The sequence below is a fragment of the Mugil cephalus genome, chromosome 18 (assembly GCF_022458985.1).
Source record: "Mugil cephalus isolate CIBA_MC_2020 chromosome 18, CIBA_Mcephalus_1.1, whole genome shotgun sequence".
Taxonomy (NCBI): Eukaryota; Metazoa; Chordata; class Actinopteri; order Mugiliformes; family Mugilidae; genus Mugil; species Mugil cephalus.
This window is the reverse complement of record NC_061787.1, coordinates 14182507-14302360: the sequence shown is the minus strand read 5'-3', so window position 1 is coordinate 14302360 and position 119854 is coordinate 14182507. Positions and strand designations below refer to the sequence as shown.

The window sequence follows — 119854 nt, the reverse complement described above, 5'->3', positions numbered from 1 at the left end:
CTCTGAACACGTGATCTTTGCAGGCATGTTACACTCTGTCACGCACATATCTCAGTGTGTTCCTGTTTCTCTGCAGGCTTTGACTTGACGGACTGTGAGAGAAACAAAACAACAAGAGACGGAAGAACACAAGAAACAGAAAGACAAGATGATTTGTCTGATATCCAATGAGAGATGAGCTGAGAGGAAGAAAAAAAAAACAGAATTTCACCTGCAGGACTCAAGCCGTTTTAGTCTCTGTTAATCAGATCAGAGAAAAGAAACAAAAGCCTCAGACCCTGAAGAACTGAAGAGTAAATCGATGAAAGAAAAGAGCTTGAATATTTATAATTGTCATGAAGCTGTTAGATCAAAATACACAGAGGGGGAATAAAAGCCTCATGATAAATACTATCAACACTTATTTATGACAGCTGATTTACAGATTGGAGGCTTCAGCCTGTGGGAGGATTTGGCGCCATCTCCTGTGTCAAACTTTTATTGTGAAATTAGATACTGACTCATAAAAATAAGCAAAACCACCTGAAATCTTAGTATATTTCAAATTATTGCTGTATATTTAATACTAATGGTAAATACATTTTAAAGTTGTATAACTTAAACTTAACTTAAATTAAAAAAACATTTTACTTGCACGACTAATTATTTTGTTTTTAATATGTACTATGAATAAATAATACTCATAACAAATAACTATATGAAAAAGAGCTTAATCCATTCAGTGAATCAATGTCTGTCCAATTACAGTCCTTTTGCATTTGCAAAATAAAATACAATATTTATTTAACTTCATTTTCTAAAATTAATGTGAAAAAGTAATGAGTTGTACACGACTAGAGGAGAGAAACACTTTGTTGCTTCTTAACAGTCACTGATGAGTATTGATCCCGCACAGGAGAAATTCAATTAATCTCAACTTTTGCATTTGATTTGTTAGACTACAAATAACAGGCATCTGCAAAAAGAGTTTCATTTATTGCACAGGTGTCAGGTGACTTTGAAAATGTGCAAAACAAGCTCACGGGAAATCTGTGTTGATAAAATGAAATGTCCCAAAGCACACATGTGCATTTGTGCATGAAAGTGATTCAAAACTTCAGTGGGTTTTAACACAAGTGCTGAAAGTACCCAATGAAATGAATGAAACATTATTGGTAGTTTTTTTTCAGTCATCTGTGAGATGCATAAGTTCATCTTCTGGATTACAAATTGATTTCACGGCAAAATCAGGGTCCATCTGTTCAGTTTTTAATGGGTGCAAAGAGACTCGGTGTCTTGTTTTGTTTAAGAATATCAGTGATCTGCACAACACATTGGTGTAAATATGTGATGACAGAATCTTATTCCATCTGTGAAACATGTGGGTGGTAAAGTCCTTGTTTGGACCAATGAATTCTGAATTCAACGCTAAAAGAAAATGTGAGAGAAACTGGGTCATGCAGCAATTAAACAACCTTAAGAAATATGTGGTTGAAGAAGAACAAAAAACATTTTTTTTGCAATATTCAATTCATAGATCTGACCTTAATATGATAGAAATGTGGTGGAAGGACCTGAAGCAAACTGTTAGTGTGAGGACGACTGATCAGCAGTTACTGGAAACATTTAGTCGTTGTTACTGCTTTTTTTGTTGTTGTTGTTGTTGTCTACTTTTAGGCCTTATGTTAAATCCGCTGATGTTTTTATTATTTTTTTTACGCAGAAACTAAAAGAAAAAAACTAAAAACTTTCCATCGCTGTATATCCAGATAAACAGTCGCATCTTTTACTCTAGCCTGACATTAAAAGTTGAGCGTCTCCATCATGGCCTGTACAGGTGCAGCTACGCACCACCTCCTTCTTGTCGTACTGTGATCACAGTCCGATGGTGCATCAGAGCTGGCTCAGCAACCAATGCGACAGCTCTAATTTGTTGCAGGAATGTTCACTTCCTTTTCATAAATTTGTACATATTTCTTTATATATTTATCGGACTCTAGACTCAGGATGTGCAACATCCCATATTCAATGTTATTATAGAGCAAAAACTCAGAACACATGTTCCCTTATACATATTTTTATATATTTTTAATATTTTTTACATTGATACGTGTATTCTTATTCTAATTGCCAACTTATTCTTACATATTCTTATTGCCTACATTGCTCTTTGTTCTGAACACTGGTACACTTTGAGCACGAGCTGCTGTAATGAAAAGTAATTTCCCTTTGGGATTAACTTGCTTGGCTGAAACAAGTTTTTACGACATAAAACTATCCCACATGTGGAATTACAGTCACACAGGTACTTCATCTTATATCCGTATGACTTCTTCTTTTTTTTATTATTGCAAATGTGAAACATTCAAGTGTGCTCAAAGGCATCCACACGTTAGGACTGGGTCGTATGGAGTCGTGTCCTCTTTAAGGAAAAAAAAAAGAAAAGAAAAAAAGAAAATTACAACATTTCGTCTTGAATAATGTGAATGACCAGGCTCGCTGGGCCCAAAGCCAAAACCGAGTCTGGCTGAGAGGCTCGCTGTCGTCGGTTCATTACATTCGTTTTGAGCCAGCAGCGATGGGGGAGGGAAACACGATAGTCCTGCGGGGACCTCTTCTCTGGTGGCGATACAGTGGTTCTTGCATAAATTTCACAGCTACGATCATCATCATCATCATCATCTTCAGTGCATTGGCCCTGCAGCACAGTGGTGAAGTTACAGAGCAAAGTGAGGGACACATTCAAACATACAATATTGCACAATCCAGTGAGCATACACAGACGTGAACTCTGGCATACTTTCACCACAACACACACAGCAGCAACCTTGACTGACTTGTTTCGTGTGTGCGAGGAGAAGATTTCAGTGCATCATAAAAGCTGAAGATTTCTGAGCGAGCCTAAAATTTAACGGATCAGGTTATTAACAGTTAGCGCTTCATGACCCCGAGACGTATGTAAAGTCGTGTTTCCTGGAACAGGCATGTTTTTTTTTTCTGAGTCAAACAGCCTCTGGTGGCCAAACGTGAAAATAAAGTGTTGTAAATTAAGCGGTAACACAAACAAGAGGCCCTGATAAATGGAAACACCAGAGGAGGCAGATCGGGACATATTGCTCTTCACCACGGCCAACAGTCAAAACACAAACCATTTGTTTTAAAGTGTGTGGGTTAGGTTTGTTTCACCCGTGAGAGTTAACCTGGTCCGTGTCCAGAATCCCCCTCTGTTTTCCTTATGATGCAGAATATTTATCGCTATAGAATCAGCCTGCATTTGTTTTTCACAACGTAACAGAGAAAGGAGAAGTACAGTATAGTGGTTTTTCTGTTGCTGTGAAATAAAACTTGAGGGTTTCACTGCAAATAACATATATCTATTAATTTAAATCAAGTGTAAAATGCTAAAAAACGCCGTTCCTGTGTTTTCAAATAAATAAATAAAATAAAATGTTTTCTGCTCTTTGGTCACAGTCAATTCGTGTAGAGTTTGGTTCCCGCAAAGATGCTCTGTGGTCTGTCTGATTCTAAATGTAAAGCTCCAGTGATTTTAAATGTCGAGTGTGAAACAGATGCTTCCTTTACAAAGCAGCAAAAACATAATTTCTCTCTGCGCCGATTCAGCGGCGAGCTCACAAGTGTCAGAACTCCCGCTCCTGCTTATCTTTGGTGCCACAAACGTCGGTCTACAGATTCTGGTCCAGCCAGTGGATGTAGTTGTTCATGCTCCTCTCTCCGACACCCGACTTCATTGGCAGGAATGCGAATACCATGCAGCCATGGAAACCGTCCTCGTAGTGGTCGCTGGTGACTGCGACGCCGGCGTCCTGCAGGCGTCTGGCGTACATCAGCCCGTCGTCCCTCAGCACGTCGAACTCACAAGTCATCACGTACGCTTTAGGCGTCCTACCCAGAGCCTCCTGCTCCGCCAGCAGCGGCGCCGCCCTCACGTCCATCAGCCCCGGCACCTTGTCCAGCACACCCGGCGATCCCGTTTCTTTCACCACCGGCTGGAAGTGCTTCCGGCGCTCAGCTGGCAGCCAAGCCGTCCAGTTGAGCTTGGAGCGCGTCTTACGGCCGATGGCCGACTGGTCCAGGGAGCTGTGGTTGTTGGCGAGCAGCAGGGGCTCCAGGGCGGGGTCGGCACCCAGGTACTGCAGCCAGAAACGGGCCATGATTGGCCTGTAGAGGATGGGCACGGCCTGGTTCTGCTGGTAGGACGGGGTGTGGAAGTCGAGCGCCTGCAGCACGGGGTAGATCAACGCCTGCACCTTGAACCTCACCTTCACAGAGTCGTCTGAGCCGAGCTGCAGACACAAAGGCGTCAACAGTTTAACGCTTAAAAGGGCACTCACTGAAATATGTGGAAATTCTACATGTCAGCCCTAGAGCGTTATTGTAGGGCATGAGAATTTCTTAATTTTTTTTAATTGTCATGAAGAAAATCAAGATGAATGAATCAACCATATATGGTTGAGGGGTCCCTATCTACTTTATGTGTGATGATTCAGACACAACAATCTAATAAAATCTCCACTGGGAGGCGCTAAAATGTGTGCTGAAGTTACCAAATATGGTTCCTTGGAATTATTTGCGCTCCTGTTTGAAGATATATGTCCTGTGATTACAGCGCTCCTTAGCTGATTCTGATCATGTATGTTTTTTTTTTTTTTTTGGCACGTGCAACGTGATGACAAATGTGTCACAATCTTCAGGCATTCCCTTCAAACTTCCTTGTTTTCAGTCAGTGCTTGACTCAGACATGAAACTTAACAAAACTGCAGTTTGTGTCAGAAGTAACGGCCGATGTCAGACAGATCGGCGCTCCTTTGTAAGAGCAGAGCCCGGCCGATTAAACCAGACTGAAGCGCTACAAACAGAATACTAATACCAGCTTATGCACTAGCCTCATTAAGAGCTGAACACTTTTAATTAGGCTGCGAGACTATCGGGATCTGCTGTGTATTCTGCAGCCTGAAGAGTGGTTTGATATTTCTAGAGGAGCAGATACAGAAGGCATATGTGGCTAATTCACCCTCAGGCAGGAGACACTGAATGAAAACAAACATCTTTATGCATTTAGATGACGAATTAACACGATTTAACTCGTGCGTTTGTTTTTCATACCCTCTGTGCCACGGCAGCAGCCAGGTTCCCCCCGGCGCTGTCTCCGGACACGCACACTCTCTCCGGATCGATGCTGTAGCGCTCCAAAACCTGGGCGGACAGGAAGGCCCGCGCCGCCGCCAACGCATCGTGGTATTGATCTGGGAACACCGCCCCTGGAGCCAGACGGTAACTGTGACAACGGGAAATAAAGCCAATTAACACAAAGTGACACGAGCACAAAAATAAAAAAAGAGCAGGTGTTTGGTTTCACATAAACAATAACTTAGAGTTACATTTGTAATCACTAAGCGTTTTATTCTAAAAATCTCATTTCACCTCTCATTAAAAACTAGAAAATGAGTGACAGGTCAGAATTAATAGAAACCTAAAATAATTTGTTCTTACATAATGTATTTTTTTTTCTCCTGAATTACTTATTTTATGATCCCAAACTTACTCCACAGACATGACGACGGCGTCCAGATCCTCTGCCATTTTTCTACACAGAAGGTCGTAGGAACGCATCCCTGTGAAGGTCAACGATAATAGATTTAAAATGCACAATGATATATTATATTATATTATATTATATTATATTATATTATATTATATTATATTATATTATATTATAACTGATGGCTCTCAGCAGCACTCAGACTTTTGAACTCACGTCCACTGGCGAGAGCCCACCCTCCACCGTGGAAATAAATGACTCCTCTTTTCAGCTTCTTCCCCCCTTTCGGCTGAAACACCCGGGTGGGCACGCCTCCCAGCGTGGAGTCCATCACGTGGACGGCGGGGCAGGAGCGAGCCTCTATCACCTCCACCCAGGACACCACCTGGTTCAGCAGGTGGACGCGATGGCACACACCCAGGGAGTGAGCCACGTCACTCTGGAAACACAATGACACCGTTAGAAGGACTTATTTGGTTTTAAGTTGTGTTGTTTAAGTAGTGGACCAACAAAAGGCAGGCAGGGCTGGAGGGGAAAGGCTGAGCAGGGCGTGAAAACCAGTCCAGTGCAAGTGAAAACTGGCTGCGCTGCTTTTAGGCATATGATTATAAGATTTTTGTGTGAACTGCTGTGGTGAGCAACTTAAGTTAAAACTAAGATATTACAAGACAGTTGGAGTTTCATCACATGGTGTACCAAGTATCAGAGGAGTACAGGTTAAAGAACGTTCAGCTGTCGGTTTAAAGGTCCTCCTCATGTTATTCAGTTACCTGTGATAAACCATGAGGATTTTACCTGCTGCACATAGAAATTGTGATATTTAACTTTACTCATATATTTTTGTAATTATTTTGTGTTCCAATCATTTCTTGTACAGCATGGTATACTATCAAATATGAAATACTATCAAATATAATGTATAATATATATATAGTACTCTCTATATATACTACCCTATAGGTAAGTACAACACTCTCTTGTAAAATGGTATGGTATACAAGTTTACTTACCATACTTGTTCAAGTAGTACATGAGTAGTAGTATTATACTACACTAAACTATACTTCAGTACACTGTAGATGTACAATACAGTGCACTGTGCAACAGCAAAATATACCGTAGTATATAGAATAGTAGTGTAAGTTCAGCATACTACAATATAATAATCAATACTTAATTGCATAGTGCAGCACAGTATAATGTAGTGATGATATGACAGTATGCTGTAGTACACAAAATAATACGCTATGTCTCAAGATTGTGTTGCACTTTTTTTTCTTTTCTTTTCTTTTTTTTTATCCTGACAGCTCCCATCAACCTGTCCTCCTCTGCTCTCTTGTCGGTGCATCTCTCGGCTCTCACCGCCTGCATGAAGCTTCGGAAAAGCGCGTCCAGCAGCATCAGTTTCCACGGCTCGCACACGCCGCTCGGCAGCGGCAGGTAGACGTAGTAGGCGGCCGCCGACAGCAGCACGGCTCCGGCCAAACGGAGCCTCATCACGGCAGAGCGTACCTGCCTGGCGGATACCGTTCACACAAATACACAGTACCCCGGTGCAAAGCGGTCGGTGGCTCCGCTCTGTCAGGGATCGACGAAACACGGAGGAATGACCCCGATTTCAAAATAAAAGCCGGTAGGGAGGTTTGTCTCGATCTTTTGACGACGCAGGAACGGGCTGTGATCTTATTTTGAAATTTCATTTCAGGAAGTAGTTTAACGATTTCGTAATGTCGTTGCTCAAGGGAAATGTAGTCCTTCTAGACAATAATACAAACGCAATATACTACTAAAAACAATACTGATAGAAAATAAAAAAACGCCGGAGACACCAGAGTAAAATTTTCTACAATATTTTTATTTTAATGTACAGAAAATATACAATAAAATATTCATTAATAGTGTATTATAAAATTTAGAAAGGTTATGTTAAACTAATTAATTATTGTCAGTTGTTCCCAGTTCTCTGTTCCATTCATTTGTGTCAACTTAAAATAGCTAGAAAGTACCAGGGTATCAATTTGGGAATTAAACATGAGAGACACAAGAGAAAACAATAATGACGAACAGGATATTCAATGAACAAGTGGTTCCTTCAATCATGTTCTGTTAAGTGGCTTTTCACAAAGTCTTTTAGGAACACTTTTAGGAAATATCTGATCAGCCAAGCTGCTGAACTGGCATTTTTTCTTGTGCTAGTTGAGCTTTGTGGGGTTTTTTTTGTTTTTGTTTGTTTGTTCTTTTTAAAGACTCAGGATAGTCTTTCCTAGTTTCATAGATGTCTCGGGTTGGTTAATTATCCACCTGTCTCTTCAATTAGTCACAGCTGTGTTTACTAGTGAGAAAGATGACAAGAGCTGACAGGAGAAAGAGAGTGACTGTTTGCTATTGAGTTTGGTGCTTCCTGTGCAAGAAGCCATGGGGGTTCTCTTAAGGTAAGTTTATCTCTCTCTCTCTCTCTCTCTCTTTTAAGTACATTAGTTTTAAATGAAGTATTACATCAGACAGTAACATTTGGTGTCTTGTTTAGATGGCTGCTGTTTTCTCTGCTAGTTGTTGGTAAGCTAATGATAAGTTTTCTCAAATTAAATTACTCTACTGGTTGTATGTATTGACTAATTTGCACTAAAGCATACAGTGTTGGATCAACGGAGAAACCTGAAGGTGAGGAAGTGCTGCTTGCTCATTATCTACCAGAGTTAAGCAGCTACGTTGGAAAAAATTTTTCATGGAGCACTTGGCCACGTTATCCTGATGATTTGAACTTGAATGGGGTAAGTAGACTCAATGCTCCACTGTCAATTACCAGACTTAAACTCACACATGGGAGCAAAACAAATGATTGTTTTCAAAACCCCCAGGTGCCCCTGAAGCAGCATGAGCAGGCCCCCCACGTGTCCCCCGAGCTTCCCAGCTACGTGTCCACCCAGGAGACACAGCAGCCCAGCTATGTGTCCCCCCAAGAGCCCAGCTACGTGTCCCCCCAAGAGCCTCAGCAACCCAGCTACCTGTCCCCAAAGCAGCCCAGCTACGTGTCCACAAAGCAGCCCCAGGAGCCCAGCTATGTGTCCCGCCAGGAGCCCAGCTATGTGTCCCCCCAGGAGCCCCAGCAGCCCAGCTACGTGTCCCTGAAGGAGCCCCAGCAGCCCAGCTACGTGTCGCCCCAGCAGCCCAGCTACATGTCCCCCCAGCTTCCCAGCTACGTGTCCCCCCAGCAGCCTAGCTTGTCCCCCCAGCAGTCCAGTTACGTGTCCCTGAAGGAGCCCCAGCAGCCCGGCTACGTGGCCCCGAAACAGCCCAGTTATGTGTCCCCCCAGGAGCCTCAGCTTCCCAGCTACATGTCCCCCCAGCAGCCCAGTTACGTGTCCCTGAAGGAGCCCGAGCAGCCCAGCTACGTGTCCCCCCAGCAGCCCAGCTACGTGTCCAGCCAGGAGCCCCAGCAGGCCAGCTACGTGTCCCTGAAGCAGCCCAGCTACGTGTCCAGCCAAGAGTCCCACCAGCCCGGCTACGTGTCCCCCCACAAGCCCAGCTACGTGTCCCCCCAGGAGCCCCAGCAGGCCAGCTACGTATCCCCAAAGCAGCCCAGCTACATGTCCCCCCACCAGCCCAGCTACGTGTCCAGCCAGAAGCCCCAGCAGCCCGGCTACGTGTCCCCCCAGGAGCCCAGCTACGTGTCCCCCCAGGAGCCCCAGCAGGCCAGCTACGTGTCCCCCCAGCAGTCCCAGGAGCCTCAGCAGCCCAGCTACATGTCCCTGAAGGAGCCTCAGCAGCCCAGCTACGTGTCCCCTCAGCAGCCTAGCTTGTCCCCCCAGCTACCCAGCGACGTGTCCCCCCAGCAGCCCGGCTACGTGTCCCCGAAGCAGCCCCAGGAGCCCCAGGAGCCCCAGCAGCCCAGCTACGTGTCCCCCGAGGAGCCTCAGCTTCCCAGCTATATGTCCCCCCAGCAGGCTAGCTTGTCTCCCCAGCAGCCCAGCTACGTGTCTCCCCAGCAGCCCGGCTACGTGTCCCCCCAGGAGCCCCAGCAGTCCAGCTACGTGTCCCCCCAGCTTCCAAGCTACATGGCCCCGAAACAGCCCCAGGATGTGGCCCCAAAGCAGCCCCAGGAGCCTCAGCAGCCCAGCTACGTGTCCCCCCAGCAGCCTAGCTTGTCCCCCCAGCTGCCCAGCTACGTGTCCCCCCAGGAGCCCGGCTATGTGTCCCTGAAGCAGTCCCTGAAGGAGCCCCAGCAGCCCAGCTACGTGTCCCCTCAGCAGCCTAGCTTGTCCCCCCAGCAGCCCAGCTACGTGTCCCCCCAGCAGCCCAGCTACGTGTCCAGCCAGGAGCCCCAGCAGGCCAGCTACGTGTCCCTGAAGCAGCCCAGCTACGTGTCCAGCCAAGAGTCCCACCAGCCCGGCTACGTGTCCCCCCACAAGCCCAGCTACGTGTCCCCCCAGGAGCCCCAGCAGGCCAGCTACGTATCCCCAAAGCAGCCCAGCTACATGTCCCCCCACCAGCCCAGCTACGTGTCCAGCCAGGAGCCCCAGCAGGCCAGCTACGTGTCCCCCCAGCAGTCCCAGGAGCCCCAGCAGCCCAGCTACATGTCCCTGAAGGAGCCTCAGCAGCCCAGCTACGTGTCCCCTCAGCAGCCTAGCTTGTCCCCCCAGCTACCCGGCTACGTGTCCCCCCAGCAGCCCGGCTATGTGTCCCCGAAGCAGCCCCAGGAGCCCCAGGAGCCCCAGCAGCCCAGCTACGTGTCCCCCGAGGAGCCTCAGCTTCCCAGCTATATGTCCCCCCAGCAGGCTAGCTTGTCTCCCCAGGAGCCCAGCTACGTGTCTCCCCAGCAGCCCGGCTACGTGTCCCCCCAGGAGCCCCAGCAGTCCAGCTACGTGTCCCCCCAGCTTCCAAGCTACATGGCCCCGAAACAGCCCCAGGATGTGGCCCCAAAGCAGCCCCAGGAGCCTCAGCAGCCCAGCTACGTGTCCCCCCAGCAGCCTAGCTTGTCCCCCCAGCTGCCCAGCTACGTGTCCCCCCAGGAGCCCGGCTATGTGTCCCCGAAGCAGTCCCAGGAGCCCCAGCAGCCCAGCTACGTGTCCCCGAAGCAGCCTAGCTTGTCCCCCCAGCAGCCCGGCTACGTGTCCCCGAAGCAGCCCCAGCTACCCAGCTACGTGTCCCCCCAGCAGCCCGGCTACGTGTCCCCGAAGCAGCCCCAGGAGCCCCAGCATGCCCCGCTAGACCGTGTGTCCCGAGCACCCCAGGAGCCCCAGCAGCCCCACGGCCCCAGGACCGTGTCCAGCTACTCCCCCAGCTTCCAAGCTACATGGCCCCGAAACAGCCCCAGGATGTGTCCCCGAAGCAGTCCCAGGAGCCCCAGCAGCCCAGCTACGTGTCCCCTCAGCAGCCTAGCTTGTCCCCCCAGCAGCCCAGCTACGTGTCCCCTCAGCAGCCTAGCTTGTCCCCCCAGCAGCCCAGCTACATGTCCCCAAAGCAGCCCCAGCTACCCGGCTACGTGTCCCCCCAGCAGCCCGGCTACGTGTCCCCGAAGCAGCCCCAGGAGCCCCAGCAGCCCGGCTACGTGTCCCCCCAGGAGCCCCAGCAGTCCGGCTACGTGTCCCCCCAGCTTCCAAGCTACATGGCCCCGAAACAGCCCCAGGATGTGGCCCCAAAGCAGCCCCAGGAGACCCAGCAGCCCAGCTACGTGTCCCCAAAGGAGCCCCAGCTTCCAAGCTTTGTGTCCCCCCAGCTTCCAAGCTTTGTGTCCCCCCAGCAGCCCAGCTTCGTGTCACCCCAGCAGCCAAGCTACGTGTCCTCGAAGAAGCCCCAGCAGCCCAGCTACGTGTCCCCCCAGCAGTCCCAGGAGCCCCAGCAGCCCAGCTACATGTCCCTGAAGGAGCCCCAGCAGCCCAGCTTGTTCACCCGGCTGCCCAGCTACGTGTCCCCGAAGCAGCCCCAGGAGCCCCAGATTCCCAGCTACGTGTCCCCTCAGCAGGCCAGCTACGTGTCTCTCAAGGAGCCCCAGCAGGCCAGCTACATGTCCCCCCAGCTTCCAAGCTATGTGGCCCCAAAGCAGCCCCAGGAGACCCAGCAGCCCAGCTACGTGCCCCCCAAGCAGCCCAGCTACGTGCCCCCCCAGCTTCAAAGCTACGTTTCCCCCCAGCAGCCCCAGCAGCCCAGCTACATGTCCCAAAAGGAGGAGCCCCAGCAGCCTAGCTACATGTCCCCCCAGCTTCCAAGCTACGTGGCCCCGAAACAGCCCCAGCAGTCTAGCCTGTCCCCCCAGCAGGCCAGCTATGTGGCCCTGAAGCAGCTCCAGGAGACCCAGCAGCCCAGGTACGCGTCCCGCCAGCAGCCCAGGTACATGTCCCCGAAGCAGCCCCAGGAGTCCCAACAGGCCAGCTATGTGTCCCCCCAGGAGCCCCAGCTTCCCAGCTACGTGTCCCCTCGGGAGCCCAGCTATTGGCCCCAGGCCAAGAAGCTCCAGCAACCTAGCTTTGTACCCGAGTGGCCACATATGCCCAACTATGCAGCCAAACCACTTAAGCAACCCAGATTTAGGACCCAGGCAGGTGCCTATTTTGCCGAGCAGCCTAGGTTTTTGCCCAGGACGCCACGCTATCATCTCAAGAAGCTGCAGATCAGTCGCCACCCTCAGCGCCTCCGAATTTGAACAGATGCACTACAATCACTATCTAATTTTGAAGCTTCATATAGGTAAGCTGTTACGACCATTACATTGATATGGTGACATTTTTAGTGTTTCTAACCTCAATTGATGGACCTGTGAGCAAGGTATGCATTTTAACTCTGCAATCAGGTGAATGAACTATGTAATCATGTTCTCTCTTTCAGGCACTGCAGTGATGAAGACGACTGTCTTCTTTCAGCTAAACATTTGCATTGACCGAAATAAATACTTTATGCCATCAACAGTTGCCTTTTCTTTTTAGAAACAATTTGGTGTTCACATTGGCCTCAACCCAGTGATCTGCTGCAGCTCAGTTTACAATAAAATGAAAGTTTACCTGCAGTGGGTCTAAGTCTTAACATGGGAAAACACAGTAGTAGACCGCATTGTAATGCAATCAATGGTGCATCATGGATTGTATATTTAAACAGTTGAGTGTTGCTACACGTTTAAGTAACATTTTATTGGAGATGTGGATTTTTTTTTCCAAAAAAAAATTTACACCACGCCCTCCAGGACATTCAGATTTAGGATATAATTCCATAAACTGAATTGCCGTGACTCTTCTTTGTGTGTTTTTGTTTTTCTTCTAATTTGTAGTTTTCCTGATCTGAGCTCTACTACATCCACGCCGCTTGAGGCGCACTACTTTCCAACGTAAACGGCGGATACATGACTGACAACATTTTGCTCCAATGATATCACACTACTTCGACCTCCAAGCCAATCATATTACAGAACCGCGACATCTCAGCCAATCAGATGATGACGTTCCGTAGGAGGAACCGGAAATAACCGTTTAACGCTGCTTTTTTTTTTTATTGAGCTGTCAAGTGGAGCCGTTACTCGAAACAAATATTTACCGGCTCTTTAAAGCCTCCGAGAATAGTTACATTAAAAATCTCTGGGAAAAAATAGTCGCTTCTCGGAGCTACGTCTTTATTCAGTTGTCATATTTCTCTTCAGGTAAAGTTCAATTCAGCTCTGCTTGGTTAGCTTCTAGCTAATGCTAATATACATTAGCAACACCAGCCGGCTTTCAGCTCATTGAGCTACGACGAGACGTTTTTGTCGTCTTTTTCGGATAAATGTAGCGTTTCTGGTGACGACAACCTGTTCTTACGTTTGCCAAACGCCTCGTCGTTCCGTATATATGTCCCTGAAGTGAATTTATTGTGGGGGGAAAAAAAATAACTTCTTGTCTTGCAGCAGTCGTCATGGGTGAGGTGGAGCTTTCCTGTCGGGCTTTTGTGAAGATGTATCTGCACGCCTGTCTGTTTCCGCGGTCCAGCATCAACGGGCTGCTACTGTCCTCAAGTTCGGCAGGTGGCGCTGTTTGTGTCACCGACTGCGTCCCGCTGCTTCACACCCACCTGTCCCTGGCCCCTATCACTCAGCTGGCCCTCACACAGGTACGGACAGGTCCAGTACAAAGTTTGATCATGGATTTGTCCTTGTTTGTTTGAGCCACTTTCTATTTCGGTTCCACCACAATTTAACGGTAGACAGTATATTTTATACTCACCCACATCCAGCTTTATGTACGGATTCAAACTTTACACCAAAGCACATATAACAGCCTTACAAACTAAGACACATTATTCAATTATTCAAAAACTATGAAAGGTTATGCTGGATGTCTGGTTTCAGTGTCCATATCATTTAAATGAAGACAAACATGGTAAATAATCTCATGTCCAAAATAAACAACACACATGGTCCTATCTTCAGTTCACCTCTTTCCCTTCCTTGGACCACTTTTGATGACGGACTAGGATCCTCACAGGAGCTACAGTTTTGGAGTCTCTAAAAAAAAAAAGCCTTGTCATTTTTTCCTGCTTCTACTGTCACCTTTTTGAGTAAATGTTCACTTGCTGCCTAATATATTCCAGCCACTGACAGGTGCTATGATAACTAGGTAATCAGAGAGAGGTCATAATGTTATGGCTTACTAGTGTAATTTGCACTCTTATTAGTGACGCTGAGACATTAAGATGAAATCTGGATAAAATCAGTGACTTAACCAGTAGCTGGTTGTAGAGTTTACAGATGTAGAGTTGTATATAGAGAAATTATTTATCTAAAACATAAACAAGGCTGCAGACATTTGCTGCACTTCTATTTCTTTTCGTCATTTAAAAAAATAAATCGTCTGTAAAATATCTCCTTAAAAGTAAGACCTGAGGAAAAACACGTCTGTCCAAATATCAGAGACAAATTGAATCACTGACACTTCACGCAGCTACAAAAAAAAAATAAATAAAAAAAAATTTTAGCAGAAGCAATCTTTACTCTTGCTGGTTGTAATTTTCTTGTTATTTGCTTGTCCTCCTCTTGCAGGTGGATGTGTGGTGTTCACAGACTCAGCAGAAGATAGTCGGATACTATCAAGCCAATGCCTGCGTCTCAGATAACAGGCCAGTTTCCCGATCATGTACATATGTCACACACTTTCCTGAAACGTTTGTCAGTTCGTCCTCATTTTGAAATGTAAACTTGTATTTATATATTATTTTTTTTTGTTCTACAGCCCGACACCGTGTGCGCTGAAGATAGCTGATAAGATTGCTGAGCAGTTTGATAATGCGGTTTTGTTAATGGTAAGAATAAGATAAATAAAACTGTTTGCTTACCTGTGCAATCATTGCAAAATACTCTTTAAGTTTTCATTGTTGGCAAGCCATGAATCACAAAGAAATGATTTTAAATGAATATAAGGACCGATTATGATGTCAGTTTAATAAAAGAGTTTCTCGGTTTGCACAGCTCGACGGCAGTAAGATGTCTCCAGACTATCGAGTTCCTCCGATTGTGATGTACGAGCGCAAGGATTCAAGATGGATACTCAAAGACAAACACACGTAAGAGCCACGCCTTCTCTGATAACAAGTCTACTTTTCAGATTACAGAATAATCAAGTCATAAATATTTGATGTGACTTGGGCTGTTGGAAACTGACCAGTCATAGTTTGTCATCTCTCCCGACCTTCATGATGGGAAGGAGAAGCCAGGTGTAGAGAAATAAAGGAAGCAATAACATTCACTGACTCTGAAAAGCCTTAAATAGGAGGATAGTGTCCTGAAGCAAATTACTGACTCAGAAAGCACAGAGAAGTATGAAGATATGAAGATCTCATCTTTTCTCCATGTCTCCTTTCTGAACATCTTTTATACCATAAGCATATGAATAAGGTTGCTCCAATCATTACTTGCTGATATTCCACTTTAACCTCTATAACAGTCGATCAGAGGACACGCGTATTGTGATATATTCTTGCCACACACCCAAAATGTCCTCCAGCTCTGCAGTGAGTTGTGTAAAAGCAGCATGCAATCTCCATATCAGATTCCTCCTTTTCAACAGTATGATTACACCGTAACTCTTTAACACAGTTACACAAAACTGTCTCTTTGCAAACTATTGTCTGCATCAAAGAAACAAACGTAGGCCCAGATAAAAAGAAACAAAAACTCTTAAATTTGATCCCTGATTTAAAAAGTGTTGTGTGCTATGTTTCCCACTGCAAATGGGCAAATTGCATGTATGTTCTGGGTGAGGAGGGGGGAGTCAGTCTTTTGTGGTGGTTGTGAGTTTGAGTAAAGTCACATAAAACGAACAGTTGTCATCGTAGTTATTGGATTATCATTGGCTTCTCTCTTCTCTGTTTTCTGATCAGTTTATTTGCACAGTGCAGAGTCTGAACAGTAGCATCCTCACTAGCGGACGCTAGGATGGATATGTCACATTATGTCGGTCTGCTCTGCCTCGCCACTCACAGTATTTGGCCAATCTTTGACTTAAACATATCAACATATCAACACATCTCTGTTGGAAGTGGCAATAATATTCTATCAGTTTGTGTTAAGTTGTATTCATCAGAATATTAAATTTAAGAGACTTCATTGCGTCGTTTTAAACTTTAATTTATGAAGACTGTGAAACTATCTGGACACATTTAGATTAATTGGAGGTATATTATTATTTTCATATTTTTTATGTACAATGCTTTTTTCCAATGGAAATATGTTATTGTGATTCATTTAAAATTGTCTTGATTATGAATCCTTACACAACCCTGACCCAGTCGTCTTTCCTCCGTACCTTTCAGGATAATGCTGAGACAGTGGGAGGAGACCCGGGCGATAGCCAGCCAGATGCTGGAGTCCGGCGATCACGCACTATTGGTGGACTTTGACAGCCACTTGGATGACATAACGAAGGACTGGACCAATCAGAAACTGAACACCAAGATAGCAGAGCTGGCCTCGCCGGCCAACGGGAACATCTAGACTGAGAAGTAGCTTTTGTTTGTACTCGAGCCCAGATTTATTTATGCCCTGACTTAACGTCATCATAATGTGATTTTTTTTTATATTTAACCCAACAGAGACACGAACTTCACAGAGTTTAGGAAGAAGTTTATTATCTTGACTAAACAAACACAAACATGCATAAATAACAAAATATTTACATCTTGGTACATCTCCCTTGTATCCCCCCACTCACCCCATCAGAGCGTGCCTTTTGGTCCAGCCCTGCTGATTTAAAGGACAAACTGTATCACCTTCTCCACTACTACATGTATTTCTTTTTGTTTCTGGACCTGTTTTGTCTTTTTATCATGTAGCAGAAACAAAAGTCCGGTGGTAAATATGAATTTGTTGAAGCTCAGATTGTTTGGTTCCTTTCTGTCAGGTTGACAATTGTAAGTAGCATACAAATATATAAACATATACATAGCACATATACATATAATTACATTGTAATAACATTCTGTACTCACATTATTAAAGTCTTGGAGTCCATATTGTAAACATATTCTCAAAGGAGCAATTATTATTTTGACAAACCTCAACTTTAGTTTCTTATAAACTCAGCGAACTCACAAAGTAGATTAAAACTTTAAAATCTGATTTGTTTGTCTTAAAATGTACTGAAACATTTACTGTGCTAAATAATAACTATGAAGTGGACACGGTAAACTCTAAACCAGTTCAGACTGTTGAGGCTCTTTTTATTGCATTTAAATCCACCGAACCGTCGACTCTGTGCTACTTCGTTCTTCCATACGTGAGTTACTTTCTCTAAACGAAACCCAGACATTCAGAGCTTCATCAAACTCTTATTTACTCCTGGACGTTTCTACCGTTAACGTGGGTTGTTTTGTTGTTTGGCAAATTCAACACTACATTCAATAAACTGTAATTTAGACCAGTTTCTCATGTACCAAATGATTCAAATGTGTCTGACGCATGATTTCTAAAAGTAGGTGGGTTTTACCTTTAGTTTTCCTGACTGATCGGGGGCCAAGAGTGTGAAACTTCATAATCTATTAAAAAGACAACTAATAACCTAAAGGCAAGAGGATACATGAACAGATGTGTGTGAAAAACTTGTACTACTGCTATTCTGCTGAACTATGTTAGACTATTTTTTTTTTTATATATTCCTTTAGTTTATGGTTAAGTTGGCATTTATACAGTACAGTAATAGAAACATATTTGTCATCACTTGATCAGAGCTCCATTTCCAAACTGTTCAGCTTGTGAACAGAAAAAAAAAAACTCTTAATCCGCATCTCAACCTCCCACAGGTTGGGAACCACTGGCCCAAAGTTGAAGAAAAAAAGATGAAGGGAAAAAAAAAAAAAAAAAGCCAGTCTGAAAACAGTGTCACATTTCGATAAGATTTCTTCAAAGTGTTGGTTTGCATGTAGTGTTTCCAGTACACCAACTCATTTTTACAACATAATCTGCGTTTACCTCATAAAAAACCTTCAATAATCACTGTAAAGATGTAAAAAGTGCGGCATCACATACACAAGCAAATAACTTTCTATATCATAAAGACTGAGGGTAATTTTTCTGTGCAATCCATTAGGGCTGAGTGATACCCGAACTAGAGGCTCCTGAATCCGCTCCATCATAATGACACTGTGGGTGGTTTAAATTTTGAGGTCACATAAACATGGTGATGATTGATGATAAATATGTTGATGTGTCGCACAGCCCCCTCTTTATCTGCTGTGCTCTAAGTTAAACTGGAAGACGTCTCTTATTTTTGGAGTGTGGCCCCTCAAAGTTCCCCGAGGGTCACGCAGGCGGTCACCTCGGGGGTCGGCGAAGGCACCGTCACCAAGTTCAGGGTTATTTCTCCCAGCGGAGACTGGCTGGCCAGAGACTGGAGGATGGAGATGGACTCGAAGATGGACTGAGCGTTCTGGACCTGCTGTTCGGCCCACGGCAGAGTGATCTGAAGAGCAGGCAGCAGAGAAGGTATTTTTACTTTTGACACTGAAGCGACGTCGTTTTTATGAATCTACTGTCGAGATTTATCATTTCAAAGTTTATTTGAAGCTAAAATGTTTTATTTTGACAAACCGAGCTGACTATCATCCGGCGTTGATAGTCTGTTGTTGCTCTAGTTTTTGTGTTAAGGTCTGGTCTCAGAATCACAATCTGCCGCTTTTCAGCTGATTGATCTTGTTGAATTGGAAGCAAAATGATTCAGCAACTTCAGACCAAAATATTTTTGGGCAGGGAAAGTCTGGGCCTTTCTTTCCAACCTGCCGATTTAACTCCCATTTCAAGGTATAGATAGAATATTTGCCCAAACTTTCCACACTGACGTAAAACTATGACAAACTGATTGTTGTGAGACAGAGCTGAAATCTTGAGACCAAATGTAGCAAGAGACAAATGCAGTCGAAGCTGTTTGGGCCTCGAAGAATAAAATTTGTTATTTTTACTTGAGGCCGGAGCGGCAAATTATCCAAGGGAACCAAATGGAATATTTTATATTTTCTATATTTGTAGTCAGAAGAAGATTTTTAAAGAGGATTTAAAGAATGTGGAAGGAACCTCCCAGTTTGTTTCTTGACATGAAGCCTGTGATTTGAGTGTATTGTTTTCATTACCTTTACCTGAACAATGATCAGTTTTCTGGACGGGTCCTCCGCGCTGCTCAGTTCTTCTCCGAAGCAAAGAGTGAAGCCAAACTGAGGAGCCTCGCCGCCGTTTGAACGGAAGTGGTCCAGCTCTGGATAGGAGGAGAAAATATTACGTAAACACACAATGAAACCAAGCATTGATTACATCTAGATGGAGTTCACGATCTGGGGACAAGAAACGGCAACAAAAATAAATGAAAAGTTTCTATCGCCACAAAACTGAAAACTTTATCATTTGATTGTTTGATTTCTCTGTCGTTTTGTCCTTATAAAGCCAGAAAACGTCCTCTTAAAATTCTCTGTTTGACTTCACATTAGTTGATATTTAGTTGATAACTATATATGGTGATAAGAAGCTGGAGTTGGAGAATATTTGTCATTTTTGCTGAGCCAAAAACTATGATGTTTAAATCCGAATGAATACGTTTGGGTGTTTTTGTGCAAACTTTTTGGTCTTTTTGGTTCCGTTTTGATAAAACAAAATATTTTTGGGAAATATAATGAAATGTAGAATTAAACTTAAAACACAGTGATTAACTGCTCCACGTTTCCACTACAGTTAACTTTAATTCTGCTTTTGGCTCTGACATTATGCTTTAGCCAGATGATGAACTTTTATTTCATCTAATTGGGACAAAAATCTTTTCCACTAGGACGTAAAGAGGACGTTAATCAAATCTCTTTGAAATCTCATGTGAAAACTTAATTTCTTAGACTTTTAATTGACGTGTCTTGCTACATTTTCCCGGCCGTTATCTTTGCACCGTAGCTCCCAACCATCAGAGTTCCTGACTCACGCTGCTTGAAGGTGTCTTTGCTGAAGAGCAGCACCGGGTCCGTGTTCCTCTCCATCTTGTTCAGGCCCGGCGTGGCCGTGTGCGGCCCCGTCCAGAAGACCCGCCCCTGGCAGAACCTCTTGCCGTAAATTCCCTGTGGCGTGGAGGTCAGCACGACGCCTTTCTCCATGAACGGAAGCAGGGTGTTCAAGGCCTGCAGCTGAGGAGTGGCGGGCAACGTGGAGGGAGGCTCCGGCAGCGGGATGCGCGGAAACCTGCCTTTCAGGGCGGCCGGCATCGGCGGAAGGAGGGAGGAGGGACGGTACATTATCCGGACGTCGGTGCCCTGGATTTGACGCCTGAGGACTTCCTGTCCTAGATAGTGAACTGCCACGCTGAAGGAGTCCTGGACTGTAGAGGCAGGAAGCAGGAAGTTCAGGTTAAAAAGTCAGAAAAAGATGACACGGATTAAATAAACGTTTGAGCTGTAAAGGTGGTTTTTATCACCTGCCGCAGGAGCAGGGACGCTCTCCTCGATCCGCACGTCCAACCTGATCTCATCGACTGCAGCTGGGAGAAAGGTGAGAGAGATAAGATGAGCTGGTTGTTTCAGAATAACGTTTGTTTTGTCAGCTGATGTCCAAACTGAAGACGGAGCAGGTTTCAGAATCACTTTATATTCTAGTTTAAAGGGTCGACAAGACTTCTCCTCAAACTGTAAAAACACACGAGTGTATGCATCACTGTTTTCTGCTTTACTTCCTGTGTCTGAAGTATGAGTCAGGAACATGTGAAAACAGAAAAAAACAGGAGGGGAGTCCTAACAAGAACCATTTAATAATAATAACTTCATTTAAAGGACATTTAGGAGGACTGATTAACAGCGGCTTGTTTGATCATGTCACCGTAGACCCATGAGTCAATCAGCCCGGGTTCTGTCTGATCTGACGTCTGTGAATAAACGCAGCGACACTCACCATCCGTCTGTACGATGGTGGGACAGTGAACGGGTTCTTCCGTCTGGACGGAGTTGATGCTGCGCAGCACAGCCTCTTCGACGCACTGAGAACGCAGAAATCAGAGACTTTAGACAAGAACTAAAAGCAAAGCATTTGTAAAAAAAATGACCAATATCTGCCCTTAGTGTTGTTGTTCCACGAATGCACAACAATTACCCACAAAACACATGCGAGCAGACGTTTTCACACTGCGTTGGTGAAGAGAGAATTAAAAAATAAATAAAAGTGAGGTCATCGTTACAACATGGAAAGTTGTGTGCACAAAATACGTAATGTGTTGAAGTGTTATAATTCAAATGAATGACTCTAGGAAGCAGCGCTGCCAGATAATGCGCAAAAGCTGGTTTAAAAAAAAAAAAAAACGCACTCGAAACCGCCCAAAATATTAGATCAATATTTCGTCTAATACTTTAAACATCCGGTTTGGTTCACGGTCCCAAGTGGCCAGCCAAGTACAAGACACGTAAGAGAGACGTGATCACTGACCACGTTTAAGAGATGGTCTGAGATGCATCTGACCGCATCCTCCTGAGTCCTGAATCACATTACAGACTTAATAAGGCTGCTATTGTGTCAGCGGAGCTTTGCTGCGTTCAATCGCAAAAAAACAAAAAACAAACGAATACTCAAATACTATTAGAAGTCATGTTGCTACATTAGTAATGAGAGTGTTTATTTAATGAGTAGACTGTATGGGATTCTAACATTAAAAAAAAATAAAAACTTATCGGCACCTGGTTAATGATTGATACGATCACGTTATTTTAAGGAGCCGGGTGGAGTTAAGTTGAGCATTTCCTCAATCATGGGTGTATTTATTCCACTTTATTACTGAAGATTGCAGCGCATATGGAAACTTCAACGGCTGGAGTTATAACGTGTCTTTTGTGCAGGCTTCTAAAACAGCTACCACCAGGGTGGAGCTCGATAAACAATACCTCGATGTGTGCCTAAGCCTCGATGCGCGCACACACACACACACACACCCACCCACCAAGTTCACAGATACTTAAAACTGGACATTAGTGATCAGATTCCCCAGGAATGACGGTGACATAACTTCCGGACGAGGCCAAAGTTTGATGTCGCACTTATTGGATCTTTCCCTCTCAGTATAAAACTGTAAAGTCTATTTAGCCACACGCTGCTATAAACTCACCAGCTGAGAGCTGACCTCCTCCGTCTTTATCCGTTTGTCCTGGCAGCTATCGTCACTCTCTGACTCGCTGCTGCTCTTCCTCCTCCTCTTCGACCTCCTGGACACTTTTTCTCTGCATTTCTTCTCCGGCACCACCACTCCTAAACACACAGAAGGAAGGAACCCCTTCAAATGACCTCAAAACATTTCATCATCATCATCATCATCATCATCATCATCACTAAATGGTGAACGATCAAAGGTGCAGGACAAACGCGAATAAACAAAGCGCGGTGCAGCTTTCCTGAATTGACATTGGCTGGACATGCTGACCCAGCTGGAGTCACAGGCCTGCTGCTCCAAAAGCAACAAGTCACCTGATATGAATTATTCCCTCTTTGTCCTTTTTCTGTTTAAACAATTTGATTCATTTCCAGCAGAACATGGATATTAAGCGAAGAATTCATTTAAAAACCATTTCATTTCAACAACTCCCTCCGGTGTTATAAGTATTTTAGTAAGTGATCAGTTCTTGAGTCAAGTTCATCAAGTACACATACCAAATACCTCCTCACAAATCTTAATGTCTATCAAAAAATAACAGTCTAGGAGATTTTTTCAAGCAACAGATGTAAAGAAAATGCTGCAAACTCTTAAATGTCTGATTATAATGAACTTTAAACTGAAGATTTTTGGGTTCTGTCCTATCGGTGAGATGAGTCTGCAGAGGTCACCGGGTCCATACCAGAATATACATAAAACTCCCATTTACTTCTGCAATTCAGCTTCCACCTACTCCATTACTGAGTCTAGAAAACGTCTGAACTGTAAAAGGAACTAAGTGCATTAAAAACGTGGCATGGTAGAAAACTAGCACATAGAAACACAAATTAACCAAATAACAGATTCTCCATTTATGTTGTTGTAAACTAAATATCTCTGGTTTCTGGACTAAAATAATTATTTTCAGTTTTATTTTACAGACCCGGATCTCCTTCAAGTTCATAACTGAGATGTCAATAAAGTGCACTGTGTTGTCATTTAAATATCTTTAAATAGCAGCCGTCCTGTCAATCTAAATCCTGTCCAGCTGACAGTGCGTTAAACACGACAAACCATTGTGAAACGCTTTTGAGGTCAACACCCTGCGTGGCTGCACCCTTCATTTACATGATGCACACACTGTTTTGTGTATATGAGTGCCAGAGTTCACCTGTCAGACGCAAGGTTTTAGATTGTGATTCCGTTTTCAATCTGCTCTCGTGTATGAGAAGAAAAGCAGAGAATCCACAGAATATTTGGGCATTTTTCTTAGTTTTGCTTTATAATTGACAGAAAACTGTTTCATTTCAACTCTGAATGCATTAAAATCTTTCTGTTTGTATAATCTGTTTGTTTTAATCTCTAACGTGTTTAAATTAGCAAATTTCTTCCCCTACGTGACTGTACCCTTCATTTACATGGTGTGTGCTGTGAGTTCATGCATTTGACCTAAAGAAGGAGAAGTCAGGGCTTTTAAACACTTTTAGTTCACGCTTAAAAAAACACACCATTTGCTTCCTTCTAACTTTAAATTTTGCTCATTCCTGTTTCACAACCACTTGTTTTTTTATGTCCATCAGCGGTTAAAACAGTTTATTCTCCACTCAAGAGTCTGGAAATAAAAAGATCCTTGGATTGAGAATCGCTCTCATGAAGTCGGACACCTTTGGAGCTAATCATTCAGTGCAGGGTGGCTCTGTTTGGGCTCACCTTGCTCGCTGATGGGGACGAGGCGGTACACCTTGTACGGCTCTGAGATGTCCAGCTGTGCTCGTTCATTCACCTCCTTAAACTCCGGGCTCTTGTTGAGGGCGCAACGCAGACGAGTCTTCCAGGAGGCCGGGTTGTCTTGTCCCCCGTCCGTCAGCTTCCCCTTGAACTCGGCCCACGCCTGCGTCGGACAGTGTTGTTAATTCAGAGAACTATTTATTTATTTATTATTTATTTTTTTCCCCTTAATGTCCCGTTGGGAAATGTGCGTCTAAAACCTTGAATATGGCGGCGTCCTCGTCCTTGCGGAAGTCCTGCTTCCCTGCGTGTTTCCAGGGGATGCGGAACATCGTTTTGGCCTCGTCGTCCCACATCACCCCCGGGTATTTTCCGCTGCTCACCTGAAACCCAGCAAAAAAAAAAAAAAAAAGGTTCGTCTGAGTGAAGCTCCGGGATGAGACGGCTCTTATGCCGCTCCGAGTTTCATGCACATTTTTGAGGCCAAAACACTTTTAGCAGATTTGTTTAGGACACTATAATTCAAACGTTGCTCGGTAATGAGAGGGAAAGCATTTGAGTTTGGGGGTAGTGCAGAAACAATCCTCTTATCAAATGATTTGAAGGGGTTCCAGTTTGACCTTTTAGCTTCTAGTCATTAGTTACAGCCCCACTACTCAAAAATAGATTAATAAATTGGTTACAGATCATATTACTGGACTACATTCATTCGTATATTTCATATCATCTAAAAATATCACATTTAAGCTTTGCATATAATAATTTAAACGTAGATGTATTGAAGAAAGTGAATTATGTACAGTTCGGTACACATGACCCGCAGTAAGAAGGCAGAAGAACAACAACGAACTTTTATTTTCGCAGCCAAAATCAAACTTCCTGTTGTGGTCGTTCTAGTACTGTAATTTACGATGAATGGAGCTCATTCCCCCCCCCTGTTTCTCTTTTCCTTTCCTTCTCCCACACACCCCACCACCTCCCCACCCCTCGCACACAAACACAAACACACGCACACGTACACACCTGCTCCACGATCCAGGAGCGCAGTTTGCGAGTGGAGCGCATTCTCCCGGCTGCCATGGCTCCTTTAGATCAAGATTGGCACAAACAACCATCATCAAACATTTGGACCTCCTCCCAGATACAAATCTTCACAGCTATTACATGAAGTGTACATGAACGACGCGTGTATAAACACGCATCAATAGCAATGTTAAAAAAAAGAACTATAACGGTTATACTAAAAATTTTAGTTTAGCTTTTTAGTCTTTGGTCTCGTGCCTCGTGCGTGCAGCTTCAGATCAAGTCGAGACATTAATCTGAGGCCACGCAAACGAAAACAGAACTCAATTCTTAAATTTGGTGCCTTTTAAATGGAGTCTCGTCGAGGAACAAACCCCCCTATAACAACACAGTTACAAAAACAATGCCAAGCAAACCAAAACATCCGCCGTGTCCTGTTATATTTATAAGTAAATCAAATATAGGCTCTATGGTGTAAAATTAAGGAAGTAGATTTAAGTTTCGTTTACCTCTGTTGCGTTTCCTCCGTGGCGTTTGCGGACTGACGGTGTGACTGTCTCAGCTCCCCGGCCCTACGCTCTTCTCCGGTAGGCGCTCCTTTTACAAGAAATCACGTGACTTCAGAGAAACAACCTGCCAGCGGACCGCCAGGGGGCGGCAACGAACACACACCCTCCCTCTGAGAAAATAAATAAATAAATAAACAATATATATATATATATATGTTTATACTGTATTATAAATGGTTTAAATATTATTGATTTGAGTGGTGTTTTCTGGATTAATTCAGCGTTCATTTAATAAAACTATAAATAAAATGATACAACTGTAACTTGCTGACAATATACTGCAAAAGAAAAAGCTAAATGTATTTCTGCTGTTTGTCATATTTATTATTATTATTATTAAGAGGGTTTCCTTATTCGGGATTTTTTTTTATGTTTGAATACACGTATACATGGTTTTGGATTTTGATTTATTTTTGAGGTTGGCTAAAGTTAATGATGAGGTTTTCCTCACATCACATTATCAGTAGAACAATTTGTTCGTACTGCAATAAAAACATAAATTCGGACGTGTTAAACTCTGTTTTATTTTTGTTATTGTAACTTGTCGGTGTGCAGGACACAGACTTTTAAAATGCGTTGTTCATTGGACAATATTGTGCATAACTGCTTGCATAAACTTCTAATTTTAGAAGTTTAATTATGATTGTGTTTTTGTAACTAAAAAAGCTAAAAAGTCAATTAGGAATAAATTGTTTGTATATATATATATATATATATATATATATATACATATATATGTTAATGCATTACTTTACCTATTAATTTATCTACACGTTTAAAGTTAGATTTATAATTAAGCTTGAGTTTAAGTCACCTACCTCTACTGAATAATCCTCTAAAGGCTTTGCTCTAGGGAAACCTGTTGTTTCGAAGATCTTGCGTCATCTTCTTAACATACTTTTAACTTCTCGTAAACCTGGTTGCTGTGTTTGAGGGTTGGGCTACGCTCGGATTAGTTTCCCAGATTTATTGGTAAAATGTGTCATGATCCTACTTAAGAGCTTGTTAATGTCCTAATTAATTCACAAACTCTTAATTATTCCCTGAAAGACAGAATTAAATCCACACTCCTTTTAAAATAAACATTTATTTTCGTTTCAACTTGAATTATCCAGCGTACATAAGATAAATGTGATTAGTTTGTGTTCATTTATTTATACAATTTTATACTGAAATGAACTCACATTCTTCACCAAGTGCAGGAGATAAATCAAAATGATCCGATTCTTCACGTCACCAATCAGTTTCTCTGAGAGTTCAACATTTGTGTCACTTTAAGGCACACAACATTAGATAAACACTTCTTTACAGACCCGTTCCCGTAGATCAGATGATCATCTTTACAATTTGTGAGGGAGAAAAAAAAAAAAATGAGAACAGAACAACAAACAAAACAGAGCAAATGTTTCTTAACACAAATCAGAAACGACAGCTTGACAAAGCCACCACAAAAATGTAATTTTCTTCCTGTGGTTTGGCATTCACATGGAATCTATCCTGCTGATGATTCACATCAGCTTGACGACAACAACAGTGGAGGCGGCCAGAACGCATTTTTTTTTAATCAAAGTGCTCTCCTTTCAGGATCACTTCCAGACTCCTGGGACGTCCTACTTGTTTCGAGGGACTTTTTCTCCAAGTGGAACTTCCATCAGTTTCTGTGAGAGGGAAAGAATGTAAAGACTAAACGTCAAAGACTAGATTAAACCTGTTCAGTGTACAGTGTTATGTGTAAGTCAAACCAGACTAAAGAACAGCTTTCCCCTTCTAAGGCACCGGTCCATCACATGATTATCTCAGAGGAATATTTAAAAATTCCTGTGGAATATATTTAATATTTAATGTGGTCTAACCTTGTCTGTGCATGCGAATGTTTGTGAGTGAGTGTTGTACTTCCTTTATAATTATAATTTGTAATTTTGTATAATACAGAGACGATAAAAGCTTCCCAATTCCAGTTTTCTATGAGCACAGATTTCCACCTTGAGCATCCTAGCGTGGTAAGCCTCGTCCTCCTCGGCGTCTCCTCTCTGCGTGTCCACCTGGTACCTCTCACAGGCTCGAATCAGATCGTTGTGCTCGTAGAGGAGAGCCGGATCCAGGGAGTGAGCGTTTATCAGACTCACCAGGTACTCCCTGTAGTGCTTCCTGCGCAAACACAAACACACACACACACACACCACAGTCTAAATATGACTCGTTTGGGATCTGTTGAGACGCATCATCAGCTCTATTTCTGATCACTACTAACCCCTGAGGGGGAAATCTGGTTTCTGTTATTTGTTTCTGTGAGATGCTCCACTGTGTGAACCAGCTAAACAGATGTGAGACTCAAAACAAAACAGTCAAACAAGAACTACAGAGCTCAGTAAAGACAGGGGCAGCTCCAGATTCAATCCAGGAGTCTTTGTAGGTTCATCTGTGTTATTATAGTAATAATATTTTGTGTTGAAGTGTTGAAGTGTCACTTTATATACACCGATTCAAAGGTGTAATCTCAATTAATCAACCCATCGACCTTAGTTTACTTGTGATTAAACATACATTAACGGCACATTTTTTAAAAAGTCCTAGATCATGTGTTTGCACCGCGCAACTATATTAAGTCTAATAACTAGAGCTGCTAAAGTTAATGTAGTATTGAGAGTTACAGATTCTCACCCGTCTGTAACAACAGGCCAAAATAACCTGATGAGGAAAGAATGAGCAAGTTTCTGGAGAACCTGCAGACCAGGAATTCAACCAAGGACCTGACTCTTTCCCACTTCACATTTAACTCTGATGAATCAGCGAGCTTCAAGCACTGAGTTGAATTCCCTCCAGGAGCTGACAGGATACAGAGTTAGTGGTGATGTGAGCTTATGTTTCTGCTACCTCAGTGTGAGAGAATGGAGGGTATGGACGTGATGTCACAGCCAAGTCTCTACGGTTACCACTACTGATTAGCAGCATTAGCTTGAATCATAGGCTTTAACAGTAACTGTTATTCATTTGAGAAGCAGCGTCTTTTATTTAGCTACATTTATCATAACTGAAGTTCACTAAAACTAACTTAAACTAACTGAAACTGAGGCTAATTCACTTTTCCAAATCCACATTAGTTCGTATGGATCATTGTCGAGTCCAATTGTCCTTAATTTGCACATTTGTGTTGGTCTGTATTTACTGATACACATGTCGCTGTGTTTTTGCCACTCAGAGGTGAGCGGGCCCTGGCAGAGGTGACGTCAATACATAACCTCCACAGATCTCTAAACAAGATTAAAGAGCACGACTTCCTGAAGACAAAACATTAAACACACACGCGTTCGTGTGCTTCACTCACTCGCAGAGTCCAGCTTGCCCCGGTTGTGTTTTGGTGCCGCACGGCGAATCGGTCTGCTGGCCTCCTTCATCTTTCTGCTCCATCACACCGCAAGTGTCTGAAAAAACATTTAAGAATAATAATAAATGTTTGGCTTTAATACAGGAAATAAATTAAATATTCCAGCCAAGAGGAAGGAATTCCACGTACGCCCTCTGCCACGTGTAACATTATTATAAATAACAGCCTATTATTAACCCCCACAGTGAATCTGAATGAGGAGGTAGTTTTCGGTAAAGGTTTTCATTATTTACTACAACGTTACTCCTGCCTCGATCACTTCCTGAATTCTCAAACAAGGCGTTAAAAAACAAAATACCAACATCAAAAGGAATTTGCCTTGATGTGGTGTCAGCCTGTTCACAGCCCTAAGTAGAATTCACCTGTATTCACTAGTGTACCTAATAAAGTGGCATGTGAGTGTAGTCCTTCACCTAATGGTGACGATGTAAGAACACAACAAGGGTCTTTATCTGGAAAATACCATCTAACTTTTGTCTGAATTCCAGGTTTTCCCAGAAAACCAAGATACTCAAAAATCTGGGGCAAGAAAGAGTGAATCTTAGCATTTTATGTATATATATTTTTTTTTAAAATATCAAATTGTTGTTATTACCATTCTGAGCTCCATCAGGTGCGTCTGTGTTGAAGTCCACTCCACTCCTCTGAGGACCAAACCAACAAACACACTTTAAACTTACAGTTTGCATTTATTGTTGCATTCATTTAGACGTGATATTTAAGCCCCTGGAAACAATTCGAGCCGATGCTGTTACAGTGCGATCACATGACCACTAAATACCGATCCAGTAAATAAATCATCAACAGTTTCTCAGTTTGCAGAATTCATGACATAATTTTGGTTTTATTTCCCCTCACGTACAAGTATCCGATGACTAGTCCACGTGACCACATCCCTCACATTTCCTCCCTTTTTCCTTCTCAGTAATATCGGGTTTGTCGTCCCACTGACCCAAACATCCAGAGCCTCTTTACCTGCAGCAGCGCCTGAAGCCTCTGAGGCTCCCAGTCTCTGAGATAGAAGAGACAGTCTCGCGGGTGGTGAGCGTGCAGGCCGGGGTAATTACACAGAGGAGCTTTACATATAGTCTGCAAGAGAGGGGAAAGACAAACACATGAGGCATTCCTGTCTTCTTTCAAGGCTGAAAGGAGTGACCTACGCGACCTCCTGTAGATAAGAAGCATGAAACACATTTACAGTGTGTATTCTCTGGTCACTGTGTCACTATGTCTGTGTTGTGAGCCCAACGTTGAGATAAACACACAGAAAGACCAGCCTGTTCTGATTTCTTAAAGAAATTTCAACCACAGTTTTGGTGTCGTCTTCAAGTTGCAGGAGAAAATGAATCAGCGAGCGTTTTGATAACTGACTCACTCATATCTTTGGCAAAAACAAATTGCATATGATGGATTAAATTCTCAAATTTTGGAATTTGCTTACACCGAAGTAGGATTTTATTTTAATTTTTTTTTAATATTTATTGATTACTGGACAATGGACATAATTTAAACATACTGTACATTAAAACCCAACCAGACAGAAGGTTTGCTTTAGGTCTTTAGCTGATTAGACATTTTCTATATTTTTTTTTTAATTTCTACCCACAATTCCCCCCACATATTTAAATTTCCTTAAACACACATTAACATGAATTCAACATATTTCAGTAAAGGGATGAATGGAGGCAGAAGACGTTATCTTTCACTCAGCACTTCACTCATTCAGTCGTTTCACACAGAGCATAACACTAGACCTGTCAATCAAAGCCTCCTGTACACAGCAGGCTCCGCCCCTTTTACTGCTGAGCCAATCACGAGACTGCAGATTACACGCTAACTCTGTCAGGTTCCCTGCAATTGGCCGAGAGCCTATTCAGTCCGCTGGTGAAATCGCAGATGCATGTTGTAATATTAGCAGAAGAGAAGCTAACAGTGGATGGTATATACAGGTATGTTTATGTTTACAGCTGTTTCACGACCACCCTACTGTTGCACATGTGTGAAATAAAAAAATAATGACAGCCTGACCTTTGATCTGGAGTATCTATTAGGAACTAAATATAGTCCAGCAACAATCTGACAGTCCAATGTATCAGTTTAAAACGCATAATGACCAGGCTCATTTCCTGATAAGAATCGAGTCCAACTGCAACAGGTTAGTGAGAAAATCTAAAAATTTAAAAAGGAAGCGAGTGATGACTGAGCTCTCACCTTGTGGTAGGGGTTGTTGCAGCCACTGCAAAACTCGTATCTGCACTGGGAGCAGCTGAAGTGCATGCAGCCGCCTTTTGTCAGAGCGTACTGAAACCTGCAGTGAGGACAGGCTGCAGGAAGACATCACACACTGGTCAGTACAATCAGTCCAAATGTTACGCTGCTATACTTCTTTTGTCAAAACTTAAACACTGAACCTGGACACTTCCTTCCCCGCAGAAATAATGTTATGATATTAACGTGATGCATTTTTTCTACATTTTTCCCCAATTTGCCATTGACATCCAAAGCCATTGGTGAAATAAATATTCAAAAATACGACTGAAACTTAAAATACCTGAACCTCCTGACGCTGAAGCTTTTATTTGGTCTGCAGTTTTAATTTGTATTTGGGATTAGTTGGACCTAAGTATAAAAACTAAGCATCAGCTTGGAACAGGAAGGAGTAGTTGTGGGGGAAAAAAACGTCATATGTGGACACTGGGATTATTTCATTATTTTTTAAAAATTTAAAACCTAAAACTTAATGTCCCCATATGAGGACAGAGGGTCTCAGGAGGTTAAAGTGCATAAGTATCAGGAACAAAGCGTACTGTCAAAGAGATCTGTGATTATTTTCCAATTTCTAACAATCTAATGAAGTAGCAATAATAATAATAGTAACAATAACCAAACCAAATATAATCACACAATACAGAGAAATCTTAAATATAGACACTGGGAGTAGAAGACGTTTGTTTGCAGTAATTGTTCAATTTGTTTGGGTATTGTATTATTAGACCATTTTATTGTTGCACTGGTCAAAATAAAGAAAACTGGTGCAGTTTAAACTTTAAACCATAGGTTTTCTACAGTGGGTCCGCTACCCCCTGGGGGTCTGTGGAGGTACTGCAGGGGGGGTCGCAAAATCTTTGGTTGATTAGACATTTTCTATACATTGTTTTTAATTTTCCCCCGCAAATTTTGTTTAAATACACATAAACATGAATCCGACATATTTCAGTAAAGGGATAAATAGAGGCAGAAGACGTTATTTTCAGTTAGTTACTTGTGTCAGACTCAACAGTGCACCGTTTCACACAGAGCGCTGCATTAGCTGAGACCTGTCAATCAAAGCCTCCTGTACACAGTAGGCCCCACCCAATCACTGCTGAGCCAATTACAAGGCCGTATATTACACGCTGATTGGATGCCAAATGATGATAGTGTGTATTTATAAACAGCACTAGGCTGAGTTTAATATAGAACACATATAGTAGGTAGGGGGTCCCTACTTAATCTATCCATCAGTTTGAGGGTCCTTGGCTTCTGTTTTAAACTTTTTACGAAGCTCTTAAAGTTTCATTTTTTGTTGACATTGTGGGAAAAGGTGAGAATTCTGCTTCTTGCTTATTTTTGATAAAATATTAAGAGGGTGAACTTTCTGATAAGGTCAACAAAACTAAAAGTAGGATTAATGGATGTCTGGATCCTAATAACGACCTGTGGTGAACGAATGCAGCTCTGGGCTGTTGAATGAAAGGCTCAGCAACATAATATTAACTCTGCTCTGGGTGGGGCCGACTGTATGAACGCTGCTGTTTTGAGGTAAACTCTGTGGCGAGCCTCACTGATGCCGTGGTCGCTCAGGTATCCGGCCAGGCCCTGCCTCTGGTACTCGGGGTCGTTGTCCCTCTTCCACTGCTGGAACTGCTCACAGGTCACGTCCTGGTGCTGAGGCTCCCACTGGAAAAGGAGACAGAGTCAATGAGCCGAGTGAAGAGCTGCCAGAGCTTCAAGGCTGGACCTCCCATCTGACCTGGGAGACTCCCGCGCTTGATGGAAAATGGCAACAGAGGTTGTACTCACAGGCTTCTTGCACTGAGCGCAAAAACTCTTGCGGCAAGACATGCAGGTGACCTTCAGCTGGTCTCCGTCGTTGATAAACCCGGACGTGCACTGAGGAAGTTCGAAAATGGAAGCACATAACAATATCAATGCTTCCCCCTTTATATATATGTTCACACTAAGAACAGCTCTAAAGAACTAACAGCCAGCTAAAGGGAAGTGAGTATGGAAAGCATGGTGTGCTGGTGGAGGAGGAAATCAGATCGTGGAAGCTGATTAACAGCTTTAAATTGTGTCTAACTCACGTGACAACACCACAGGAACTTGGGGTCTTTCATGAGAGCGTGCTCGGTCAGCTTTTTATGGAACAGGTCGTAAACGTCAGGATCCAGGCAGTCCCGCAGCTAGAGGCAGAAAAAACACGAGAACTATGGAAATTAAGCTGCTTTTTTACAGTTTCAGCGACACCACAAATCATCGCGCACAAGCTCAATGTTGGTCATTTAATCTAAGTGTCAAATTTAAGTTCGTGTTATTTCAGGTTGTGTTTTTTTTCCTTCCTCGTTCCTGAACTAGCACGTAGCGCTCGTCCTCGGGTTCCCTCCCGGCTCACCTGTATGTCCAGCGTGGAGAAGTAGCTGTCCAGCTGCTCGGGGTCGTTGATGTCGGGTTCGCCGCAGACGGGACACACCATGTCCCTGATGTGCTTGTCTCTCACAGCGATGGTGAAGTGTTGCCTGAAGCACTCGTGGCAGACGGAGCACTGGCAGGAGGTCAGCGACTGCATCTGGAGGAGCCGAGCAAAAGGATTCAACGAGGCCTCTCTGAATGAAATCGCTACTTTTCTTTTCTTTTTTTTCCCCCCATTCTTTTTCTGGGAGACATACTTTCTTCCTAACCTCCCCTGTGACCCAGATCCGTTTGGCTTCACCTTTAAGTTGCTTCCAGTCCTCCTACATAAAACCTTCTGCTATGTTTGTGGAGGAGTTAGTCTTCCATCTGTAGCTCTTCTTGACATTTCTCAGTTTTTGTTTTTCCTTAACTAAAGATTTATTTTGTTAGCCTAATAGCATGGTCGTATTTGAATGTTTTTGGAAAGCAAGAAAAAACACAATTTTTAGCAAACAGTAACAGTAAAGCGACTGTGATGCTATTACTGAAGCCGACCATTTATTTCTCCATTTATCTGTCCTCTCTGTGCACTTCCATGCTTGCATATCAGTCATTGTTCCAGATTATTATTATTATCCTACTGCTTTACATATTTAATTTGCATAACTTCTGTATCTTTCATCTTTTCAAATGAAATATACACATAGAACTGTTTGAAATGACTGCGTGACGCTCTCCTGGACGGCCCACCTTGCTGCGGGGGAAGATGCTCAGACAGCAGGGGCACTCGTTGTTGAGGAGACGCCGGATGAAATCCTTGTCATGCGACTCCTTCACGGCTTGCACCACGTCCTCCAGCGAGTACGTGACATCCGGCTCTTGGAGCAAGGACAGGACGAGCTCGCAGCGCCCCCAGCTGGGCAGGCCATACAACGCCAGCAGCCGCCTGCACATCCTCTGCGGGCAGCAACAGATGATGATTATTATTTGTGTGTCGTGCCCCCATCAGCACATTAAAGCGCTCAGGCGCAGTTTCCCGTCCGACCTGTTTGTCCGGGTGTTTCGGATCAATCGGCGCCTCGATCTGGTCGTTCCAGATATGCTGGTGGAAGGGCTCCAGGAGGGGGCGCTGCAGCAGAGACAGAGCCCCCTTCACCTCACCTCCGCTCTGCCGCAGGGCCTCCTCACACTTAGACGCGTCCCGGAAGCCCAGGGAGTACAGCTCCCTCATCTGAAGACAGGAGAGCAGGCGTTAAATGTTCACCTGCCGTGTCAATATTCTCAAACCGTTTTTTTAAGGGACAACCACAAAGCAACTGCAATGAAACCAAGACACAGACGAGGAAGAGAGTTTTTGTTTTGAGCCTAAACAACAGAGGATTTCAATAAAATTCTGACCTGACTTCTTCATACGGAGTTTAAAAAGTGGGGAGATACATTTGAACTTGAAAACAATTAAATGTTAAAAATGAGATTTCCAGATTTCAAGTTTTCAAAGTGAAATATTTGCATCTGCACGAGTCAGTAATTCTTGATTATGTGGCAGAATCTTTTTAAATGTTTTTTTTATTTGTATTTTTATTTTTAAAGAATCACAATGAAATCATGTAAATAAATTAACTGTTTGTTTTCATTATTCTGAATATATATATGCAGTTATGTCACCAAATAATTCCTAGAAGGTTATAGCTAGGCCATGTAGCTCAGACAAATAAGTTAAAGTTAAATTCAGTGCATTTTTTTTTTATTATTATCATTATTATTTCAAAATGCACATGAACAGCTGAACTACCTGATGTTACAAAAGACTTGGTCTCACTGACATTCTTAAACTTCAAGTATTCAAATAGTTTTTAACAAGTAACTAAGTTAAGACAAATACAAAAATAAATGAATAAATCATAAAGTAAACGAATGAAAGACATTTAGAATCGCTCGCTCACGAGGTTCGAGCAGCGTGACGGTTTAAATCATCACGTGTCTGTCGAGGCAGCGGTGAAACTAGACGACAGCTGCGTGGCCTTAAAATGAGTTGGAGGAGCATAGGAGCAGAGGGCTGTGTGTTCAGCTTGTCAGTCTGCCCAAAAGTTTTTTGGATGCTAACTGTGTGCTCTCACGTAAACATTTTAGCTGTGCTGCCAAATGATTATAAAATTACAGATGGATCCTTTTTTTTTTTTTTTTTTTTTTCGATATTCATAACTTTCGCTCAAGAGTCGATATGTTTTCTCCTGTTTTTCTTTAAGCTGTAAAATACTGTGTATATTAATATCATATTATATTATTCATACAGGAGTAAATAAAGAGGGGAACTAAACTCTATACCCCTCATTTTTTTTCGGCTACTGTCACCTCATGGCTTCGTCTGGGACTGAATCCGATTCTGTACAGATAAAACTGAATAATGTTGAATTTAAGTTCCTGGCTTTCTAAGATAAATCTACTGCACAACCGATGGCTATCGATTAATCTGCTATTTTCGTCACTAACTGTATGTAGAAAAAAACCCCAGAAGTAATGAAATAAAAAAAAACCTGCAGAGAAACCTCACAATTTAAAGGTTTAAACTCCTAATTTGAATGTTTAATAACTACTAGCTGCAGCACATATTGAACATTACATTACACATCAGTGCATTTTCCACATTCAGTTTATAGTGTAAAAACGTCTCCTGATGGCCGGAAATCACATCTAGAAAAGTTAGAAAAAGAAGAAAGTCTTCCTGTCTATAGCAGGCAAGAAAAATGTACTTTTTTAATAACTTTAAAGTTGTTCCTCACCTTGATTTGTCTGTCTCTCAGCAGCTGCTTCACGGCTCTGTCTGTGTCTCCTCCGGCCGCCAGCCAGGCCAGCTTGGCTTCGGCCCTGGACAGCTTCACGCCGTCGCCCGCCGCGTTCCGAGCGCTCACCTCCGGCTCCTGCCCGTCTCCCTCCACCATCGGCTGCATCCCGGCGTTCCCCGTTTTGTAGTTCAGCTGGACAGAGGCGGCCATGGCGCAGATTTCGTCCAGCAGGTGCGGCAGCTCCGAGGTCAGCCAGTCGCAGGGGTTGCTGCCGCCGCACATGCCCAGAGCTGCGTACACCTCCTCCGGGCTGACGCCTCGCTTCTCTGCTTCCTGAGGATATGAGAGAGGGTGCGTCTTTACCTCCTAGCCTCCTTTTTTGTCCACTGAGAAACACAGTCGAGACAAGATCATATCTGAATGTTTGACCACTTATAAATACAGACAAGACGGGTCCAACTGAATACTTTCACACTAAGAATTAAAGTCCAGACGGGGTCATATCTGAATATTTGTTTGATTTGTTTGACTAAAAACTGTCAAAAATACCAAATAAGTAAATGTAAACTGAATATTTTTGCATTTAAACAGGCAGATTAACACAAATGACTCTTAGCTGCAGCTAAGCACATCACTTAGCTAACTGAACCATGGAATAAGAAACAAAAAGAGAAAGAAGAAAAGGAAGGAAGAAGAGAAAACAAAAGAATAAAGAAGAAGAAAGAGGGAAGAAGAGAAAGTGAAAGAAGAAGAAAGAAAGAAGAAAAAGAAGGAAAAAGAGAAAATGAAAGAAGATTAAAGAAAAAGAAAGAGGGAAGAAGAGAAACTGAAAGAAGAAGAAAGAGAAAGGAAAGAAGAAGAAGAAAAAAGAAAAAGAAAGTAGGAGGAATATTAGTCAGTGAAGTCGATGCTGGAACTTAACCCCTCCTCTACTTTAACAACTTCTGAACATCGTAAGTTTTAGGCAGTTGGTTGAGCAAATGAAAGCGCATTTTCTGATGAAAGAGTATTTTACTTCTACAACCAATTTCTCAAACAAGGCAAGGAAAAGCTTTGGCGCGCGTCCTACTCTTATCTGGTGGATGAGAGTGAGTCCGTCCTCCCTCATCGTGTTCTGCCTCTTCAGCTCCAGGTTGGCTCTGGGCTTGGGCTGCGGCTTCGAGGCCGGCTGAGGTGGATCTCTGGCGCTGGCCGGCGTCTGCTGCAGAGACTGAGGCAGAGAAACCGCGGCCGAGTCTTTGCTGGGCAGGTTGCACATCTCGCACACCGTCGAGGGTTTCGTGTTGACGTAGGTGCAGAACTGGCAAGTCCACTGCAGAGGGACAGAAAACGATTCATGTTAATGAAAAGATTTTTAAACACAGGTAAAGGGTAAATTGACCTATGGCAAATTTTGTGTTACAAAGGACCAGTAATGTTTCATCATGTCTTCTGCATTTCTGAGGAAACTCCATTACTGCTATTATCTTTCTTTCAGTTGTGTTTTGGATCGATAAAATGTCTTAACAATAGGGAAATAAGCTCATCGGGATCTCCTCTTGGAGGAATGGGGGAAATGAAGAAAAAGAACAGGAAGGAAAAAGAAGGAGGAAGAAGAAAAGGAAAGGAAAAAAGAAAAAAAGAGACTATACGGTTGCGGACAAATAATCAAGGAAGTAGGAGGAATAACAAGAAGAAAGAGGAAGATAAGGAAGAAGATGAAGAAAAAACACAAAAAAGGAGAAAAATGTACAATTATTTCTCTCGACTTTATCCAAGAATTGTAAACCGCATCCACAGCTCCAGCCTCGTGAGATACTTAAAATCTGATTTATTTTATTATTTCTGATCCTCAGACACAGACCTTTTTTTCTGTTAAGCGCTGAAGACTAAACTAAACCCTTCCAAAAACAGACTAAAGCCAGCCCTACTTTTTTTATTTATCTGGACTGTAGATCCACAGCTGATAGTAAATAACTGCAGTAGCCCCGTATTAAAGTATTCAGGATGTTTATAATCCAACGAACCTGTGCTGCAGAGTCAGACGGAGATCCGGGGGTGGTCAGCACCGGGGCGACGGGCGGGCGAGTGGCAAGACGAGGGCGCTCACACACCTCACAGAGGATGCTGCTGCCTTGATTCACAACCGTGCAGCTCTTACACTGCCACTCTGAGAGACCAAGCACAACTCATATAAACTGATCCACACAGTAAACAAATAACCATCACTATGTTATTCATGGATATGTTTGGCTATTTGTGCAAAAAATATATATTTTTTTATCCTTAATTCATCTGCTGTGATGTATTAGAGGCTGCTGTAACTTTACTTTAAAACAAGCTGCATAAATAAGGTCAATAACAAATTCTCACCTGAGTTTGGCGACGTGAGAAGTGAACCGGGGCTATCCGGCGCGACGGATGCAGCCGTGGCGAGCCGAGGGCGCTCACAGGTTGTGCAGAGAACGGCTCGCATCTGGTTCACCGTAGTGCAATAAGCGCACTCCCAGGGGGACAGAAGCGGACTGGAGGACGAAAGAAAAGTAAAATATTTAAAAATTCTGGAGGTACAACAAGTCTTGCATCTGGTTAAATAACGACTCGCTAATCCAGCGTTACAAATAAAGAACGAGGTCGTCACCTGGCCGTTTTGACCGGTGTGATTGTGGTTCTGCTGTGTCCTTTGCGGTCAGGGTGAGAGTGGAAGAGCCTGTCGCAGTTCAGACACAACCTCTGGGAGCAGGTGGAGCACAGAGCGTGGACAGCGGCGATGCCACAGATGCTGCAGGTCTCTGCGAGAACACATGTTTTTAAGATGTAAAAAAAAAAAGCAACAAAAACAATCCGCTTTCCACGGTTTTGCTGTGACTTAGGCGCACCTTGCTTGGTTTTCTGTATTTTGTCTCTCTTGTGACTGGCTCTGGAGGGGTGCCGGTGGAGGATGTCGTCACATGCGTCGCAGAAAGGCTGATTGTCGCAGGAAGGGCAGTTCAGAGTGGACGCGCCGCCACACAAGTTGCAGGAACTCGCTGCGGGAGAGACTGGAGACGAAGAAAAGAAAAATACAGAGGCCCTGTTCAGTCAGTCCTGGCGGATCCACTCACTCCAGCTTAAAGCGCAGGTGAGAACAAACCCAGGGTCTGATCTCAAGTCATTACACACACACACAACCGTATTGCGTAGTCTGCCAAAGACAAAGTCAGCAGCCCACCTGATGTCAGGGCCCTGGGGGCTGGAACGGGTTCAGCAGGAGGAGGTGGGATCTGAGGTTTGTCAGGCAGGTTCTCTTCTCGAGGCAGCGCAGAGTCAGTCACCAGCATACTCTGGAGAAAAGAGATCGGAGGTCGACACTGGAATCTTTTCTACTGTGTATCCACTTTTTTCCCCACATTCATAAACAGAAACTCATGTGAACAGCCCGATTCAAGTCACCTCTACTCTATTAATTAGTGAAGAACCCCTGAAATGTGCGTACAGACCTGCGAGATGACAAATGGGATGATATCTTTGAAGTGTTCTAGGTGAGGATGGGTGCCCTGAACAAACAAAGATATAAGACATGGAAAACAGTGAATACTCCACAGGGAAACAAGCCACACACGCAGACGTGAGTAAACACAAACCTTCACTATCATGTCCACCTCCGTGCGTAAGGTCATGACCTCGAGCGTGATCGCAGCGACCTTTTCGGTGTCTGGCTCGGTGATTTCGTCGGGGAAACTGAGGCCGTCTATCTGCTGGTTGGTGTAGCCGTAGAGATACAGGACCCTGCGACCTCCCTGTGGAGCAAAATAACGCTTTAAATTCCTCGTTCTTAATCGTTCTAACAAAAAATCTGCCAGAGTCGCTCAACTTAGTTCACCTTGATGGCGTCCACCGTGGTTCTGAAGACGGGGTTGTTGTGCTTGACGCTCCTCCAGTATCTGGGTCGGGTGGGGCAAGTCAGGTTACACCCGTACTTTTCCAGGATGCTAAAGGCCTTGACCAGTCGACTCAGACACTCCAGAACCTGAGGCAGAGATGATGCTGCTAAGTTATCACTCAGTAAACAACAGTCAGCTGTCTTAATAAATAAAAGAAGTGAACTGGTGTCTCCAGGCTTTCTGAGAGAGGACCTCACCTCCTGTTTGTTGCGACCCGTCGTGTTTTCCCTCAGCATGTCCTCTGCTGAGAAGTGAAGGTACTTCTCTGACAGGGGCAGAGGGATGGCGGCCATCGTCTGGACTTCAGCCTTCACAGTCTGGGCCAAACCAGAGGAGGCGAGGAGCGACTGGGCTCTGCTCCTCACCTCATCCATCTGCTCAGCCGCAGAGCCGCTACTCATGGTTGTCAAAAACTAAAGAAATAGAGAAGAGGACAATGCAGACCTTTATTTTTATGGTGATGTTTGTCAGACAGTATTAAATTAATTGTGTATGAATTGAAATGTATCAAGGTGAATATTTGTTGCGTCAAATGTCAGTCTATAGATAGAAAACTAAATCTGATCTACTGGGATTTTATTCTCAAATTAACTATTTATAATAGCAGTACTTTCAGTTGAAAACATGCTTTACAACTTAAGAAAACTGAAACCAAACATTTTCACTCATCACTGGAATTCCTTAAATTTTTTTACGTGGCTGCACTAAGTTTCCAAACTTTTATTGGTCACATTGATGAGAAAAACTTAGTATTTTTCATTTCTTTCCCATAAAATTTAATTGGCAGACACTACTGTATCAAAATTTGCTTCAATACATCTTAAAGCATGTGCTCTAGTGTTTAGTTTGTGTGGGTAATAATCCAGTCAAACACCAGTGGATGATATCAAGAAGGAAACTACCTACAGGATCAACTGTGCTAACTGGGAAAGTCCAGGCTAATCATAGCTCTATTAGTAAACAGCTGACTATCATATCACCACCAGACATCACTCCCGGTCCCGGTAAATAACATTAAACCTGATTCTGACCCGAGTCATTGGTGACATTTAGCGACAGACTTCTTTTGAAGTCTGAATCATTAAGCTAGTTTGTCAACATTTCACAGCAGTAGAAACCGAAACTTTTAGAGATTTACAACCAGCCATATAACAGTTACCCCCTGGGCTAAGTTACCGTCTTGGCTACTTCAGCTTCTTTTATCGGCAATGTTGTCCTCTCCGATCCCGGAAGAATGTTTTTACACTGACATTAACAAGAAGTAACATTTGTTTTAGTGATATCAGCAGTTAGAGCCTCACCTGCGTCTGATCTGCTACCGTCTGAAGCTTTGAAAGCCGGAACTACAATTTGACGTTTGGACTTCCGGTACCACTTCCGGGCTAATGCTCAGGCTTCAAAATAAAATACCATTCGAAAAACAGCACGCTTGTCTTTTTTTTTTCTTTTCTTTTTGAAATACTGTTATGATTCCTCCTGTTCACACTAATGAATTGTAAATGAGTTTTCAGAGTTTAGATTCTGGGAGTTTTTATGTAAAGCCTGATTTAGATAACAGCTAATCGATATTTGTGTTGGTTATTTTGTATTTTCTATTATATGTATCTGTGGATGGCAAAAAGAAGAATTTCAGTGGAAAACATGGTTCTACACTGTGCACATGACAACAAACTCAGTAAATACGTGACTTTATTAAATTGTAAATGCCATTGATCACAAGAGGCCCAACAGACTTTTATCTTCTTGAAATGTTTTCATGTATTTTATTTCTATTTTATGAAATGATATAATAGCCTGAGACAGAGACTACTTTTCTCTGTTTTAAATTACGTATTGACAAAATAAAATATGTTAAAATATGATAATATATGTTTTATTAATTATATATTGATAGTATTCCTTAAAGCACATATATTACTGATGTTTTGATAGTAGAATAAACTAAGTCAAACTAAAATAAACTAAACTAAACGCTACATTGCTTGTACATTTTGTATATTACTGAAATCACATCTGGTATTGTTCGTGGCATCTGTCGGAGGTTCTCCTACTACCATCTTTGCACAGTCTGCACTTTGGGTCTGATCTATTCTGGTAGAACCTGGCCTCTATGTCTCTATAGGGCCTGTTCTTGTGCCACCATGATTAGTGCCTCTTCTTCAGCCACTTCTTCAATTTGACGGTGGTACATGCTGTGTACGGGCTCGTACCTCCAGGTTGTCTGTTTCTCTTCCTCTGCACATTCATCGGGTTTCTGTTGTCTGAGACATTCCTTAAGCAGTTCCTCATTTTCTTGATTTATTCTTGCATTTAAGATGTTTCATCCTGGACTGTGGCCTTGATGCTCACTAGTCCTCGGCCTCCCTCTTTCCCCTCAGCGTACAGTCTCAGGGTCTTGGACTTGGGGTGAGGAGCTTTCATGTGTTGATATCTGTGACCTCTATGCCCTCCTCTGGCCAGCTTATGATGCCAGCGGGGTATCCGATGACTGGTAGTGCGTACACGTTGATGACTCGGATCTTGCTCTCACCATTCAGCTGACTTTTCAGGGCTTGAAAAGTATGTGACTGTGGTTGACTGTGGTTTGCAGACTCAAAATTTAATTTCAGCATAGGTCAGAAAACTATTACAGCTACAGATGCTCAGCATTATATAGATCCTGTCGCGTTTGTGTATTTAAAAGTCTCGCCGTTAAAGTAAGTGTTTAAACTTTAAATTCTAGTCGCACTACTTTCAGAGGAGGAGGGAGACAGTGGGTGGCGCAAGCCGCATCGTGCGATATCAAACCGAAACTAAAGTGAATGAGGAAATAGTAGAAAAGCCACACCAGCGAGACTTATTGTCCCCGTGCTGCAGAGGTACTCGCTCGCGTCCATTTAAAATACACGACGAATATATTTATTATTATTATAACATCATCTTTAGGGTGATTAGTTTGCTCCGTCATGTCAAAGGCGTCGACCATGAAAATCAGCAGAGCGAGCGCAGGAAAGGTAAGTCCGTGTACAGGTACAGAAATCCCGTCTGAGCAGGACAGACTCAAAGTAAAGCTTTAGAAGTAGAAGAAGAATTTTATACGGGTTGAGTTTTAAATGTTGAGAGCAAACCTGTTAAAAAAACTGTTCTTAATAAGCGGCAGAGGAGCGGAAAGCCCCTTTATGAAAACGAAAGTAAATCCCCAATGTTTAATAAACGTGAGTCAGCAGCTTTAATGTTCCAAAACTTTCTTTTCCTTTTTCTTTTTTTGCAGGTGGATAACTTCCGCCAGTCTCTATACAGTGAGGTTTGTTGGGTTTATTCTTTATCGTTGCGAATGACTCTTTATTGAAATGTAGCTTTAACGTGACCTCCTTTTTTTGCGTTTTATGGTTCCAGGCAGAGAACCTGTTCTCCAATTACATCCCTCTGAAGATCATCCAGCTGGACGCCCTGCTCAGGGTGCGACATCTGACCTCATGTAACCTTTGACCTGTTGTTTCTGATCTGCATCCTTCTCATCCTTTCTTTTTTTTTTTTATTCCAGAATGAATCCTTCAGCATCACAGACATGTCTTCGCTGCAGGCTCCTCTGGACATTCCCATCCCTGACCCTCCGACCCCCGAGGAGGAGGTGAGACCACCTTCAGGTCTGATTTACTCAGACTGATAATTACACATCCGTGCCTCCATGACTGACTGTATCTCCTTCAGATTTGATGCTCCACAGTGTGCAGAACAACAAAGTCATTATTACGTTTTTAACACAAATCTTTTCTGCCAGGAAATGGAGACCGACAAGAACGAGGACGACGAGAAGAAAAAAAAGAAAGGTAACGCCTTTTTAAAAGCTGCACAGTGACGTGGTGTCTGAGAGTTTAAATTAAAGCTTCCGCTCTCCTCTGTGATCCTCAGCTCCAAAATGTGGCTTCATCAAGGGGAATGAGAAGATTATGAAGCTTCTCGATATGGTCAAACCAGAGATTGTCGGTCTGCGAGAGACCATCATCGTTGTGAGTCAATCGCAGTCGCTCCGGTTGAGGCTGTTTCTGCTCTGAGACACTGAATTAAGTTTATATTGAAGGTGAACAATTTAAAAATGACCATCATGACCTATTTGGATGTTCTCCTGTGTAGGTGTCCTGCTGGATTCAGCATCTCATTCCAAAAATAGAAGATGGAAATGACTTTGGAGTTGCCATCCAGGTTCACTTCTTCTTCTCCTGTTCTTTAAATTTAGTTTTTAATGCAGTGTGTAAAGCACCGGTGCTAATTTATAAACTTCATTCTCATAACTACAGGAGAAAATCCTGGAGAGAATCGCTGCAGTAAAGACCAAAGTAGATGGTTTCCAGACCAACATCAACAAGTAGGTTGGGTGTAAATGTGTTCAGTGTTTTTTTCTTTGTTGGAGGGTTTATTGTCATTGCAAAAAGATAAACAATGACATGATAACAGACGTGCATCAGAATAATGAATGCTAATGTTAATGAAAGTTAAAAAATACAGTGTTAAAAACTGCCGTGCTCCCGGAAAGGCACCATTTCACAGTCTTATAATGACTTAGTTGTTCTGGTTGATAGGCCTGATGGCCCTGGGGTAGAAGCTGTTTTTGAGTAAAAAAAAAAAAACAACAAAAAAACCCTCTTTCCAACATCTGTGTCCTTCTCTGTTTCAACATCCAGGTACTTTTCAGAGAGGGGGGACGCTGTGGCCAAAGCCTCCAAAGATACACATGTGGTGAGTGATAACAGAGTCGTTATCTTATCAGATAAATCCGGTGAATTTCTACATTTTATTCTATACAAGAACCGGTAATAAATGTGTCCAAGATAGTTTTCATCTGATTTATTAGTTACGCTGATTGACTGTCCATAACAAATGTTTATTTCTGGGACATGATGCTAAAAACTACAACTTTTTAAAGTAGGAGTGAAAGGGCCTGGACGCAAGCTACAACGAAGGAAACTATCGAATAATATATGCCTCGAACCTTTGATAACTTTATCACACGTTTAACTTTGCTCCCTCTGCCCTCAGATGGACTACCGCTCACTTGTCCATGAGAAGGACGAGACCATCTACTCTGAGATCAGGGTGATCGTTCTGGACATCCGTGGCTTCTATGTAAGTTAAAAACTGACTATTCACTCTGATAAAAGTACCAATGTCATCATATAAAAGTCCTCAAGTGCAATACAGTAAATAAATATTTACTAAAGTGCCTAAAGTTTCTTTATTATTTCTGTTGGATTGAATATGCGAGTGGCCATAGGAGAATTGACAGTGATCAAGGATTTGTGTGCAGGTTTTTTTTCCCCTTGGCTGAAACATGCACCATAATTACATTCAAATGGCACGTTAAGACTCATTATCTTAAGACTAAGATAAGAAACGCCACAAACTACTTTATACAATGTTAATTTAAATACTAAACATTTGCAAGTAAAAGCCCTGCATTTAAACAGATCTCAAAAATTAAACTTTTTTTTTCCTCTTTAGGCCGAGCTTTACGACATCATCAACAAAAATCTGGAGAAGGTAACCAACCCGAAAGGAGAGGAGAAGCCCTCCATGTACTGAGGCTGAAAAATGAGGAGATGTTCTTGAGGCACCACTGGAACGGATTCATGAATCCTCAGCTGTATTTGATCATCAGGTCAATTCAGTATAAATTAGCTCTCTCTGTTGAGTCGCGCTGCATGTGCGCCAGTCATAAAACATTAAAAACCAAAAAAAAAAAGTTAGAAATAAGTTTCTTAGATTTTCCTACTCAATAAACCTAGAGATGATCATCACTGCTGGTGTTTTAACACTTTTAAGTTCCGTACCAACATTTGCACTAAGTTGTATGTCAATGAGTGAATAAAGAAAAGCTTTTTTTTCAGTTTGTCTGAGATTCTCATTTATTCGTAACAAAAACAGGCTTTTGTCATGTGAGACATGTGATGCACTTATCAAACAGTCTGATTACAAAAATATTTTCCTCCCTCGTGAATTCGAAGGAATTACATAATAAACAAAGGAACATTAACACAGAACAGGAAAAGCATGAGTCGACAACAAAAAAACACTTCCACTTCTAGTGTCTTAAACCTCTGGTCCTTCTCCTCCGGGGATGAGCTGCAGGAGAAAAAATATTTTATTATAAATGATCCTGTGAAGATTTGAAAACAACTGTAAGACATGATATGAAGCTGCTGTCATTCAGAATGAAGGAAAATGCTCCTGTGTTTTCATACCATGGTGATGTTATTGCCATTGAGGAGGATCTGGTCCAGTTTGGTTATCCTCCGTCCCTCTGGTGTGATTTCACTGGAGCACAGATAAATAATGAGTTAAGATGGGAACAAAACATAAACCGAGCAACAGTCAAAAGGGTTTGCTGGGGGGACTCTCCCATATATTTTGAGACCGACTAAAAACTGTAGATCATCAGAAAGGACTTTTACTTTAGGTTTGATCCTAAACTCTAGCGTATACCTAAAGAGCAGATATATAGGGATTTAAGGTATTTGGCATAACACAAGGAAGAGATATATACACACGTATATATATAGAGAGAGAAATGGAGAATATTAGAGACAGATTACAATTAAAATTAAATTAAGTTGTTAAAAAACTGGGACCAGTTGAATACATATTGTGATCTCTCTGATCCCTCCTCAAGATTTATCTAGTTATTTATTTGTTTTAAATTATGTTGTTGCAAATTGATCTCATGAGCTTTCTGTGTGATTTTGGTTTTATAATCTTGTTCTCATTTGTGTATAAGCGTGTATGTAACACAAATAAGATGATGGTAAGATAAAACTGAAGCTGCAATGTGCTAAAAACACTTAAAAACAGAATAAATAACTAGGTTTAAAAATACAAAGATTAAAAATACACATTTAAGTCGCACATATAGTTACAAATGCACAAGTTGATTAGAAGTTAGTGGCTCATATGGAAGGTGAATGTTCTGATGACCTTTGAATCAAATCAATTTTTTAATCTGTTTGTCAGCAATGAACCAAACTACCACTAGCACAAGAAAAGTCCACTTACAATTCCGTCACGTCCTCCAGGACCATATCTGTAACTCTGAGTGAAGGACCAGACAAGATATAACAAACAAACAACACAGTGATGCAGTATATTCAACAGGAAATGCTTTTGAAGAAAGGATACTGACGAAGTCATCAAAACCCAGAAGGGTGCCGACAATTTCTTTGTCGGTTTTCATGACAATGTGAATTCGAGAGCCGATGCATTTGTCCACAAGCTCTGCAAAAAGAAAGCAAAATTACAAAATCACATTTTTTGAATTAAGCATTCAGTTCTTAATTTATCGAATTATCAGATTCACGCTTTCTTGCCTAGATACGATGTTTTGTACACAGCCCTGCTCATAAGTGATTTTTTATATTTTCCCTGGATAGACCAGTTGTAGCAGTTTTATTATATCCTGTACATTGAAAGATTTTATTTTGTTACTAAGTAAATAGTTTAAAAAGATCTATTCACACAGAACTATTCTCATATTTGGTGTACTAGAATATTTATAAGTTGGTAAAATAAAATAATTCACCCCCGCCCCTCCAAATAAGTAAGTAAAAAAATAAATGACAATATTCTATATTCAGGTGACAAAGAAAAACTGATTTTTTAAATTATTTTTATTTTTTTAAAGTTGCGACTCTTAGAATAACAATCATGGTTTCTGGGTCACTGATGTTTTCGTTGTTGGGTTGTTTTATGGATCAACTACTCAATTCAGATTAGGTAAGATAACATAGAACTGTTCACTTCCATGCTGACTTTTCAGGAGGAACAGAACAAACAGTGTGGATATGTAGAAGACATGTAGAAGTCACGCCGAGCAGCCTCGTCTTGTAACGTTAGCTCGCTACCCGCCAGCATGATGCTAATGCTAGATTTGAATACACCGTGAACAGAGATTTATCTGCCGCAGCTCAAACTCCAACCACCGCACGGTGGCTTTTAATACCACACATTGTACACTAACTGAAACACAAACGTAACATTATACAAGATTACAAACCCAATGGGAGCAGTTGTGACGGGTTTGTTGCTGGAGTAGCCGCCATGTTCAGTCAAAAGACTTCCTGTGCAGTCACAACCAATCGATAACAGAACTTCACTCGCCAGACTAAATCAGTCAAATCAGAGTCAATCTTCGAACTGCAGCAGTAAAATGTAATTATGCCACGCACATTATTATTCGAACGTGTTTCTATGGAGTAAACAGAACACCCAATTTACAGAATTCATCAAACATGAATGTCAAATGACTAAAATATGTTATTCCATCTATGTCCACGAGATGGCGCAGGTCATGCCGCTCAATATCAATGACGTAATTCTTTGAGTGCAGCAAAGAGACTAGTGTCTAGGTCAAGACAGTTCCCCACCACAGATTCTGTATCATTTCTATTCATGTCACTTTTTTAAATGAGAATATTGATTTAATTTGCAGTTCATTTATTTGATAGATGTAGTTAAAAGTTCCTGTACAACATATACCCGCTATATATATACAATGGTATGAAATATAAATATAGCATCATCTGGGCTAAAGAATTTGCAGCATACATATCAATTCAGTGGCACCTTATCAACACAATAATATAGGTATTCCTGCCTAAACAGTGCTATGACTTTTGATATGTAAGTGCTAGAGTCTAATAAATTACAGAAACAGAGCACTTCCTCATGAAGCCAAAAACACAATTTTAAACTACATATTATTCTCAGCCAATCCCAGGCACACTCACACCTATGGATTTTGAAATTTTGAGTCACGACCTAACGACCTAACCTAACGAGCATTTCTTTGGATGTGGGAGTAAACCAGAGTACCCGTTTTTTCCAGTCTGGTGTATAAAAAAATGCTCCAACATCTTTGTGGCAGTTTATTATAATACAATAATAAGACAAATTAGAGCATAATGGGAAGAAAAAAAAGATAAAATATATAAATGAGGGGTGCTAAAAACGTAATGACCTAATTTAGCTGATAAGCAGTGCTCTGATTCTGCACGTGATTTTATTTGATGAAGCTTACTTCATTATATATATTTAACTGTGTTTAATTATTAATTCAAATGTGCGACAAGAGCACGGTTTGTTTGTAGACGCAACTTTAAGAATCAACCCGAGAGCCAAAGTGAAACTCACGCTATTCTGCCTGCAGATTTAAAAATAGTCGAATACGGAAGTACGTGTCAGGGGGTGCTCTCGCTCTCGCGCTCGCGCTCCTCGTCCGTGCTCTTGGCGCAGTGAGACGAAGCGGAAGAGAAAAAACATCCCTGCTCCTGTCTGTCTGTCTGTGGTCTGTGTCATCGATTCAGGAGCGAACAAGTCGGCTGTGGTCGCCGTGCTTACATCCGACCCCCCGTTAAACAGCAACATCGGACGGCCACGACACAAGGGGGAATGGAGTCGCACGGCAGAGACGAAGTGAAAGGGCCGGTGCTGCACATCGTGGTGGTTGGATTTCACCACAAAAAGGGCTGTCAGGTATGTGAACCCTGGCTGCTCCATGCTAACATCAGCTAACTGCTAACTGGCTCTTCTCATTTAACTCATATAAAGGCACATTCCCACTACATTTGTTTTTAGTTTGAGTGGGGGGTTATTATGCAGACAATTGGACTTTTCGACTGGTCTTTTTTGCATCTTAATTGGACACTGACTATATAATAATATCAATGATTGTAACATAATAATAATACCAGTAGTCATAGAAATAGTAACGATTGTGTTGGGGGTGAGGAGAGACTGACATCAGCTGTTTGCTCTGGGCTCATAGGGTTATGTAACATGTTCTCTGTTGACAACTTGGACATCTTTCCACTTCAGTGTATTCAACAGCAGTGCTAACATTGTATATTACAGACTGCATCTTCATCCCCCAGTTTGTGTTGATTGATGAATTGGGCGATCATTTGCCCAATTAATCAATTAGTGCATGAGGAGAGAACCATCAGTAACTGATTTGACAGTTGTTAGTGTTGGTTTTCAAGTAAAACTATAGAGTTAATGGTAAATGTGAGATTATTTGCTCCCCTGTTGTCACATATAAGGATTTGGATAAATCTGGACGTATTTGTCAACTTCTTCTTTTTTTTGAGCCTTTCTCAGATTTAAATTCTTCTGAATTCAATATGTTTTCATGTGTTAATCCTGATGTTGATAAAATGAAACAAAGATGGAGTTTTTCACCACTTTCCTTTTTTTTTTTTTTTAAATTTTGTTGAGTAAATGTTTGTTTAACTAACAATGAAATCGATCGTTAGTGTGAATATTGCAATCTTGCATATGATCGCAGATCTGTTGTCACGTCTCCTGCTGCACAGATATCAATCTCATTGCAACTTCCAACACCCTGAATAGATAAACCTGTGTCTTCCCTGACACTACTTCCTAAAATAGCGACATTTCTGCTGCTGGCAAATTCTTTCTGCAGGACTTATGTTTCAGTTTCTAATTGTTCAAAGCAGACACCTGTTTTATCTACTTGCAAATGAAAATTGTGCTTGTATTAATAAAAAGCAACATTCATTTAGTGCAAGTGTGCGTTTTAAAATGTCAAAGCAAAAAGCTACTTTTTTAGGCAAAAAGCATTTGCATTTATTTTAAAACTCTTAAAAAAGTAAAATAGCAAAGTTGTTCGATTTGCCTCTAGAACAGAGATGCCTCATATTTGTGAGCGATAAGTGAGAGTTTAACCTCTTTCTTAACCTGGAAATTCTCGAGTAGATGTTCTCACAGTGTTGTGTTTTGGCTCAAAGAGATAAAAACGATTCCACAACATATCTTCAAAGTCTTTGTACATGTTCTCAGATGGTAAACGTGTACATGAGGTGTGTGCGTTAATGAAATAAAGTCTGAAAGGTGAAAAACGTGCACAAATCACAAGTAGATTTAGCGACTTGACCGACAACACAGATCCACGGTCTCGTCACATCAGCTCCTCCTGCACCTGAAACTCAACCACTCTTCAGACTTTGTCTGTTTAAACCTGTTCTGCAAAGATGTACTCGCTCACGTGACGACCTTTCGCCTCTTGCACAACAAAAGCTCTGTTAAACACCTGCTAAGTAGTTAAATTATCTTCTGCTGCTGCTTCTGCTGCTGCTGCTTTAAAATGTATTGAATGTACAAGCTGGCAGCCACAAGACCAAACAGCGCTCCCCCTTGTTGCCTCTGCTCTCCATCTGTGTTTAATTCTGTGGCCTTTCAAGCAGCTGCTCTGCCCGGCGGAAGATAAAACAGCAGTTTTTTTGATGAAAAGATGAGGCTGAAGCTCGAACAAAGCACACAGTGTACGGTCTTTGTGGGCTGGAAATGGGCCTGTCGCCTCTAGTGGTGGAGGTTATCTGATAGGGGTCAGCGATCTCCCGCTGGGCATCAGAAGATTGTGTTCCTGGCTCTTTAATCCGTCCGCCTGCCTCTGCGTCGGCCGCCCTCCGCTTCTAATTCACCCAGTGTCCATCTGCTTCGGCTGGCATGTCTTCACGTGCGTTTCGGTATTTTTACGGGAAACTTTATTCGTGGATGCAGCAGAATGCAACTAAAATAAAATGTGTGGGAGCTAATTAAAAAAATAGCTAAATAATGTAAAAATAATGTAATTATTGCACAGGCATTACATAATGAAAGAAAAATATGTAATATATAAAATATATATAAAATATGTTCCACTTGAGAAAAGTCCAAAACTATAGCACAGAATGAAATTACGAAATTAGAAATAAGAGCGTTGCTATGATACAGACAGAGGATGTCTGTCCATTGGCTTTTAGGTGTTGAGGTAAAACACTGTTATAGAGTAGATCTGCTCTAGGGATTCAGTCGAATTTTAAGTCGCAGTCAAGTTTAATTAAAGTTGCTGCCACATTGCCTTCGTCAGTTAACAGATTGTAATAACGATTTTAAGACTCTAGAAGATGCTTGGAATGATCTGCTGCAAAGCTAGGCCAAGATCCAAAAACGAAAAATTATTCAGAGGCTTGACTCTGGAGGACCAATTTAAATTTATCATAGATTTTTGGATTGGAGACTGAAAAGTGATTGAAATCCAGATGTTGACCTTAAACCTGTAATATTATAAACGCCAAACCGTTTTGGCTTCTCAATTAAAAATGAAACCAGACGTGTCACTACGCCTCTACTCGCGGATGTGTTTCGATAGCGAGCATCACCTCAGACGGGTGAGGAGCAGCTCCTTGCCCTGAGGGAGTTCCTTCTGCAGGAGTCAACCATGTGTCGTTGGGCCTGTGTGGCGTTCAGGACCAGCAGGTTTCAGGTTAATCTCGTCAGAGGCTCTTAACCTCCACTGCTAGCATGAGGCTCGGCTTTGAGGCACGACTCCACCGCGAATATTTTATCCAGGATGGTTTTTTGTCAAACTTTGGTGACCAAAGCGGATGTTCAGACTTCATAATTTTACAAAAAAAAAAATTTTAAAAACTTTTTAGGTTTTTGGTTGGAAAGTTTTTGTTTTCGGACGGTAGTTGACAGAAGTGCTCAGATTCCTGAGCCGGTTTAAGTGTGGCTGGAGGAAAAACAATTAACGGCTCGATGTGGTGAAAAGGAAACAAACAGGTTCTGCTGGAATTGAAAGGAAAACCACTTTATTTGGTATTTTGGAATCAGTCCCCATAGACCTCTGTGTTAAAACGTCCAGCTTTACAGCACATGTTTAGAAAAATAGTTTTGGTCTTTTCAGCTAATTTCTCCATTTATGTCTTAACGTTTCGCATAATTAAGTGAATGGTTACATTGATTGACAGGTTGCTAACTGACTTACCAAGCTTAACATCTTTGACCATTTTTTAATTAGCTGGGAGGTAAATGAAGCCAGGATGGCGCTATCCGGTGCCACCCACATTGAGGTATATTTTATTCCAAATCAAACAAGCATACCAAATTATATTAAAAACCAGACACAGTTGGCTGCACTTTGGGTGATTTGGTAGCATCTGCCACTTTCTGTGGACTTCGTCTTCCAGTCCAGAGCTTTCTTAAGGTTGTCTCCGCTTCCTCGTTGTGTTCTTGGAGACTTTGTCGCTCCACTGACGCCAACTTGGCTCAATGCTTTGTAGCCTGATCCTCGATGGGCTTTCACCTCCCAGTCATTCATCAGACCTACATATTACACCCTCTTCCTCTCTCTCAAAGTTTGTTTTACTTCCATTTATTTTCCCTTATCTCGGCAGCCTTCAGCGAACCTGAAATGCCGGAGGGGAATGTGTTGTGAGAATTAAAGGAGAGTTACGAGGCTCCCTCTTTTCTCTCCTCAGGTTGAGTTCTCGTACCCGCCGCTGCTGCCAGACGAGGGTCATGACAGCAACCTGCTGCCAGAAGAGTGGAAATACCTCCCTTTCCTGGCTCTTCCTGACGGAGCCCACAACTACCAAGAGGGTATGTCATCTACGCAACGTCTGTGTCTTCAACTTCCAACTTTATTGCTAAAAAATGTTTAAAAAATTGTTTGCACGAGTCCTGAAAGTGGACGAGAAAACCCAATTATGCAGCTGAAGCAGGAATCACACAACTGTGCGTTTATTTATGCGAGAAAATGGTCCGTTTTTACGTGCTAGTGAGTTGCACAAGTACTTTAAGCTTTGTTTTCAGTATCTGTTTTGATTCTCTTGTGAAACAGCTTAACATTTCCGGTAACTGCTGATCAGTCACCTACAAACGTTTGGAGGGATTTTATGACGCTCCTTAGCACATAAATGTTAATAAAATCAATCATTTGCTGGATTTGATGGAGACCTTATCATTGAAATATATTAAAATGCCTTAAAAGGTGTGAAATTTGACACGAGGAACGTGCAGAAAGTCAGACTTATTGCCTGCTTTTCAAATTAGGCCGAGTATCCAGGCTGAACTGGGTGCGCTATATAGTTTGCTGACTTGCGTGTCGTCTGCTGTCATGTGACGGTCCTGTGGTTCACATCCTGAACCACATCCAGACTGTTGGCTGTAAAACTCCACCCATCAGCAGCACTACAGATACAACACAGGACAGGACTCTGTGACTTTCAGCTGGTTAACCTAGTTTCACAGGAAGGTTTTAGGTCAGCAGCTTCTCGTCTCAGTTTTACATTTCGAATCGTGGAAGAAACCTTTCCTTTGTGTCCTATGTTGGAAAAAAACAGATAATACAGGTGACTGACTCGCTCTGCTCTGCAGCTCATAAAACCAACAGACTCACTGATAGGACTGGGTAGTGTTTGCAGAGGAATACCATAGAAGCTTATGCTACTGTTAACACGGAAACAAATACTGTCACAGATAAAGAGAAATGTTCATGCAAAGAAAAAGGAGCGGTTTCATAGCTGACTGCACATATAGTATGTTCAGAAGTGTCCGTGTGGATATGGGTCTGTATAAACAATTAAAAACTGTCAGATAAGGAAATTTTAAAGGTTCTCTTGGTGAAAATCCAGGAGGTCAGCAGTTTCAGAATTAATCAACCCGACCTAAAGTTGCCGGATATGTTTACATGGACACTGGGGAAAGAAGAAAGGAAAAAAAACAAAGGAGGTGAAGATAAGGAAGAAGAAAAAGATAAAGCGGCAGGTGAAGAACACAACGTAGAAGATTAAGAAAATGAAAAAGGTGAAGGAGAAATCGTATAAGACAAGAAGACAATGACAAATGACAAGAAGAAGAAAATAAAAAGTAATATAGTCGATGTAGAAGAACACAGGATGAAAACCAAGGAGTCAAAGGAGGTGAAGATAAAGATGAAGATGTAGATGAAGAAGAAAACGTTGAAGACAAAGAAGATCAAAAAGAAGACGAAGACATGGATCTATTCACTCATTGATTCTGTCTTTTATCATCCTTTCAAACAGTTGTTTGAACGAGTGGTTGTTTTACCACCTCCAAGCTTCTGTCCTTCCTGGAATCTCGTCGCCTGATGTTTTTCCCACATTCGGCAAACATGCTCAGGAAGTTTGGCTTTATTCCAACCAGAGAGAAACCGTTCGATCGAGTTCTGACATTATTATTAGGAGCTAATATATTCCTGTTGAACAGGTTATCAAAACCTTACACTGAGTACCTAAGTCTGATTAGATTAGTCCTTCAGATCCGTCTTTGAGTGACTGAATCATTGCATGAATAAATATCAGTGAACATGATCAGAGTGATTTGTAGCTTTCAGATTTATGGCGCCTCGTGGAAGTTGAAATACGCAGTAGGAAAAAGGCTCTCAGAAGGACATTCCTCTTCTCTGTTGTTGGTAATCCTGCAGCCGTTCATATTTACGTCGTGACTTGTCAGAAAGAGATAAACTCAGTTGTCATTAGACATTAATGTATCGTCAGAGGCCTCTTTTTTTGTGGAGTCTTCAGCTGAGAGTTGAGTCCTGGCCTGTTGTGTCGCCCTCTGTCCACATGCCTGCGTCGCTGCCTCCTCTTTAATCCGTGACGTCCACAGTCTAACCTTTAAGAGTCGGCTGTCTTAACCACATTATAAAATTCTCCTCACATGAAACGAAGAAGTTGAGGTTTCTCCCTTTGGTTCGCCTGTGGCTCTGATTAGCAGTAAGGATCCAAACAACATTTTTGGTCAAAAAACAAATGGCTTGATTTAGTTTGTCTGTGCTTTCATGTTTAAACAGTATCTGTGGTCTATTATATTTTTCAGTTTTATACAGAGCTTAAGACAAGAAGGTGCAGTTGTTCTCAACATTTCTCTTTTTTTATAATATTCCACACAGTCAGTGATTCAACAAGCAGTTACACAAGATGAACGAATAAATGAAATATGGGCGTGAAGAGCAAAGAAGAAAATGAGGAAGAGGAAGAAGACAACAAAGATTAAGAAAGTAAACAACATGACAATGAAGAAAATGTAAATGGATAACATAGAACATAGAAGAACACAATTAAGAAGCTGATGATGATGATGATGGAAACATGGGAGAAGAAGAAGATGAAGATGTCCCTGAAGCACGTTTGAATATGTAAATACTCAGCTTTGAATAACAACTACGTGGTCAGAAAACCTGCCTTAAAACGTTCTGCTCTTAGAGAGAAGTCACATTTGAACTTAATCATGTGACACTCGTAATTAATAATCCAAACTTGTCGGGTTGTTGACATAGAGGGAGGGAGACCAGCACCCGTGAGCTGCTTGTAAACCTGGCTTCAGGTTGCTAGTTTATCCAGTTTGGCAGCTGACGGGCGGCTGATTTAAATCCCTGCTGTCGATCACTTTAAGTCTGTCCTGAACCTGTTGTTTCCCTCTGGTCACACATTCTCATTGAACTGAATGAGAAGCTGAGTCCGGACCTTTGACTGGTGCATGTGTGTCTCACACTCGTCCTCAGCCGGAGCTTGAGATCAGATCTCCGTTTCGTGCTCTGTGCAAATGAACTGCAGCTTTCTCTGTCTCTATCTACCGCTGTGTGAGAACCACTAACAGCTGATAATTGCATCATATATTTTTAACATAGAGATGTCACTTTGTCGTCTTGTTTTGCAGACACTGTGTATTTCCACTTGCCGCCCCTCAGTGGAGACATGAAGTGTGTCTATGGAGTTTCCTGCTATCGCCAAATAGAAGCAAAGGTTTGTCCATATTACACTTTCTGTCATTTTAATGGCAGTAATTAGATGGCATCATCGTGAGCATAGTTTTGAAGCTGGTATTTCCTGTTTGCTGGAGACATTTGCACAGAGTTTTGTTAATTAACTTTTTTTTTTTTTTTTAATGCCTCCAGGCCCTGAAGGTCCGTCAGGCTGACGTTACCAGGGAGACGGTTCAGAAGAGCGTCTGTGTCCTCAGTCGAGTGGTGAGTCAGCCAGGGGGGATGATGCACTTATCTTAAAACAAAACGACAGAATTGAATCAGGAGTCAGGTCACAGAGGCTGTACAATGTTAACTGTGACCTTACTGGGGTCATTTGGAGAGAAAAGGAGGAGATTTATGTGTTTTGTTCTTATTTCCTGGCATCTTGACTCCAGCGAGGCTCTGTTCTGCGTCTCCACGCAGATTCATATTTAAGATTTAAATCAGCTCTTTTTTAAAGCTTCGCTGTGAGACCACGTCGACCTTATGAGTCGTTAAATATTTTGATCTGAAACTGTTAAGAAATAGTCTTTTATTCCTTTAGCTTTTTTTTCTCCAAATCCTGCATCGTAATGAGCTCAAGGTTATTAGATCCATTTCTAGAATAAATAATTCAAATTTGACTTAATTAATTGTTTTGTCATTACTATTAAATTAAAAATAAACATGTCCTGTTGATAACAGAATTATTTTTACATTTTTTTAAATTATTTTATTGTTATGAATGAGCCATTATTTTTTGTTATTAATATATTTTTGTGAAAATGCATTAAAATAACAACAGGAGATGCATCTAAGAGCCCTAAGATAAGATAATCATATAACTTATCCCACAGTGGAGCATTCAAAGTGTTTATGTCCAAATAACAATCAAACTGTCTGTTTTTAAGAAAATAATTAAAAACAATAATGAGGTTCTTGGTTCTTTGAATGATTAAATGTTAAATGCTGCAGAAGTTACCAATGAACTTCAGTTTAGAAAGAATCTATATGGGAATAAATCTAGGCTGCTGCTTTTCTAACTCCTTTGATTGTTCTCAGTATAGTTTTTTACTTAAAATCTGCAAATAGTGATTGTTGTTTCTGCAGATTGAAAGTTCCTCTTCTTTGTCCCGTGAGTTTTTTATGGCTCGTATTGTAAATGACTGATGATACATTTCCAGCCTCTCTACGGTCTACTTCAAGCAAAACTGCAGCTCATCACGCACGCCTACTTCGAGGAGAAAGACTTTTCACAGATCTCCATCCTAAAGGTGAGAAAACACTCCGATCCAACCTCTTTTTTAATATTTTATTTTTGTAACCTTCCTGTTACTCACTCCACTCATGTCCCGTGTCCTCTGCAGGAACTTTACGATCACATGAACGGCTCGCTGAGGGGATCCTCTCTGGAGGGATCACAGGTTTATCTAGGTACGTTGAACCGGACGGATGTTGTATTTTTTCCTTTTCGGGGAGTCTAGCAGCCATGTTTGTTGTTTGTTGTTACTGGTGGCGTGAGAACATGTGATCACAAAAATGTTCATGCATATTTCTCTGAGGGTAAATTCCTCCTCTGTTGTTGATCCTCTCTTCTCAGGGTTATCACCAAGAGATCTAATACTGCACTTCAGGCACAAGGTGGGAAATGACAAGATCATTTTAAGAAGCTAAATGAAAAACCAGGCTTTTCTTAAAACTCAGTAAATCCTATTTTTATCTGTTCAGGTTCTCATCCTCTTCAAGCTTATTCTGCTGGAAAAGAAGGTGAGACCTCAAACTGATACGAATCGTTCCTCCTTTCTAGCCGCACATGTGAAATCTGATCCTACAAATCAGTTGTTTTCATCTTTTGTTGATCACGTTTGCAGGTCCTGTTCTATGTGTCTCCTGTCAACAGACTAGTTGGAGCTCTGATGACGGTTTTATCGCTGTTTCCAGGTCAGTAACTCAAAAGGGAAGACGGAGGGATCAGTGTTGACTGGTTTTGTTCGTTCGTGTCGTTTCTAAGATGATTTCTAAGAGTTTGATTCGTGCAGGTATGATTGAGCACGGCCTGGTGGACTCGTCTCACTACAAACCTAAGAGCAGCGTGTCGGAGGACCTCAGTCTGGTGGAGAGCATCTCTGGAGCTGAGGAGTTCGTCTCTGTGTCCGCCACCGACATCGCCAGCACCCCCCTGGAGCTGGAGACGGCCCAGTCGGCCTCAGACGCCCTGTCCTCCGGGAACAGCACGGAGGGGGACAGCAACCACCACCTCAAGCCCCCGACGCGCACCTCTCCAGAGTCCTCCGAGAGCGACTGGGAGACTCTGGACCCCAGCGTGTTGGAGGAAACCGGTCCTAAAGAGGCAGCCGAGACGGAGCCGGGGCTCCCGGACGCCTTCGACTCCAAACCTGGGACGCCCATCACTGTGCAGCCGCAGGCGGTCAGCGATCAGGGAGCTGTCAGCCAGGGCCTGGTGTCGGGTCTGGATGAGGACCAGTACGGCCTGCCACTCGCCATCTTCACCAAGGTAACCTACCAGTGATTAGTGTGTTTGATTTTACCAAACAAAGATGGGGTCTGTGGGAGTCACTGAGTCCGAGACACAAAAGAAAAAGAATAAAACTTGTCGTCTTTGTTTTCCAAGTTCTCTTCTAAGTTGTTGTCTTATTCTTCTATGTTGTCGTCTTCTACCGTCTTCTCTTCTTCATTGTCTTCTCCACAAAACTAGCTTCCATATGCGTCATCTTCTTCTGCTTTGTTGTCATCATTTTGCTGTCTTTTTCTACTTTTCTCTTCTTCTTCTTAGCCTTCTTCACGAAACTAGGTTCCACACGTGTCACCTTCTTCTTCTATGTTGTCGTCTTCTTGTTCGTCTTTTTCTTCTTCTTCTTTGACAACAACAATGCCCCAAAACTTTGTTTATTATGTTTGTTTTTTAATAAATGTAATGGGGTACAAACAGCATCACTAGAAAGAAGCAAAACACTCTTATATTCAATCAAATCATCTTTTATTCATCTGCCAATGACTTTTTTTGCTTGAGAAAAACTCTTAAAAAAAGTTCTCGTCTCTGAATTAAATATAAGATATATTACTTTGATACAAAGATGTTTCGCTTTCATGAAATTCCCTTTTTGCTGTGTACATATTTGCTCTGCCTCTTAAACTCTTAAACTAAACTTCTATAAAAGCAAGTTGATTTGTTTAAACGAGCCTCTGATGTGTCACCAGTCGTTAACACAGCGACCTTTGCCTCCTGTCGTTGCCAGGGTTACCTCTGCCTGCCTTACATGGCCCTGCAGCAGCATCACCTCCTGTCAGACGTGTCGGTGCGAGGCTTCGTTGCCGGGGCGACCAACATCCTCTTCCGCCAGCAGAGGCACCTCAGCGACGCGATTGTTGAAGTAAGTTTTGTGCGCGTGTTGAATATTTCCGCTTTGAGCCGCAAGTGTTTTAAATCACCGGCGGTCTTTGGCGCTGCAGGTGGAGGAAGCTCGCATCCAGATCCAGGACCCGGAGCTCCGAAAGGTCCTGAGCCTGACGACGGCAGACCTGCGCTTCGCCGACTACCTGGTGAAACACGTGACGGAGAACAGAGACGACGTCTTCCTGGACGGGACGGGTTGGGAGGGCGGAGACGAGTGGATCAGAGCCCAGTTCACCCTCTACCTCCACTCGTTACTGTCCTCTGCATTACAGCAAGGTAGCTGGAAACAAAACACTCACTTTTCTGCAGGTGTTTCTGCATCTTCAGCTCGGTCCATTTCGTCTTTCCGTCCCATCTTCTGCGACGATGCCCCAGAGAGGCCGTAATGAACCTGTAATCGACTTTGTAAATCCAGTTACGTTCGCTGATCGCTCGTTCTGTTTCCTGTGGCAGATAACGAGAGGCTGCTGGCTGACTACGGTGCGCCCTTCGTCACGGCGTGGAAGATCACCCACAACTATCGGGTGTGGTACAGCAACAAGCACCACGCCATGACCGCCATCACCCCAGGGTAGGTGAACAGGAGGGATGTGTGGCAGGCGTGAGGGCAGAATATGATTTCTGTTATTTATTCAATCATGTTGCGCTGCCAGTGGACACACACCTGATTGTTTTAATATGTGAAGTAATTCATTGTTTTTCTGCATGTTTTATAGCAGCTGGATTGATTTTAGCTGAGGCACACTTAACAACTAAAAGAAAGTTGAGGCTTTCAGGTTTATAGATTTAAAAAGTAGAAATAAAGAAGAGATACAAAACGTTTTTAAAAAGTAAAATAATTTATGGGACAGAAATGAGATGAAAATAATACAACTAGAGGAATAAAAATAAATAATCACAAAACGACCTGAATAGAAGCTTCCAGATTAAGAACATCTTCTAGAAAAATAAATTGTGATATAATACATCTTTTCTGTCATCATCTTATTTTTTACATATTAACAAAGAGATCTCTTTATTGTCATCTTCTCCGTTGTAGTCACCCGTTCCAGGGCCAGTACAGTGTCACAGACGTGAAGCTACGACTCTCACAGTGAGTATTCCTCCGTCCCTCTGTCCGCTCACTGTCGCGTCAAACATGAACAACAGACGAGATGCAGAGGCAGCAGCAGAGCTGTTGACTCGCTGTCAGGGTTCATCAGCTCAGCTGCAGCTCTGTGGATTTGGTCCAGAGCGTGTGTGATGCTGCTCTCTGGTGGCTGTGAGAAGAATCAACATCTGCAGGTGCAGCTATGAAAGTTCAGTGTGGCTGTCATTTATAGCTTCATGCTAATTTGAAAGGAAAGAAATTTAAAAACGTACTGCAGATTATTGAGTTAGTACTTTATTAAATGCGCTTTCACCTTTTTAATAAACCAAAGACCAGCTTGAGAGGCGGCCGCCACATTTGCCACGGATATATGTTCAATTACTGAGCTGCATTTAACTCCTTCAAGTGGAAAGACGGGAGGGAAGACAGACATCCCTAATGTGGAGGAATGGGAATTAAAACATCCACTGATCAGCCACAACATTAAAACTAGGACTGGGTGGAATGACCAAAAATGTATATTATTTTTCTAAATTCTGACGTTTTTTTTTTTTTTCCATTCATAATCACATGTTCACAACATTTTCTACTGGTTGAGAGAGGAATTAATGCAGTATATTGACTAAGGATGGACTATTTTACTGTGATGATGAGTAAATACTGTAGAATAATTCCACACTGGTAGTAAAACAGGTTTGCATGGCCTTAAAGTTGGCACAGCCTGCTGACGTGGAAAACTGGGAACATAGAATAAAATAAAATAACAGAGAGAATTAAATGTTAGGATGAAATGAAGAAACAGGGAAAATTACGGTTTCATTTATTTTGACACATTTATTCATATTCAAATATATTTAAACTGCTATGTCAATAGCAGCAAGACCAGCTACCGTAGTAGTTGTAATCTGTGCGTAACAAAGTTTTTTCACATTCATGGGGACATCTTAGGGGACAGTTTTAGACAGGGGACAGGTCTTCCAAAACGGGGACTGTCCCCAGAAATTGTGGACGTCTGGTCAAAACAAAACAAAAAACAAAAAAAAACAAAAGTCTTCTCGTTTTGACGCTTAATTTTCACACCATTTAATGTCGGTATGAACCAGTGTACCACCCGGCCCTAATTAAAACCAATTACTATGTAATATTTTCCTGGGAAACCTGTGTCCTGGTATTTATGTGGACGGTCCTTCTGCCACTTGAACATTGTGGACCAAACACACCTCACAATGTAAAAGAAAACATGATCCATGAGACTGGACAACCTTCTTACAATAACCACTTCACACCCACCAGTGGTCGTAATGTTATGGCTGCTCTGTGTGTATACTGTACATGAACAGACAAATTCAGTTGATTTTGGAAAACTTAAATTAAACACAACTCAATAAGTATACCCATGGATCTATTGTTAAAAATAAAGTGGAAATAAGAAGCTAAAATGAAACAGCAAATATTATAAAGAGACTTAAAAATAAATAGGCTCTGAATGATGCTGATGAGCTTGACGGTAAACGGTCGTCTCGTTTTAGACCACCGACGTTTGCATTTCTAAACGCTGTCAGGCCCGGTGCACCCGAGCGCCCCGGCCTCATTCTTCATGAATGTGCGTTGCAGGCAGCAGCAGGCAGCGTGTTACTTCATGCTGTGTTTGTGGGTGGATATAGCAGGTCCCGGGCCGAGTGTCTCATATCAGCCACGGTCATTAATTATGAGCGAGTTTCATTCTCAAAAACGGAGCCGGAGACTTCTTCGGCCTCGGCTCCCGTTTCATTCCAGGAAGCGTGCATGAAAGGCGACTCCGTCCACAGCTGGAGCGCCGCTCCTAGTGTTACGCTCCGGATAAATGCCCCGCCGCAGACACACACACACACACACACACAGCCTCCTAACTTAGCTTTACACTGAGAACACTGAGGCCGATCTGCTTGGCCGTGATGCTCGGAGCTCTCCCTTTACCTTTGGGTGTCCGGTGACACGGCCGCTGTGAAATTTGTCGTGATGCCTCAGTAAACAAACACAGGCAAACAACCTGCAGAGCTGTAGATTAGTGTAACTGCGCAGTATCAGATCAAAGTTTGTGGACGCACGACTTCTTTACAGCATGACGAGGAAGGAAGTGTTCTATGTGAGTCAAAGTAAAAACTGCTGAACTTACTAAAAGTTCACTTTTATTTTTGTTAATCTATGTCTGTTAATTTCCTAAATCTAATCTGAGCTTCCAACCGACTTTAAATGTTCGCATCTGATGTTCAGTGAAGCTGTTTATCTGAGAACGCGTGTGTGAAAAGCTCACAAACACACACACACACACACACACACTTCTTGTGTCAGCCTGAATATCCTCCTGTGTTAGAGCCTTGCTCCGACACAAAGCCGAGGCAGGAAATGAGATGCGTTTATTCCTGAGAAGCTCTCGTGGCCGAGTGCCAAACTTCCTGCCTGCGCTCCCCCAACTCCAGCCACCACCACCATGCTGGCTGTAAACACCGTGTTATGACCAGCAGAGCTGTAGAGTCAGAGGGTGTTAATCAGTTTCTTAAAATCATCACTAAAACAGAGCGGGGACATGTGATTCTTTTCATTCAAGCATTAGCTGTTAATCACATATTTGTCCATAAAAAGATCAGAAAATATCCACTTACAGAACTGAATAAAATATAAAGAAAGAACTAATGGGACTTTTTGATTTTTAGATATTAAATTAAAAATTTAGTCTGTAATAAAGTGTGCAAACTAATGGTCACACAACTAAATTATCAGATTATTAAAAATACTTAGTAAATTTTTTATATCTTTTATATCACGATCACTTTAAAAATGTAGGACATCCCTAGTTAACTTCCCACACGCAGAACATCATCAGTGCTACTTGACGTCAACTCCCCAAGTCTGTAAAATAGTTCTGTTAATCCGTCAAGAAGAGTTTCCGAGTATTTTCTCGTCTATGACATAAAACAACTAAGTCAGCAGAAGATATGAGAATTGCTGTGCTCTGCGTACGAGAAATGGGCTTTTTACAAAGCCAACGAAAACACGTGTAGAGTGCTGAGCTATGTGGCGCAGAGATTTTTGGGATTTATTTATCGTGTTGTCCATCGGTCTCGGGACATGTTCCTCATCCCCAAAGTGTTGCCTTGTTTCCTCCCAGCGTTCGGGGACGGCAGAGCACTCTCCCTCGCTTTCCTGCATCAGTAAACACGAGTATTTTCCTGCAACTTGAGACGGGACGACGAGGGGGGAAGTCGGGGTTAGTGGGACAGACTGTGATGCATCGCACTTGTCGGGGACGTTGGTTGGGAAACTAATAAAAAGTCCTCGCGCTCCCCTCAGCTCGTCACTGCATTAAAAGAAGAGCCAAACATGCTTTTGAATGTGCTGTTGTGTGTTGTGGAGGTGCTGGAGGCAACGTGAGGCTGAGGCTTTTTGTGTTCCCTCGTCGTCGGTGTCGGACAAAGAGCAGCCCGAGGCAGAGATGTTCTCAGGAGTCATGTGACGAGCTGCACGGCTGCAGGCGGACACACACTGTTAGAGGATCTTTCTTTATTGTCAGTGCCCCGCACTACGCTGCATAAGGAGCTGTTTATTTGGGTCAGCCATCAAGATAGAGTGTACGCAGGCGTTCGGGGGGAAATAGTGCTTCCTATTCTGTTGAGATTGTTGAAAAGCTTCTGTTACTTTACCTAGGTTACCCCTTCAAACACTGAAAGTTATGCACTTTTTTCCCAGTATGACATTTAAACCATGACCCTGTTGGTCATTATATTAGTAATATGCAATAAATTGGAAAAACCTGTGTTCTGAGGGTTTTAAATTCCTCTTAGCTGCCAGTGGGTTGTCACAAGACACAGATCTGGTGGCAGACTGTTTAGCCATGCAGCACAGTGGTGGTTGGCGCTGATGTTTGTGGGTGGAGTTTGCATGTTTTCTCCCACTGTCCAAAGACATGCTCGTTAGCTCCATTGATGACTCTAAATTAGCTGTAGGTGTGAGGGTGAATGATCTCTCTGTGTTAGCGATAGCCTGGCGACCTGTCCAGGGAGTACCCCACCTCTAGCCCAATGACAACTGGGATAGGCTCCAGCTCCCCCATTGAACTTAGTAAGCAAAAATTGTCAGAAAAATGGACATTTTTGACCTATATTGCAGCCAGCCACCAGGGGGCGCTGCAGATGCTTTGGCTTCAGAGGCATACATTAGAGAGAGTCTGGGCGCCATGTTTGATACCTCGGAGGGAAGATTCTACAGTCTAACCCTATGGGGTGCATCTGCTATTTTGAAATAAATGTCTTATTTTCACCATTAACGGGCCTTTAAATAGTACTGCCAACATCTGTCAATATGTAATACTTAAATATCCCAGCGTCTACTTGCTTTAAATATCTTAAATGAGTCTGTAAAATGTTTTGTAGCCCAATCGCCTTATCTTCAGTGTCCCGTGTTCATCGGCGTTCAAAGTTGGAATTAATTAAAAAATTATAAATACTCTAATAATTATACTTATATAAATAGTGAAAATTAAACTAGTCTTACTGTTATTTAGTATTATCACTTGTATTATCATTATAACATTAGCACGCCAGCCATAATAACTTAGTAGTGACCAAGACAAAGTTATGTGTCAATTAAATTTGGCTAGCTATATGGACATTTATTACATACACACATGGGGTTCACAGTATATATGAGGTTAGTCGCTATTTTTCTAAGCCTTTAGCATAGATAACTAGCTAGCATAAGACTAGCATAAGTCTTGGTTAACTTCAAACTTCATTCATTTATAAAGTGATGTTAGGTGTTTTTGATATCAAGGTTCGCATTAATGATGGTGTGACTTTATTTTTCCTATATCAAATCTTAACAAACACCAAAGAGGCACATTTACATTTACCTCACATAACAGAGAGAAATCAGTTGGCATCCAGTTCTTCATTTTAATCTTCAGCTCCCGTGACTTTCTCTGTTTTTATTCACTGGGGAAACGGTGACCAAAAACATGTTTCCTGATACTTTGCTGGAGTCACAGACTGAGCACTGTGGCATATTTTAACTTTGAATCCAACTTTATTCTCTGTTATTGCCACTTCCCTACGGTTAGACGTATCTAATATGGCGCCCATGAAACACGTGACCAGCTCAGAACCAATCAGCACAGAGGGATAGCTCAGACGCTCCATTCCCTAGTTGGCCAGACTCTCTCTAATACACATCTCTCACTTGGCCTCACTTATCTGTCATGGCGTCCACTTTTTTTACAGTCTGCGTTAGGCACAAGTAAAACAAGTTAGGCACATTTTGTCAAACTGCGTGACTACAAAAAGTCTTGCACAATATTCTGAGAAATATGTGATCTAATTCATTCTCGGATGAAAGTCTGAAACAAGATGTGACCAGTTTTTATGCAATTGTCTAATTTCTCTATTTAAAAACTGTAGTGACAAACGCTGCTTTGCTGGGAATGCCTGACAGCAGGTCTCTTACTTGAAAGTGCAGACAAAGGGAAGAGCAGCGAGGACAGATTCCTGCTGGACGTGCAACCGAGGAGCCAGATTATTGATCCTAGCAACAGGTGCTTAGCAACAGCGGCTTGTTTGGTCGATCCACGCAGCGTCCCGTGAGCGATGGCGCGCCAGGGCGGCCGTCTGATTCTGAGACGCCACAGAGTTGACGCTTGGTCGGCCTCGTTGTCTGGAGGGCGGCGTCACGCTGGTGCTGCGGTCAGATCAACACTGGATCCGTCGGTGGTTTGCAGGAATGACAGCACACGTCTGAGTTCCTCCCTGGTTTTAGGTTTCATAAAAAGACTTCACGTCCTGCAGGTCTCTTTTAGATTCACAGCCTCGACAGAAGTATTTTCCATCTCTGACCATAATTAGGAAGGTGGGAAATATGTAGTATTCTTATGAAAAAAAACATAATTTCTCATAATCTTTTGATTGATACAGATTATTTCATCTGGCAGGCTGAAACATTACTGGAAAAGTCTGATAAACAGATCACGAAAACATCATGAGGTGGTTTGTTACTCATAATCTTGTAGTTGTGGATCTTTAATTAGATCTCAGTTGGATTTGTTATCTCACGAGAAAAAAACTAAAAGAAAATTTGCTCTTCTTTTGTGACTATTACATTCTTTCTTCACATTTACGTATTTTATCTCGCAAGAAAACGATAACAAACATTAGAAACCAGGAGCCACTTCACTTCTATTAAGGTCTTTCCTACTGGCAGACCACCTGACTGAAGTATTCCTGCGGTCACTCTGTCAGATAGGGTCATAAATTCTTGCAGAGTGACTTGGCAGACGACACGCTGGACTCTGACCAATCGTTGCCTGCTGTGTTTCATGATTTGCATTACTTACAGAGGAACAGTTTGACCTGACGGCACCCGCAACATCCGTCCTCATTTGCGTCTCGCTGTTTATAGTTGTGCGGACAGAACAGTCCTCTGTGTTTTGTGTGTCACGGTGAAGCTTTCCAGATGCGAAATTCTATTAAAGCCTGAAATTTGCTGTTTTCAAATCACACAGTTCTGCCAGAACATACTTGAAAGGCTCGAAAAGTTAGATTCAAGCGTATTGACCCTGTCCTTGATTATATCTTACGGGTACTTCCGTATGTTCTTTTGTACTCTGTTAGAGAATGATTTTATTGTATATTTTTTTATTTTGCTATTTCAGTGGTTTAAATTTGGTTCTGAAAGTCTTCACTGTCTTTTTTTTTCTTTTCTTTTCTTTTTTTATTCCGTATCTTAGATTTCTGTCCTAAAGAGTCCTGAATGTCTCCATCTTCTTCTTCTACACACTGTGTAAAATGAGTTTCCAGAGCCCTATAATTTATTTAATTCCCCTTTGGAAATCTTTTTTTTTTTTGTTCTAAATATCTGGCTCATTAGAGGCCCGCGAGTGACGGACGTCTGCTCTCGGCAGCTGCCGACACGCATCCCCCCGCCGTCTTTTTGACGTCGAGAGCTCAGATAAAGCCAGGCGGGGCCACATTTAGCCGCTCCGGTTGTTGTGAAACGTAGCCGGCTCGTTTCCGCTCTCAGGTCAGCTCATCAGGTTCACCACCTGTGGCTGCTGCTCAGCCTCTCTCTGCTGTTACATAATCCCCCCACCCACCCCCAACTCCCTCTAACAGGTTGGCGCAACATTTAGCAGCAGCACTTTTTGTGTAGTTTGTTTCCTGGAAATGGAGGAAGAATTCCTGAAGTGTCACGCTGCAGACGGGGAGGGCGAGGCGGCGGTTCTGGTTAGTGAGCCTTTTGTTTTCTCTCCGCAGCTCGATGCAGAACAGCGAGCGAGGGAAGAAGATCGGGAACGCCATGATGACCACCAGTCGCAGTGTGGTCCAGACCGGGAAGGCCGTGGGTAAGAAAGGTCCAAATAAGTCATCTGAGGGACCTCGTGAGGCTCAGTGTACAAGTACCAAACATTTGAAGTTCTTTTTTTCTTTCAACTTCCCTCGTCTTAATCGGACATCACTGTCTTTTTACAGATATGAATATGTGAATTTAAACACTAGTATTAATACGATTAGCTTCATGCTATCCTCTGGTGCAATGAGTGTAAGTTATGCTAGGTAACTGCCAGTGTCAGACACCAACATTAAAAGTCAGATCTCTCGGTTTTCCGCTCTCAGGTCAGTCAGTGGGCGGAGCGTTGACCAGCGCGAAGACGGCCATGTCCTCCTGGTTCTCCACGCTGGCCCAGCCCGCACAGATAACCACCCCGACGGGTCCCGAGCCAGACGCAGAGGTTAAACCATGACTCTCGAAAACCCCCCCAGTGACTGTGTCTCCTCGTCCTCCGTGAGCCCCGCGCTCGTTTTAGTCAGGATGCGAGCGTCTTTCTTCAAATCTGAGTCTGAACCGTAGAACCAGGGAGTCACCAAACCAAGATGGAAGGTTCTGAACTTTTTTCCAGCATCGCATTAAGCAGGATGCCACTCCGGGCAGCAAGGCAGCACTGCCATTACACTAACTGTACAGTCCATATCCACTGTGAGGCAGGAACTGCCACTGCTTTTGATCAAAACCAGAAAATTCGGCAGGCTGCATTATGTCTGAGAGCCTGTTTGTCGCTGCTGCAGTGTGGTATCGCTGGATGCTTTTCTGTGAGACACGAAAGATGCTGTCTCTGGGTTTGCGGTGTTCACTTTTCGCTGCGTATTTATACAGTTTGTCTATATATAGCTGACTATTTTGCTGAGAATGGAAAAAAAAATAAATCTGTCACAGGATTTGTCAGAATAGCATGAGCTGCAGCACCTTGAGAAATGGTTTCACATTTAAATCCACTCTGACTCATGTTGGTCAGCTCCTCTGGAGAAACACTGTGGTTCTTGTGGTATTGTGTAATTTCAACTAATGTCCAGTGACTTAAGTATTAAGTAACAGTTTTTCAAGGTGGATTCTTTTTAATTTCAATTAAGTGTGAGCATGCAAAAAAAAAAAAAAACTGTTACAAGACTGACAAAATGCAGCTGATGTTGTAGAAGTCGAGTCACAATTGAATACGCTATAAAATAACCAGGATGATATGTAAACACGTCACGGTAGCTGAAGCATTTTAGCCGACAGTGTGTTAAACCAGCTTAACTAAGATCCTTTTTACTGTTTAGTTTGAAAAGAAACACATTCACGAACGTATCCAACAAAGTTTTGATGAGACCAAAACTTAAAAGAAGGTGAAGATTAGAGTCTGAACTTCCAGGTAGCTTTAGCTCGCTACCGTTTTTAGCATTAAAGGACTAAATAGATGCTAAAGGCTTTAGCTAACGTCACAAGAAAAACTAAATAAATCAGTGTCATCACATATGCATTGACTGGGGGTACTAAAAATGTTATATTATAGAATTATTATATTATAAAAAACATTATATAAATTCATTTTCTTCTTCAAAGCTTGTTCAGTACATTTTTAATTAGTTTTGTCGCAGCCCTAAACTTAACTTACTCAAAAAATATTAAAATAAATGACACAATTACTAAAACAACCACAGTGTTCTCACAGAAATCCTTGAGAACGTAATGCCTGACTTGTCCCTTAATTATGAAGGAACCTGCACCCAGCTCTGTGTTTTGAGGTGTTGTCAACCCTCACCCAGGCCTTTTTGTACTTTGCTGTCAGTAAATATAAATATATATAATGGAGATCTATATTTAGTAAAGCAGAAGATAGTTTAAAGGCAGTTAACTTATTTATTTGTTGTGTAACTTTTTAAAAATATCCATGTTTTGTCACGACAACACTGGAACAAGTCCCAGTCTGCGGACCACTGTATGTATTTGCACAGAGCAGTCGTTATATTCTTTCCATGTGCATCTTTTCCTCGTGTACCTGTAGTTTCGAGGCGCTCACAGGGCCTCTTCCCTCCGCGCTACAAGCCCTCGACAACAGTTGGATTAAAAGTGGTCCAGTCAGCATGCCCTGTCCAGTCCAGTTCAGTTTTACAGCCGTCATGAGTGTTTGCTTTTAAATGTTTGCTTAGATTTGGTTTTTCTTTACACCTTCTTCGGCCACTTCTGGAATTTTATTTTTACTTCTGGATTAAGTACGGTAAAATTACAGCTGCTTTTTTTTTTTTTTTTTTTTTTTAAATCCTCTGATGATATATTTTCATTTTGTATTTTAAAAGAAAACGTGAATGTATTGTGAACTGAGATTCACGCGATATTTTTCTTGACAGATGCTTTTAATGTATTGGAGAATCAAAGTGATATTATACCCTATTGCTGTATTAAAAATAACAACAAAACAGAAATAGCGCGGCCTTTTTTCGTTGCGGGAGCATTCTTCTAATCCTTTTGGGTTTATGTTTGGGAACAAATGTGGCTCAGCCAAACAAAGCAGAGGCAAATGTGTGTTTGTAGAGAGGGGCTGTTGTTGTGGTGCCGGCACATGGCTCGACAAAAACACACCCATGCGCCGTCCAATAACTATTCGGCAGCTTCACAGGGACCTCGAGAACCCGTTGACCTCGGGGCAGGCAGGAACTCACACCCACTGATCCCGACTGAATAAATAATAAAGCCCGATGAGCCGCCACCGAACTCGCATGGAAACAGAAAAATAAAAGCAAATACACATTAGTTTCCCACCATGAATCAACTCATTTCATGTAATGAAATTTGAAATAGTGCCAGTTGTGTATTATAACACATTCAATTGTGTGACTCAAAAACTTTTAAAGAATATGTTTAATGAATATATATATTTTTTTTAACCAAAAAGAATCATTTACAACTGACTCAGTCACTTTTTGTAGACTTTTCAATAAACCCACCACATCCGAGTCAAAAACAAACCAAACAGGAAGTCAGTTTCAGGAACGTTTTTGGTATGTTTTTTAATAAATTAACGTTCATTCAAAATACAGTGCCAAAGGAATATGATGCAGCCAAACATGCTAGTAAGGTTTGTCATGAAGCACCTGTGCTCATGTTTGTTTTTTTTTTTCTGTTTTTTTTCTTTTTTTTTAAAGTTGGAGGAAGAACCCCTCCCCTCCCCGACCCGACCCCTTCTCCACTGCTGCTAGTGGTTGCCGGGACGATTTCCATAGCAACAGCTCTGGGCCAGCCCTCTCCTCTAATAACCCATCAGCAGCAAGATTTCTCAGTATTCACTCAGAGAAATGAAATCCGATAGGAAAAATGGACATCTACCCACAATCACACTACAGTAATGTCTGATATTAAATTAAAAAAAAAAAAAAAAAAAAAAAAACACTAATACAAAATAGACCTGGTTATTTTCCCCCACGCTAAAACAGTTCTTTTAAACATATGAAAAAAAAAAAGTTTTTTTAAGCAGCCTGGAAACAAATAATAATAATAAAAAAAAAAACGCATGAGCCCGAAACCTATGTTTGTACTGTGAGTGGAGACTTGCGGAGACCCTCTTGGAAAAGCTGATCATGTGACGATGGATAGAGTGAGGTGTAAACTGCTGGTTGTGTGGAAGATCTGTGTGCAAACAGACTTGATGGACAGGCTGCGGAGGCGCCATAGTGGACTCAGGGTGGAGGGTGGAGGGCGGAGTGACGAGGGAGGAGGAGAGGTGACGGGCGACTGGACCTGCAGTCGCCCTCTTTTTAAACCCTCCCCTCCGCCTCTCACGCCCCGTCGGCCCTTTCAATCCCATCCGGAAAAAAAAAACAAAAAACTGGTTCCTTTGAATCTGCAGGACCTTATGATGAAACCGTTTTTTTTTTTTAAAAAAAAGGAGCACTCAGCGGACAATCGAACGCACCTGTAGGCTATGAAAAGCTTTGCTAGTTTGCGGAGGCCGGCATGATTAGACAATGGAGAGACGACGCGGCCGTGTTGATTGTTCAAACAGCGACTCGCCCTCGCTCCTCTGCAAACATAATATATTAAGGTATGAACACACGTCAAAGAATTAGCAGCAACGAAGGCCGACTGTGACGCTGCCTCAGGCCGCTCGTACATGGACCAAACTGAATTTGAACGCACCACAAAGACAACAACCAACGGGTAAAAGAGGTAGCTGGTATGGAGAGTCTGCTATTCTTTATTTAAGGAGGCCAGGAAGAACCGGCCTCTCCTGAAGACGGCCGTGTTGTTGAAATATCTGTGAGTGAATGTGAGGGAATATTTGTTTTAAGAACTGCAAAAGAAAATCTCTTCAACGTTAAGGTCAAATATTCTCTGGTTCGTCTTAAATGTAAAGACTTGCTGCATTTCTCTGTTTTCCAACACTGTAAACGAAATACTTCTTGGAGTTTGACCGTCTTTTCTTCTTCTTCTTCTTATATCAAGAAATCTGAAATTATGACACTGCAGCCGAGCCAACAGCGAACTTTTCAATGCCTACAGAATACGACGTTTGAACAACGATTTTCCGTAAATTCTCCTTCGTCAGTAACAGAGGGTAAGAGAGGAAACCACGATCTGGAAGGGGGGGGGATTTTGGTACAGTTGCCATTGTCATTTACGAAAAGGTTTACCAGTTTTTTTAAGTGCATCGTCGACCTCGTCACCATCACAAAACCAGCTGATGTTTAGATTATCACATTGTAGAAACAGTATGACAGATGTTATAGTATCTAACAGATGTCACAGCTGATAAAATAAGAAGGAAAATAAAATGAGAAATTTCCAGATTACTAGTATTTGGGTGGGGGGGGGGGGGCGTCTTTTCGCTTTTTTCCAGCTGCTCTGTTAAATCAGCTGCATCCTCCGAAAGTCCGGCGATCCCTCCGCAACACGGACGACGTCGAACCAGGGTGGGAAATTAGCGCCCGCCGAATCACGCTGAATTTCGACAAAACGTTTTACGACCGAGTGGCTGGTGAATTTAAACTTCCGTCAGTGGCTGGTAGATGTTCACATTTTTTGAAATGGGTAATTTCCCACCCTGCATCAAACCCTTTTTTTTTTTTTATCTCAAATCGGTCGCACCCTGCTCCCCCTTCATGTTCATCCCTCAGTGTAACAGAGTCAGAGAGGTGGGGGAGGGGGGAGACCAGGAGCTATACGTGAGGGAGGGTCACCAGCTCTCCGTCTACTTCGAATTCCTCGGCTCCGTCGGGGGAGAAGAGGTAGGTCGGGGGTTTCCAGGGGGACTCCTCCAAGCAGGAGGGGTACAGCTTCCCGACTGCGCAGCGGAAGTCCTTTCCCAGGTCCCAGAGCACGCGCTCGGACACGGGCTGCCGCAGGTACCAGCGGTCCAGCTCCACGTCGTACTGGTAGATGGCGTACTTGGCGCGCTCGTTCATGTGGGTCTCGCGCATGAAAATGCACAGCGAGTTGAGCAGCACGACCGCCCGCACGCACGGGTCCGAGTAGCGCTTGGCGGGGATGTTGGCGGCCAGGCGCCACTCGTTCTTGTTCACGTCGTAGATCTCCACGGTGACCGAGGAGCCGTCGATGGTGCTCGTCGGCAGGCGGATGCCCGAGTTGCTGACCACGTGGAGGCCGCCGATGTAGAAGATGAGGTCGCCGAAGGCGGCGGCGGACGCGAAGCAGCGGCTGGTTTTGCGCATGGCCATCTCCACCCAGGTGTCCGCTCGGGGGAAGTAGCAGTACATCAGGTCGTGGGTCATCACGTAGATGCAGTCGTGCGCCACCACCGACGTGCTCCAGTTCCAGGCGAAGGGCAGCGGGCTCATCATGCTCCACTCGTCCTTCTCGCAGTCGTAGCGCTCCACCGTCCGCTTGTTCAGCTCCCCGCCGACGTTGTCGCCCCCGATTGCATAGATGTAGCCGTCGCAGTAGACCAGCGAGGGCTTGATTCGGGCGCACAGCATGGGGGTTTTGGGGACCCAGGAGTTCTGCTGGGCGTCGAACCAGAAAAAGCTGTCGACCGAGCGGAAGAGGGCCTGGAACTTGCCGCACTTGCCGTGGTTGGTGATTGAGTTTTTGAGCGGGATCTGCCCGCCGGCGATGAACACGTCGTTGTCCGGGGTGACGAGCGTTCCCATTTTCTGCAGGTCTCCTGGGGGGTTGCAGAGCTTGTAGACTTTCTCCGCCTGCGGGCTGTAACACACTACCGTGGTAGGCACGGACATGGACATGACGTAGCCTTTGCCTTGACACGTTTCTGAAATGGCCTCCATGAAGATGAGCATCTCCTCCTTCGTCATGCCCAACCGAGGCTTGAAGAATTTGGGCATGGACTTGTAGAGGCCCTGCACCACCACCGACTTGTCGTTGGGCGGCAGGCCCTGGAACCAGGCGCGCTGGGTCACCTCCGACAGGGCGTCGATGCGTATGTGGCTGATGACGGAGGACAGGTGCTGCGAGCGCGCCTCCATGTTGTACTCCAACCACAGCATGGCCGCCTCGCGCACCGTCTCCTCCTTCTCCACGTTGAGGTTGTCGCTGCTCAGGATGTCTATCAGCAGCTCGTGGGAGAGCTGCAGGAAGGCCTCCTGCCGGTACACCATGGGGAACTTGTGCTCCACCATACGCTTGGCACTCTGCTTGAGCTCGCTGCAGCTGAACATGTCGCCGATGCTCAACATGCGCACGCAGTTCTCGGCGTTTATCTTTTTTACCAGATAGTCTCTGCACTGCATCAAGACGTCTTCCACCTGAATGGGGCAGAGAACAAAAGGCGAGATCAGGTTTTTTTTCCCCCCCAAAACAAAAGTGGATCAATAACACACTGTTGTTTTATCTTGTTAAATACTAAAGCGAAGATGTGACGGAGAAGAGAATGAACATCTGTACGCTCTGGCTGAAGACTACAAACTTTACGTCATTATAATGATTATAATCGAATTAAAGCTTCATAAAACATGTTGGCAGTAGACAAAAGGGGCAAAATAAACAATGTCACCACGTTTAATGAAGCTCACGGACATATTGATTCATTTTAGAGAAAGGCCCAGTAATCTAGAACAGCTGACCATTATCCAAACATACGGGAATAATACAACATGTGTTCGGTCTGTTCCCGCTGACCTGTAGGAAGCAGGCCGTCTCGTAGAGCGGCTCCACCGTGCTGTCGCTGATGGCCAGGTTGCCGGTGTAGGCGTAGGTGATGATGATCTGCAGGGTGGCCGGGTCCACGTTCCTCAGGTGGACGTGGGTTTGTTTGCTCTCGCTGAGGCCGCTCATGAACATCGCCCTGCGCGGAAAGACGACATCAGAGGCGCAGTCAGTCAACGCGGCAGCAGCTCAAAGGGGAGGAAGCGCGCTGCGAGATTTTACGGTGATTGAAGCTCGCTGGTGCGTATGTGAAGATCGTAATCGGCTGCTCCAACACCGTTTACAAATGTGGCCAAAATGTTTTTAACGGTAGATGTTTTCATGGCAAATGTGTTGTATAATCCACGGTCAGATTTCTATGTCATGTCAGCTTCTGCTATTCGAGTTGAAATGTCATTTCGCTTCAGGTTTTAAAAATAATAATGATTTCTGATTCAAATCAGTCTTTATTGGAGAGATTTAATATCGATTTATGAAATCCTTGAATCCATTTTTTTAAATTTATGTAGTTATTATGTAGTTCCGACAACTTTCCATCAGTATTTTAAGGCTCTTTTCTGCGTCATCGTCTTAATCACAACTAAAAAGCAGATTTAAAATGACAGAAGTCACAGTGATGGATAGAAGCTTATCAAACAACACAAAACTTGATCTTTTTCTGTCTGTTGCCCAACAAATTCCCCTTTATCCTGACATTTGCCAACGTCCACGATCAACTTTCACATTAAGAGTAAAGGTCTGAACTCAAAACAAACCCACAGAGTGTGTGAAGAAACTTCTAAATCTGTCTTGTTCGCCGTTTTTCTTTTAAATAAACACAGCCCTCCTAATGACAGTGGGCCATTTGCCAGAGTTGCTGGAAAAATAGACAAAGCTACCAACCAGAGTCTGGGTACCTGTAATTGGCTGCTGCAGCTCTTCACCTCCCACTGAGGCCATGTTATTTTACAGCAACATCCAGTGAAGGCTCAATGTTAAGATTCTCGAAATGTGCATCTTTGTAATACTTAATCTGATGATACGACAGCAGATACGAGGTTCTCTTACCATTTCCCCTCCCAGCTAACATTAGCTCTGTCTGCACTATAGGCCATTACAGCTAATTGTTGATTAGAAAATGTATTTCCTCTCAGGTACAGAATGAATGTACTTTGGCTGTTGGATGTAGTCTTTGCGGCGTGTTCAAGTGAAACTTTTTGTTCCAGACAGTGAAAATGTGACACATGCACTGCTGGTAGTAAATGTTATTACTGATGCATCTGCTTAACTTGTCCACCAACAAATACAGGCGACAACATGTGACGTTCATCTGTTTTTTTTTTCCCCTCGTGTTGCAGAAGCCTCAACAGAGCATCCACATTTAAACACGTCCGATCTTTTTTATCTACATCCGATTCTCACATTTAAGGCATCTGTGGCACTCCCCCTGCTGGCTGGCTGCAGTATAGCCATATATACACAGTAGAAATATGCGATCTGCACCTGGAGAGAAATAACTCTTCACCAGCAGGTGGCGGTAGTCTGGACTGATTATTCTAAACGGGAAACAGAAAGAGCTACTGTCAGCTGGTAGGAAGCTAGGAACAGCTACAACTCATCTTACAGAGCCTGAACCATGCCCATCATGAAAAACAAAAAAGAGAAGGGGTTCGACGGGTGTCAACACTGCAGGACACAGCGGGAAAAAGATTTTGGAAATAAAAAAAATAATTTAATTTAATGTATTTTAAATCAGATATAATGCAAATAGTGATTAGTTGTTGCCCTAATTATGGATGTGTCACTTTTGAGAGAAGTTTCGATGAGGATTTTTCTTAAAATCTTTACGTCAGTTAGAGCTCCTACTTTTTAACAATTCTTAACAAAATGGCCCTGCACTCCTGAACAGGGTCTTTTTGGGGGGTGTGTCTATATGTTGATCCCAGCAGGGGCTAAACCTGCCAGGCTGTATTAGGCAACCCTGCAGGCATACCCCCACTCCCTTCTTTTTCCTCTCTTTCTTCCCCTGTTTCTCTCTCCATCTCTCACCAAGACCTACGTGACCAGACTTTCCCCTACAAACACAGGCTCTCGAGAGAGAGTCCTCCCTCCTTCCCTGAAATGAGGCGAGCACGGAGAGAGGGGTTGCACAGAGCAGCAACAGACACACACACACACAAAAAAAAAAAAGGATGGCGGTGTAGAGAAAGCGCTGCGACACCTCTAAACCCTGAAGGGAAATGCTTTGCGTGTTCGCACCAGATAACGAGCGCGCGGGAAACGGTGGGGAGAGCTGAGTCCTCGAAGCTGTCGGGACATTTTCTTGGACTGGACATGTGCGGCAGGAGACGAGGGAGGGGTAAGCAAAAGGTTGAAATGCTGCATGAGCTCCTGTCATGTACAGATGGACTCTTCCCAGAGTGGAAGCTGCTCCTCTGTCAGATTCAGCGCAGCAGTATTTAATTATGTAATGTTGTGCGTACAAATGAGGCCTCCCCAGGGCCAACGTCTGTGGAACTCCACATTAGAGACTGCTTCATTTGTTCCGTGTATCAGAAATGGACTGGTGCAGAGGGCAACTCCAGTCAGCAAAAAAAACAACTTATCAACAATGTGTTGCATTATTCACTGTAACCGTAGGGTCTACACAATGACAGTTAACAACCAGCTCATCACAAAGCATCGTTACAAGCAGCCCGAGGTTGTTAAAAAAAAATTAAATCATCGACATGTGTTAGTCCATGCCCACAACATGAGGTAGCACTCACCTGAAATAGGAGCTACATGTGGCAAGGACCATCTTGTGACACGGGAACTCTGTGTCCTCCACCAGCAGTACAACGTCAGTCAGTAATTTCTGTTCATAAAAGAACTTGAGCTGCTCCAGCAGGGAGACAGCGTAGTCCGTGTTGACCGGCCTGCGCTCACTGAGATCCGACATGGTTGCATCCCATGAATCGCGCCCCAGTTTTGAAAAGTCACACGGCCGGCAGAACCGGACTCAAGACAACCAGGAGAAAAAAAATATATAAAAATATATTCAAGATCCAAGAGGATAAACGGTGGGGCGGACAACTCTTCAACACCCCCACTGGTCCGAGTGGAGGTGTTCAGCTCCTGTGTGAAAAAAAATATTCGCTGCTCCTTCTGGTGGACATGAGCTGAAAGCTGAGAAGAGGCGAGAAGGTTGTGGGACTGGGTGTCAACGCCAAAGGGGTCCGGGGTGAGGAAGGGGCTGTTTCACCACGTGAGTCGTCTGTTGTCTGAGGTGAGGCACTGGGGACCGGAGGTAGAGAGAGAGGACTACTGTCACAACACTGCTACATCAGTGCTCATCTGAAAAACACAGGAGGAAAAAAAGGCAGTGATGAGTCTAGAAACCAGCAGTACAGAAAAATGATGCTGACTATATCTCTTATCACGTCGAGCAGCCTGACTACGGCACGCATCGCCTGCTGCCATGCAGAAACTGCACTGACGTTTTAGGCAAAAGTAGAACTACTACTTCACAAAAACATTTTCATCAGTGGACTAGGGTATATAACAGAAATATTTCAGTGTTCAATTCTGTCATGTTTCACACCCTTCAACAAACATCCTCTAAAATATGATCGTGCAGTTCCTAATACGTGTCAACACATGTGGCAATGAAGAGAATCTGATTCTGTTTCACCACTTTTCTGACACCATTTCAACCTTAATTAAACTTTAAAACAGTCATGAAGGAGGATTTAGTACAGTACTGTTATATTGTAATAGTTTCCACTTATCAGTCTGGTGACTGTATATTCATACTTTGTGTGGCTAAAATTGCCCGTAATATTGACAAAACCAAGTTACGAAATACAACAAAAGCATCTATATGACAATTACAGCCTTAAAAGTTTGATTAAAGTTAAATGTGAAATGCATTAAATATAATCTGACTTTAGAATAAGAATAAAAAACAAATTACAAAACTTTAACAGTCCAGTTGCCTTTTAGATTACCATGACCTGGATGACTGAAAACCTTCACAGACACAACTACATCAACATAAAACTATATTTTTAATGCTTTAGAATCATTTCTACACATAAAATGATAATTTTCCAATGTACAGTAATAAAATAAAATCTAATATCACTATGTGGGTTGAAGATCTGATAAATTTAGGGACATATTCCAACAAACATCTCCACACCTGGTTCAGATCTGCAAGATTGTGATACCAGCGACCACTGGACAGACTCTGATCTTATGTCATATTTTTTAAGTTTTTTTTTTTTTGCCTTGTGTTATAATCACGCCCTGCCACAGCTGACAGCATGACACTAAGAATATATGCAAATTTCTATGAACACTGACGAATGCTGTAAGGCTAGCGTGAGCTAGCATTTCTAGCATCCTGCAGCTAACCGGGATATGCCACAAAACTCATCAACAACAGATCAGCATCGTTTAGCAGTTAGCTTTTTGTATGTTTGCTACCAAGTTATTAGTACATCTTCCCGAACAATGTGTGCAGAGGCAGCGCGGACCATCGTTCACTAAATGACATCCTTCACCTCACCTCCCGTTAGGCCATCTGCACACATAACTTCAAACACACTTCAATAGCTGCTAAATATATGTAGATATCAAGGTAAAGACCGATGACGGAAGACAAGCTCACGTATAACGCAAAGAAAACGCTTGTTCTCGAAGTGGAGGATAACATTTCTAGAGTGTTATACATGTTCGTACTAGCCTGATACTGGCTAGCAACGTTAACCACTGCTGCACTTTCCACCAAAACAAACCGTGTCTTCTTCTCGTTCTCCAACACGGCGAAGTAACATTACACAGACGGGCCTGCCGAAAAACACCCAAACACGGCTGACTGCAACACTCCTTTACCTCAAGAGTTCTTTCAGAGTATATGTTCAACGAGGGAGACGTCGTCGTATTTGAGCTGACCACCACATCTGATCAGATAGCTTCCATGTAGCCTCGCATTGCTATAAAGTTAGCAGCTTTAGCTCCACTTCGTCCCACGGTTCCGGCCGGGGTAGCTTAAACGTTAGGCAGCCGGTCTGTGGGGCGCATTCATTGAAAGACGAGCGCGTGCTATCACCAACTCAGCGGTTAATTTGTTACTGAGAGCAGCAGCCAAGTTAGAGAGAGAGAGAGGGAGAGAGAAAGCGGTCAAGCTGGTAGCAAACACACAGCTAAGCTACGGCTAAATAAATGTAAGCTAGCTCCGCCACTGCTAGCTACCTGACTTCTCACGTAAACCACAACAACAGCGGAAATCAGCGTTCCTTACATTAACGGCGGGCCGACTGCGCACACTGAACCGTCGCTGTGGCTTTTCTCGTCAGCGGAGAGTGTCAAATGAGCTCCTCGGTCCGAGCTGAGAGACATTAAATAGTGCAGCGGACAACCTTTCAGCTCATCACCAGCGCCTGAAAGACCAGAGGCCAAACGAGCACACCGCGCATGCGTCTGAATCAAGCGGCTATCGGAGAGATAAACAGAGACCCCTGGAGGACAGAAGGAGACACAACAACTGGAAAAACCCCTGTAAAGAAATAAATACATTCATTTTAGTCTGATTCAAACCATAAAGGTCATTCGGACCTCTGCATTTCTGACTATTTTTTCAGCAGCCTTGAGGGATAATTATAATAACTATAATTACACTACAACATATCATTTCATTATTTGATTTGATATTTAATTATATACTCATATAACTAAATATATTTGTCTTATTACTTCTTCTATTCTTGTTATTATTATTATTATTAGTAGTAGAAGTAGTAGTTCTGTGTATTTTTCAAAATGTATGCATTTTTTATTGCAAATGTTATTACATAGAAAGCCATGTTTACTGCCCAAAAAAAAAAAAAGTTTATTTTACTTATTTTATTGTCTGGTGCCATTTTTAGTTTATTTTATTTTTCGCTGCCAATTAATTTAGGTACATCGCTTTAACGTTCTCTCTCTATTTTATTTATTTATTTTTTCCAGCTGTATTTATTGACAGTTGTGTATATTATTCTAATTTTGACCTCAGTGAGAGTGTAAATGCCCGTTTTTCCGCTTGCACTTGAAGTCCTCAGGACCGGCAGGTGTTTCCTATTTTACTAACGAGCGGAGGTGTTTCTCTTTTGTTAGTAGGATGTCATGTGGACCTGAGAGTGAAGCGTTTCTACTTCTGTTTGTTTAAAGAGAAACTGACTGTTTAATAATAATAAAAGAAGGCTCGCCTTTAATTTTCAGAAAGTGAGGGATGTTTATTTTTTCATCCCTCTGCTGTGTTTTATTTCTGACAGGTTGAGCGAGAACGTTAAGGAAAAATGGACGGTAAATAATTTCCTTACGATTTCATGTCCAAAATGTTGCGTTTAATACTGAAGTTAATGACTAAGAATTGTGTATATGTGGTGCTTCCTGTAGACACAAGCAAACAGTCTCATTCATTTGGGAGTGGACAACAGAGAAGTCCTCACCCCCGACCTTTTTTCTATGTCCAGCCACCTTCTCAGCCTTACTACTTCTACCAGCACTGGCAGCTCAACAACCCCTACGGTCACTATGGTTTCCCTGGAGGTAGAACAAGCTGTTTAAACTCTTTATTGTTGCAATCAGTTTGTAGATGTCTGCATGTTCACGTGTATTTGTATTTCCTAGGTTTTAATTTGGCTCGTCCCCTCCTACATCCGTACCAGTATATGCATTATCCCGGCTTTGCCTTCCCACATGCTCCAGTGTATCCAATGGATTACAGGCGAATGTTTGAACCCCGCTTCCACGCTCCGTCCTGGGGTGACGTGCCTCGCCAGCACCATTACTCGCAGCCTCAAGGGCGCAGAGAAATGTCCAGCTCAGAGGTTCAGACCGACCCCAGCGACGCCATCACCAAGCTCATCGAGTGCCTGGATAAGATTCGAGATGGTGAGTTGCAGGGCGCCGACCGAGAGCTCGACTCTGGTGTCGCTTCCCAGTCCTCGGGAATGATTTCTCCTGGTGAAGAGAGGAAAAATGAAGAGCAGGGGAACCTCCTGGCTTCAGTGCCTCATGACAGCCATTTGGAGTCCACGGCTGTGACCTTCAGTGACTCCACTGCAGCGGTGTACGACGGGGAGTCGAGCCAAAGGAGCCTGGACGTCCTGAGTCCTGAGGTGTGCTGGTCGGGAGGACTTGGAGAGGACCTGCCTCTTGACAGCTCCTCTGTTCATGAAGAGTGTCACGAGTCGAAGCACCCAGCTGCAAATGAACATTTCTTCCCCCTTGAAAAGGAAGAGGTCACGGATATCCAATCAGAAATCCCTGTAACTAATCACAGTCTTCCCAAATGTGATTCTGAGGAGCCCCTCAAGGCCACGCTTGCTCCCAGTCACCAGGAACTCAAGGAGACTAAAACCAGCAGTAAAGTTTCAAAGGCAGAACATTCGCTTTTTGAGGGGGGCAAACAGGATCAGGGCTACCAGATCCTCAAACTGCCATTTGATAGTGTTTTAACCCCAGGAGCTGGCTGCATCTCCCCCCCAGCTGCCCCTTACTACTACAACTGCCTATCCATGCAGATGACAGGCGAGCGGATAAGCGTCCTCAGTCCGTCTCTGGATGAGCTGTCCTCCAGAGATGAGATGTTCTCCACGGACCTGGACGATGTGGATTTCTTCCCCAGGCAGGTGTACGCTGGCAGGCGGCTCACAGAGGTCAAAGGTGGATCCCCTGAAGCTCCAGGCGAAGATGTGTGGCAGTCAGGATCGAAGAGGTTCATGTGCGCCTGTTGTGGGAAAAGCCTGGGTAAAGGGACGGGCAGTAAGAGCAAGGCCCACAGCTCCAAGATGTACAGGGATGACGCTGGAGAGTCGGAGGAGGAGAGCAGATACGTAAGAGGGTGCGAGCAGTCGGTCAGAGTGGTTGTGAGGAAGCATCCCGCAGCAAGGAAGCCTCAGCCACTCCCTCAGAGACATCCAGCAAAACCTTGGTATAAAAGAAGTCCTTACAAAGAGCCGTCGGATCCAGTGGCGCGGGAGGACCTCCATGATGTTTGCAAGCAGGAGCCGGCAGAAGGTGACACCGGAGACGGCAGTGAGTTGCAATGCAGGACATGTGAGGGTAAGTGTCTGCCGAGAACTTCACTTTCTTTGACAAAATATTAGAAACGCCCAGTAAACGTTTGAGCTCTCTCACAGACAGACTCTGCAGAGAGGATCTGACCACATCTGACCAAGCCAGGTGGGCAGACGCTGACGTGATCCCCAGGAGGAGACAAACGACCCCTCTGCAACGACAAGGTGAAGTTCAGATGCTCACAGGATCGCTTTGCAGTATTAAGGGATCAATAAAGATTCATTCTGGTCCACTTTTTAGTTAAGATATGACTTTAAAAAGGAGCAGTGTCAATTTGATTTCTCCCAAGTATTAACTATATTTATGGAATATTATTTATAAGATTTTGAAACCAAAGTATCATCAACTGTTGCTGCAGCAAAAAGTCCCACAAAAACAAACCAAACAGAAATGTGATGAAGTCCACATCTAAATTGTTGCAAGGAAGTTTAGGAGAGATGCATTGTACCAAAGGGATGGGTAAAGTTGAATGTGGAGATGGGGGGTGATCTTCGAGTGCAGAGGAACCCAGGGAGAAACACTGAAGCTGGGGTACATGCCTCTTGTTCCCTCTGGTTCTTGTAACGAAGGTGGGAAGAGGGAGTAAAGAGAAGAGAGGGATGATGAGGACTTCATCTACCACCCGCCTTGACTTAAAGGACTGGCTCTCAATTTAAAAAGAGGAAGTATCACTTTGAAAGAAAATGGCTGCTGACATCTCAGCACAGACTTCTCACATCTGTAATGACTCCAATGATGCAGACACATTTAAATCAACAAAGAGGTCATGCTGTATGTAATGATCTGATTAAGGAAGAAATTCTGCTAGTAAACTTTTGACGTTAACTGGAAACCATTGCAAGTGACAAACTCGACAAACATGACGAATCTAAAACATGAAACGTAATTTTCTTTATACACATTATTTTTGCACTACATAATAATTTTCCTTTGGCCTGGACCCATTTGTCAATTTCATCGTCTTTTTTTTTTTTTTTTTTTTGTACTGACTGAGACAGAGATGAACCCTCAGTGGAAAGCGTTGTACCACAGGCCAAGAGACAACCGCGACGATGACGACGACGACGAGCCACACTGGGAGAGAGGTTTGTGTCTAATTAATCTTTTACTTCTAATATTGGTGGTTTTTTAAACTGTTCTTTCTCTTGCTTCTATTTCCCAGGCTCGGCAATAAGAGGAGAACAGAGATGTTGACATCCCTTGACTGACTCTCGACCTTGGTGTGTGTTGAACTGTAGGTGAAATGATTTTTTTGTATTAATAATTAATCCTAAATTATCAGCCATCTAGAAATGATAAACACTGATATGATGTAACATCTTTGTTTCTTTCTCAGGTCCCCCTTAAAAAATATTTAGAGCACCGGGTGAAACTCACTGCACAGGAGACCTCTTTATGTTGGATAAAATAAATAATAAAAAAAAAAAGGGATGAAGATTCTGCACTTTTCATGATGGATTTCACAGACGGGAAACATGGCTGAAAGGTCATGTTGCAGATGATGGTGTGCCACTGTTTGGGGCCAGTCCAATAAAAAATATTGTCATTATTTAAGCTTTGTGTTGGGTCTTTGTTGTAAAGTGTTTTCTCTTAATACTGATTGAAAGTGCATGGATGACAAGGTTTAACAGAAGTCCAACAGGAATTATTAATTATAGATATCCAAAACTGCCTTCTAATTGTCTCTTCTGCCGAGAAGAAGCTTGCCAAGATCAGATGTTGGGTATTTATTATCCTCTACTGAGTTAAAGAGATGCATGAACAACCCCTCTGAGGTCAGTGCAAGAGGTAAAAATGAACGTACTGCAGATTCAGCAGAATAAAAAGCACCTCAATCAGAACAGACTAATCTGATCAGGAGTTTTCAATCAGACTGAGAAGGGTGGTGTAAGCCTTTGATCCTCTGTTGTACACAAATATATTGGCTCCTAATAACACACACATCTCACTTCTCTCCGCTTTGGGATAAATCTGTTTTTCCTGAACGTGTTTGCTCCACGTGGTGTAAACATGAAATAATGATTTTCCAGGAGAGACAGAAACACAGAGGTAGCAAAACAACCAGCTGTCCAAATAAAATGCTTGAAAAGATTAATGAAACCAGAATCAACATGGACTGCAACTTCAAAGATATGGAGACAGCTTGAGTCGTCCTCTCAGTTCAGGTCTTGTCAAGACATGCCCAGGCCCAGCGGGATACGTAATCCCCCCTCCCCAGTTGTACACACCCAGAAAACCTTTATTTTACAATTAAAATATTAAAATACCCAATATTCTTGGAAATGTCATTTAACACCTCCAACAAAAACTCCTTTGATCAACAGTATAAGTCTGGTTTATTCTAACGTCATCTTTAATTGTTGCTCCAAGCTACTAGACAACATTTAACCTCATTATTTGTTTTCAGGCAGTCAAACTGAATCTTAAAACAGTGGAAACAGTGTGGATCTCTGATTGGCTTTTTTGCTCCCCTCCGCTGCAACAATCAGGGGATCAGAAAATACAAATAGAAAAAAAGCTGCTAAAAAGATTCTAAAAAGTACAAGATGTACCACTTTGAGCCTCATGTCAGAGTTGCTCTCATCGAACCAATGAGGCCAACGAGCTGCACGTCGGTCGTTTCAGGAAGTCCTTTAAAGTCTCTCTCAACTGCCTCTCCTCAGGTGGGCTGATACACCACAGTGGGAGGGAAATCTGCTGGAGACAAGCATCTTTCATTGGCTTTGAGTACAAGTCATTTAAGTCTAATTGGACAGCGCTCACCTGGATCTAAAACAAAACCAATCAGTGCAGCATTTCACAAGCCAGTCCTTTGATTACCAGTTTGAGATACACAAGAAGACTTGGTTTGTTTTTTTCGTGGACATCTTCTTTTTGCATGTAGGTACACTTTCTACTGTTTCCCTCTGCAGAAATACATTTTGAATTACTTGTTTAATTTGCCTTTCTTTGTTCAGAGAATGGAGGAAGCCACATCTAACTTGCAACATTCCTATGGTCTGGGCCTTCGAGGTCCAAACCCACCACATGGAGCACAGCAGTCCCAGGGTCCACATCAGTCGGCTCCAGGGCCCTCAGGAGCTCCACGGACTGAGGAGCAGCACCACAAACCTTTCTTTTACATCCAGCCGTCGCAGCCATACTTGCCTATGCAGAGTGTGCAGTGGCCCGTGGCTGTTCCCATGCCTGTGTCCTACAACCCATACTATGGCTACCCAGGTTTAGGTAAGAGCCAGAAATCTTGAATCTTCTTGTATATTTTTGGTGCTACCAACAGATTTTCAGTGCATTTGTTTCCTGAAAAAAAAAATGTCAAGTTCTTTCAAGTAAAGCACTTTTTCCAATGAATGATGTCATAGTTTTACAAATTGTCTTGTAGATTAGTTGTTGCTTATCACATATTCACATAAATTAAATGTATAGAAATAACCCTGTTTAGTAATTAGTTCTGGCAAAATCTATTAACCCCTGCAATCAGTGCTAGTGTGAACACCACTTTTATCACATATTGCATACGTGCATGTTTGTACCAACATGATTCCCCTAACAACAAATTGTCATGTCATGTGGCTGGTTATCTGACTTAATAAGTGCCGTCAAGGGTCTGACGCTTCTGTTTTTAGGTCAGCCCTAAAAACGTCATGAATCTTCAGGATACGTTGAAATTCTGGTCTTCCCAACACAATATATAATTTAACACATTCTTTTATGACTACATACTTGAAAAAACGCGTTTCTCATTGGCCACATGTGGACTTTAAGCCTTAAAATGTTAGCGTTAGCATGCTAAGATGCTAACCTGAACGCTAAACTAAGAAGGTGTACAAGGTAAATATTGTTCATTCATCACTATTTGGACCTTAGTGACCTAGCAGATACCATGGCTGTAGACCAAATGTTAATCTTTTTATCTGTTTGTTCCTGCTGTCAGTATAGTTTCTGTGCAAGTTTAAAAATGAAACCTCCCTTTAACAAATTTCTGTCATGGAGACTTATCCAGCCAATCCTGAGATGCAGATCTAAAGCCATCGCCCCTTGCTAACTAAGCTTACAGTTCACCCTAAAAAAAAAACATTACGCACACTACTTTTAAGTCTATGATCAAATGAGGTGTGTTTTATACACTGCAAGAATTAATTACTAAAACCACATTTTCAGTTGCATAACCTTCCCCTTTGTTGCAACCTGTTGAGTCAGGTTGCAGTCTACCTGTGTAAATTAATAGATTAATCTATTTTGTTAGGAAACAGAAAAGGTATTTTACTGTTTAAAAAATCTTGACGACATTTTAGTTATGAAACTGCTCTTTTGTTCAAGGTTATGGCATACCAATGATGCCCCAGTATCAGCCAAACCCATACATGGAGCCACCGAGCTTTGTTGTGCCTCATACCCACCTCCATTTGATGGACTACAGACGCATGCTGAACTCCCAGTACTACCAGACCATGGCCTACCATGCCCGCAGGTTCCGCTACCAGCACAACACCCCTGTTAGAGAAATGACCACTTCTGAGGTTCAAACAGAGCCACTTGCAGCAACCCAGAGGACCAGCACTCCAAGTTCCAATGATGCTGAGTCCTCTTGTATTCTCCCAGCTTGTAACAGCAACAACTCCCCCAGTGTGCACAAGAACCAGTTGCTCTCACCAGTTTTGGCTATGCCAAAAGAGGATCGTTCTCTGGAGGACATGGTGCCCTCTTCCACCACCAGGACACCGTCCAGTGGCAGCTTTGTGATTCAAACAGAGGAGGTGAGGATTGAATGCTGCACTACACCAGTGGGGTTACAACTGCTGCATTCCCACGAGACTGCAGAAGTATCCCACAACTTTTCCCAGGACGTGGTCCAGTGCAGTTCGATCCTCCAGAGTCGTGTTCTACAAGACGAGGGACTGCGCCTTCCTGCTGACCAGTCGGAGCAAGCTCTCCAAGTTTGTCCTGACATCCTGTTAGTGGGGACGCCCAGTACAGGTGAGTCGATCCCCGCTCTGGAGGAGTCCAGGAATCAGACGGATCAAGTGATTGCCTCCAGTCTGGGTTCCCATGGGGAAAATCATGTCAAGGCTGAAGAGACAAGAAGTGAAGATCTGACTTCTAAGAATTTTCACTTCAAAGTTGTTCACCTGCCATTTGATCCTCAATATTTGGATGAACTGAGGAAGAATGAGTCTGCTGTGTGGTCAATGGAGGACACGATGATTCCCTCCTCTGAATCGCTGGTTCAGAGTGGTAGCACAGTATCTAATGATGAAACACTAACTGCTGTAGATGAATCAACTCCAACAGAGATGCTTACGATGAGAGAGAAACACTCTACTGAAGAGTCCATACCTCCGATTGAGATGCCTCCTCTGGCTGAGGACAAATTCAAAGACATGGTCCCCTCTGCCGAAGGTCTACGGGATGAGCTGGCGTCAGCTGATATCTACCCTATGATGGACATCCCACATGTTTCAGAAGAAGCTCATATCCCTGAGCTGACGCACACAGCAGGAGTGGTTCTTGCTCCTAATTTGCATCAGTTGAATAATTCACCTCTTAATTTGGATAGAAATCAACACAGACGAGAAATGAATGTCCAGGACCATCAGGACACCTCCTTCGAGTCATTGCCAGCCTATCTTCCTTCGACAACCTGGTTAGCAGATTTTGATAATGTCTACTACTGCAGCAAGATGCCACCCGCTCCAAAGAAACAGAACAGACCTCTGAGCAATCATGGTCTGGATGTTCCTAGCAGAAGACGTAAACTAGACGTGGATCACAAGGAACAACTTAATGTCCGCAAACCGAAAGAAAGGTACAAACCTAAAGGCAAGGTGGATCGACGGAGCCTCTCTGATCACGAATGCTGCCTGAGCAGAAGCCTCAACGAAAACATGTTCAGCCCTTGTGTGTCCAAGAGGAACACAGAACGACTTTGCTCCAGATGTTTGGCCAAACACAGACTCTTCACATCTGCCAGCCTGGGACTTGATGGCCAGAGCTTAAAAAGAAAAGCTGTTCCTTTCAAACAGTGGAATGACTTACCGACATGTGAAGCCTGTAAATCTCATACCAATCGGCGAGGGATGAGAAAAGGTTCTAATCCTGAAGGCCGTGGTCCTCATCACGGGCATGACACGGAGGGCGAATCTTCAGAGAACAGTTCATGTCACACGGGCCCGAAGTGGAGGTCAGCAGACGAATCCAGGAAGTTTACAGACATCAAGAAACCTCTGGTATCCAAGCAGAACCTGGAGAAATGTCCAGCAGTGATGTACCCAAAACTCAGGGACAAGAACTGTGCATGTAATGAGCTGCAGCATCAGCCTGCTCCATGGGAGAGGATGCACCACTGTCCCCATGGCAACGCCATCCGAGAAAGGGATGAAAACTGCACTGCACCCATTTCCCTTCAGGACAAATGGAGGAATATGGACCAGATCTACGTCACACACAGGATGCAAACTGGTAAGTAAAGCATCGCCCCCTAGAATCACCCTCTAACATGCTGGTGTACATTTCATCATTTCATTTGTTTTGTAAACTTTCCTCTTCCCCAGAGAAGTCATGGAGGGATGCGATGCCCAACAGTGACAACTCAAAGCATGATGCTAGATCACAACATTTGAATAAACACAAGAAATCACAGTCACAAGGTTTGTTGTTCACATTACTTCTCTCCAAAATCAGCCAGACATTTTCAAAGAGGGATTTCACAGCTAGAAAGATATACATATTTAATCATTTAATTATATAATACAAAACAATCGGAAGACTGTGATTTGTTTCAAGGCTCTTGCTATTGAGTGAGTTTGACCTCAGCTTCTATAGAAGGCCTTTGATGCAGAGCTGGACTTCTGTAAATTTATCAAACAAATTCAGATTATTTAGACACATTTCTCATGTTAGAGTGATGGAAAATCTGTGGATGACTAAAGTTCATCAAGATTTATACAAGAAAAAATGAAGGGGGCAAATGGCAATGGAAAATCTTGATTAGTGGATTGCAATCTGGATTACTACTGCTCTGAATTATAGCACATTAGAAAATGCAGGGACGTCAAGTGAGGACCTTTTTCTGTTTCTAGAGGATTTGTGGACGCTTTCTTCCATTCTACAGCTCTAGTAATTTATTTTGTGTACTAGAATATTTAAGGGTCAAAGTCTGAATTTCCAACTGCAAGACATGAAGGTAAAACTCCGTCTATATGTATTATGTCATGTGTAACGGGTTTTTTTCTCTCTCTCTCTGCAGGAACTCACAGAAAAGACACACGATGCTGATTTGCACAAGCACATTTAAACAAAAGTGAAAAGCACTTTTTTTTAAAAAACAATGTTCACTTAATTTAAATGGGTCCCACTTAATTTATTGTACAGTAAATCACAGTATTCACTATTTATTAATATTTGAATAAACACAGATTCATAGTAGTTTTTGTCCTGTACTGGTTTGTTTGAAGCTGCAATTCTGTCATAGTTGTTCTGTGTGTCCACTAGATGGAACTATTTCCATATATAGTGCTCAAACCTTTCACTGCCGGATGATAAAATATTTCAAACTAAGACTTGACAAACTTTCACAAATAATGCATGAATGATTGACAAACTAAATTTAACCATTAATGAGTACAACACTGTGAATTAAGATATTGAGCCCTTTAAACTGACAGCTTATTTCCTCCTGTGGACTGGCTGTAGGATTCTTCCCTGCACATATTTTATTCAACATGTTGCTTTTATAATAGATCTACATGAGCCTTTAACTGAAACCCTTATCTGGAATGACTCCGGGTGAAGGTTAATGGCTGTGTTTGTTGTGTTCAGGTGAGTAATTTGTGGTCCTTAGGGGGATAACGCAGCAACATATAGTCAACAGCGTCACCTGATAAGTTGACATGAAAAGAAGAAAAACACAATGCAGATGATTACATTTATTATGGTTTTATATCAGGCATTAGTGACTTAGCCACCAGCCAGTGGATGTGTTGGGTAAAATGTTCAGACAACTATTGAAAGAATGATTACCATCCATTTGGTTAACACATTAATATTTGAAGATGGAGCTGTAATGACTGGGAGTTCATCAATGTGTGTTCTTGTCTGAACTGAAATGTCTGTTCAGGATCTCAGTCATCCAACTCATGTTATATCCAAAAAGTGTTTTAAAAAGACCACTGGGCTTGAAGACTTTAGTTTTTTCTTTTTGTTTAGTTTTTTCCAGTGGCCTTTTTTTAAACGCTTGTTGGATGCACTTGTGAATCATCACCACTTGCTGCCCAATTACTGTTTCAATCAAAGTCTAACCAAGTACGGTCCAAATACCTGATTGACTGTCATCTAATCACCAAAGACCATACTCCCTAAAATGATGTCCCGATGATTAATGACTGAAAACTGTCTGTGTACATATACAGTCTGAATGCTAAGCTAAATACAGCTCCACTTCCACCCCTTTAAGGATGAAGATTAAACTTAAAACTGTTTCCAAAATCGATCGTCTGACTCGATAATGGCTATATTTAATTAATTATACTTGTCAATAAAGCCACAAAAGAGCTACTTTCAAATGCAAGAGCGAGACTAGCTTGACTTTAGGTTCAGGCCTTTTTTTTTTCCTCACCTCAGCAAAAGCCTGAGTGACTGATTTGCTTGTGCAGCAAAACAATGTTTTGACTTATACCGAATGAATCAGAAAGGACACCATTAGATCGTGTGAATTTCTTATCAAGCTGTGAAAGCAACTGTGAACACCGTTATTGACCATTAATACACAATGTCGCTACCAAGGTGAAAAAAAAAATACATAATATGTACAGAATAAATAATGAAACATGTTGGACTGGCCCATTACAGCTCATGCAGTGTTCAGCAGGCCTTTGAAAGCAGTAATGAAACCAGTTAAACTGACATTGTTCTAAATGAAACATGTAATGTAATGTCATGTGCAGCGATAATAGCTTTCCTGGCTCGAGGGGAAGTAAGTACTCAGATGTAGAGTGCATGTCTCTGTCAGCTGCTTTCATGTAGGGGCTAATATGTGTGTGGTTTTTCAGGGTCTCACAACAGGCCACTTTGCAACTACGTACTTTTCCTTCGCCTTCTTTTCTTTGTCCTCAGTGGAGACTTCTGCAGAGAAAATCCACAAATGTCTTCTTCAAAGGAAGAGCGAGGCCTGCTTTGTGTGTTGTTTGAAACTGAGACAGTCAAAGGCTTTCGCAATTTAAAAGTGATTTCTGGCTAACAGGGAGCTGCGGTTCTTTGAAGCTAACGGTGTGTAGCGAGCGAGGCCAGATGGAATGAGAAAAGTTGCGGCAGTGGAGCGCAACACATGATTTCCCCTCAGATTCGTCAGTTTCAGAGCAGAGATGGACGGAGCGGCTTTGGACGGTCTCAGAGCTCATATCTCAAAGACTCCCGCTTCACGCTGGCGCTCCATCTTCATGACGCCTGCATTATGGGTAAATGTGCAAGGCTTCAACGTGATTGGCTCTCGCAGGGATTTACAGTACGGGCTGGTAGAGGGAGGACTTATGATATAAAGCAGGAGGAGGCACATTTTTTTCATAGACGGAGAGATAAACAGTTGAAGTCTCTGTGGGTAAAACACTGAACAGAAATGATTTCCTTGTACAGGGTGGGTTTGAGTTCCAGTGCACAGACACAAAAATATCCTATATAAAGACAGAAATATTTCACAGCTCCTGACTTTCTGGACACGCAGGGCTTCAAAACCAAACATACACAGATTAAACAATTAAGGATGTTATGGAAAAAGATAAATTTTGACCACGCATGTTTATTTTTTCAGTAGTGTAAGTGCCACAATAAATATTCCATTTTAATCCATTATACTAGCATTAAAAACATAAACCAAAAGCATATGAAAGTGAAAAAACAAACAAAAACCCCCCCCTGACATTAAAATCACTGATTTCTGCCCACTTTCATGCTGGCTCACGGCCTTTTGTTGTATTATTTAGTTATGATGGTTTCCTTATTTTCAGACTTCATGCTAAGCTAGGCTGACTCTCCGTTCCAGTTTCATACCTAATGCACAAACATAAAAACAAAAATGTTGAAATATTCGTTCTCAGGTCTTAATTAGACTAAAAATTATCTTTGCTGCAGCTGTTTTTTAAATTTTCATTAATAATAATAATAATAATAATAATACATTCTATTTATAAGTGGGAGGGTTAGGCCAAAGTGAATAAATGGGTCTTTAAGGTGGTTTTGAATGTGGTGAGTGAGTTAATGTTCCGGATATGAGCAGGAAGGGAGTTCCAGAGGCGGGGTGCTGAGTGGCGAAATGAGTGGCCCAAAGACTTACTTGCTCACAATAGCTAAGCTTGCCTTGCTAGCTGAATAGTAGCATTATTGCTAATCAGAGTCTGGCTTGGAGACTTATTTGTGTAAAAGAGTCTCATAACTATGAAACCACTAAATAGAACAAAGGTAGTCAACAGCAGGAGCACGCTACAAGGTCAAGAACGTGCTAGTGTGAGTAATTCATAGTAGCTAACTATCAGCTAGCTGACTTTAAGCAGATTGCTAATGCTTAGGAAAGACTCCAGCACTATGCCAACCACTAAAAATACGTTAATAATTAATACTTCCTTTTCACCAAAAATATTCCGTTTACAACAAAGAAAAGCAATTAATGGAAATTTGTGACACTGATACACTGCCTTTATTGCCTTCCTTGACACATTGTCTGTAGCCCATGTGAGTTTGAGCAGCTTGTGTTAATGTCAGCGTTTGCCTCTGTGTGCGTTTCTTCTTGACACGCTTATAAAAGCGGTGGGAGGTTAAGAGCATCCTTCCTGCCTCCTTAACTGTTTGGAGTGATTCTGTCAAACTGTCAAGTCAGTTTTCTTGGAGAACAGCGAAGCTCGTGTCACACGGTTCAAGTGTTTTGAAACGCTCATCATCTGCCAACGTTTCCGAGATGACTAAGTGGTATGAGAACACAAGATTACTTTGAGGAGAGTTTCCCCAAATGCTCTCTGCTCTTTTCACAGAGAAAAGGAGCTCTGGATAGAATTACAGTGAGAGATTATTACACTGGTAAACAGAGACGTAGCTCAAACACTGGGGGTATTATCAGCAGAGGATTTACGTTCCCAAACAATCCCAAACTATTCTTTATACATGGAGCTGAGATTTATAATTGTACTTACAGTCAAGTAACTACCATTATTTTAATGTGAAAGGTAAATTAAAAATTAAAAATTCTGGAGAAGTAGTAGTAGCGTGCTACCAAGCTTAAGTCTATCCTATATCAGGTTGTTAGCACAAGGACAACAGCTAAAAGGAGCCTAATTACTGGTTAGCTTGTTAGCTGCTAGTCTGTCTGGACTTTGTAAAACACCAGTCTTGAGCAAAACAAAATGAACATTAAACATAGAGGTGGCTAGAAATGCAAAGGACATGCTACTATCTCTCTGTTGTGTTACTATCATTGACTGTATATATGTTTGCTAACATGTTAGCACACCACTCAAGTATATTGTCAAAAGTTTAATTACTTTCAATAATTCTTTTCTAAATGATCATGAAGCAAATATTAAACTGATGTCAACTGAAAGAATAGTGTGTGTGTGAAGCTAATTGCTAGCACACAGCTGACCAGGAACGCTAGCGTAAAACGAAGTGAGAAATTTGTTCTCACCTATGTTCTCTGTGCTGTGCCCACATTTGGGAGCTTGCAGCTTGAACTTCACGTGGCAGAACCCTTTTCTACTCTACTCTGTGATTTGTCAGAAATTTTAGTAGGTGTGGTTAATACGGAAAAGCAGAAATGCTAGCAAAAGCAAAAGTATGACCACTGTGAGTATGACTGCTAATCTCTCCTGGGTATAGACAAAACGACTGTTCGACATCTGAAAATAATAAGAAAATTGCATCTCATCGTCCATCTCCTCCATCTCCCCAGACAACAGCTTCCCCTTAATTTCCCACAATGCATAGTGCGTGTGACATATGTTGTAGTGGGAGGGACCCTGTGAGGATTTCCTCGGAATTCTGTTTCTCGCAAAGCTTAAATAACTTGGCTAAAACGAACTTTGTTCTTGTTCTTACTCACCTCAGAACAAATTTCTTTCTTCTCGTGGAGTGTACAAGAAGCCTCACACACAGGAGCTATGCTGCTAGCTGAATGTTAGCCTGGTTGCTAACTGCACAACGAGGTAAGATTTCTTTCAGACTGGTTTGTACAAAATGCTGTCATAGCTATGAAAAAGGAACCAAGTCAGTGGTTAGCTTTTTAGCAGCTACAGTAAGAAATGTGTAAAGGCCCAACTAGCGTTAGAGCACATTTAATTTTGGACTTAAGGATGCCATTAGGAGTTTCTTTAATGTGCTGATATGCACATATTTGCTGCCATGATAGCTGTAACAACTTTATAATCTTTTAGCATGTCAATTTATTCTGTCTTTCCTCCTCTTCTCGTTTTTAAACCACATATTTTGATGAAAACAGAGATTTGAATTCAAATTCTGTCTTCAAATTCGACTCATACCTGTCCATCTCCCGTATGTCATGATCTACATGGCTTTAAATTCATATGTGAAGATCTCTGTATAAAAAAACAAAAAACAAATATCATCCCTCCTTCATCAGATGAAGACAAACACTCGGCCGGTGTCCTGACACAGCCGTCTGGTCTCTGCGGTTCCTGAAGGACATGATGGATGCATCTTTGAAGGATCCCTTCTGTCATCCAGATGCCCAATTAGGGTCTCGGCTACGGCTGGCCACTCTGGACTGTGAGGTAGTAGGGCAGCATCAGTCACTCAGCGGACCACACCGACTTTTTGGCAGCTTAGCCCATCAGTCACCTGACGCAGCAACAAAAGCAGCTCGGTAGATGCGGCAGCTCTGCCTGATAGCTTTTCCAAATACTACACTGAACACGTTACGGTGAAACATGTGTGTGGTCATTTTACAGCAGGTCCTGTGTAGATCTGTGGCACTAACATCGACGGGGTTGGAGGTTTGATTTCCACCGGGGCTGACCACACTCAGGTGTGTGGACTCAATTAAGCAATCGCACAGTCAAGGTTGACCTGTGCGGCAGTTATTGGCAGCAGTGAGCTGCAGCTGGAGGAAATAGAGATCAGCCAGCAGCCACAGTGGAATTCAACCTTGACTGTGTTATTGCTTTTTATACAACAATGGCTGCATTTACACGGGAGCTCGGAAGTGATGCCTGATTAGCTGTGTGTAAAGGGGAGGAGTGGTTTTCCGTAGCCGGTTTGTGACAATTTATTAAAGCAAAGTTATTTACTTTAACGTCAGCGAACTTGATTTCTGGAGCAGTACATGTCCAGAACTGTGTCCACACTCAATAAAAAGCTATACAGACACATTAACATTATATCACTGTTGTGGTCATTCCAGGATCACAATCCTGATATTGGGTGATCAGATCTGGTTACAGTTCATCCTAAAGGGGTTTAATGAGACTGTTGTCAGACTGATAGCATTGTGTCCTGTAGCATTAAATGATGCTTCCTGGTGTTTTCTACCTGACATATGTGCCATTAATGTGCCATTAATTTGTCTTCTCTATCTCTATTGATCATGTTAACTTTCCATTTAGGTTTTTCGAAACTCTTGACTGTTCCATGTATAATTTTAAACATTTATTTCTGGCTCTTGCTGAAAGTCAACACAAGATTAGTTCACAGGAGCAGAACTGCATTATGGATCCAGTATCTTCCAGCACATAAAATGACATTTACATTATAATAACTTTTACTGACTGTGTGGAGAGCTGAGCATTTGGCTCAGGTCAGTGATGTCTTTTGTTCTAGTTGATTTTTGGGGATGTGAAACACCATCTCCATTTGATTTAGCTCCTCATCTGTTAAACTGGAATGATTCATGACCATTCCCATAATGATCCGTAGGGTAATTCACTGTTTAAGCATTTAGCTTCAGAAAGTATCCACAAACTTTCACGGAACTTCCTCTGTCAAATGCATCACCTGCACTTTATTTAATTTTTCTACTTTCTGCCTTTTTTTTTATTATTATTATTGTTATTTTCAGCGTCTTAGTCAAAATCTGCTTTCCATTACGGCCTTAGTAAAACACAAATCTGATCCAAATCTTGGATGACAGTACTTAAACACTAAATATCAATATATTTCCAAATGGAACATTAAACAAAGGAAATGTTGAATGGCAGATTTCCATCAAAACCGTGGCGAAACTCTGGACAGTGTCTGGGTCACCATTAATCTTTATGTTAACCATATAATGTTAATCAGTATCATTCTGTTGACCCTTTAGCCAATGTTTTGTGCTGCAAAGCTAACTGCTAGCACACTGGAAACATGCTAATGCTAGTCGCTCACAGTGGCTAAACCCACTGCTAGCTGTCTGTTAGCACTTCAGGGCCTGATTCGTACAAAACTAAAAGAAGAAGAAGGAGTGACTCTAACAACCATGTAAACCATTAAAAAGAACCAAGCAAGTCTTTAGCCTGTTGGCTGCTAAAGACTCAGGATTTTGTAAAAAAAAAAATAAAATAAATAAATTGAAACAAAAAATTCAAACTAGAACTAAAGTTACATAAATATTAGACTTGCTAATTAGGGGGATACCAGGGGAATGCTAATGTTTCTCCACTGAGGATCTAGGGCACCGGTTTGTAAAGACTGACCACTTATTACTTCAGCAACTGGACGAATATATTATATTTTGTGTCTATAGCAGCTGCCCGCCAAACTGCATCCACTTCTGCAGATTTTTTTTTTTTTTTTTTAAAGATGTCTGCATGGCCTACTGCTGCGTCCAGAGCTCTAATGACCTTGTTATGAGATATCTCTGGGGAGCAAATTTCATGCATTCTGAGATGAACTGAACCATGACAGCAAATGTGTGCACTTTCACACCTGGATGGTGCCTCTGCCCATTGGCTGCATCTCCTCCCCACCTCTGTTTCCAATTCATCTCATTGCGTTTTTAATTTCTTTGTGCAAATACGCTCTATTATTTGCACAAAGCTTAGTAACACACAAAAAGACTTAATCAGACACTGAATATTATTACATTTGTCGGTGAAGCTCTGGGCAGTAACTTGGATATGCCATTTTATCTTTATGTTAACTGTGTAAGTCACTTTATCCTGCCCTTTCTAGCTTCAGGCTCTTAATTCTTTGGATGAGTTCACTGTCTCCACAGTTTGAAATTATCCGATAATAATGAATCAAAAAAAAAAAACACGCCTCATTTCAGACAATTATAACCTTCACAACAAGTTTTTACCGGGAAGGTCAGATTGCAAAAGTCGGCAATGCTTGACTGCTCGTCGAAATGTCAAGGCTTCGTGTTTTTTCTTTTCCTCACGATCTTGTCGCTTGTAGCTCAAGGAGCAAAAACCCATGAGCCCTGCTCAGATACAACATCTGAACCACGCTAGAAAATCCTGTTTGCCAGTCATCAGCAACACAAACAACACGGCGCGTCCTTGCCGGATATTGAGCGAGCATGCTGTGAAAAAGAATATGGTGTCTGGTCTCCAGGCGGCGTGTGTGGTAATGGCTGAGCCCAAAGGCGAAGCAGAAGCTGCAAAGTTCAGCATGTCCACTTGTTAGCCGCACGGAGAAGCAGGTCCATCACATGGCCGAGGCGGAGAACGAGTCAAGGCGGCCCTCGCTGCAGGCTCAGCATTTCTCCACTGCAGAGGTGACGGCAAATAGATCAGCCAGTGCTCCTCGGTCTTAATACCTGGGGCTTTTACACTTTAATGTCTTTCAACTGACAAACGACCTGTGTTTATGAAGTTCACCCCGCAGGATTTGTGGAGGAGCCGGTGGCGGCGAACTCCAGGAGAATGATTCAGGTTTTACAGGAAGCGAGAGGAGCATTTAATGGAGCAGGGCGATATTGATGATGTGATGGCAAAGCCGCTGATTACTGCTGGCATTTCTAAGGCTTGTTCTGTGATAATGCAAACTGCTGCAAGCGAGATTGCATCACCTTCTCGGCTCAGGATCATTCCAGTTTATCTCAACCCGTCGTATTTCCAGTTAATGTTGCCATTGTGCATCACGCGCTCTCCATCTCTGCAGCAGAGATTGTGGAGAGGAGACAATACTGAAGCCATACCTTAAATTATATCAGGGGAGGTGTTTCCTGCAGAACGAGTCCTTTCTTCTTCAACACATTAAGGAGGTCTTGTTGGCAATGCCTAATGTGTAACAGAAATGCTGCTGCAACACATTTATACCTGATTTAGATGTCTAACTGAACCCTTTCTCCTGTTCTCTTCTTTTGAATTTCACTACAAGTATGCTTTATGCTTTCTCGTGGCTTCAACATGTTACACAACTTCTCAACTATAGAAAAAAAGCAAACGAGCGCCTCCTGAGATCCACTGGTTCCCAGTAGAAGATGCACAGACACTAAGGAGACAGAACATAACTATTACTGTTTAACTGAAATGTCTGCTAGTCATGCGAGCAATTTAAGGACTTCTTCATGATTAAAAGCTGCGATAGAAAGCAGATGACAAAAGCGTTTTACCATTCACTAAAAATCTTTGTTTCCATCCAAGAGCTGTGTCATTTCTTCAGCATGTGACCATCCAAACCCAAGGTGGTTTGACTCAGTAGTTAAAAACAAACCTGCAGACTCTTTATCTTTGCTCTACTGAAAAAAATAAGAATAACTAAAGCCGTAAAACCACTTGTACACTCGTGTCGGCCAGCAGGTGTCGCCATTTTAGACACAGTCGCTTCATTGTAATTCAGAAAGATTCATTTCCAACCATTAAATAAATGACCCACTGACATATTTTATGGACACATTTTTACAATTTATTTAGATAAAATCATAATTATCATCAAGTTTCCTTTGATTTATTGTACGCAAATATCCACCTTTGACTTTTTAGATTACACAATAGGATGCCTATGCGTCCTGTGTATCAACTTGCTCATCTAGAGATTTGCCCTTAAAAAAGACATCTCTGTGAAAATGTTTTGCACCAATTAAGGACTGACTGAATACATGATTTTAGATCAAATGTTTGCCCTGAAATTAGTCAAATGTGTGATTTTTAATTTGAAGCCATACCCAGCTGGAATCCTATTTTATGCGCCACCAAAGATTTTTTTCCCATAATCAGGAAAACATACTGATAAAGTGGATGAATGAGGCCAAAATCAAAACAGAATATTCACCTCATGTACAGGAGTTATCAGCAGCACATGCAGCAGCGCTGATTACACCTTTTTACCAGACGTACGTGAAATTTATATTCAGCAGCGGTAAGTTATCAGTAAATTATCTGCCCGTGTATAAAGAGTCATGTTCAGCTGCTGATTAAGCAGCCTGGATTTGCTGTGGGAATCATATTTACTTGTTGAACACACCACATCAACTCAGATTCTCACACTAGCGGAGCATTGAGTTTCTGGCAGTGCTAGTTCTTGCTCTTGTTACTCCACCCAGAGGTAATCAGCATGGCATTTGAGGCTTTTCAGGCTAAACCTCTGCAGAGGGACATGACTGAGCGCAGGGCGTTTTACCCAAACAAACACAGCGGGGGGAATGCAAATGACGACCAAATTCAGGAAGAAGGAGATTGCAAACACGTGTAGCGGGGGGCCCTCGGAGAGCTCGAAGGAACGCTATGTTCCTCTAGAGGCCTAATTGCCAGAAACATGCTCCAGATGTGGCTATCAGAGGAGGAGTGTTTGTTTGCAGAAAAGGATTACAGGATAGCATTGGTTAGCAAACAATAACATTCAGGACGGAGGAATGAGCTAATCCTGGTTATGTAACGTGGTGGGGAAACGAGGTGGGGCACTGCAGAGAAGAATCAACACGCACATCTACCTGGGAGACAGTTTCTTTACCTCCTCCTCTGCGGTTTTAGTGGCTTATTATAGTGTGACATGGGAAGATTTGAATCAGGAAACACTGTTTGATCGTTGTATTCTGTGATTTGAATCTAAAGTGTGATGCACTTTAGGAGCTCTTTATCCCCGAATAAAAAATGTTAAAGTAACCCCTGTAGTAATCAAACCTGACACATTAAAATCCTGATAACTCTAGACATTTATATCAAAGGCAGTGACAATGACTGACTTTCACTGTTCCATTTCCGTTGTACTGGCATTTACTTGTGTCCTTTTCCTGTCTATTTCAGTCCGTTGTGTTCTTGGTTTATCTCGTCTGTATCTCGTACTAGTCATTTAGTGCCTCATTGCTGTGTCTTCTGCATTTATCACTTTTGTTTTCATTGATGTCCATTTTCTTTATAGCCTCTTTATAGTTGGCTGACTTCATGTGCAGCAGTTTTGCACGTTTCAGTGTGAGTTTATTTCTCCTTATTTTGAATTTATTTTCCTTGGTCAAGGTTTTGCACCTTTTTGTAGGCAATACAGTCTATATGTTGTCATTAAAGCCCCTGTAGTCTTTTGTGTAGTCGTGTAGTTTGTGTAGTTTTGTGTCTCTTTATGGTCGCTTTGAATTATTTTGAGTAGTTTTTCAGCCAATTCAAGCCTGTTTGCGGTCACTCTGCATGTTTTTGTAGCCATTTTAGTCGCCTTGTAGTATCGATATGGCAATATATCACAACAATTTTTCTTCAGACACAATATCGTTTTGGATGTCTTAACATCGGTTTTGAAAGAAAAAGAAAAAGTAATGGAACGATCGTGAACAACTTCCGCACCTCTAACACCACTTTTTCTGTACAAATGCTAAAAATTGGAAATGGATTATTTGGATTAATATTGTTTTTTGACACAATTTGTCCAACGAATTATCACTGTCATCTCATGTACATATTTACAACGTGTATTTTAAGCTGCACTTACAATTTCTCAGTGAACTATGTTTGTATCGTATCGTATCGTGACTCAAGTATCATGATACGTATCGTATCGTGAAGTCCTTGCGAATACCCACCCCTCCTTTGTAGTGGTCGTTTTGAGTTTGTAGTTGTTTTGAAACATTTTGTGTCTCTTTGTCATAGTAGCTCCAAATCGGGTTTTAGACGTCTTGAGCCTCTTTTAGTCATTTTGTGGCACTTTGCGGGTGTTTTGATTAATTTTGAATCTCTTCTCCATTGTTTCGCATTTCTTTGTAGTCAGTTTGCAGTTATTTTAAGTCATTTGAGCCTTTGTTAGGTGTTTTTGTAGTGTGAGTTGCTTTGTTGTTGATTTGAACTGTCTCTTGGTCATCGTTTCGTGATCATTTGATTAATTTAAGTCTCTGGAGCAGCTGCCCTCTGACTGGTCAGTAAACCTTCCACGGTTAAGGCTGAAAACAAATTGAAACCAGTGAAACAACTGCAAGTGAAGCCCAACAGAAGGAAAATTATATACATATATATATATATATATATATATATATATATATATATATATATATATCAGCTACAGGTGTATTTTTAGATCCTAAAATGCTCATGGGTGTTGCTGTAAAGATAAGCTTACATGGGAACCAAATCTGTGACTCACCCATATACAAAACTGCAGCTCAGGCTCACGATACAGTCAGAACACTGAGATATGAAGACTTCATACTGTCAGATACCATCATGCCCTCTTTCAGCTGAGCTCTCTTTGTGCTTCTCCTGCGATAAGCCCTGTTACTTTCCGCTGAAGATGATGAAACCGAAGCACAGATGGCGTGAAAGCTTCCACCATGTGGTCCGCTAAGAGAATTGAACAGAAACGTCTACTGTACGCTCAGACTTTCATTTTGAGAGAGTCACGCTGTGAACAATCGTGCCGGTGCTTCCGCCACAACACACACTCACTTTTCACAACCTAATTAAATCTGTGATACTCAAACCCCCCAAATGATTTATTTCGCAGAAGCTTCACTCAGTTGATGGCGTGATGTAAAGCTCCGAAGTGAAAGGTGGCCTCACTAAATTTTATGCTTTTCCCATAAAATTAGCTTATCCTTTTAACTGTGATGAATAAACCTCAAGAGCCGGGAAAACTTGATCCCCTGCCTGCTTTTCAAGGCCTGTGAACACAAGATATGGAGTTTTTTTCCCCTCCTTCTTCTCCTGCTTTCCCGTGGCAGGCTGAGATAATCCCTCATGGATAGGAAATATCTGACCCAGCCGCTGATTTCTGGAGCCCCCACTGCGTCTCTATCATGGATTAGTGGAGATGAATTGGAATCTGAGGTGGGGAGGAGATGCAGCCGATGGGCAGAGGCATCATCCAGGTGTGAAAGTGCACACATTTGCTGTCATGGTTTGGCTCATTTCAAAATGCATGAAATTTCCTCCCTGGAGAGTGACTCATAACGAGGTCATTAGAGCTCCGGACGCAGCAGGAGGTCGTGCACAATTTTCAAAAAGAGAAAAAAAAAAGAAACTCTGCAGGAGTGGATGCAGTTTGGTGAGCTGTTCCTATAGGCACAATATATAATATATTCATCCGTTTCCTATTAGTATTAGAGTTGAAGGTCAGTGTTCTGAAATAAGAAGCGGTCAGGCTCAAAATTCAATTTCTGCTTCATTTTCGAGGCAGCGACACCCATGTTAATACAGCCCCCGATATTTTCATTTCATTCACTGTACAACACGGCTGCCTGCTGCCACGAAAACCTCCACCACCTCCGACTCCACCTTACAAGCTCTTTACGTGCTGCCAGCTAAATTAGTGAGAGATCATTGATCACCCTGAGCCTGAGAGCGATGAGAGAAATAATTAAGAAGAAAGAGATCAGATGACGATGAGGAAGGGAAATATGTGAGGAAAAGACAGTAGGAGTAGGAGACGAGAAAGGCTAGATAATTGGGTGAGAAAGTGGCAAGACAAAGTGAGTGAATAATGCTGTCTGCAGAGTGAGATACTGCAGAGAGACACACAATTTTTTTTTTATACGGCGCCCACACTCAGACTCCTCATAGTGTGACTCCTGGTGTTGTTGGTCGTCCTCCGAGCCTCAGAGCCTAAACACAGCGTTGAGATGGTTTCGTCTCAACAATCCGCGTGACATGTAAAGTGGACCATGTTGAGAACTTTAGATTTTCAACGTATATCTGGGATTTATTTCTCCAAGGCAGACTGAAGGATTTTAATATCACCAGCTCCGGTCAGTGATTTTAATCCAGTCTGAAGCGTATGTGGATAATTTTTCACCCCTTTTCAGCAGTAATAATTTCAGTCAAATCCAGCTTGTCATTGACCTCTGTGCTCTCCTTGAATAATTCTCTTTCTGCAAGAAGATCCTCTTGCATTTTAACTTTTAAATCTTTCTGACAATCTGAACACACTAAAGAATAGAATAGAATAGAATAGAATAGAATAGAATAGAATAGAATAGAACAGACTTTATTTCCATGGACCAGACAGAACAGGTATATTGGAATGCTGAGTCAGCCTTTTTTTAAAGAAAAGCACAATAGAGACTAGATCATTGCACATAAGGTTATTCCGCTGAAATTATTGCACATTGTTTTGAGGAAAATAATATCTGTGTATAACAGGGCCTGTACAGACTTTGCATTAAGGTCCAATCAGAGCTATCCGATCGCAATCTTTAGATGCAAGTGAGACCTTGCATTAACATGCGTCTCCAGATCCGATCTCAGTTTTGAGCTCTGTCTGCAAATAAGCCTCAATATCATCTGCACACATGTTATTATTTATTGATCTCCGTCTTGATGTAAGTGCACAAAACTCATATTATAACTCCAACCTTGAAAATTTCCATACGCACCGTAATCTCCAGTAGTAAGGGTAAATAAAGACATGATTGAGCAAATATGTAACTCAAATGCACACGGCTCCTCATATGCTAGGAGTCATTCAAGACTTCCGATTTTTTAAAGTCGATTAATATGTGGTGAAAGTTGACTCGATGTTGACTTGTCAATGACGTCACACAAAAACATGCTTTGCAATAGGCGTGGGAAAAAATAGCGATATGGCAATATACATATGCAATAAATGAGAAATGTATTTGAATTTAATTGAATTTGAATTAATATTGTTTGTTCAATTCAGTTTGTCTGATGAATTATTACTGTGCTCTAATGTACAAATATACAACTTGTATTTTAAGCTGCATTTAAAAAATTCTCAGTGAACTATGTAGAATAGTGCAATATATCGCAATAGCATAATATATCGTATTGTGACTCAAGTATCATGATATGTATCGTATCGTGAAGTCGTATTTGTGTAAACATGGCCTAGGTGACAGCATTGTGGGGGTGCACCTACCACAAGCTTGTTACATACTCTGCGAGAGGCATGAAGTTTATTCTCAAACCTAAGACTGTGATAACAGTACTAACAGTGTTATTCGGTACTTCAAGAGAAACTCAAGTGGCGAACTCTGGGGAAGTCCTAATGGGAAGAAAACAAAATGACGTCATTTTGTTCTCGTAGCCTGGGGCGCAAGAACAAACTCCTGGCTTCTCATGGAGTATGTAACAGCCTTTTATGACCTGTGTCTGTGTCACCTGGAGTGACGTCCCTCCGGGGATGTCTCTGTTCTGGCATAGAACCTGTTAAGATGGTCTGGTAGGGTTGTGTCTCTGATCTCAGTTCTATTTGATCCTGTTCTCTAGCTGGATAGTGACTGAATTCCTTGCCACATCAGTTTTTTGGAGTATGCCCTTTTTGCAGCTCTGATGGAATTCTGTTGGTCATATTGGGCCATCTTATACTCTATGATATTCCTTTGACTTCAAGGCTTTCTTTCTACTTTTCTACTGAACCATCTACATCTTTGATGATTCAGTAGATATTATTTACTCCAGGAACCAGCTAACTTTCTGCCATCTTTTCTTGAATATACAACAACGCAAGCAAAACAAACTATGTTTCATGTTTTAGCTCAACCATTTTTCTTCATGTCAGTTTCGCAATCTATATCATGATGTTGTAACCTGAAATGGTTAGCATTAAGAGCTACTATTAGCTGGGAGTCTAGGAATCTGACATTCACTTCCACCTTTTGTTGCTATTGACTGCTATTGAGGTGAAAGCTCTTTTTTTTTTTGACCACTATTTGTGACACTTTTCCTGGGTAGACATGTCGTTTTGTACCAGTTTTTGCAACTGATCCTGACCCTTTCTAGCCTTTCTGGCCTTATCTCTGGTTATTCTGTTTTAGTTCTATTGCATGATGTCTGTCACTTAAATATGAAGCAACCGACTAGCTTAGCTTAGTTTAACAAAAAAGAGGGTAAACCAGTGCGAACTGTTTGCGTCGATTTGTCATCAAAGATCTACTGGCAATGTAGGTCGACTGTGACGTCGCCACATGGCTCCTGTGTTTGATTCAACAAAGACTACTGCTTAATACATCTTCATTCAAGCCGGTTTTTGACTGTATTTATTGTTCAAAAGGGGAAACAGTAACAGGATACTAATAGCTGCAGGCTAGGTCATACAGAGCTGGCCTCTGATGAATCATGCTGATCAGTTGGTCAACACTTCATTCATTCTAGATTATGGTGTTGTTGGGAGAACATTTGTGGAATGTTTTGAATGTTCAGAATAGATAAAAAATGATAAGAGACATTGCAAAAGGACTATGGGCACAGACACGGAAACAGCCAACCATCGGCTTGATGTGTCACGCCAACACAAGGAATGGACAATAGACCAGAGGAAAATCTGGACTTTGGTTTGAGTCCAAGTGCGATGGCTTTTGATGCTGTTGGGCATTTTGTGCAATTTAAAGCAGCACTTTACCAGCATGGTTACAGAAACATCCTGCAGAGACGCAGCAGTCCATCTGGTCTGCTTTGGGATGACTTGGAATGAAATGTGGGAACTCAAATCAAATTGCACAAAAGAAAAAAGCTCGGATATTTAAAGTGTATTTGTTTTGTTTTCGTGCGTATAAATCAAAATGAGTATTTCATAGTTTAATTGATTCCAATGACCTCCAAAGCAACCCGTACAAAAACTCCATCAGATTGATAATGCATAAGATATCTTTTATTCATCTATTATTTTAATGCAGAAGAAGCTACATTTTCCAGCCTGAGAGAGTTTCAGGACTAATTCACACCTCACCAGATTTAGTTGTAGAGGTGCGTTTGATCTGACCTCTCCTGCAATATTCTCAGAATTCATCTCAACTTCGCTTCAAAGACAAAGAAGTTCTGGGCTGCCTGACTGATTTAATTTTGATCAAGAGGGCATATTTCTGAGCAGGAACATCAACTTTAGATTCTGTGAGGATGTATTCAAAGTTTTAGTTGTTAAAGTTGTTAAAATTTTAAATGCTAAAGAATAATCAAATTAGGACAAGTTGTTTTATCTGTATTCTTATTTGAGTTACTTGATTGTCACAAAATAACATGTCTAATAAAACAGAGATCTCTCGGTTGAGAAAAAGTTAAACTATGTGGTTCATCATCTGGGGAAATGTCTCTACAAAGATTCATCGTAATCCATCCAATAACTGATACGGTACTTGGTGGTGGACAACCCAACACCAATGACCTCTGTTGTGTGTTTACCTATCGGTGAGTTAAAACTGAGCCACAAAGAGCAGCAGCTCCGTCTCAGCTGTTTACCCTCATTCTCAAACATTCATCTCGGAGCAGAGACTCAGGGAAAGCGGGTCAGTCTGGGCCTTTTTGCTGTACCTGGGATAAACTCACGTCAGAGTGTATCCTATTATAAAGCTTCGCCAGCCTCATTCAGAACGAGGTCACCTTACCTCCTATCTCTTCCTCATCGAGCGGAGATAGAAAGGGGGGATTTTATTGGATGATAGTGTTTGAGGCGGAATGTGGTGATTGTAGATCAGCTAAATTCTCATCATTGCCTCCGTCTATCCTTTAGGGAAGAAACGCTTAGGGAGTAAAACAGGGCCAGGGAAGTGATGCCAGATAGAGTGAGAAGCAAAAGAAGGTAGTCAGGTGGATAGCTGAGGGATGAGTCAGCAGATGTCTTTTCAGCCTGTACATTTTGTTTGAATGAGGAACGTAAAAAATGTGCTTATCCCACTGGTACGTCTTCATGTATATATTCACTAGATTAAGTACGAAAACAATAAGCCAATGTTATGCTAATTATCACATTCATTGTATATAAAGATGGACGAAAACTCTGTGACGTCAGCTATAGGTTTCTTTATCTATCTTTACCTAGGTTTCTTTACCTATCACCATCTTGGCAATAACCTTGTACAACAACAGTTTTACTGCTACATAATTTAGGGCATGGCCACTTTAAGTGACAGGTGAGTGTCCTCAAAGGCTGATAACTGTCTGCCTCAGCTCCACTCATGCCCTATTTTTGAACACGATATTAGGTAGGGTAAGTCAGGCTCTGGCAAGATCGGACTGGACAGAGACATAACACATTGAGCTTTCTCTTTCTCTTTAGGAAACTTATGGGCGAGTTTATGCAGGGTTCGTCCATCGATATATACATTCAATGGGTCTATATGCAGAAGCATACATATAAATAGCCAACCCATATATGTACTGATGTTCAAGGAGTGACAGATAGAGTCAAAGTGGAAACCCCCATATGACCACTAGAGGTCAGCGCCAAAATGGAGTCAATCTAGATGTCTATATTGTCAAAATTTGTAGCTGATACAAACATCGTACAAAAACCTTTTAGTTCTCTGTAACTAATGTCTTCATTCATTACAACTGTACTGGGGATGGTTTTTATATAACTTTATATAACTCAGCATTATGTCAATGCTTAAAACTATGTATAATTTAGGGCGTGGTGGGTGTACATAGGTTATTAGCAGTTTGCCTCGTCTCCACTCATGCGTCACATTTTTGATCATTACTGAATTACCTAAGAGTTAAGTGGAGTCAGGTTCTGCCAAGATGGTGACAGCCTGTGACATCGACAATGAGCTCCAAAGCTGCTCCTTAGGAAATATATGGGTCATGTCAATAGTTCCTATGGCAGGGGTCACTTGACACTATAGGGCTGTGAATTAGCATATGACTGACTGGAACGGTTTGTAGTTTCTATAGCATCCACTACGCCATGATTACTTTGGACGTTTTCTTAACTTTTTTATCTGACTTAAGTTGCCCAGAAGGTCACACATCTTTAGACATTTTACGTATTTTTCCTTACTTATCAGTTGTGGCCAAAGCAACTCTTTTGAAAATAGTAGAGATGCATAGCCCTTTAATTTTTGTCTGTTTATTACACTATTCATTCAATCAAATTATAACGTAAATACCAGGAGAAAATGTGCTGGCTGGTAAAAGTACAACTTGGACAAAGACAACCATTCAGACAACCCTTTATCCTTAAACACATTAACCCTAGAAAACAAAAAACAGTAACATGCATGTTCATTAGTCAGGCCTAGCTGTGTCAGGGTTCAGCTTCAAGGCTGATTAGCTCATTCCAGAGATAGGCTTCAAAGTATGGGAAATGTGCGACATTATGAAAAACAGCAGCTTATCTCCTGATCCCTGATAACAGTGAACACAACACGGACAGGCGAGCACAAACTGCTGCTCAGATCATAAAAAAAGACGACCAGTGATTCACACAAGGTCAACCACGGCCCCCGGGTCCTGCTAACTGTAAATCAATCTTGATGTGGCCAAATGCTTGAAATGTAAATGTCCTCATCATGGTGGCTGAACCTGGTGCCAGGACTGTAGGGCACCATCAGTCTACACTGCGGTGGAGCTGGCAGGGAGCAGATGGGGGACGGAGCAGATCCCTCTGACGAGCTGCTGAGAGGGGTTCACCGATTACACTAATTTAACGGATGAGCTTCATTTCAGATTTGTGGATGCTGTCTAGTTTCCTCTCCTCTGTGTCCTTTTGCCATCTCGTCATGGTGTTGTCTACACATTGCTGACTTCAGTTGTTTTTACCTTGGTGTTATCAGCAACATTGGGCATCAGGGCAGTGACAAGGATTTTAGGAATCTGCTTAAAAGACTATTTGCTTCAAAACTTTTCAGTGTCCAAATTCCTGAATTCTTTATTGTCAAAACCAGTTTACTTGGGGTGGATGTGACTCAGTAGGAAGCTTAGTGCTTCAATCCAGAGTATCACTGAGCAAGACATTGATCCATGCTTAGCTGAATAAATACGGTAGATGTGTCATTGAGTCTATAAAAGTAGTTTATTCTTTCAAACCCACCCTATAGGCCCCTTCATGGACTGTGTCACTGTGACATCACAACTTTAGCTGGAGGCAAAACAGAGGGAAGCTTGAGGCAAACATTGTCACTTTCAACTGTGAAAAAAGTTGTCTTGCTGTATTTTCTGGTGCCAAAATTGAAAAATCAAAAACACTAACTTGAAATTGTATCAAATACCAGCCAATGCCAGTTGTAGACAACTTTGGTTTGGCTTTGGTGATGAAAAGAAAGGATTGGAGTAAGACAATTATCTATAATGTGCACACTTCATATCAGATAAGATTAATATGAAATGCATCATCAGTTTCAGGCTGGATGACATTATGGGTTAAATTGTGAGTGAAGTTAATCATTATTTGGGGGATTCTTACTAGATAATTCTTGCTAGCTACTTGCATCATTTACTACGTTACCCTCCACAGTGGTTCCACTTACTTCTTGTAATATCTTTGTAGGAGAGGTTTCACTTGATAAAGACAGACAAGACTTCATCCCCTCTGTGTCCTCCTTTGGTCAAATCGTCCATCCAGTGAGTGAGAATGTAGGGGTTGGTGAATATAGTCCCATCAGTCAGAGACAACTTTAAAATAACACTCACAGTCTTGGAGAGTGAGTGTATTCGTATATATTCTTAAAATACGTGTTTTCCTCATGCCTAAAGAGTTGACAAATGCTAATCTGTATTTGCAAGCTATAATGTTTGAGATATTTCGCCTCCAGTTAAATCCTGCCCTTCAAAAAATGTCACAATTTTTACAATTTTTCTCATTTTGGAGGCTGTGGTTTGTAGTGTTCCTGAAGTATTTTGCTGTACCAACACAAGGTCCTATTAGTTTGATGTGTGTGAGCCACATTGTCAGTCAGTGCGTTTACATTCACGTGAAAAAAACGTGAATTATTGCCTTAATCGGACTAAAACGAGAACTGAAGTGCATGTAAAAACGTATAATGAGAACTCATTATCCGATTGAGACACCCAGATAATGTGATTGAATCAGACTTTTCAATCGGATAATGCGTGGGCGCATGCTCCACGACCGCTGCGCTGGCGTGTGACCCCGGAACAAAAACGTCCAAGAAAGCCGGGCGTAGAAGAAGAAGAAGAGAATCGGAGCCGTCTGAGGGATAGCGCGGATCTTACCTGCACCAGGAATAGCGCGAACATTACGTACAAGATTTAAAAAATGTGCTAATATCCGTCTGGTTGTTGTTTGAGATGCCGGTCCGCCGCATGAACGACTCTAGTTTATCATATAACGTAATAGGTCAACCCGGAAATCGGGCCGTATTAACGTGGTATTAACCGGCTGAAAAGATACGTATCGCCTCCTAGTGTGGGAGAGGAGAACAGTTATTCGATTTTCTTGCACTGCATGTAAACTGGGACAAGGACTGTAGTGAGAAAGTCGAATTTTGATCATAGCTTAATTAAGCTCTGCATGTACACGGACTGAGTGACACACCTTCTGAACGTATTAAACATAGGCCGGTTAGCTCAGTTGGTTAGAGCGTGATGCTAATAACGCCAAGGTCGCGGGTTCGATCCCCGTACGGGCCAAGAAAGTTTTAACAGTTGTTGCAACTTGTCCAAGTCATTGTTACAGGAGCAATCCTGGTGCCACCTCTTGACAGTTATTTAGTAACTCTATTGAATGCATTCTGATATTCTAGGAGCACAGCTACTTATCTTCATGAAATTCATGCTATTATTATTTTTCCAGATAACTGAGAAAGTCATTCATCCATTTTGGGGGCTGAATTGTATTGCATTACACAGACACATGTTCCTATTATTTTGACAAAACCATTTTATTATGTGGGCTAGGCCAAATACCAGAAACACTTTAGTGCTTAATTTAATCCAGTTTAACACCACCACAAACTACATCCTCCAAAATAACAGTTAAATTCTGGCACATAAACTGAATGTCATGAAGGAGGATTTAGTGCAGGACTGTTATGCTAGAATGCATTCACTGTTTGAGTTCGTCATGAAGTGGCAAGTATATGAACAAGCCAATTCAAATTAAAAAAAGAAACAGTTCCCTTATTTCTCATTTTATTTACATATCTGAATGTTGTTTTAGAGAATTTGAAGAACAATGAATCACTAATCCCTTTTTTCCTTTTTTGAGATATTTATTCCAGTTAAGACCAACAAATATTTGAATCTGCATATGTAAACTCCACTTGATGCCTTTAAGCCTCTCAGATTTCCACAGATGTTGTACACAATGTACAAAAACATTTGCAATTTGAATAATTTCTTGCCAACAGCGGCCTCCCGAATGCCTGCATGAACTGCTAGCGAGTGGATGAACATGCTGAAATCACTGGACAAAAGGTCATCATGACCCTTTTACATGAAACCAGTGGCCCAGGAAATTGCACACTGTGACTTTGAAAGGCTCGACCTAGTAAATATATAGTGTCTTGTTTGACGCTCGCCATTTCATCTGCCGCATTTCCAGACTGAATATATTATAACAGGTTGACAAGGCCTGTCTAATTTTAAAGTGCAGCCAAGAGTTGCAGCCTCCCTCTTACCTGAGAGTCCACAGGAGCTCAACAACTGTAGACGTGAGGTCAATCATGGGCCATCCCGTGCAATCAGCATCAATCACAGAGTAGGACTATAGCAGGCATTCCTAACAGACCACATTGATTTACTTGATCCGCACCTGGTTACGGAAGGTTTTCCGCTCACAGAGTTTCGATTTGAAGGTTTGATTTGAAACTGGGAAATTTAACCGGCACCTTCCAAGTTATTTTGCTGTAAATATCTTTTACAACAGATGCGATAGCGGACTCTAAACAGTTCACTTTTGCCATTTTGTTGTAAAGAAAATTTAACTCCACATTGCTCAGACTTGTAAATTTTGTTCTGGCCTGGTAATTTATACTAGGAAGAAACTCAAGTATCCTCATAAGTTAAGCATTGTGAGAGATGATGGGGGATAGATAATGATTAACTTATCCTATTAGTTTTGGTACAGTAAGTATCTGGACACCACACGAGAAAGAAGTTCTTCCCAGTTGAAGTGGCAAGAACTCAAGAATGAGGGCAGCTAAAACAAAATGACGTGTTCTCGCAGCCTGAGCACTGAGGACAAACTTCTCACAGAGGATGTAACAGCCTTAAAACGATGTTACTCTTGTGTCCATCCCAGCACAAACGATTTGATTGGTCTGGCAGATCTTTACAGGAGCATAATCAGTTCCCAACAGAGACCAATTGTCGGCGGCGAAGTTGGTCTGGATTCTTTTATCCATAAAGCAAAGTGTTTATTGTTCATTTTATCCATTGATAGATTTTGTCTTTGTGCGCTTCACCTAACCTGCATTTATGAAAGTTAAATTAAATAAAAAGACCCATTCAAGTGAAGAAAAACAAGCAGTTTTGTCCTCAGTGTTACAAATACTGCACAAGCCAACATCAAGTCCAAGCGTACCTTTTCCCTGCTGGGCATCATTCAACAGAACAATTCACTGCGATTCAAGTGGTCTGAATAAAACGTGCACAGCGAAGCTGCAGTTTCTTTTCTGTAAACTGTAGATAGATCGTTAAGTGCCAGACAGTCTGGAGAAAATGCTTTTAAGCCTTCAGTCTTTAGCGAGACCACTTTAAAAACTAACAGGGCCAGTTTACGATCTGTTACAGAGCGTTTCCGGTGTTGTCCCGTCTGTGAGCGTTCGAGGCTTCCTGTGCTACTGGTGCTTCTTGGACCCCTGCTTTTCAGCCGACTCATCATGTCTAGCAAGGGGCAAGTTAGAGAGATCACTCGGTTTGGCTGGAAATGGAAGCAATGAAGTTATAAAAGTTACAATGAAGGCCCTTCTCAATTTTCATCTCATTTTAACATTCAAATCCAGACAACATTTCACACAACGCGATCTTCGCAAAGGACTAAACCGTAGACCGACCGATCAGCGTGACTCGGGAGAGACCAGCTCCGTGCGACGTGTTTGTAGCTATTCCTACTCTTTTGAATGATGAATATGGCCTGCTGCCACCTGCTCATATGAAAAACTTATGTGCCAGCTGGTTTTTGGCCTTTGCGGTGTGTTCAAGGGCGACTCTTTGTCCAGACACAAGAGACGTGAGGCGGCGTCACAGAGACGCTGCCACGCCACCAATCAAAAGTTTTCAGACTTGTACTGTATGTGACAGAGCAAGGCAAACTTTTGTTCCGGTTTCCACTCTTAATGATGACGTTAATGCTGCTTCATGTCGTCTCTTACAACCAGTACAACCGGAGTGAAAGGCCAGCAGTTATAAAGAAGGTGAGAATGAGGGAAATCTGGGACAACACACACTCTCAGAGGGTCTACCCACACACATAGTGAATAAACGCTGCCACACAGTTGACAATTCAGGGCAAAAAAAAATGGGAGTGAATGTTGGCTGCATTAGAAAGTGACAGCTAATGGGCATTAAACACACTGAGTATCCTCCACAAAAACAGCTTCACTTCTGTTTTATACAGTTAATTCATCTTTACAAAAATGCAACATTGTTCCTTTAATTGTAAGAGCGAGATCTGTGATTCTCAGCAGCTAAATTTATCAGCTTATTGCAGAGTCGCTGACATCCGTCTTCTGAGAGAATATAAAAGGCTTCTCCTCCTCCTTCTCCGTTGTATCGCTCCTTCCCGCCTGAAACAGGGAACGAACTTCTGCGGGAGAGCAAACCGGACAAATGCTCAACCTTTCCTCATTTTCTTTGTTCATGCAGCTGATCTGGCAACGAGATGCTCACTTTCCACTCGACATACATTATGCTTCCACTTGACATGTACTTTACGGAGGGAGCGATCTGAGTGGGAGAGAAATCATGTGAGAGACACAAAGCTCAGGGGTGCACGTCAATTTTTCTTGCTTTTTTATTTATTTTATTTTTTTTTGAGGATGCGGCCTGTCACTGCACATCACCCAGACTGCTGAGCTGCAAGCACAATAGCCAATTAGAAGCTCCCATGGAAGCAGAGGAGACACTGTTTATAATGGGGGAAAGAAGGGGGAAGACTGGAGGGGGTGTGGGGGGGGCTGCTGCTGATGGCAGGAGGAGAATCACCTTTATTTACTTGTTGGGAACAATGGAAGCTTGAGGGGTTTTGGTTTGTGTCTTCGTTGCTTATGGACTCAATTACAGTCGCACTCTCAGCTCTGATAACCACGCATGAAGAAAAGAAGAAGAGCTGCCACCTCCCCCATCACCATTTCCTCAATTATTCCCCTTTTCAGCCTGAAGTGGTACCAGGTGGTTCATGCTTAGTGATGTAAAAGTCGACAGGAGTGTGTAGGCTCTCATCTCAGCCTCTGACCCCATTTTTTCCAGGAATGTGGGCAACCGGGAAAAAAAAAAAAAAAAAAAGATTGTCAGAAAATGAAAAAACTCTGTAAATGATGTTTGTTCGTTAGTTATGAGAGGCTTTTAAAATATCTTTTAAAATATGTAGCTGTTGAATCACTAAATAATAAATAGATCTAATCAAGAATTAACAAATCAAGTATTTACTATAAATACACTGTACGTAATTCTGTCTATAAATAACGTAACAGCATGCAGTTAATTATTGATGCGATCATGGAAGACGTATGGAATCTTCCAGGTTCGAGTTATAATCTGAGTTTTGTGACGAGGATCAAGGAGTCCTTTGGGCAATGGTTTAAAGCCCTGACGGCTACCTGGTGCCTTTTCCTCATTTCTATTAGGTGTCATAACTGTGAACTAAGTCATTAGCTGAGATCTAAGAACGAGTTGTAAACACAAAGTAACACCTCCTCCAGATTATCTGGGCCAGTTTGGGCAGAAGGTGCAACGGACGCGCTGCATAAATAAACTGAAAACCATAAACACAACAATTAGCATTAATTCGAGCCTCTTCTTTGTGAACTTGGTGCATATTGTGCCATCATGCCCAACAAAATGTCACGTCAGGCCACAAAATGCAATGATCCTTCAAATTGAGTGAGGATGTTCGCTTTACTTCAGATGCGGCGAGACATGAAACACAATCCAGGATGTCCAGTTTGATTAACAAACACAGGAAACTGTAACCTGATTCACTCCTGACCATTAAATACTGCACATCCGTGTGTGACACTGGATGGAGATCTGGATTTAGATGTTGTTATAATGTCAACACTTAATTTTGTAGTGTGGGTAGCAATAGAAAAATGCCATTTAGGATTATGGGCAGTAAAAGCAGCATTGCTGGAAAATGGAGCGTTGCAAACATGGTTTTAGCTCATTTAATGGATAACGCTGGACTCTAGACTCATAATATAGAGACTGGTGAGTGCTGGGCTTAAAGCCTAAATGTTGTGAGACATGAAACGTCCACACAAAACAGTTTCTGCATATATATGTGTTACATATAAAAACTATTCTGTCGCTCAAGTAGTTAGCACAGCCTCACTCCATCTGGATTTCTTCCCTTGACCAGTCACAGTCTAGGTAAATTGATGTCTTTTTATTCAAACCAAACACAAAAACAGATTTCTAAATAAACAAAAGAGGTTTTATATTTGAACGTAGACTGGCCTGTTTCAATATCACCTAGAGTCCTAGAGTCCTAGAGACCTAGAATAAATCGTTATTTAAATATATGTTCTCCAAAAGAAACAGAGACTTGAACCTCCATTTCTTTTCCACCTTCTTCTTGCATGCATGCATGCAGTCTGTCCACCAGGTCATGGGAGGGATTTGTGCGTCCGTAATCGTCCAATCTGACAACACCTTATCAGACAAAATTCTGAACCCTGCTGACGACGTGTCTTTCGGCAAGTTCCATTAGCAAAACATCGACTCTCTCCTCAGACGAGGTTTGCGAGTGTTCTTGGCAGCTCCCCGCTTTGAATTTGTAATTGTGTCAGTCAATTCGCGCAGTAAAAACACAAACGAGCTCAGTCAACATCACGTCGCAGAGGATAAAAAAAAAAACCTCCTGCGGCTGCTACAGGGTTATTGATCAAGAGGGATGAGGACTAAAGGTTGCATCCTGTCTGCTTGTGTGTTTATTTAGTCTACAGTGAAGAGAGCATGTCCTCCGAATGCCAATTAAGCCGGTGATGGTCAGATCATTGTCACGCCGTGCTGATGACTGGCAGGCCTGACAAGCTGGCTGAGTGGTGCATGTGGTCTTTTTAATTAATTGCCAGCAGCTCAGCTGAACGTGGGCGGATGAATATTGATGTTGAAGGAGAGCATGCTTTTTATATATTTTTTTTTTGTAAAAATGCAAAGGGTTAGAAATTGGGGCAGAGAAACTCTTCACTGCTCTCACACAGAATGAAATCAATGTTGAATGCTTTTCTTCCCCCCTTCCATGTAATTGATCTGAGGAAGCACAATGTGCTGGCTTCTCCAGAACAGTTGAGGAAAACAGCATTTATGTGAGGCTAAGTTAAAGGTTAGCTTTGCTCTCCCTTGAGAAAACACACCGGTGCATTTGAACCAGTGAGTCCCATAGGCTGCAGACATTTTTAGGCACCAAAAGTCAACATTAGCATTTCAGAGGCCTATCTATTTTCATTAACTCAGTCTTGTGTAAGATTTCCCCAACTCCCCGGGAGCCCGAAGCAGTGTCAGGCATTTACGGATCCCAGGGGCGAGTTGCCATTTCAGCGCCTTGATGCATCACAAATTTAAATTCATTATCCTCCATAATTAAAGCAAATATATCAAAGGCTGCTTACACTGCAGCGATGCCGTCAGCGAACTCCGGAGGGGCCGAGACTCGGCCTGAAGCCCAGGTGGCTTCCAAGACACAAACACACATCCTCAGGGTTCCCTTCAATAATTTAACACCAAACTGTGAGCCCTCCGTGCGCACGCTGCAGTCGTATTCTTATGAAACGCAATTTGCTGCTCATTACGTCATAGCGTTTAATTATAGTGTTCAGTCTGATGGCTGTTTCGGAGCAGGTCACAGCTCCTTCGTTGGCAGATGGGTGTTATAATAGTCCTGTAATGCCCTCAGACAAACAGAATCTGACTTTGTCTGCAAATGTCTTGATTTGTGGTATTATTTAATATACTATGAGGGGATATCCCACTATTTCTTATCGTATGATATGAAATAGCATGATCTCTTTTACACGTCTTGTGTTCTATATGAAACCTTTGTCTGTAGTTGAGTACCAACTCAGGTAGTCAGCCTTGACATGAACACAGATTAAGCTTTTTTATATATATAAAATCTTTGGTTGATTAGACATTTTTTATATACTTTTTTAATTTCCCCCAACAAATTTAAATGTACTTAAATACACATTAATACGAATCCAACATATTTTAGTAAAGGGATAATCGATAGCTCAATACTGAATGCAAAATTATAATAACAATGTATATTTATAAATAGCACTAGGCTGAGTTTAATATAGAACACATGTAGTAGGTCGGGGGTCCCTACTTAATCTCTCCATCAGATTCGGGGGCCCTGGGCCTGAAAAATGTGAAGACCCCTGCACTAGAAGGTAATTTAAGTTGACCAAAGGGGCATTTGGTCTGAGCAAAAAGGTCTTTTAGCAAAAAAAAAAAAAAAAAAAAAAAAAAAAAAAAAAGTAAGTAGACTAAAGTAAAGTTGCAACATAGAAGGAAAATTTTGAAAAACATTCTTGGATGACTAGGGGTGAAACTGCATCGGCTGTAGGAGGGGTCCTTGGCATAACATTTAGCAAAAGTAACAATTTACCAATTTCAGTGACCAGACGGAATAACAATGAGTGTTTGGATTGCTCAGAATGGATAATTGGACCAACCAAATGGGCGTTTCAGCAACAAAAACAAGAGAGAGGGATACCGGAGCATACTTAAGGAGCGTTTGGAGTCCAGACTAAAGGGGGGGGGGGGCGGTATGGCAACAGGGAAGACACAAGAAGGACCAGAGGTGAAATAAGGTTAACTGTGACGGTATGTTTGGCCTTTGACTGTATTGCATAAGCCACAATTATTACATAAGGTCAGGAAACTCATC

General features: G+C 42.3%; 11 protein-coding genes and 1 non-coding gene across 18 annotated transcripts; 7 read left to right on the top strand and 5 right to left on the bottom strand.

Annotated features, from left to right (window-relative positions):
• Positions 1 to 2294: 2294 nt before the first annotated feature.
• Positions 2295 to 7143, bottom strand: LOC125024363 (neutral cholesterol ester hydrolase 1-like). The gene is made up of 5 exons (XM_047612080.1): positions 6902 to 7143; positions 5756 to 5978; positions 5543 to 5612; positions 5104 to 5275; positions 2295 to 4283 (listed from the first exon to the last, which is right to left on the bottom strand). Exons 1-5 carry the CDS (start codon positions 7034 to 7036, stop codon positions 3663 to 3665), a joined length of 1221 nt encoding a protein of 406 aa, XP_047468036.1. The 5' UTR covers positions 7037 to 7143; the 3' UTR covers positions 2295 to 3662.
• A 710-nt stretch (positions 7144 to 7853) lies between these two features.
• LOC124995976 (proteoglycan 4-like) lies at positions 7854 to 12179 on the top strand. Its single transcript, XM_047568758.1, has 6 exons — positions 7854 to 7971; positions 8067 to 8095; positions 8168 to 8310; positions 8398 to 8456; positions 8718 to 10800; positions 10848 to 12179. Exons 1-6 carry the CDS (start codon positions 7955 to 7957, stop codon positions 12177 to 12179), a joined length of 3663 nt encoding a protein of 1220 aa, XP_047424714.1. The 5' UTR covers positions 7854 to 7954.
• Positions 12180 to 12993: 814 nt separating this feature from the next.
• Positions 12994 to 17432, top strand: emc9 (ER membrane protein complex subunit 9). Of its 2 annotated transcripts, none has more exons than XM_047568218.1 (6): positions 12994 to 13163; positions 13410 to 13609; positions 14538 to 14614; positions 14728 to 14797; positions 14964 to 15058; positions 16307 to 17432. In XM_047568218.1, exons 2-6 carry the CDS (start codon positions 13415 to 13417, stop codon positions 16485 to 16487), a joined length of 618 nt encoding a protein of 205 aa, XP_047424174.1. In that variant the 5' UTR covers positions 12994 to 13163; positions 13410 to 13414; the 3' UTR covers positions 16488 to 17432. The 2 variants fall into 2 exon arrangements, with proteins under 2 accessions (XP_047424174.1, XP_047424172.1); XM_047568216.1 differs by having other exon boundaries at positions 12998 to 13163; positions 13407 to 13609.
• irf9 (interferon regulatory factor 9) lies at positions 16600 to 25471 on the bottom strand. 2 transcript variants are annotated; one of them, XM_047568214.1, is made up of 10 exons: positions 25383 to 25471; positions 24874 to 24935; positions 24111 to 24233; positions 23833 to 24013; positions 22102 to 22241; positions 20901 to 20985; positions 20431 to 20493; positions 19945 to 20334; positions 19115 to 19236; positions 16600 to 18450 (listed from the first exon to the last, which is right to left on the bottom strand). In XM_047568214.1, the coding sequence occupies exons 2-10, from the start codon at positions 24928 to 24930 to the stop codon at positions 18274 to 18276; spliced, it is 1338 nt and encodes a 445-aa protein (XP_047424170.1). In that variant the 5' UTR covers positions 24931 to 24935; positions 25383 to 25471; the 3' UTR covers positions 16600 to 18273. The 2 variants fall into 2 exon arrangements, with proteins under 2 accessions (XP_047424170.1, XP_047424171.1); XM_047568215.1 differs by having other exon boundaries at positions 19121 to 19236.
• A 1039-nt stretch (positions 25472 to 26510) lies between these two features.
• Positions 26511 to 41528, bottom strand: LOC124995937 (E3 ubiquitin-protein ligase RNF31-like). 3 transcript variants are annotated; one of them, XM_047568704.1, is made up of 24 exons: positions 41467 to 41528; positions 40363 to 40578; positions 40105 to 40251; positions 39866 to 40021; positions 39722 to 39778; positions 39454 to 39565; positions 39122 to 39283; positions 38884 to 39034; positions 38616 to 38767; positions 38270 to 38412; positions 37333 to 37575; positions 36261 to 36596; positions 34526 to 34711; positions 34231 to 34437; positions 33482 to 33655; positions 33174 to 33272; positions 32890 to 32979; positions 32652 to 32766; positions 31039 to 31151; positions 29803 to 29916; positions 29423 to 29471; positions 28768 to 28864; positions 27425 to 27590; positions 26511 to 27100 (listed from the first exon to the last, which is right to left on the bottom strand). In XM_047568704.1, exons 2-24 carry the CDS (start codon positions 40564 to 40566, stop codon positions 27053 to 27055), a joined length of 3321 nt encoding a protein of 1106 aa, XP_047424660.1. In that variant the 5' UTR covers positions 40567 to 40578; positions 41467 to 41528; the 3' UTR covers positions 26511 to 27052. The 3 variants fall into 3 exon arrangements, 2 of the variants coding, with proteins under 2 accessions (XP_047424660.1, XP_047424661.1); XM_047568705.1 differs by having other exon boundaries at positions 41342 to 41481; XR_007110779.1 differs by lacking the exons at positions 26511 to 27100; positions 27425 to 27590 and having other exon boundaries at positions 28774 to 28864; positions 29690 to 29916.
• Positions 41529 to 42945: 1417 nt separating this feature from the next.
• psme2 (proteasome activator subunit 2) lies at positions 42946 to 46028 on the top strand. Its single transcript, XM_047568678.1, has 11 exons — positions 42946 to 43158; positions 43416 to 43448; positions 43541 to 43603; positions 43689 to 43775; positions 43926 to 43974; positions 44057 to 44154; positions 44279 to 44347; positions 44443 to 44510; positions 44827 to 44881; positions 45182 to 45268; positions 45644 to 46028. Exons 1-11 carry the CDS (start codon positions 43111 to 43113, stop codon positions 45722 to 45724), a joined length of 738 nt encoding a protein of 245 aa, XP_047424634.1. The 5' UTR covers positions 42946 to 43110; the 3' UTR covers positions 45725 to 46028.
• On the bottom strand, positions 46019 to 48355 carry lsm5 (LSM5 homolog, U6 small nuclear RNA and mRNA degradation associated). The gene is made up of 5 exons (XM_047568679.1): positions 48189 to 48355; positions 47315 to 47410; positions 47192 to 47219; positions 46384 to 46456; positions 46019 to 46264 (listed from the first exon to the last, which is right to left on the bottom strand). Exons 1-5 carry the CDS (start codon positions 48232 to 48234, stop codon positions 46232 to 46234), a joined length of 276 nt encoding a protein of 91 aa, XP_047424635.1. The 5' UTR covers positions 48235 to 48355; the 3' UTR covers positions 46019 to 46231.
• A 1053-nt stretch (positions 48356 to 49408) lies between these two features.
• Positions 49409 to 71954, top strand: avl9 (AVL9 homolog (S. cerevisiase)). The gene is made up of 16 exons (XM_047568073.1): positions 49409 to 49666; positions 53455 to 53575; positions 56657 to 56742; positions 56895 to 56966; positions 57908 to 57997; positions 58091 to 58157; positions 58324 to 58364; positions 58452 to 58490; positions 58595 to 58664; positions 58763 to 59238; positions 59981 to 60115; positions 60195 to 60414; positions 60592 to 60709; positions 61178 to 61231; positions 68509 to 68597; positions 68869 to 71954. The coding sequence occupies exons 1-16, from the start codon at positions 49583 to 49585 to the stop codon at positions 68994 to 68996; spliced, it is 1890 nt and encodes a 629-aa protein (XP_047424029.1). The 5' UTR covers positions 49409 to 49582; the 3' UTR covers positions 68997 to 71954.
• kbtbd2 (kelch repeat and BTB (POZ) domain containing 2) lies at positions 71673 to 81208 on the bottom strand. Of its 2 annotated transcripts, none has more exons than XM_047568071.1 (4): positions 80952 to 81208; positions 78433 to 79000; positions 75659 to 75824; positions 71673 to 75285 (listed from the first exon to the last, which is right to left on the bottom strand). In XM_047568071.1, exons 2-4 carry the CDS (start codon positions 78603 to 78605, stop codon positions 73723 to 73725), a joined length of 1902 nt encoding a protein of 633 aa, XP_047424027.1. In that variant the 5' UTR covers positions 78606 to 79000; positions 80952 to 81208; the 3' UTR covers positions 71673 to 73722. The 2 variants fall into 2 exon arrangements, with proteins under 2 accessions (XP_047424027.1, XP_047424028.1); XM_047568072.1 differs by lacking the exon at positions 80952 to 81208 and adding an exon at positions 80543 to 80927.
• A 562-nt stretch (positions 81209 to 81770) lies between these two features.
• Positions 81771 to 85327, top strand: LOC124995755 (bucky ball-like). Of its 2 annotated transcripts, none has more exons than XM_047568406.1 (7): positions 81771 to 81994; positions 82165 to 82240; positions 82322 to 83758; positions 83836 to 83937; positions 84772 to 84858; positions 84936 to 85007; positions 85110 to 85327. In XM_047568406.1, the coding sequence occupies exons 3-6, from the start codon at positions 82363 to 82365 to the stop codon at positions 84965 to 84967; spliced, it is 1617 nt and encodes a 538-aa protein (XP_047424362.1). In that variant the 5' UTR covers positions 81771 to 81994; positions 82165 to 82240; positions 82322 to 82362; the 3' UTR covers positions 84968 to 85007; positions 85110 to 85327. The 2 variants fall into 2 exon arrangements, with proteins under 2 accessions (XP_047424362.1, XP_047424361.1); XM_047568405.1 differs by having other exon boundaries at positions 81773 to 81994; positions 82088 to 82240.
• Positions 85328 to 86506: 1179 nt separating this feature from the next.
• On the top strand, positions 86507 to 91195 carry LOC124995774. The gene is made up of 5 exons (XM_047568438.1): positions 86507 to 86653; positions 86731 to 86998; positions 88091 to 90229; positions 90322 to 90417; positions 91017 to 91195. Exons 2-5 carry the CDS (start codon positions 86734 to 86736, stop codon positions 91043 to 91045), a joined length of 2529 nt encoding a protein of 842 aa, XP_047424394.1. The 5' UTR covers positions 86507 to 86653; positions 86731 to 86733; the 3' UTR covers positions 91046 to 91195.
• Positions 91196 to 112354: 21159 nt separating this feature from the next.
• On the top strand, positions 112355 to 112428 carry trnai-aau. The gene has a single exon. It is a non-coding gene; the product is annotated as a tRNA-Ile (tRNA).
• The last annotated feature ends 7426 nt before the right edge of the window (positions 112429 to 119854 follow it).

Excerpts from the sequence above, each read along its gene's own strand:
- LOC125024363 (XM_047612080.1), bottom strand. The coding sequence starts at position 7,036 with ATGAGGCTCCGTTTGGCCGGAGCCGTGCTGCTGTCGGCGGCCGCCTAC. Across the intron at positions 5,979-6,901 it reads TCCGAAGCTTCATGCAGGCG|AGTGACGTGGCTCACTCCCT; the intron begins GTGAGAGCCGAG and ends TTGTGTTTCCAG. Across the intron at positions 5,613-5,755 it reads GTGGGCTCTCGCCAGTGGAC|GGATGCGTTCCTACGACCTT; the intron begins GTGAGTTCAAAA and ends TGACCTTCACAG.
- LOC124995976 (XM_047568758.1), top strand. Across the intron at positions 8,096-8,167 it reads GTTTTCTCTGCTAGTTGTTG|CATACAGTGTTGGATCAACG; the intron begins GTAAGCTAATGA and ends TTTGCACTAAAG. Across the intron at positions 10,801-10,847 it reads AGCCCCACGGCCCCAGGACC|CCCCAGGATGTGTCCCCGAA; the intron begins GTGTCCAGCTAC and ends GCCCCGAAACAG.
- emc9 (XM_047568218.1), top strand. The coding sequence starts at position 13,415 with ATGGGTGAGGTGGAGCTTTCCTGTCGGGCTTTTGTGAAGATGTATCTG. Across the intron at positions 14,615-14,727 it reads GCCTGCGTCTCAGATAACAG|CCCGACACCGTGTGCGCTGA; the intron begins GCCAGTTTCCCG and ends TTTGTTCTACAG. Across the intron at positions 14,798-14,963 it reads ATAATGCGGTTTTGTTAATG|CTCGACGGCAGTAAGATGTC; the intron begins GTAAGAATAAGA and ends CGGTTTGCACAG.
- irf9 (XM_047568214.1), bottom strand. The coding sequence starts at position 24,930 with ATGGCAGCCGGGAGAATGCGCTCCACTCGCAAACTGCGCTCCTGGATC. Across the intron at positions 20,494-20,900 it reads CACCATCGTACAGACGGATG|CTGCAGTCGATGAGATCAGG; the intron begins GTGAGTGTCGCT and ends CCTTTCTCCCAG. Across the intron at positions 18,451-19,114 it reads TGATCATTGTTCAGGTAAAG|ATCACTCTGCCGTGGGCCGA; the intron begins GTAATGAAAACA and ends CCTGCTCTTCAG.
- LOC124995937 (XM_047568704.1), bottom strand. The coding sequence starts at position 40,566 with ATGAGTAGCGGCTCTGCGGCTGAGCAGATGGATGAGGTGAGGAGCAGA. Across the intron at positions 33,656-34,230 it reads GCATCTTCCCCCGCAGCAAG|ATGCAGTCGCTGACCTCCTG; the intron begins GTGGGCCGTCCA and ends CGGCTCCTCCAG. Across the intron at positions 28,865-29,422 it reads ACCTGATGGAGCTCAGAATG|ACACTTGCGGTGTGATGGAG; the intron begins GTAATAACAACA and ends ATGTTTTTTCAG.
- psme2 (XM_047568678.1), top strand. The coding sequence starts at position 43,111 with ATGTCAAAGGCGTCGACCATGAAAATCAGCAGAGCGAGCGCAGGAAAG. Across the intron at positions 44,882-45,181 it reads CCTCCAAAGATACACATGTG|ATGGACTACCGCTCACTTGT; the intron begins GTGAGTGATAAC and ends CTCTGCCCTCAG. Across the intron at positions 45,269-45,643 it reads TGGACATCCGTGGCTTCTAT|GCCGAGCTTTACGACATCAT; the intron begins GTAAGTTAAAAA and ends TTTCCTCTTTAG.
- lsm5 (XM_047568679.1), bottom strand. The coding sequence starts at position 48,234 with ATGGCGGCTACTCCAGCAACAAACCCGTCACAACTGCTCCCATTGG. Across the intron at positions 47,220-47,314 it reads GGGTTTTGATGACTTCGTCA|ATATGGTCCTGGAGGACGTG; the intron begins GTATCCTTTCTT and ends TCAGAGTTACAG. Across the intron at positions 46,457-47,191 it reads CTGGAGGACGTGACGGAATT|TGAAATCACACCAGAGGGAC; the intron begins GTAAGTGGACTT and ends TCTGTGCTCCAG.
- avl9 (XM_047568073.1), top strand. The coding sequence starts at position 49,583 with ATGGAGTCGCACGGCAGAGACGAAGTGAAAGGGCCGGTGCTGCACATC. Across the intron at positions 56,743-56,894 it reads ATCGCCAAATAGAAGCAAAG|GCCCTGAAGGTCCGTCAGGC; the intron begins GTTTGTCCATAT and ends TAATGCCTCCAG. Across the intron at positions 61,232-68,508 it reads GTGAAGCTACGACTCTCACA|CTCGATGCAGAACAGCGAGC; the intron begins GTGAGTATTCCT and ends TTCTCTCCGCAG.
- kbtbd2 (XM_047568071.1), bottom strand. The coding sequence starts at position 78,605 with ATGTCGGATCTCAGTGAGCGCAGGCCGGTCAACACGGACTACGCTGTC. Across the intron at positions 75,825-78,432 it reads ACATGTAGCTCCTATTTCAG|GGCGATGTTCATGAGCGGCC; the intron begins GTGAGTGCTACC and ends CTTTCCGCGCAG. Across the intron at positions 75,286-75,658 it reads AGACGGCCTGCTTCCTACAG|GTGGAAGACGTCTTGATGCA; the intron begins GTCAGCGGGAAC and ends TGCCCCATTCAG.
- LOC124995755 (XM_047568405.1), top strand. Across the intron at positions 82,241-82,321 it reads TCACTATGGTTTCCCTGGAG|GTTTTAATTTGGCTCGTCCC; the intron begins GTAGAACAAGCT and ends TGTATTTCCTAG. Across the intron at positions 84,859-84,935 it reads CGAGCCACACTGGGAGAGAG|GCTCGGCAATAAGAGGAGAA; the intron begins GTTTGTGTCTAA and ends TCTATTTCCCAG.
- LOC124995774 (XM_047568438.1), top strand. The coding sequence starts at position 86,734 with ATGGAGGAAGCCACATCTAACTTGCAACATTCCTATGGTCTGGGCCTT. Across the intron at positions 86,999-88,090 it reads CTATGGCTACCCAGGTTTAG|GTTATGGCATACCAATGATG; the intron begins GTAAGAGCCAGA and ends CTTTTGTTCAAG. Across the intron at positions 90,418-91,016 it reads CAAGAAATCACAGTCACAAG|GAACTCACAGAAAAGACACA; the intron begins GTTTGTTGTTCA and ends CTCTCTCTGCAG.